The sequence below is a fragment of the Liolophura sinensis genome, chromosome 1, assembly GCF_032854445.1.
Source record: "Liolophura sinensis isolate JHLJ2023 chromosome 1, CUHK_Ljap_v2, whole genome shotgun sequence".
NCBI classification, from domain to species: Eukaryota; Metazoa; Mollusca; class Polyplacophora; order Chitonida; family Chitonidae; genus Liolophura; species Liolophura sinensis.
In genome coordinates this window covers 49,048,259-49,176,690 of record NC_088295.1, presented here as the reverse complement: position 1 = coordinate 49,176,690, position 128,432 = coordinate 49,048,259, and the positions used below count along the sequence as shown (strand labels likewise).

The following is a 128,432-nucleotide window of genomic DNA, read 5'->3' as shown; positions in this document are numbered from 1 at the left end:
CCAGATAATTTAATTCCAGAAAGGGAGCCTCTGTGGCTCAGTTGGTTAGCGTGCTAGCGCAGCGTAATGACCCAGGAGTCTCTCACCAATGTGGTCACTGTGAGTTCAAGTCTAGCTCATGCTGGCTTCCTCTCCAGTCATAAGTGGGAAGGTCTGTGAGCAGCCAGCCAGTTGGTCGTGGGTTCCCCCCGGCTCTGCTCGGGTTTCCACCCACTATAATGCTGGCCGCTGTCGTATAAGTGAAATATTCTTAAGTACGGTGTAAAACACCAATTCAAATAAATAAATCAAATAAATAATTCCCCAGTTGGATTGCCCAAATTTGATCAAAAATCATTGATATTCTCCTATTTCTACAATATGTAGCCAACTCTTTGTATGTATAGCACTACTTGTACAGGTTGTAATAATATTGTGGATGACTTTAGATTATTGACAAATCGCACTATAAAACTTGTTAAATGCTGTCTCACAAAAAAAAATGCTGATATTATATATATATATGTATATATATGAATATTTTGATAACCATTTCAACCTTTTGATATGTGCTTTGCTCAGACTTACATTTTGAGGTATACACTTGCTAAGGAAATTTGTGAGAAGTCAGGTATTCAAAGGTTGAAGATATAGGTGTGTGTAATGAGGTGGTTGAGGGTTCGGTCTCTGGTTAAGATCAATGGTTCAGATCAATTCTAAATGGTTTTGTACAGGGGAAAAAAAGATATTTAAATTTAACGCTTAATAGTTTTGACTGCAGCAGTTTTGATGCTGTAGGCAGTACTCTGATTTATAGTGCATGCTGGGAAACCAGGCGAAACGAAGCCGTGGGCGTAAATCTACATCCCCGTGGTAATTGACAGACACATTCATCTCTGTATGCTGGCAATTTTTTTTTTTTTTACACCAAGCATGGCTGGTGGCGGTGTTTAATTTTGGTAGATGTCAAGGATAATTTGTGTGGCTTTATAGGATTTTGTATAACCTAATTTGCAGGTGTATTTTAAAAAGTGTAAAGTATGTATGTTTTCCGTGGAGTTAACCAAAGAATTAACTGTAGCCTCGAGTGACATTTAACAGAAGAAAAGGTGCATGTATAGATCCTATGCCATCGGTTGTCCACAACTAAATTGATAAAGCTTTAAAGTTTGGCTGTTGATCCTAATGGCTAAATCTGTTACATGAAACACACATTTTCTAGACCATCATTAATTTCACCTGATTAAATACCTGAGAAAATACATGACAGGCGACAAAAATTTTTTGGGTAAATGATGCTGGATGTTTTTCTTGAAATTGATATGCTTTCCAAGGTTTCAGTAGGCAAGATTAGTGCTGCTCTAGTTTTGATTTGGGTGCCACACAGCTCAATTAAGATTTTCATCCAATAGCCTTAAGTATTTTCATGCAGTCAACTAATTACACAGGTTTTCATTTAATCAATATTACAGATCACAATTCTTCAATATTTTCACATGCTTGCAAAAGATGTTTATTCAGGTGTATTCTGAGGACATCACTCTCTGTACATTGATGAAATTACACTTAATCTGATGCCCTGAAACTGGCCAATCGAGTAGTTTTGTTTCCAAAATCAAATTAAAAAGGAGAAAGTTGATTTGTCATAAGCAGGAAGGTGGAAGAATCTCCTATTATCTCCACAGACCTATAATTGTCTGAGATTTGTTTTATCAGGACTTCAGAAATTCCAGCTGATCATGCTCTTGTATGAACTTTGATCCATTGGTTTCAAATTGCATGAAAAGGAATTGGTTTTTACTGTTGATTTTTATAATTAAACCAGTATAAGAAATTGACATACATGTAGATAACTCAAGTGATTGAACACAAAGGCAAGAGATGAAACCTTGCCATTTAAATCTTTTTAACTAACGTACATGAACATGTTGCATTTTTAGCTTTGATAAGAAACTTTTGGCTCTTTCTTTTCTGTGGGTTTGTTAGTGGAAATTTTTGACATCCTATCTGTTAGAGTGTACACTAGTTCTTCAACCTTCTCAAACACCTCTGCAACCAATATTTTGAAACATTCTGAGAGAGCTACTGGGTGTAGAGAAGTAATTTGCACAGTCTTATGAAACTTGTATCTTGAAAGGCACAAACAAATCATTTTTAGCTTCATTTTCATAATAATTATATGCATAAATTTTACTGAAAGAGTGCTTTAGTGCTTGGAAAGGTTGAAGTCAAAATTGGCTTATTTACAGGATGTCGCAACGATGGCAAATTTGCACGGATTTGTTACGTGAAATGCTCAGATTTGTCAGTCTTCCATGCCCAAACATAATGAGTCACATGGAGCCCATGTTTTATTTCATTATTGTTTCATTTTCACCAACAATGTTTATCAGAGCTTATTAAATAAACTAGCCCAGTCATCCATAATGTCAGCTTGCCCTGTCAAGCAGAAAGACACGCTTCATTAGAAAAATATTTGTCAGGTCAGGTAAACTGTGTTAAGCATAGACACAATATAGGGCGGGGACAGAAGGACTATAGAAGAAGCATTTGTCCTAATTCTCTGTTTATCACACCTATTTTGGAAAAAGTTAAATGGAAAGCATGGTGCTCTTTCTAATAATAACATTTTCTAACGTGTAAAAAAATTGTCCATAGTAATAAAGTATCTACATGTATAGCCACGATGAACAGTTGTCTAGAGTTTTCATACTTTGGCTGGTGAATATATGCTACATGCACATGAAGGTTTTTGAACAGTTGTGCAGGGTGTGTATACTTTTAGTGTACAGGATTTGTTTTCATTTTGCTGAACAGTTGTTCAGGATTTATTTTGATTTTGCTGAACAGTTGTCCAGGGATGGAACAGTTTCCATCCTTTTTCTGAACAGTTTTCCAGGGTTTCCATGCTTTCTTCTGAACAGTTGTCCAGGGTTTAAATACTTTTGCTGATTTGTTGTCCATGGTTTCTATATTTTTTGTGAACAGTTTTCCAGGATTTCCATGCTTTTTCTGAACAGTTGTCCATGGTTTCTATATTTTTTCTGAACAGTTGTCTAGGGTCTCCATGCTTTTTCTGAACAGTTGTCCATGGTTTCGATACTTTTTCTGAACAGTTGTCCAGGGTTTCCATGCTTTTTCTGAACAGTTGTCAAGGGTTTCCATGCTTTTTCTGAACAGTTGTCCATGGTTTCCATGCTTTTTCTGAGCAGTTGTCCATGGTTTCTATACTTTTTCTGAACAGTTGTCCATGGTTTCTATATGTTTTCTGAACAGTTGTCCAGGGTGTTCATGCTTTTGCTGATTTGTTGTTCATGATTTCCATGCTTTTTCTGAACAGTTGTCCATGGTTTCCATACTTCTTCTGAACAGTTGTCCATGGTTTCTATATTTTTTGTGAACAATTGTCCACGGTCTCCATGTTTTTTCTGAACAGTTGTCCAGGGTTTCCATGCTTTTGCTAATTTGTTGTTCATGGTTTCCATGCTTTTTCTGAACAGTTGTCAAGGGTTTTCATGCTTTTTCTGAACAGTTGTATGTGGTTTCCATGCTTTTTCTGAACAGTTGTCCATTGTTTCCATGCTTTTTCTGAACAGTTGTCTATGGTTTCTATATTCTTTCTGAACAATTGTCCAGGGTTTCCTTGCTTTTTCTGAACAGTTGTCCATGGTTTCTATGTTTTTTGTGAACAGTTTTCCAGGATTTCCATGCTTTTCTGAACAGTTGTCCATGGTTTCTATATTTTTTCTGAACAGTTGTCCAGGATTTCTTTGCTGAATAGCAGCCTAGAATTTCTTTGCTAAACAGCTGTCCAGGATTTCTTTGCTCTTTGGTGAGCAGTTGTCCAGGTTTTCTTTGCTCTTTGCAGAACAATTGTCCAGGATGTCTTTGCTTGTCTGAACAATTGTCCAGGGTTTCCAATGCTTTTGCTGAACATTTGTGTAGGATTTCCATAGTTATGCTCAAAAGTTATTCATGGTTATTCAAGGTTTCCATTTTTTGTTGAACATGTAGAGTTGTTCATGTTTTCCATTTTTTGTTCAACTGTTGGTTCAGATGTTTGTACTGAATGGTTGTCGAGGTTTTCAATGCTTTTGTTGATTATTTGCCCACTATGATTTTGTGCTGAAAAGTTTGATCATGGGTTCCATTCTTTTGCTTAACAGTTATTGAGAGTGTCCATGCTTTTGTCGAACATTTGCCAAGAGTTGGCGTATTGGCTTATCAGTGTCCAGCAGGGTTTCTGGGTGATTGCTAAACAGTTGTCCAGGGTTTCCATTCTTTTATGGATGAAATGTGCCTTGTTCCAGGACACGCTTGGAAACAGACTTTGAAGGCACCAAGGTTTCCAAGCTCTCTTACCTTTCACGTTGTTTGCATGGAAATTTCCCAAACATTATACAACCAGCAACTGAACCCGGTTACAGGATTTGAACTACACTAAGTTGTTAAACCTTATTTTTCACATGTGACGGTATTAAAGTCAAGTGAAAATTCAGTTATTATTTTGGACATTTGAAGGTAATCTAGTTAAGAAAGACAGCAGTATATATAGTGATATAAAACACTATATGTTTACAGACTCAGATATAAAACACACATGACAATAGAGATAAACTTGATCAAATTCTAAGTTTTTGAGAATCATGGCTGCCATCCAACGTGCATATATCAACTACTGACGGAGTGGGTTATGAAACTCTAATGTTTCTGGTAGAAAATTAAATAGGCTTGACTGCTCACATCACACTAGTGTTGAGCTGTCATACAACGTGTGTATATACATAAACATCACACTAGTGTTGAGCTGTCATACAACGTGTGTATATCAGCTATTGTCAGAGTGGGTGATGAAACTCTAATGTTTCTGGTAGAAAATTAAATAGGCTTGACTGCTCACATCACACTAGTCTTGAGCTGCCATCCAACGTGTGTATATCAGCTATTGTCAGAGTGGGTTACAAAACTCTAATGTTTCTGGTAGAAAATTAAATAGGCTTGACTGCTCACATCACACTAGTCTTGAGCTGCCATCCAACGTGTGTATATCAGCTATTGTCAGAGTGGGTTACGAAACTCTAACGTTTCTGGTAGGAAATTAAATAGGCTTGACTGCCCACTTTAAACTAGTCTGGAGCTGTCATACAACGTGTGTATATCAGCTATTGTCAGAGTGGGTTACAAAACTCTAATGTTTCTGGTAGAAAATTAAATAGGCTTGACTGCTCACATCACACTAGTGTTGAGCTGTCATACAACGTGTGTATATACATAAACATCACACTAGTGTTGAGCTGTCATACAACGTGTGTATATCAGCTATTGTCAGAGTGGGTGACGAAACTCTAATGTTTCTGGTAGAAAATTAAATAGGCTTGACTGCTCACATCACACTAGTCTTGAGCTGCCATCCAACGTGTGTATATCAGCTATTGTCAGAGTGGGTTACAAAACTAATGTTTCTGGTAGAAAATTAAATAGGCTTGACTGCTCACATCACACTAGTCTTGAGCTGCCATCCAACGTGTGTATATCAGCTATTGTCAGAGTGGGTTACGAAACTCTACGTTTCTGGTAGGAAATTAAATAGGCTTGACTGCCCACTTTAAACTAGTCTGGAGCTGTCCATACAACGTGTGTATATCAGCTATTGTCAGAGTGGGTTACGAAACTCTAATGTTTCTGGTAGAAAATTAAATAGGCTTGACTGCTCACATCACACTAGTGTTGAGCTGTCGTACAACGGGTGTATATCAAGTATTGACAGAGTGGGTTACGAAACTCTAATGTTTCTGGCAGAAAATTAAATAGGCTTGACTGCTCACATCACACTAGTCTTGAGCCGTCATACAACGTGTGTATATCAAGTATTGACAGAGTGGGTTATGAAACTCTAATGTTGAGCTGTCATACAACGTGTGTATATCAGCTATTGTCAGAGTGGGTTATGAAACTCTAATGTTTCTGGTAGAAAAATTAAATAGGCTAGAGTGCCCACATCACACTAGTCTTGAGCTGTCATACAATGTGTGTATATCAGCTATTGTCAAAGTGGGTTACGAAACTCTAATGTTTCTGGTAGAAAATTAAATAGGCTTGACTTCCCGCATCACACTAGTCTTGAGCTGTCATACAACGTGTGTATATCAAGTATTGACAGAGTGGGTTACGAAACTCTAATGTTGAGCTGTCATACAACGTGTGTATATCAGCTATTGTCAGAGTGGGTTACGAAACTCTAATGTTTCTGGTAGAAAATTAAATAGGCTAGCCTGCCCACTTTAAACTAGTCTGGAGCTGTCATACAACTTGTGTATATCAGCTATTGTCAGAGTGGGTTACGAAACTCTAATGTTTCTGTAGAAAATTAAATAGGCTAGACTGCCCACTTTAAACTAGTCTGGAGCTGTCATACAACGGACAAAAAATGCACAGCAGTCAGTTGGTTTAATGATGGCATCAAATGACAAATACATATAATTACTGCTGTCACATCAATTCTTGTATTTCTTCATAGATGATTTTGGCTTTATTTCTTTTTGTATGATGTGACAACTGGAAAGAAGAAAAAAATTTATTTTTGAATATTTCGTACGCAAATTATTAAACGTTTTAAATCAATTGTGAAAGGGGGGCCTCCGTGGTTGGTTAGTGCACTAGCGCAGCATAATGACCCAGGAGTCTCTCACTAATGTGGTCGCTGTGAGTTCAAGCCCAGCTTATGCTGGCTTCCTCTCCAGCCGTACGTGGGAAGGTCATGGGTTTCCCCCGGACTCTGCCCGGTTTCCATCCACCATAATGCTGATTGCCGTCATATCAGTGAAATATTCTTGAGTACGGCGTAAAACACCAATCAAATAAATCAAATAGGTTGTGAAAGCAGGAATAACATTTGAACAATGATGAAAAGGACACCTTTGACTAGAGCATAAATACATAAATGTATAGTCAGTGTGACAACAGCTGTTTGATCGAGGCAAATGCACGTAGTGGTTTTTCACTTATATTTGTATGTATCCATTCAAGTAACATTTACATAGCAGCTAGAACAAGACAATGCAAATTTCCCAATCTTGTTATTTGTACAGATGTTACCTTGAATTCAAGGAATTATGACTGTATGCCACATTGGCAGTGTTGTATCAATACGAAAGCACTTTTGAAAAAATGGTCTTCCTAAAATACCACAGTCAATAATTTTTTCTTTATGTAAAATAAAAACGAAATTAACATGACTACAGTAATAATATTAAATGGTGTTGATATATGTTATTGCCTTAATAACTGGAAATAGGCTTTAATTATGCTGGCAGTCTTTTTCAAATGTGCAGATGAAATTATGGTGTTACTATTTAAGCTGACCTCAGACATTGCATATACGTGTTAAATGTAGGTATATTTATTTGGTGTTTTGACCTACATGGTTAAAGCCCTGGCTCCTGTCAGTTGTCCCCAGTTTGGTGCCATTGCACAATCAAATTCACATTTCGCTGGTTAAGTAACAAGGTTTCCTCCACACATAAAACATGACTACAGTCGTACAAGTGAAAACCCCTTCAGTTCTATGTCTGTACATATGCTCATATACTTGTCTTGAAATTATTGATGTAGAACACCATGTACAGTTTGCTTTCTATGCTTATTTCTATGTTGAAAATGTGCCTGTATGCCATGCATGACTAAATGTCAGCAAAACTGATATATACACAACCCCAGTCTAGTGTCTAAGTATATAAGGAACTTCACAGATCATCTTCATGGCCTGGAGGAAAAAACGCCTATCTTACCTTTAACTCACCTTTATCAAAAGGAGAATATATCCACGTACATTTTCCACGGTCATTAAGTCAGTGCCTGTATCATGTGAGTAATGCATGTCATAATTTTAGCAAAGATAATCAGGCCCTGTCTTTGAAAAAATGTTGTTTAGAATCTCTTCTACGTTGATTTTTCATGTTCATACATTTTTTTTTGTGTTTTACTAGTATCAAACTATGTATCAATTAAGCCCTTGTTTGACATATATATATATATACATACGTTTTCACAATTTAGTGAATCTCCTGCATTTAACACTAAAAGGCAAGCCTTTCTCACAGTAATTATCTTAGGTGAACAGTTTATTTAATGATAATCCTGAAATCAAAAAACGTTCAATCCTGTTTGGTCTTGCTGAAAGTTAATTCTTCATTTTGGTAGCTGCATGGCTACAGGTTCTCAGAATTAGGTGGCTAGAGAACATTGCCAGATCCAGAATGCTATTATAAATTGAACTCAAAAACCCTTGACTCAGTTGGTTAGCGTGCTAGCGCAGCGGAATGATCCAGGATCGAGCCTCTCAACAATGTGGCCTCTGTGAGTTCATGTCCAGCTCCTGCTGGCTTCCTCTTCGACCGTAAGTGGGAAGTTCTGCCAGCAACCAGCGGATGGTTGTGGGTTTCCTCCGGGCTCTGCCTGGTTTCCTCTCACCATAATGCTGGCCGCCATTGTATAAATGAAATATTCTTGAGTATGGTGTAAAACGCCAATCAAATAAGTAAGTAAATAAATAAGTAAAAAGCCTTGACAAGTGCTGCATGTGCTGGCTTTCTCCCAAGTCATATGGGGGAAGGCCTTCTAGCAACCTATGGATGGTCTGGGCTCTGCCTTGTTACCCCCAAACATATGGAACACCACTGTCGTATATGTAAGTAAAATATTCCTGGGTTCAGCATGAAACACCAAGGAAATAAATAAATAAATATATAAACAAATAAATAAATAAAACCCTTGAATATGGTGAGCTGGTCAAACTGCCACCACGAGAATTCTGTCTTATGATGGTTTGTGTTAATGACCGTTACCACCCCATTGCCTTTTACAGAGCATAGAGCATAGGGCTCGGGCAGAGGTGTCACGATGAAGGACGAACTACTGAACCTGGACAGTCTGACTGAGGAAGAGAGACAGCGCATCTTGGAAGTGCTCAAACGCAATGAAGAGCTACAGAGTGCCCAGGACACCCGCGTCTCGTGAGTGTTCTCATTTTTCCTTAATACATGCACTTTTACATAGTGCTACCCTAGTTCTTCAACCTTTTCAACTGCCTCTGCTCTGCAACTAGTATTTTGAAACATTCTGAGTGAACTATGCAGTGTAGACAAATAATTTGCACAGCTTTATGAAGCTTGCATCTTAAATGACATAAACAAATCATTTGTAATGTAATTTTCATTAAAAAGAATGCATACATAAATTACACCGAAAAAAATGCTATAGGGGTTGAAAAGGTTGAAGATTTACAGTGTATTCATTTATTTATTTGATTAGTGTTTTATGGCATACTCAAGGATATTTCACTGCACTTGTACGATGGTGGATATAGTGTCATACGATGGCGGGTATAGTGTTATATGATGGTGGATATAGTTTTATAGGATGGCGGATATAGTATTATACCATGGCGGATATAGTGTTATACCATGGCGGATATAGTGTTATATGATGGCGGATATAGTGTTATACGATGGCAGATATAGTGTTATAATACATGTACGTGTTCTCCTTGCCCTTCATTATGACACTCTTCATTACAACATGTTGTTCAATATAACATGGTCACAAATATGTCTTCTAAGTTGTTGTTGCACACTTTTAGTGAAGGAATTTGTATCTTCTTTGCACTCTGAGGCTGTCACCTTTTAACAAACTCCGTATAATGCACACCACGTTACAACTTGATACTGGGTACATGTTTTTCTGTGAAGTCAGCGTAATTGTATTGAGGCATAGGTGTGTATATAATACTGGTGACAGAAATAATTTCAAACATGGCAGTCAGAAACAGGGCCTAATATAAAATGTGTTTGATAACATAGAGATTATTAAGAAACCTCACCGACACCTTGCCTTGCTGATTTAGAACTGCTTTCATTTTTCGTCTACAGAGAGATCAAGTCTGAAATTAACGCTATACGAATGAATGCTGTCCTGCGGCAAGGTGAAGATGGCTCCAAGATTTGCAGCCGTTGCCGAGAGGCTTTCGGGTTTTTCTTCAACACAGGAGAACTCTGCCCCCAGTGTAAATGTAAAGTGTGTAAGAAATGTCGAGAGTACACACCTAAAGGGCGACTGGGTCTGTATTCTGTGTTACAAACAGAGGTGAGAGACACTTCTTACTCATCAGAATAATTTGTTTTAGTTGATTGTGGATTTTCGCTGTACTCAAGAATATTTCACTTATACGATGACATCCAGTATTATAGTGGGAGTAAAGTGGGTAGAGCTCGGGGGAAACATAGAATCATCTGCAGGGTGCTGTAGGACCTATTCATGTATGCCTGCAGTGGAAACCAGCATGTGCTGAACTTGAACTCACAGCTACTGCATTGGTGAGTGTCTCCTGGGTCATTGTGGTGGGCCCCCAGCTCATTGGAAAACATTTTAATGTAAAGTACATTCCATAAATTTTTATTGAATTTTAGAATGTGGAATGTATGTGAGTAGTAGGTTGAAATCTACATAATATACATTCGTGAAATAAGTTTGTTGTGTCAAGATCAAATGTCCCATATTAGTACATGTACCTTTTCTTCATATTGCCCTGTTGCCTTCATGTAAGACGTCATGAAAAAAAAATTTGTTTTTAACTTTTGACATTCTCTTGTGTGTTTATCTTGTACAAGCAAAGATTAATGTCATTGTGATTTTCAGTGAAGTGATGATTTTATTTGTTTGTCCAGGCAGCTGAAAGCACTAACAGGGGAATGGCTGACCCCTATGTCAGCTGAAGGGGAAGAGAATGACAATGTCAAAATGTCAGCCGCAGATCTGGTGCGGGAATCCATCAGTGGTAAGACATGCTTCAAACCATTATCATCACTGTATAAATGAGCCAAGAAAGACATATTTTAGAAATTTGTCTCACCAGTATCAAAGATGGATCAATTACAGGATTTTAATTGATCATGAGCCAGTATAGACTTGAACATAGAATTTCCTCCCACCATAATGCTGGTCGCCGTGGTATAAGTGAAATATTCTTGAGTACGGCGTAAAACACCAATCAAATAAATAAATAAATCATCTGTACATGGCTGGTCTCATCCCGTTAAAAGGCGCGGTAAATTTCTGGTCTTTTGTCTGTGACGAGATTACCCCATTAAAATGGCACGTAAATTTCTTGTCATCTGCACGTGTCACAGGAAATTGATGAACTGGCCGAGAATTCAGTGTCTTTGATCCAAACTGATGCTGATGAGAAATATTCTTCATACATGTGTTTGATACGTGCATGACTGATTTCTTGATTATTCAACTGTAGAGAGATACATGCATGATTATTTGGAATGTTCACTTCAAAATCTTGACTTGCATGCATTGAGTAATCACTGTATAATCCATGTAGATATGTATAGCAGTCATCACTCCAAAGCCTTGTACTTGCATGCATTGATTAAGTTGTTGCACTGGTACAGGCTCAGGTTGCAAACACAACGCTAACGTGTTTGTATAATGTCTTCACATGTGTACAGGATTCTTTTACTGTCCAGATAGATTTATGTATATATATATACATACATTTTATATATATATATATATATATATATATATATATATATATATATATATATATATATATATATATATATAGAGCAAATACCTCTCATGCACATTGACAGGCATGTATATTGCTGTGGCCTGAATGGTATTTTTGGTGAATGTAGCATGTGTATAAAGCATGTTGAGTTGCATGAGACTATGTATTTGTTCTCCAAGGAACTGACTTGTAGACTCTGCATGCAAACACATTTAACAAACTGTCAGTGATCTTTATTACATAACAAACCATCTCTGCGTAGCCATCAGTGGTGTTTTGCTGCTGCTGCTGCTGTAGATGCTAAGTAATCTACAAAAGAAACAATTAAACATCAGTATACTTAACAAGTAATTACAATTATAACTCAATGCCTGTTGCTAAATATTCAAGTTAGTGTCCATAATTTTATTAACAAGAAATGCATCTTTAGTTTAACACGCGATCTTTGAATAACATCATTAAATCTGCATCAATTAAATATTGCGTATTGCGGTGAGGTTGTGCTTTGACAGGTTTCACGGTTAATGCTGACAAAATGAACCTATGCGAACGTGTAATTATGTGGGATAGCTGGCCAATCTCTATGCCACAGTTTGTGATTGGTTAAGTGGGTGTTCTTGATTGATGGTTGGAAATTAACGTTTGTTTCAGTGGAAAAGAACTTCAAGCCCAAATTTCTCTGCCTTCACCATATTCCTATAACAAATCATCGTCACACTTTAAAATTTTGCAAACTGATAACCACACATAATCAGCTTTTTGTGTGCATGTACATCTATGCTTGGTGCATGTGTATCTAGTTGAATAGCAGATTTTAAAACAGGGGTTTGCAGTGTAGAACTTAACAGTCTTATTTACACACCTGTCTTACTTAATTAATACATTATTTGACCTTTCTACTACTGGAGTAGCACTGTGAACTAGATGTGCTACTTGGGAGTTCTTTTCCACATAGGTGTAATATGACATATCCAGTGTGATTTTATAAGAGTATAATTCTGGTAACTTTGAAGTGAAACTTGTCTGGACACCGCTCATTCCAAAAAACACATAGGTCATGTAGTTGATGTGGTTGTTTTATATTATATCTATTAATATTTTGAGAGGCGTCCGTGGCTCGGTTGGTTAGCGATGTCAGGACCCAGGAGCCTCTCATCAATGTGGTCGCTGTGAGTTCAAGTCCAGCTCATGTTGCCTTCCTCTCTGGCCGCACGTGGGAAGGTCTGTGACCAACCTGTGGATGGTCGTGGGTTTCCTCCGGGTTCTGCCCAGTTTCCACCCACCAAAATGCTGGCCACCGTGGTATAAGTGAAATATTCTTGAGTACGGCGTAAAACACCAATCAAATAAATAAATAAATTAATATTTTCAAATGCATGTTTAATAAATTTGATACTATGTGTAAGTGAGCCATGCCTTAATTACACAGTGACAATGGCAGTCTTGGGGGGATTAGGTCAGGGTATATGGTTGGCATCATCTCTTGCTAAATATCTGTCAAAGTTTGGACAGGTAATGTTCTCTGTATGCATGTACATGTACGTCTGTACGTCTGTACGTCTGTACGTCTGTATACTGCTGCTTGTCCACTGGGTGTGCATGCTTCTAACTTTGACTTTTTATTACAATTGCGCATTTAAATTGTGTAATAATCAAAAACATTTACATATAGCCTTTTAAATCATGCTGCTAGGCGAAGAAAAGCAGTTAACCAAGCGCTGAATTAGTTTCTAGAGGAGTTAATTTTGCAATTGCCCTGGAGTCATGATGCTGAAATTAAATGTGAATAAACCGTTAAACACTCAGCCTTTTTTTCTCATGTTCTGCATGTACAGACCATGCAGTTCCAATCAACTGATCTACATTCTTAAACTGTGTTGACTTTGCTTCAAAATTTAATAGCTATATGTAGGTATGTGCTTTTAAACCTCTTGATCTAAGATATATCTATATCTATGTATATCTTTTTTAAGTTATATGTTTAAGAAATAAAACATAGTTTGCCATGTTCAAATCACCAAGATAGTGCACAGCAGATGGGAGTTGTCAACTATTTGAGAACGAAGGGCATCAGGCCTCCAGAGTTTTATGTCTATTCTAACATTGCTGTTTGATGCCACCTCTTTACATTTCTTTATAAGTGCCTGTTGGCCAGATGATGTCAGTAATGGTGAATATTTCACCTTTAAACTTAAGTAAGTGCCTGTTGGCCAGATGATGTCAGTAATGGTGAATATTTCACCTTTAAACTTAAGTAAGTGCCTGTTGGCCAGATGATGTCAGTAATGGTGAACATTTCACCCCTAAACTTAACTGCCTGATCATGTAAATTTATTTTGCCTTTGTCCTCGGAAAATGTGAGCTGTTAAATTTTGAAGAAAACAGACATTCTGACAGCACCCCCCCCCCCCCCCCTCTTGTTTTGTAATGAAATGAAACCGTCCCAGCATCCATGACAAGGACGGCAACTGTGTATAGATTAACACTTTGCTCACTATTGCTTTTAATGTTAAAGTTTTTGGAGGTTTGTTAGAATATGGAATTTGCTGTGGTTTTAATATCATATGGGTGATTATTTTGAATGCAAAACTTTGGACATTAAAACATTTTAAATTTAAAACATTTTAACTTTTTATCATAATTAATTTTCATAGTATTACACCAGGATCCTGAAAATTAAAAATGTGACAGATTTGCCTTAATGACATGTTACAGTTTTGGCAGTTACATTGTTTGTATATATACATATACACCTAATGGGCTGCCCCTACAGCAGAACAATACCACACCATAAAGGGAACTTTAATACCATAGCTGTTATCACAACGTGGTAAACCAAACCAGCCTAGGATACACTATAAAGGCAGCATTGTTTACCTGAAGGGTATTATTTAATGACAGTCATGTTACCATTCCATTTAAAAATATTGCATTGGAAATAGAACTGCAGATCGCATTGGCACCGGCCAATTCAACTTTCTGATGTGCCTGGATAAAATATGATATCACAGTCCTATTAAAGTGCAAGGAAAGCTAGTTAACATTTACTTTATAATTACTGCAATTTGCACCATACATCTAAGTATGTCAGACTAATTAATGTATATCTAACTCAAATATTGATGCATGAAGGAAAAATGGCAAGCCATTCACACAAACTCTGGGCCATACATGTATGTCATATTTGTCTGATTAATATGGTGGAAACATAGGTGAAGTTTAAATACAGTAGTCAAGCCTTTTAATAATATATGGCACAGTGTGCCTGAAGCTAGATAGCAGGATATAGAAGTGGGAATTAAGTGTACTGATGGGAAGTGTCTGCACATGTTCATGTAAATGTATGTGCAGCTGTCTTTGCGAAAGCGCTCGTTTTTATGTCCGCTGATATCACCGATTTGAAGAGCACCGACATAACCTGCAGGTAAGCTTGCTACGGGTATAATAAACCATGATTCACCATCACCACTAGCTAGCTACGTGTGTTTCACGTAGCAGTCCTGCAGCTTTGCTTTCTTTGCTATCTTTATATTTAATTCATATCACATACACTATGGGACTAATTTATCCACATGGAAGCACCTTTTTTTGCACTGTCTAATCTAGCATGGGCTTATAATACATAATTGGTTGCACACAACTAAATGTATTTGAAGTGCTTTCCTACTACAATATAGAAGTACTACTTGTAGATTTAAAAAAAAAAGCTTATATACACATGTATAATATACATTTGTGGTATTAGGTTGTAGGCTACTTGTACGTGGAAAGGCCTGTTAGCATCCTGCAGATAATCAGGGGTTTCCCCAGTTTCCTCCTACCATAATGCTGGCCATCGTTGTATAAATGAAATATTCTTGAGCACAGCATAAAATACCAAATTAAACAAGTAAATAAATGTAGGCTACTGAACTGTATGTAAATTATTTATTTATGAAAGTATCCTTGTACCTTATAGGACATTTGCTAAAGCTTCAGTGCACTATAGTGCAGAATACTAATTGTGCTCTAGTTGCATAATCCATGCCAGCCTCCCATATTCTTTAACAACTAGTGAATACATGAAATGTATACACTGACAGCCTCATTATGATTACTTAACCTGTGTGATCTCTTAAAGCATGACTTATGCTAATTATTGTGCATAGTTTTTATGTTAGTGTAATTTGAATTCATTTAATGACAGTGTTAATTACTCTGGTATGTGCCGCTTCGGTGGTCTGGTGGTTAGAATGTCCACCTCGAAGTTGGGAGACCCAGGATCAAACCCCGGTCGGGTCATACGAAAGACTTTCAAAGTGTTACTAGCACTGAGAGGCTAGAGAAGGGAAAACTGAATTACTACCTTTAAGCCATAGTCAACACGTTTCTTACACACATTTGTTTTCTTGCTACATAATTGCAGGATTGTTTACATCTTGTACTGGTCAGTTATTTCATTTAATTTGTCAGATCAGCCAAAAAAAAAAAAAAAATACAAGAATGATGTGAACAAATGAGGTTCTATTCATTCAGTTTCCTCCTGTTTGGGATTCCTTTGAACTGTGCCTGGTTTCCTCTGTCCATAAACCCGATGACCTCCATGTAAGTGAATTGTTCTCAATTGCATTGTAAGACAGCAGTGAGGAAGAGTTTTAAAATATTTAACATGTGTTGCTATTCACGACAGACTGAAGTTTACATGCTTTAAGTCTAATAAAATACTTTCATTGTGATTTTGGGGGACCTCTGTGGTTGACAGATGGTTAGCGTGCTAGCACAACGTACTGACCCAGGAGCTTCTCACCAATGCAGTGGCTGTGAGTTCAAGTCCAGCTCATGCCTTCTTCCTCTCTTGCCCTACGTGGGAAGGTCTGCCAGCAACCTGCGGATGGCCTTGGGTTTCCCCCGGGTTTCTCTGCCCGGTTTCTACCCACCATAATGTTGGCTGCCATCGTATAAGGGAAATATTCTTGAGTACAGCGTAAAACACCAATCAAATAAATAAATAAATAAAATTAATCATTGTGATTTTGCATACAGCCAGTGTCCTTTTCCTGCATACAGGTGACATCAGTCCAGGAGCATAATTTTTTGGTATTACATGGCAGCTGATATGTGTAAATTTAGCCTAAATTGGTCAGTTAAAGGACAGTTAAACTATGTTTGAGCACATGAACTCAAAAAGAGGACATTTCACACTGGATAATAGTCCATTAATTTAGAGAGATAGAAATACTAGCCAGACCTGAACATATTACACCCTAGAGGTTCCTCATTGCCTGTGGCGCTATATATAGTTCCATATTGATTTAACAATACAGGAACCGTTTTACAATGTGTTTTCAACAGAAATGGTTCCTCATTGCCTATGGCACTACATTGGGTTCCATATAGTTTTAACAGCAGAAATAGTTCCTCAATGCCTATGGCAATACATAGGGTTCCATATGGTTTAAGAACAGAAATGGTTCTACATGTTCATTGTGTTATCCACAGAAATGGTTCCTCATTGCCTTTTGTGGAAAAGGAATGGTTCCACATCTTTTTTGTGAGAGAAAATTTGTTTCACATAATGTTAACAAGAGAAGTTGGCCACATTGCCTCTTATTGAATGCAGAATTGTTGGCCCATTGTCATATGTAGATAGTAATAAATGTATGTTTGCGGTCACCTTAGTCTTCATGGGGCAGAAAAGGTCTCTCATTATTGTAATAAGATAAGTGATTCCACACTGGCTTAACCAGGCAGAAATATGGTTTTTATAGCCTTATCAGGGTAGAAGTGGTCCCTATTCAGCATTGCAATAACCACACCGAACTAGGCATAAGTGGTCCTCATTGCAATAAATAGACAGAAGTGGTCCCTATTGGGCATTGCAATAACTAGGCAGAAGAGATCCCCATTGGTTACCACATTTCATCTAATGATTCCTCTACTTGTTGCAAGCTTTAAACTAAAATCAAACACGCTTTGCTTTCGTATATATCCTCAAGCTTAGCATTTTTTAACAATTACTAGAGCACTTTACTGCAAATATTTTGACTTTGTCATTAGGCCATTTTTACCGTGGCATTTGTTTGTATAAATAACTGACCATTTCATCCAAAAACTTGTACTGACATTGGCTGTGTGCAGGAATGGCAGTGTTACAGCCATGTTGTTGCAAACACTGTAAAGGCTGCATGGTAAGGGTGTGAAATGGTAATTAATTTAGCTCAAGGTTCTTGTATAAATCCCTATAGGTTTAACATGTAACAGCAAGTAATAATACCTACATTGTACTTGAGATGTTTAACTTCATCACCTTGTCACCATCTATATTAAAGTTTTGAGTTTGCAATGTTATGAAACTAAAAGCAGGCTAGCTTTTATCAACTAATCTAAGGATATGATATTTCTTCATATTATTTTTTATTTTTTTTTTTGTATATCGAAATGTCAAGAATATACTTGTAGAAGTCTACATCTGTATCTTTGTTATTGGGTTTTTGTATTTTTGTTAGCACAAATATATTTTCTGAACATTGACATCTCTTTGTGTTTTTTTCCAGATGAGGATGGTCAGGATAATGTTACAAATAACAGATCAATCTACTCTGCTCTGACAAACGAGGAGGCAGACTCTTCCAGTGAAGGATCGGGCGTACACGACATCAGCTTTCCTCAAGATCCAGACAAACAAAAACTCTCCACTCTCCTGACAAAAGTCAGGAAAGAGCCATCGCCCACTAACAGTAATAAATCAGTGCAGAGAGTGCGCACCAATCGCTACCGAGATTCGGACTCGGAGTCTTGTTGTTCTGAACACGCAGGTGGCGATGCGCTAGCTATGTCGCCTCAACCCAATGCCTTGACGTCTTCACTCTGTAGCTCTCACTCTCCTCTTTCTGCAGGCAGGAACAGTCAGGCTTCTGATACAGAAGATGGCAGTTACCATGCCGATGGCAATAGCGCAGGATCGAGGCCCAAACAGCCGCCTCTAGCTTTCGATGATTCCACCTACAGGGCTCACTCAGACCTGCCCGATGTTGATGATCTCATTGCTAAATCAAAAGCCCGGATACAGCATTCCCCACTGAGTAGCATGACCTCCTCCCCCACCCCGTCCAGCATGGGTCAGAGGCTTTTAGACCTTGCTAACAGCGCTGAGAACTCCGACGCAGGTACGCTGAAAGCCTTCTACAAACGCTCACGTATGTCTCAGCTCAACTAATTCTAAACACAGCTGAAAGAAATCATATATGTGGCTCTTTTTATTAATTTGGTTAAATGTACTCTGTAGACTATAGTAGTAGAATAAACTGACCAATGCATTAAATTTGACAGAATTTAAAACCATTCCATGTACAAAATATATACAATAACAAATGCAAAGAATAATTGTTATTTCCCATAATTTTTAATTTTTGTTTGTTTACTAATTTTTCACTCAAGGCTATAGCAATTGTTAGTTTGTAATTGATTTTGGATGACAAATTCTGTGTTGTGTTCATACAGTATCTGTATATGTTTTGTACTCAGGTTATCATTTCATGCTAATGTCTTAAATGTGTCGTTGCTTGTGTACAACAGTATGTGATCGTTCCTAACATTGCTATTTGTGTATCATTTAACAACATTGGTGATGGTATGCAATAACATTTGTGTACATGTACCTAACAGTGTTTTTGTCCCACCGTATACATGTATTTAAAAATAAAAGTTACTGTGTTGTGGCTTGTAGTTTTGAACTTAATTGTTTCATTTTTCACAAAGTAATATTTTTTTATTTTAAATTCACTGGATTGGTTGTCACCCATGTGACCATGTTCTAAACAAGTAAGTGAGAGTGAACAATATAGTTTTGGCAATTCCGTTTTTCACTGCTTCTCAGATTGACTTTCTGCACAAACTTGTATTAAAAATATTCTGAAATTTCAGCATTTAATTTCATTTTTTTCTGTTTTTTTTTACACCTTTTGTGCAAGGTGTTGCTATCAACTTGTTTTCTGCATTCTTTCAGGGTGAATGTAGCGAGATCGAAAAAAACAAAAACTCCTAAAAAGCCAAAAAAAAAAAAAAAAAAATTGTGTTGTAAAAATTACCACTGAAAATAAATCTCATCAAATGCATGAATCTTGCAGCGGTCTTTTGTGGATTGTTTTTGTTGTTAAAGCACAGTCATGTCACATCCCTTATTTTCTATATATATATATTCATTTATAGATAAAATTGTGATTAATCTGAAATTTACTCAAGCATAGAATCTACATGTAGATATTCTGACGTTCTGTTTCTGAGAATGTTTCTGAGGCATCATTGTTTGTAATGGCACTATCACTGTAGCATAATACATAAAGTTCACCATTGTAGGGTTTATGCATTTCATTACATTCATTTCATTTAAAAACAGACTTGAAGGTGTTTTCAGGAATAGTTATTGTACCTTTAGTAAGCTTGTTCATTAAATCCATCTGGTTAAGTCATAAAATAGCGACAGTTGTTTGTGTTGTCTACTAGCTGTCTGAGGAATGTGTTGTTGTTCTTGTTGTTTGTATTAACAGTGGCTTTGCTTGTAAACTGGTTGTCTGTTGCCTGTCATTGTTTTGCTAACCGACATAATCTTTAATACCTGGTGATTCTTGATTATGGCTGCATTGCAATCATAAACATACACAGATATGTTTATCTGATGCCCGTCCTACAGACATGTACTAGTGTCTTCATCCCAACCAACATGTACAACCGTCATACGACCATCCTGCAGCCATCTTATGCCCATCCTACAATCATCATATGCCTCTCTTGTGCCCGTCATTGCCTGTACTACCAGCGCAAACCCATAAGATGCAGAGGGATCACCCTGCCCCAGTGCACACGCAGTATAAATTGTGCAGTTAAGACGGTACATAAGCCTGATCACAAGGCATTAGTGAAGTTGTCACTACACACATTAGAGCCTAAGTCAGTCCAAAAATCTGATTGAGCTACTTTTTCCAGCTAAAAGGTTATACTTTTGTGATTTGAATAAACTGGTGTCTATGACGCGTAAAGAAAAGTTGTTTACAATGTTAATGTCGCCTTGCAAAAAGTTGATTACAATGCTAATATCACCTTGCAGAAAGTTGATGACAATGCGAATGTCATCTTGCAAAAAGTTGATTACAGTGCTAATGTCACCTTGCAAAAAGTTTATTACAATGCCTTGCAAACAAAGAAGACAGAAAACAAAACTCAACATAAATGTACAATTGATCCTTGATTTTGGTGACTTCATATCAAGTTAACAGGATACCTGTACAAATATCTATACACCCTCTATTACAATTTACATACATTAATATTTCCAACTTATTGAATAGAGCTAAAAGAGACTAAATATAGGTCAGTGTCACCCTCCCTTCAGTAGACCAAAAGGTTGGTAACATCTCTATAAATGTACAAACTTTTGCAATGTGGGTACAAGTACAGTGTTAAAATATATGGAGTTTACACAAAGGCTGCATGCAGTAGAGTGGGTTTCCAGTGACACCTGTTAACATAGTAATTAGCATCTTTCTAAAAATATATCTTATAGTCTGTGTGACGTGTAAAAACAAAATGTGAGGGTGGATGTTAATGTAAAAAACAGTGCTTTAATCAACATGTGGTGAAAGTAACCTTATAGCCTATTACAAACTGCCTATCCTCTATCTTGTAATTGACCTTTTATCATGAGTATAAAATCCTTAATCCCTAACATTTCATTATTCACTTTTGCAGCTGTGCTTTAAAAGTTTTTCCCTAACCTCCCTTGCCACAGCTCCTCCTTCCAATTACTCTCCGTCTCCGCCGCTCATCTCTCCCTCTGTGGGTACTCCTACATGGGGCTTTAAAAAACAGTAACAGTAAATATTCCTTTTTTCACATTGTCTGGCCTAATGTCAGTATGGTTTATCTTTTGTTGTTTTTGTCTCTTGACATCTCAGAGGAGGTAGTGCGTTGGTGAGATGTATGTACATACTGTACAGACAAATCTTTGAAGTGTGTCATAGAAATACAAATTAAACCATAAGCTTCCTGCAGGTGCGTGACCAATTGTTCTCTTCCATCTCTTGCATTGGGTTTAATAATTTGCATAATTAGGAGGAACCTTGGTTGTGTATCTTTGGTGTTGAAGCATTACATAATGTAGTTTCCAGCAGGCCAATCAGTGTAACACTGATTGATGCTCTGCAATGCAAGGTTCTACTCTAGAGCATGTGAAGGTCAAGTCTTTTTTTATGTTGATGTTCTTACTAAGGCTGTGTAAAGCAACCAACTGTATATTTGTCTCCTCAAATCACTTGTTTTCTGTGTGTTGAGGTATAGTGGTTGCACATACTGTTTATGTACATATTTCTTGACTGTTGTCTGTGAATGTATTCATGGGTAATTGCACTAGTTGTAACAGAGTAACACGAGTATGCATGCTACAGAGCATTGAGTGTTGAGTTGTGAACCATCAAGGAATCACCATTGGGTAGAAAGAAATGTCACATTGTGTACTGCACCTCTGGATGTGTCTTGAGCCGTGTATTTGGTGCACCTAATATACATGTATTGGAAGCGTTGGAAGTGGAGACTTGCACAAAACCAGGCCTGGCTATGAACTTATCTGGAGCATGCAGAACTGTGTTACACTACCATATCAGTATACATCTAACATAAGAACTGGCGATTATTCAAGATGCCTAAAGCTTCAGCTTTGGACCCTTAACCATGCTTTATCACCTTAATAACTTGTATCCATACTACATACATGTATAGCCCTAGATTTAATACTTCGGGAATAACCACTGACCAACTTTGGTGATGGGGGATGTTCAACCTTGAAGAAAGCTCGAATCCGCCTTGGATGTCAGCAATCAAGCCTTTGCCCGTTGTTTGGTGTGTCCGTGCTCTTCCAGTTAGCAGGTCATGGAACTGTAATTCTTATGTCACTACATTCGCAGATGATCTTCAGAACATAGATGATCTGGAACAGGATTTTGAAGATGAACATGAAGACTACGATGACGAAGAAGGGTTCTCAGAAGAGAACTTGACAGATGAAGAAGGCTATTGGGAGAAAGATTCAGAAAAAATACCTGCAATCTATGCCATTGAGTACTCTGGACCAGAGGATGCATCCGATATTCTTAGCGTCATCTCGGAAGACACTGAACCAAGCCAGGATGAAGGTAGTGATATCGACTTTGAAAAAATGTACAAAAGGGCAAAGGCAGAGGAGGAGAGTGTGAATGGTGAGGCTGCTACTACAGACACTGAAATAGATTCTATTATAGAGGAAATGTCAGAGGCATCTTTAGAAAAGCCTTCCGTAACGTTTGTCCCTGAAGACATTGAGGACTCTGAAGGGAAAGAATACGCTCATCCTGGAGATATCATTGATGAAGGTGATGTGGAAAATGGAGGGAGTGAGAGTGATTCCGGATCCACTGTTGTGGGCATCAGCTATGCTGGGATTGAAGCAGGCAGAATGGAGGATCTGTCAGATGAAGATCTTTGTCCAGTACCGGTCAGTGACCTTGACTCTGTGGAGGATCCTGCAGGATTGCAGGAAGTTGTTCAGAAGAGTTCTGTTCTTACTAATAACAACTGGGATCAACAGGTGAGCCTGCCTGCAAAGGATTCCACTCGAACCTTGAACAACTCCAAAAAGGATGCTTCCTATAACAGTGAGGTTCTTCAGAAGAGTTCTGTTTTTACAAATGACAACTGGGATCAACAGGTGAGCCTGCCAGCAAAGGATTCCACTCAAACCCTGAACAACTCCGAAAAGGATGCTTCCAATAACAGTGTTAAGATAGGTGATCATGTGCAGCCCAGTTCTTTTGATGATGAGATGAATTTCTTCTGCTCACCAGTGATATCACAGGATTTTCATTCTTCAGGAGAACAAAGTCCAGAAAGAGAGAAGGAACATGTAATACGACCAGCTAATGTGGCTAAAATGAACTCCAGACCAAGGAGGAAAGACTTTGGAAGCCCAAAGAGAACCAGAACAGACAGACTAGAGCCTACTCACCCAGTAACTTCTGATTCTGCTGTGAGTTATATGCCAAAGCCCAATGAAAAAGACACCAAGGTTCAGAATTTGGCCGAGGTCAAAGTTACTGAGTCATCAAATAAACTTTTGCATAGTAATGAAAGCTGGATGCTTGAACCTGCAGAAGTGAATTTGGTGTCCATGAAAGCTATTCCAGAATCTGAGAAGCATTCTCACCAGGAGTTTTCAGCAAAGTCAGAGAAAGATGATCATCCCCCAGAAATCATCCAAGAAGACGTCCATATTCAAAGTATCAAAGATAAACCTTCCAGTCATAGTAACATTTTGACTGTTACAAAAGATCTAAAGCAGATTCAGCAGTCAGGTGGTGGAAATGCTCCCAAAGATGTGAAAACTTCCTCAAATGAATTGGCTGAGCTCTCTGTTGAAGAAGAAAAGCTTATCCAACGATTGCTATCAGACTTGGATGTCGACCTTGACAACCTGGCTGAGGAGACACACAGCAATGTGGACACACCTGCAGAATTGCGTGAACATGTAGACCAGTCCGAGGATACACACAGCAGTGTAGACCATTCTGAAAATACACACAGCAATATAGACCATTCTGAGGATACACACAACAGTATAGACCATTCTGAAGATACACACAGCAGTGTAGACCATTCTGATGATACACACAACAGTATAGACCATTCTGAAGAAACACACAGCAGTGTAGACCATTCTGATGATACACACAACAGTATAGACCATTCCGATGATACACACAGCAGTGTCAACTATTCTGAAGAAACACACAGCAGTGTAGACCATTCAGAGAATGCACACAGTAATCTACATCTGGCTGAGAGTATAGGCAATAGTGCAAAACTAGATGAGAAAGCACACATCAGCGTAGACCTGTTGGAGGATAGCAGTGTAGCCCTTGCTGTGAAAGCGGACAGCAGTGTAGGCTCACCTGCTGCACACAATGACATACACAAGCTTGAATATACAGATGACATGGAGTCAAAAAACATGAAAAATTTGGATGGAAACAGGAACCTCCGGGACATGCCATCAGCTGAGCAGCATTCTCACCTCATTTTGAATCATCTACCTAAAGAACATGCTGTGGAAGATTCCTTGGATAAGACAGAAGACCGCACAGTGTCTCAGTCTGAGAACCACGAATTAAAGAAGGAAACTTCACACAGGACAGCTGAAGATACTCAGGTTCATGTGTTGCCTGAAACTCAGGTGTTAGAGAAAAGCACTGTAGATGTGCATTCAGCAGCTGGAGCTGGTGTATTGTTGGAAGTTACAACACAAGACAATTTGCAATTGCCTGATGAAGTGCAGATGGACGCATTGCAAGGTAAAGAGCTAGAACCTTCTGAAGTTCAGAAGCTGAAATTTGTCGCTGAAGATCCAAAAAGGGCCAAAATCCACACTACTGAGCAAGAAACAAAATCTGAGAAAATACTGCACGATGCAAAAATAGCCACAACCACACAGGTCTCAGAAAGTCTGAAGACAGAACAAACTGTGGGTGGTGAGGATAAACAAGATACCTGTGAAACCACAAGAGCAGACCAAGTGGGAGTAATTAGTAAAGTTACTGGAATGGTGGACTCACAACCAAGTGTAGTCACTGCTGATGAGGATAAGTGTGAAGCCAATATTCCAGAGAAAGCAAAGGAGGAAAGACCGGGATCTTCAAAGGAGGCAACTGCGGGAAGTTTGGAACTAGAATCTGTTCCCGTGGCAAAGGATTTGCATCAGTCTTTGGAAACTTCTGAAATTGAGACTGTAGAGATGGAAGGTCATGAACTGAACATGAAAGCCTCCTTGACTGAAGAGTCTGTGTCTCAAGGTGATAGTCTCATTACAACAGATTCTCAAAGGTCATTGGTAGAGTCAGAAACAGTTTCTCCTGTCACCAAAACTGAGTTGTCTCAAAGTGATAAAGCTGAAACAGTTACTGACAGTTCCAAACCAGAGGCAGTGTCATTGGAGAGTACAACATCAGAAAAACTGTCTACAGACACAATAGTTGTAGAGGTTGGAAGTGGTAATCGGAAAACAGTTTCTGAAAGTTCCAAACTACATGCAGTGCCATTTGAGAGTAACACACCAGAAAAACAGCCTTCAGACACAAAAGTTGTAGAGGCTAGAAGTGACAATGTAGAAACATTTCCTGAAAGACCTAAGCCAAAGACAAAGCCTCAGAATGATGAAGAAGAAACATCTGGTGCCAGTACTAAACTTGCGACAGTCACGTTGCAAACTGAACTACAAAATGTTCCTGCAAAGAAAGATGCCCAGAGCAAACTTGAAGTTGAAGTAATTGAACAATCACCTCAGTTATCTTTTCAAAGTGACCTGAGCAGTATCGATGGAACATTAAAAAAAGACATTGCATATTCTGAGAGTGAACAAAGTGAACATGGAAGTGTCACACCAACAAAGAAGCCTCGGTCACACAAGAGCAAAAAGGCCAAAGATCGAAGAGTGACATTTCAGGATGAAGGGCTTAATGACATATTAACGAGTACCCCGCAGCCTAAACCACGCAGTAGAATTAAGCACAGTAAAATGGATACAGATGATGTGAAGATGGGCACAGATACATCTCCTGCATCTCAGATAGCACAGTCTCTTAATGAAAAACCCACAGATGACCAACGTGAAGTTGTGGACAGTTCAGTTCAATCAGAGAAGCCGAGTGAGCCTGAGCGGAAGAAACCACCAAGGAAATCTGGGAAGAAGACTAAAAGGAAGATGGACGTTAACCAGAATTTTAAGTTTGTGGTGCCTGAGGATGTGCTAACGCCTGAAACCTTAGTGCGTAAAAGATCTCAGCTGAAGAATACCAGCTGGGGAAAAGATTTACTAGACCAGCCTTCGGACACAGTAGAAAACAGTTTTGAGGAGACGAAAGCTAAAATTACCAGTCCTATAAATTCTGAGGAAGAGTTAAGCCAGCCAGGTACATCAGGTAGGTTTGCTGTGTAAAATGGTGCTTCGTTACTGGTGGTTTCACATCATAACATATGAAATGCTCATGTACATGTAGGTACACTGGTGTTAAGGCTAGGTATTGTATGGTAGGGATTTAGAAGGGTAGGATTGTTTAGAAATCACCTTTCAGGTGTACATTTCAGGTATACAATGATATTAACCCCTGTTATAGGTGTTTTAATGGAACAAGCCTGCAGTGAAACAGTGCCCTTCACATGTACCGCTGGAAAGCCAAAACCAGTAGCATTAAAACTTGAGCTCTCAGACAGATTCACCACCCCTCACACGCCAGGCAGTGTGAGGGGCGAATCTCCCAGCATGCTCGACACCCCTGGTCTAGACGCTCTCTCTGAGAAGTACAGATCTGATGTTTTCAAGGGCCAATTTTACCAGCTTAGTTATGGGCTAGATTCGCCCTGTCTCTCCTCCCCCAGTCCCACCTCCTCCACTACCTCCTCTGAGAGAGCACCATCACACCAGGTTAGCACTCGATCTGGCACCGCCCTAAATCCACCAGGCACCGCAGATTCTCTTCTGGCACCGGAGATGGCCGAGTCTGGGCCTTTGGGTCACTTTTATTATGACTGCTCAGATGGTTCTTCCGATCACTCTGCACATTCTGGGCAGGACCTAGACACCGATTACAATGGCCAATCAGAATGTAGGTGTACAGTATGTTCTGTTTTCTGCTGCTTAGCTACATGTAGTGTGAATACTTGCTCATCTGTAGTCCACCTCATCACATTCAAAGATTCATACACAGGATTTGCTAAAAAAAAAAAAAAGAAAAAAAAGAGACATTTATTTAGTGTTATTATTTGTGTCGCTGTTTTTCATATTAGTGTTCTCAAGGTAAATAAAAAAAAAAGCATACACTTTCATAAAAACATTAAACAAGAAATGTATAAATAGGTTTAATAGCAGTACTTATCTAATGTCTTTGCAAAGAAAGGTCATTGGATGATTACCAAATACAAGTAGAAATTATCACGCAATCAAATGGCAAGGATACATGTAAGATAACATCCACATCTTCAGCTAGAAATGCCATGCACTGTTTTAGACAGACAGACAGACAGGCAGGCAAAACTTATACTTGAAGGAGATGACACCATTTTCTTGTACATTCAATTTTGTTTGAAGGGTTGTTGCTTCTATAATCATTTTGGTGAAAGCCAGATGTTGTGAAATCTGTGTGTGTTTGATATACTGTACATTTGTGTATGCTAATTAACCGATGCCTTGGGGTAATATTTGCAAGTTTTCTGAATTGAATCATACCTTATAGTGTTATATCTACTGTGACCTGTGAAAAGGTGACAACTGTCACAGGTAACATACTGTTATAATAACCTAAAACCTTGTCTGCGGCTAAGTTGCTCCATTTGTCTCATTTGAAAGTTTTAATTGATTTTAGAAAGGTGTTCTGAGTTTTGTTAGAAAAATGTAAAATTCAAAATAGATATTTTAGTATGGTTATTCACCTCTAAAAATGCTCTTTTTTGTGCAGAAATTTAGGTTATTTACAATATGTACCCTACAGCAAGAAATGACCTTCAACTAAATGAATAAATAAACAAAGGAAATATGTTGTGCATGTACATGCATTTACGTGTAAAGCTTTCAGATTTATCAGTCTGACAGTATTTAGACGGGCAATGATTGTATAAAGGAAGTGTAACACAGAAAACATGTTGCAAAGTACATATAGATTAACAGGTACAATACACAAAAGGCCCAGTTTTGATTAAAATATTGTTAGCAAGCATCTAATTTTTCACTGCCAATTTTTTTTTTATGTTATGTAATCTTCTGTTAAGGTTTTATTCAAATATGATTGATTGCTCTTTACTTGAAAAAAAAAAGAAAAGAAATGTTTACATGATCAGGGTTGGGAAACTCATAACATTGTTTTGTCCTTGTTACATCAATGTTATTGTCAACTTCATTTAAAGGTTATGTCAGTCAAACGGTCAAAAAATATTATTGTAATGCAAAATATGGTCAACTTTATTTGTTCAAGGCTTCAAAATAAAGAGAGATAAGTGATGATGTGTAAAATGATACAGTTACCAAAAAAATTAAAAACTACCTGATGTTAGTAAAATTTAAAATCCACATAATATGACAGTTCTAATTAATACTTTTGAGACATTAAGTGCATTATTCTGTGTTATAGAAATCCTCATGAGGATGTAAAATTTCGTTATATTGCATGTCACTTTGTAGCCAAGGAATGGCTGAGGGCTTTTTCCCAGCTCACTTTTGCATGATATGCTACTTGTGCTTTGCGATGAACATTGTCAATCATATAGACTATAAACCTAGCGCGTTGAAAATATTAACAATAAGGATATCTAATGGTAATTTGTTTATTTAAATACCTACATGTATGCCTGTGGAAGCATATTGCACTGATGAATTTACAAAACCTCATGTCATGAAGTGCAGACATTTTACAGCTATCTCTAGCATTAATGACTGGTAACTATAAACATAATACTGAATTTGTACATGTAATTTACATTGCTCATATTTGCTTAGCTTATCTTACCATGTGTGAATATTACCCATAAAACAGCATTCCCACCATCGTGTGTAAAGCGAAAATGTTTAAGCATTGTGTCAAACAACAATCCATCAATCAGTCAGTGAATCAGTGAATGTTGATGTGTTACAGCATCCTTGGTTGCCTCTGACCACACAGATGCCTCTAGTGTCCAGGAAGACAGTGGGAATATCACAGCCACATCACAGGGGAGCTCAACCGTGCCTTCAATCAATGTCCTCTCCGCTGAAGGAGATGAGGTCAGTATGTGTGGGGATCAGAGAAAAACCATGCCACAGTAAGGTGTTAAAAAAACTCCCCCCCCCCCCCCCCCAGGAAAACAAATCCACCCCCCACTTCAAGTCATCTATATTTTCATGGAATTATGCCACAAACTATTCGCTCTACTGTAATGAACTGTAGTAAGGTATACTGTAATGAACTGTAGTAAGGTATACTGTAATGAACTGTAGTATGGTATACTGTAATGAACTGTAGTAGGGTATAGTACATGTAGATTAGTTGGTGAAAACTCAAGTGAAGTTACTGTATTTGTTAAATATCTGCATATAAGATATCTTTAAAAAAAAATCATTGACTGTTTGAACACAGACACTCTGTCCATCCCATGCCCAGATCAGCAAGATACTGGTACATACCCTTCATCTGGGCACATTTTGGTTTGTTCATTTTGGACATTTGGGTGGGTGGGTGGGGTGGGGGGGGTGGGGGGGGGGGGGGGCAGGGGACAGGGGAGGAGAATCACTTTAATGAAACCAATGATGTATTTTTATGTGTATTTATACTATAGCTACTTGGTTCCCCATAGGGGGTGATTTTATTAATTTGTTTGTGTATTACTGGATGAAATGTTCATCTTGTTTCATGTGCTAAAATCTCAGCTTTGATTGCATTGGTTGATGCTACCTTGTTTAAAATTGGGATTTGTGAAGAATTTTTCTCCAGAATTTGCCTTCATCAGCTCATGGATGATAAAAGAAAGTTTAATAACAGTCTTTACCAACACTGATTGACATAACCTTTTAGTTAAGTAAATGTGTAGAAAAAAAAAAGAATAGACCAACACACTTTGAGTTGAAAGGTATTCCTTAAAGGTTATATGTTCAACACACAAGAAAAATAAATAGCAAAATGAGTCAAACCAAAATGGCAGTGATGATGTGATTATCTGGTGAAACATTGCCACATGACAGTGTTTAAGTAATTTTAAACTTTTTATAACTTTAACACTTTGTAAGTGCATGTAAGTAGTTATGAAACAAAGAATTTGTTTCTGTTTAGATCTGTTGTTCTCGTTCAGAGAACATAGTCTACTATATCGCCTCAGACTCTAATTATCTTGACAACACAATGCCATGGCTATTCATCAGTTTGATGTTGATGTTGTGTACATGTTGATGTTGTCATCGTTTCCTTTCGGTGACTGGTAATTATATTTTATGCGTTTTTGTGCTGCGTCTCTTTCCAGGTGGATGAAAAAGTGGCAGAGGTGGCAGAACCCACTCCCCAGCACAAACCCCCAAGCAGCACTTTCCATCAAACTTTCGGAAGTTTATTTTCGTCCCTTGGTGTAAGATTCCCAGCACACTTTTCACCAATACACAACCACCATTATAAATACCTGACTTTGTTTACTTAATGTATCATCAGTTGGCTGAAAGGTTTAACCAAAGACAAAATACTTTTTTTCCTTCCCATAATTGTAATTTTCTGCTAGATACAAATCCCATCTAATTAGCTCTGGTAAAGTATGTACATTTTGAGAAAACGAAAGAATTGGGTTTGAACCATTTTTATCCCAGAATAATTCCCTGAAAAAAAAAAGTGCTACAGTTCAAAAGCAAGAAACACTTTGGCCACTAAGAACAGTAAAAATAGGTTTTGAATGAAGTTGAATTTTTAATTCTGGCATGGAGAGGCCTCACTCCATGCCATTACCACTAAGGTCTTGTTTAGTATGGTTTTCACAGTTTTTCTTCACTTTAGTCATATTCCTTTTTGTTTTGTGTTCCTCAGAATGTATATATTTCAACATGCTTCTAAGGCATCAAGTCTTGGTTCTCAAATACATAATTCTTTATACCCTAATTCTTCTTGTTTTTGAGACAGATATTGGTAGTGTTGAAAGTAGAATATTATATTTCTTTATCAGCCTTTTGGAAAAGTAAAGATATGAGTATGTTGTTCATTAAATGGTCTAACCATGTGAAGAAAAAAGAAACTCAGTATTTCTCAAACTCCAAATGAGCAGACCAGGTGTCCCAAAGTCAGAAGAAATAGGGTGGTCAAAAATTATTGACTACAGCATTAAACACCAGTGAAATAATTAAATGTATCAATCACTTTGATACTGTTCATCAGAAGATTTCAATTGTTTTGGTACATTCGTATCACATTTTTCTTGCTTCCTAAGTTTGCATAAATTTTTTGTCATCAATATCTCACTTTAGTAAATTGATTAGCCTATATGCACAGTACACAGATGGTGGTATTTTTTTTTTTTTGGATTACCTTAGCTGTTATCGAAGAAATTCATCAATGCAAATGTGTTGTTGTTGACAGGGAAGTAGGGAAAGTATCGCCAGCTATTACAGCCAAGCAGGGGGAGGTACTTATGGTGTGGTCAAGGTCAAAGGCAGCATACAGTTTGCAGTGGACTACAAGCACAAGGTGGGCTCTCTGGAGATCATAGTAAAACAGTGCACAGAAATAGCAGCTGTGGATGAGAAGAAACAGCGCTCAGACCCGTAAGTTTTGACAACACTGAACTGTTTTAGTATTCAATCGTGTTCCTAGCAAGAAATTGTCTGAGTTAAAATATCTGCACCTTCATACATACTTATCCCATTCCAAATGACAGGAGTTAAAATTTGTTGCTCTTTATTGAATTTACATATTTTGCACCTGTGAAAGTAAATTGATCTAGTGCTTGCATTATAATTTCTGATGTCACAAAGCTACATTTTTATCATTTTATCAAAAATGGTACAGCTCAATTGTAGGTCCACATCTTTTTCCCTGTTTTATACCTCCTATTTTTCTGGTTTTTGTAACAGAGTAAAATTTTACCATCAAAGCTTACTTACCTGTACTTAAAGGCGAAGTTATCTCCCCTTAGTCCATTTGTATACTGCCACATCTGATTTCCGTTATCCCTCTTTATTCTGCTTGATATATTTCCAGGTCTAGTATGCTAATAAAATACAGTATAGTAAACTTTATGATATACACGCAGTTGATGTGGTTACATATTCTTCATGAATTTCCATTCTGTTGCGTGAAACAAAGAGGAACACAATATTGAAACTGATACAGACGTCAGTGCTAATGTATGCGATCTCTCTAATCAGTATTTTCAGTACAAGAATTTTTTTTTTTTTTAAAGCAGCTCAAAAATGATGTCTTAAGTATGTTTAAAGGTCTTTAATTGTTTGCTCTGTTCTGACAGGTATGTAAAGACGTACTTGTTACCAGATAGAACCAGAACAGGCAAGAGGAAAACTGGCATTAGGAAGAACACGCTGGAGCCAGTGTTTAATGAAACATTATGTGTAAGGAAACACATATTCATGTTATAATAATATTCATAAACTCATATTATCATCTTTGCTTCTCATCGAGAACACTTGTCCTGAACCCTTTGAGTCATTACACAGTGATAATGTGTAATTGACAAACTCCGATCATTCATCTCACTGGGAGTGTCACATTTGGTGTCTTTGACATGGCATTCCAGTGTGTCATCACTTAACATATGTTCCATTGGTGGCACTGGCATCAGCACAGGACACAGGCATGTCAAGAAACAAAATAATGCAGAATTGGAGAAAATTTTCATTCAAGTCTTAGTGATATGTTCGATTTTCACTGTTTCAGTATAACCTGACAAAGAGTGAACTGAGCAACCGTACTTTGTGGCTCAGTGTCTGGCACCATGACAGGATGGGACATAATGTCTTCCTGGGAGAAGTCACCCTGCCACTGACTTATTACACCTTCAGTAATCTGCCACAGTGGTATAATCTGCAGGACAGGGTATGTATGATCGTTATAAAATGCGTATATCATGCATTAATACTATATAACATCATAATATGTATTAAGACAGCCTTTGCAGTGGACCAAATGCTCTTTTCTGACCTAAGTCTGGAGTCACTGTAGCAACCTCTTCTGTGTGCATTTTACATTTAGGTAGTACATGTAATACTCAACACCCACTTATATGTAAAACAAATGTTATGTTGGTGCTCTAAAATTTTACCTCACATTTCACCCCTTCAGGAGGAAATGGAACCATCCATGATGACCTACAAAGGTGACCTGGTTATCTCAATAAAGTACATTCCACTGGAGAATTTGAAGGACTCTCCAGAAGAGAAACAGAAAAAGAAAAAATCCAAGGAAGGCCAGTTGTGTGTTCTGATTAAAGAAGCCAAGAACTTGACCGCTGTGCGGGCTAATGGCTACTCCGATAGCTTTTGCAAAGGGTATGTTATGATCAGGGCACTCAGAAACTAACACATTTGTGCTGTGATGTAATTACATATATTGAACTGGTAGTGGGTAATGTTGAACACGTCCTTTCCCACTTTCTCGAGTTTCTGTATTTAACTTTGCCGTCATTTGCTCTGCTCCTGGGGCATTTTGTGTTGTGTTCTCCCTTGTAATTTGTGGTAGAGCCACTATGCGATGCAAAATAATTATCCCCACATCCACAAAAGCAGTTTTGGATATTAATGTTGGTGTGTACCTTTTGCACGCCATGCTTTGGTCTCTGCACAGTTTTGCATATTTCATAACTTCCGTGATGCTCCTTGGTGGTAAGTTTCTGTGTAATAACTGCTCTAAATATGGTATGATTTTGTGGGTATTTTTTTGGCCAAATTATTAAATTTGAAAACCAGTTTTTTTCTGTGCTCAAATTTTGCTCATTTAGTTTGAGATATAAATTTTTCGGTCTACACAATACAACTTAAAGTCTTTCCTCCCACCATAATGCTGGCTGCTGTCGTGTAAGTGAAATATTCTTGAGTATGGCGTAAAACCCCAATCAAATAAATATGCAACTAGAAGTCTCTATGTGTCTTATCAAGTCCAGCTCATGCTGACTTCCTCTCCTGCCATACGTGGGAAGGTCTGCCAGCAACCTGTGGACGATCGTGGGTTTCCCCGGGCTCTGCCTGATTTCCTCCCACCATAATGCTGTCCGCCATGGCATAAGTGAAATATTCTTGAGTGTGGCGTTAAACACTAATCAAATAAATAAATAAAGTCTAGTTTGACATCCATTTGGACATCTGTTCTGTGCTTGGAGACTAAGGGCGTTTTCTGCAGGACAAAGATTGTTAGCATCAGGGTACATGGGAAGAGATCGATACCAAGCTTTTGTAGATATACGTGGAAAGTCGTGGAATTTTTTGTACTTGTCTCTTGGGATGTTATGTCTGAAAGTTTGTCATATACTTGGAAAGTTGCCCTTTCCACTTGACTTTTACATGTACATTGTCATCTCATGCCATGTACCATCCGTTTTTCACTTTGTATGGAAAAACTGCCGTCAGTATCAACATTTTCATCAAAATAATTCCTGTCCTGTTTGTTTTTCAGGTACTTGTTACCAAACAAAAGCTTGAAACAGAAGACTACAGTAGTAAAGAAAAACTTGAGCCCCAAGTGGAATTATTTGTTTACTTTTGAGGGCGTTGCCTTTGAAGACCTGCCTGATCGTAGTTTGGAGCTGACAGTCTGGGATTACGATCGCTTCTCCAGTAATGATTTTCTGGGAGGAGTCCGGTTGAACATCGGTACAGGTAGGTACAAAATTACCTACTGATTGGTAAGGTCAGGTCGTGAGAACCTCTACCATTGGTATGGCTTACTAGGTGTATTTGGTTACTTTTCATTGTATTAAAGGAATGCTTTTTGGGAAAAGTATTAATCATGGTTGTAAAAAACGGTTTCCTTTTGTTTTATTGGGCTTTCTGCCTGTACCTATGCAGGTTTCCGGTTTCCTTGTGGTTTCCTGGCTGTGTGGTTTACTGTTACTACACACCCATTGATCTCCCGATGCTTTCAGAAGTCACATCATTATGAAACTGTCAGCTTTAGAATCTGCCTTATTCTTAGACCAATTTGAGTGAAAAAAAAGTTAACACTCAAATTGATTAAGAACAGCTACAACATTGTCGGCTGTATAGTGTATACTTTCATGGGTTCATCAATGAGAACTGTGTTATTTCTGTTTATCAGGAATATGTACAGAATCTAAAATGCCAGTCTGCTATTTGTTATTTCTTCCAAGGCTTAAACCTTTCTCCACCCATAAACCTGACTGCTGTTATACAAATGAACAATTCTTGAGTTAAACACCAGTCAGATAAACAAATACTCCAGTTTCCTGGCTTAGCTGGCTAAAGCATCTTCCAAATTCCTGCAGAACTCTTTTCCATAAAGTTGCTGATAACGGAATGAAAACGTGAATTCTCCTGGGCAGAGGTAATAAATTTATCAGTCCTTACTACTTGTGAAGTGGCATGTGGGAAGGTCTGGCAGCAACCTGTGGATGGTCATGGGTTCCCCCTGGGGTTTTGCCAGGTTTCCTCTCACCATAATGCTGGCTGCCGTCGTACATGTATGAAATATTCTTGAGTACGGAGTACTCTAACCCATCTCCATTTTCGGGTTTCAGGCCGGAGTAAAGGTAAGGATGTGGATTGGATGGACGGGCGTGGTGAAGAGATATCTGTCTGGCAGTCAATGATTGACAAACCCAACACCTGGGTGGAGGCTACGCTCGCTCTCAGGCCAAATATGGATAAGGTGGAGTGAAAGGGGCACTCTCCCAGGGGGGCGTCCTCAGTGTTGTAAGGCAAGCACTGGGCTTCAGCATTTCCTCATGATAATGCGCTATGTAACTTATAGGTCATACCATGCTGGAGATTGTCGATATCTAAGTACCTTTATATCTCAAATACTTGCTCACTTTTTCCATGGATATACATGTACTGTGGTGCTTCCACCTTTGACTTGTCATTATTTTTACTGATTGGCCAAAAAAAAAAAAATTCAATCACATACTCTGATTCAGTGAAGTCTTCAAATTTTGTATCTTAATTAGGTCTGATTTTAACAGAAATTTTAATATCTTTGCATCAGTAGTTCAATCAAGAAACCTTATCACATACTAGGGTTCTTTGATCTGAATTAACTTCGAAATAAGCCAGTTTCTACAAATACCATGTGTGGAATGGGAGCGAGGACACACTACAATAATACAAGTACTCCCCCAAGCTACATGTACATGTTCACAGTGTAATTAGCTGGGGAACAGTTTGTTGTTAAAACCACTGAATTAGATTTTTAATTGAAGTGTACCTTTTTTGCTTGGGTCATTCGAAAGTTATATGTGCTCGGGGATATTTTGAACAAATTTAAAATCCTATATAGTGTTGTACCCGAAGTTCAGTATTGCTTAACAAAGTTACTGTTTTATTGGGCAGAAAATGTCTCAAATAGCGCTGTCACTTCTCTGTTAAGAGGTCATAGTTCTATAATTTTGTGGGACTTTTGTCATCAAAACTACCTTTTTGTGCAGCTCCCATATCCAAAGATGCTTTTGTGAGGAACTTTGGATCTCAAATGTGCCTTTTTGAGAGACTACTGACTTCCAATGTGTCTTAAGAGAAACTTTCAACTTTAGATTTATGAATATGAAACATTGTTGGAGAATAGTCTTCCGGAGATAAAAATTAGCCATGATGTGTCTTTTTACATGGCATGAATTTTTCATGGATGCCCATGGCTTGTGTTGTATTGTCTTTATTGCACTTCATGTCTTGCAGCCTTCATTTCATTATCAATTTGTTCTTTGTACTGTTGAATTTAGTTCCATTATCCATTTATTCGTTGTCCCTTGCCTTTTTGCTTCCATTACTAATTTGTACTTTGATCCGTTAAAGGCTATGTGTTTTTCTTGTTTCTTACGCAGTTTTTTGTCACATTTGAAAACATTTCGATTCCATTTTGTTAACTGAGTGTTTAGTGCTAGCTTATAAGATATATTTTATAAGTATTTTACAGGCCTTTTGCCTCTTTAACAATTTCACTGTCTAAACATACTGTAATTCATTGTTTTTTAAAAACCATGTCCTGTTATAATATTTTAATGTAAAAATTAATGTAGTCAAATGTAGTATTTGTTCAGTATTTATGAATATAAAATTACATTCGTTTATGGGAATTCGTGAATTAGTGCAATACAGAAAGAATTCCTTGCCTTCCATAAACTCAAGAAGACCGCAAAATAAATGAATTTGTAGTTCATCAAGCTATGAGATATACTTTTTTGAGTTCATGAAAAGATCATCCAAAATGACATAGAAGTGTATCCATTTGGAAAAATATGCTTGAAGAAAAGAAGTACATGCTGTATTTTCCTATTCAAATCCTATGCAAAGAAATGTTTTATTTCAGTGTTCTTAATTGGGTATATGAAATAAGTTGTCTGTTAATAATACCCTTGTATGAATTTTATTGTGACAATTTTTCACTTGGTTGGGTCCTTACACATCCTCTAATTTTATTGTGATATTTAAACAGTGGTCCAATACATGTACTTCTTCACCCATTCCAGAGGATATTGTAAACTTATATTTTCTTGTAACAAATACACTTGCCATTTCAACTCAATAGGGTGTTAATTGTTTTGATATATGTCTTTAATGATGGGTATCACAGCCTAATTGTATCAGCCATTGATATCAAATTTCAGCAAGCTCAATAGCTTATAGGTCACCCGCTTAATGTTGAGACAAGTTGCCATATTGAGTATGTTGTAACATCTTTATAAAGGTGTGATGGCTAGGAAATCCAAGATGGCCGACAGCAGTCATGCTAGAAATATTACACACAGTGATGAAAATCCGTCGGAGGCATCAAATTAGTCACTGAACAGCCAGGACGTAGTCGTTTAAAGAAATGGAATATAAATCGATCAGGAAAGGTGCAATAAACAGAATGACCATTCGTTTCCATATCTCCTCACCATTTTCATGTGGTTGAATCAAGTACTACAGCTGGGTTGAGCGTGAATGTTCCAAACTAAGAGGTTTGTCAGGCACATGGTGAAAGGCAGGTTCCTCTTTGCTTCTCCAAGTTTCCACTACCCCTGAAACCTCACTGCTGTCATGAAAAAAAAACAAAAAATTCTGCAGACATGCTGTCTTTGGAGTTGTCACTGCATGAGGAAGGTGTAAGATGTGCCTTGCAACTTGACACTGATGATCAGACTTCTGGGATCCCTTCGGTCTTTTTTACAGCTCAGTCTACCACTGATCACATCTCCTGGAGAAGAAAGATGGAACCATATTGAACATTACCACTCATAAATTGCCCGCTACCATTTTAGAAGAAATAGATGAACTGGCCAAGAAGTCACAACATTCACATGTATGAAATGATGGTGTAATTGTCCAACCTTTTCGCAGGTTTGCGATATGTTCATTCAAGCATATTATGAGGGCACAATTCTATGTACACTGATAAAATTGGTCAACCCAGTTAATGTAGTTATGCCTTCAAAATCAAATTTAAAATGTGCCTAAATTTCACTAAGAATTGCTCTTTCACATGTGAAAATGTTGAGTAATTAGGGCAGTGTCTCTGGTATGAAAGTGGAATTCTTTCTAAGTCAGGCACTAGGTTATATGTATCTTATGTTTTTAACAATATTCTTTGGTGTAGGGGGCAACAATATTCAGTTCCCTTGACAAGGCTTTGGCTTTTAAGCCAGGAGGTTTGTCAGGAAACCTGACTGACACAATAGCTGCCCCCTTGTTCTGAAGGTTCTTCACAACTATATAATGGACAGCTATCGCATACCTGAAATTTTCTGGCGAATGGCGGAAAAGATGCTTTTGATTTATTTATTTGATCGGCATTTTATGCTGTAAAACTCAAGTATATTTCACTTAAACAAAGGCAGCATCATGGTGAAAAGAAACCTGGAAAACCCATGACCATCTGCAGCTTGCTGGAAGACCTTCCCAAAAATGCCTTTGATATTCAGGAAAGCAGTTGGAGACTCCTACCACAAAGTTTGAGGAAATTTAAAATAAGTACATATTTTAAAAGGTAAATTGTATAGCAGATGCTCCAAAGAGTATTACCATGGTTACTACTACACAATACACACCTTTCTTCACTGAAAGTGGTTTCTCCAGTAAAAACACTGTTTGTTTCCAATGTGTGTAGGGACTTCCTGGGCTGGTTGAGAACATCACCTGAAACAACACAGCAGATGTACACTGTGAACGAAGACTGTGAACAACCACAACTACTGTGAACAACCATTGATATATTCTGGGTCAGGTCATACCAAAGATTTTAAAAATGGTACTTGTTGCTTCCTTGCTTGGTGCTCAGCATCGAGAGGGTTAGAGCAAGGACAAACGACTGACTGGACAGGTGTCAGCAAAATGTGACTGAGGTGTGATATTTGAAGTCTTGGACACGACACTTCTTCCATGGTGGTAGCATGTACATACACCTAATGACTCCTCATCATCATATAACTGAAAAATTGTCAACTACGACATAAAAACTGCTACATTCATACATATAATTTTTGAAATACTGAACATAGCAAAAAGTAAACATGATTCTCCAATGACAAAACGTCATCATATTTTTTTTTAACCTTTCTTGTAAATAGTCACCTTAAAAATGTTAACTCCAAGATCATGGCTTCCCAAATGTTTAGCAGAAAAGAAAATCACTTAGACCTGTGGTAATGAGCAGTGAAACTGAACAAGCACAACATAATAGCTATAATGAATCTCCTACACATGTGTACTTGGTTTCAGCTTATCACCAAACATGATCAGTGGCCAAATACTGTTAATTCCTACTTACCTTATTGTCACAGCCTTTTTCAAAGTAAATATCAAAATATCCAACCAGGGCTGTAATGTTTCCATCCTTGCTGACAGTTAATGTGACGTCAGAGACAAAGTCTAACTCTGATGAAACTGCTTCACATACATTAATGTCCTGTGAACATTTGTCAGAAAACAGTATTTGAATTATGATATTGTAACATAGGCATTGCTTCACACACATTAATGTCCTGTGAACATTTGTCAGAACACAGTATTTGAATTATGATATTGTAACATAGACATTTCTTCACACACATTAATGTCCTATGAAAACAGTCAGAAAACAGTTTTCGAATTATGACAGTAGCACAGACACTACTTCACATTGCTTCACATACATTAATGTCCTGTGGACAATATGTTAGAAAACATTTATCAAATTATGATATCACAGGACAGGCATTATTTATTCAACTGGTGGCGTCCACCTGTTGTTTGGAATTTTTCCCTAAAATGACAAGCACTAGGCTTAAAGGGTGGAGAGAACTGGAGTGCAATCAGTCTTTATAACGTACACGACAAACACCCTGATTCAAAAAAGTCGCAACAGAACCAGCAAGAGCTGGAGTCAACACTGCAACTTCATTACTCGGGGCCAACTCCGTAATGGCATGGTCATGCTTTAGCGGGCTGTCAGAACATAGAGAAGGATTCACACTAAATATTTTAAAGCTTCTCATTAACCTTGACATCACATTCTTACATTTTGTTGATTTGATCTTTTAGAAATTGTTGTAAGCTTTCAATGACATTTCCATCATATTATGATGGCGTGGCCTGGCAGCTAGTTTATCTGTATGCCAACCACACACTCTACGCCAACCACGAGCTATATGCCAACCACGAGCAAAATGCCAACCACAAGCAATACGCCAACCACGAGCTATACGCCAACAACAAGCAATACACCAACCACGAGCAAAACGCCAACCACAAGCAATACCCCAACCACACGCTCTACGCCAACCACGAGCTATATGCCAACCACAAGCAATACGCCAACCACAAGCAATACGCCAACCACGCGCTATACGTCAACAACAAGCAATACGCCAACCACGAGCAATACGCCAACCACGAGCTATACGCCAACCACAAGTTATGCCAACCACAACCACAAGCTATACACCAACCACAACCACAAGCTATACGCTGACCACAAGGTGTACGCCAACCACAAGCATGCTTCACTCACCTTGAGCAGACACGGCTGCGTGACAAGTTTCTCTGAGTTAACTATCTCCACACTGGCCTCCCGAACCACCTCCTTCTTCATACAGCTCATCTTAAAACCATACACATCCTCCCAAAATGACACATGCTTCTCATGGAGGGAACTGTCGTCCAGGCCAACAACACTCATCGTGCAGCGGTCAGGAAAAACTGAAGGGTAAAATAAAAATATTTTACAGATTCTTGCACTCATGAAAGGGAATTCTTATCTGAGGACAGAGGAAACCTGAATCACAAGTGTACCATATTTTGGTCAACAGAAACATATAACAAAACCACTTCGCATTACTTGAAAATAATCATTTAAACCTCCATATCTTTACACTGAAAGATACTAATTTTTTTTATAAAACCGATCCCCAAACATAAGAATGATTCTATTTATAGTTCAAATAAATAGTCAATTCTGACCTCCCGCACAAAAATCAAGAAAAAAAAATCCAGACTAAATTTTAAGAATGTAAAGAGGTATTTCCCTAAATCTGACTATAAAGCACCCTTAAGAGATTACCCACCTATACCTCCTGGGGCCAGATGTCGTCTACGAGCATACAACACTGTGTCAAGCATAGACTCAAACAGCAGGAAGTATCCCATCCACTCAGATATGATCAGATCTACCTGAATTAAACAAAGGAACACAAAACATTTTATTGCACAAATAGTATCCCAGTTGTGCCTAATTTCACAAAGCTTTTTAGGTTAATTATTCAAGCTTAACTTTTCCTCTAAATACCAACACATTACCGTCATATAACCCAGAGAGTGCCAATTTTTACCACAAGAAAAGATATACTGAGAAAATAAATCAACAATGCTCTATGAAAATGGGCCCAAACTGTCTGTTTTTCATAATTTAATACTTTATGATCTTTATTACACTTTTTGTTAAGAAGAAAACAATTTGGGAGATATATAATACTGTGAACATTAAATAAAATTATAGCAATTATGTATTTTAAACAGTCAAAATTCAGCTTTTAAAAATCAAACATTCCCCTAACATACTGGCACTGCTTAATAATTATACAAAGTAAATCTATACAGTTACCATTAAAAATTGGTAAAAAGGTTCATTGTGAATTTCCAAGCTTCAGAATCATGTTAACACTATAAATACATGCAGTACTGATGTGAGTCCAATGTTTACTGATAGGCAATAATTTGAGTTATTCTTGGTAAAAACAGAAAATTTGATCTGATTGGAAAATATGGATTTTTGTCAAAAATCTCAAGTAAAACCTTTCTGAAGTAAAGTTATGCATAACTTGGAAGAAATTGTAAGTGAACCAATTCATTACTTTGCCGTTGAGGGCTGCCAAGCTGTTGTTTGTGAATCTGTACGTTTAGCTATGGCAGAGGTTTCCACCTTAGGACAGGACCGGTAGATCCAGGATCAATCCTTGATCGAGTCACACCTAAGACTTTAAAAGAGGAAGTTGTAACTTCCTCGCTTGGCGTTCAGCATGAAGGGGATAGTGCAACGACTGGTTGACCCGTATCAGTATAATGGCTCAGGCGGGACAGCTTACTTGACTTCGGTAAGTCGTCTCAGTGAAACAGCACTAAATAAAAGAGCGGTAGAAATCCGTCCTGCAACTAGGAGGCACATTACACATACATGCACCCTAAGGATTCCTTCGTCGTCATATGACTGAAAAATTGTTGAGTACGACATTAAACCCCCAGCACTCACTCACTCACTCCACCCTAGGAGTGCCATCTACAGTGTGGCCAGTAAATGTTGAAACTCAATTCACTGTATGTTTCATTTGTGGAAGTGTTCCTGTATCTGTCATTCACAGTATAATGTTTGATGGATGGGAGTGTCTTCATTTTTGTGATTCACCGACTGGTTGATTTGTGGAAGTCTCACCTTATCAATTGGAAGCTCCACATCCTCAAGGCGACCCTTCTTCAATGTTATCACATTTTCTAAACCATTTTCCCTGGAACAGACAATAAACACAATAGCAAAGCTCGATTGTGTCTGGTTTTACAACATTTCAAAACTGTTTTAGCCCTTTGAAGACAGAACTCTTTGCAAGAGCCATTCCCAATGTCATCACATTTACTGCCTCACTGGAAAAACATGCAGCAGACACCAGACACGACACTCAACCGGATCACAATATAACACTTAACAGACCAGACTTCACCTATCTTCAGCAATTAACCTTAAAATTGTGTAATTTACTGATTTTAACCCAGATGTATGCTTGCGATTGTCAACATTGTTAAGTGTTTAAAAACGTGACATATAAAGCCTTTAAACACCTGAGAACAAAATCAATATTCATTTAAGATATACATGTATAAGCTAAGATAAGAGCTTACTTGACTATATCCATAGCCTGGTAGATAATATCTGATTGGTCGACACCGATCACATGTTTGGCCCCTGCTCGAGCAGCAAACATGGAGAGGATTCCTGTCCCACACCCCACATCCAGGACAATCTTGTCTTTAAACAGCCTCTTGTTTTTGTACATAAAATCACGATAGCTTTCAGTGCGAACTTTGTCCTACATGGCAAAATAAATGAACATCACATTAATCCAGTGAAAAGTGTTTAAAAGATGCAGGAAATGATTGGTTTCATGTCTTAATATGGAGTTTTAATACTCCATTTTCAATTGCAACCACTGATGGAAAATATGAATAGAACAGAGGAGTAATTAAAAATCTCTCAAATGAAAACTCACTCAAGACTTTTTCGGATGCAACTTTTTAATTTCATTTAAAAAAATAATCATCATTTTACAGTTCCTTTTCATGTATTCTTTAATGTTTGTGTGAATTTACTCGCTGAATTTACCAGGTTTTATAACAAGGAGCAGTGTTTTCTTTGAGTTTTTGTGACAGAAAATTTGGCAGGAAATTTTCCTCCAAGAACCTTTTATTGTATGAAATCCTGACATGTACATGTGTACACACAGAATGAAACTAAACATTTGGAGAAAATTATCATTTGAACCAGGGATAAAAAGCACCAAAGATGTCTTGATAGAGCTGAATTCATCATCAAAATTCTCGTGGATAAAACTTCTCGGTATATAACATCCAGCAAAGTAGGTATATTTACCCAAATATGCAGAAAATAGGCCAAAAGATCAAGGCCTTGTCCAAATGATCCAAGGCCTCATGTACAAAAATCTCTCCATCACTAAAACCACCCACTATCAGGAGATTAACATACTGATGATACACGTGGGGAAAAGCTGACCAGACTTAAAGTCATGGGTACCTTGTGAAAAGCAGCTTTTCAAATGAATGTGACGCACCGTAATTCTTCGTAACACAACACTACTATTGATCAGTAATATATTCAGTGAGCTCTAAAATAAATCCAGTACTATTACCATATGGATTACATGTTGCCCCACAGATCTTATCTTTTTATTGGATGTGTGATGGAGAATGAAATTCCTGTACCACGCATGCATACAAACTCAGAAAACACCACAATCTCTTGGCCAATTTTCAATATAAACCATAACTCCAGCAAATTCTCGATAACACCTACTTTGAGCATTTCCTGGTGTATGCTGAAGTGGGCATAGGAGCTGAAGTAGCCCTCATCCTCGTCTTCCTTAAGTCCTTCTATCACCCCACCAGTGGCTCCGTGAGGGCCCTCAGCTTGCGATAACATCAGAGTCCGCGTCACAGATCTGGGGAAGAGACATAAGGCAGGCAAATGTACAATTTATTTATTTGACAGGGTCTTAATACTTTGCTAAAATTCTAGTGTGAGCATCAGGTGAACTTGAGGTCAGCTAGCAGTGTAATTACCATGTATACCGCTTTAACATGTGCAAATCTGAAGGTATTTGGACAGCAGTAACTATCAACTCATGTATGACTGAGAAATATCAAGAATCGGTTAATGTATGAAGACTGTCACAATTTTATTTCATTATATTATTGACCTCATTTTATGGTGTCAAGAAAAAATATATGGATAAATTGGACATCCTAATTGTGGACGAATGTCAAGCATAGTTTAAGCTTGGAGACAAAATTTTGGTCCTCAGACACACACACACACACACACACACACACACACACACACACACAGACATTTTGCAAAAACACTCTGGAGTAATCTCCCTTTACCTCACACGCTCCAGGTCTCTTAACACCCTCACCAGCTCTTCTTCCGCCTGCCGGGCACGTGCCTCTGCTGCGAGCGCTTTCTGACACATCCCCTCATGACTAAGGTTAGTTATGTCTACCAATTCCCCTCCCTCGTTCACAGTCTGATTAACTGATTCAGTGACTGTGTCATCCTTAAGTCTCTCTTCCATCACACTCTCTATATCTGAAATATGTAAAGAAGGACTGTTTCACACACATATTTTTCACAAAATTTACCTACACCCAAGTTACAAAGGTGTCAGTGCTATATACTGTGCTAAACTCAAGATTATTACCAGTAACAATTAGTTACAAAAAATCACAATGTATGAATGAACTGTATATTTCAGTTATTTAAAAAAAGATAACTTTCGTTTGTTACATGTAGCTAGCAGCAAACCAGTTTCAATTTACACTGTTTACACATGTACAAGCATGTTTGGCATCACAGTATTTACTGCAATAAAGAAGTACTGCTGTACTCTTAAGTAGCCTGGATAAGCAGTCTAAAGTGAAAATAATGTTACAGCATAAAACATTAAAATTATCCATTACCATAACGATACATAAAGAGACCATCCTACTAACAGCAGAAAATGACACTAAACACGCAAATTTTGTATTTATACAAAACATGGCAAATTTTGTATTTATACAAGACATGTACCATTCCATTTTACAGAAAACATGCACATGTACTATGCTCTATCTAAACAAGATGTACTGCACTGTATTGCAGAAGACATGCACCATACTGTATTACAACAGACATGCACTATAATGTATAACAGAAGACATGCACCATACAATATTACAGAAGACATGCATAATACAATATTACAGAAGATATGCACCATACTGTATTACTTTAGACAAGCATCATACTGTCTTACAGAAGACATGCACCACGCTGTATTGCAGACATGCACCACGTTGTATTTCAGAAGACATGCATCATACTGTATTACAGAAGACATGTACCACACTGTATTACAGAAGACATGCATCATGCTGTATTACAGAAGACATGCATCATGCTGTATTACAGAAGACATGCATCACCCTGTATTTCAGAATACGTGCATCATGCTGTATTCCAGAAGAAATGCACCAAGCTGTATTTCATAAGTCGTGCATTATACTGTATTACAGAAGCATGCATCATACTGTATTACAGAAGACATGCATCATGCTGTATTACAGAAGACAAGCATCACACTGTATTACAGAAGACATGCATCATACTGTATTGCAGAAGAAATGCACCAAGCTGTATTTCATATGTCGTGCATTATACTGTATTACAGAAGCATGCATCATACTGTATTACAGAAGACCTGCATCATACTGTATTACAGAAGACATGCACCACTCTGTATTACAGAAGACGTGCATCATACTGTATTGCAGAAGAAATGCACCAAGTTGTATTTCATAAGTCGTGCATTAAACTGTATTACAGAAGCATGTATTTCAGAAGATGAGCATTATACTGTATTACAGAAGACATGTACCATACTGTATTTCAGAAGACTGTTGTACTTAACAATTTTTCAGTCATATAATGACAAGGAGCTATTGGGTGTACATAAGACATGCACCATGTGATAATACAGAAGGTATCTACCATACAAATGTATGATGTTAGAGAAGACATTGTCATGTACCATACTGTAGGAGCGGATCCTCTGGGTTGTTGGGGATCATAAACTCATCACTGTCCCATGGTGGGTTTTGTGTCACTGCGCTGGACAACATGGATTGACATTCTGCCACACGGGGATGCTGGCAAAGAAAACATAGGGTACAGTTCAAAAGCCACCCACATAAAACAGGCTAGAGTTTAATTACTGAGTGACTGAGTGAGTGAGTGTTTGGGGCTTAACGTACTACTTAACAATTTTTTCAGCCATATGACGACGAAGGAATCCACCGCTCTTTTATCCAGTGCTGCTTCACCGAGACGCCTTACCGAAGGTCGGTAAGCCGCCCCGATCAAGCCATTATACCGATACAGGTCAACCAGTCATTGCACTACCCGCTGAACAGCAAACAAGGTCTTAGGTGTGACTCGACCCAGGATAGACCCTGGGTCTACCGCCTCCCCAAGCAGAGTTATATTAATGTAATTCTCATAATTTTTAGGACAGATATTAGTAGTGCAGAAAGCAAAAACATTACATTCATCTCTCATTGTTTATGGAAGGGTAACAGTAATCATATGTTGTTCATTTATAGATAGACTAATCCGAAAAGGAATAAGAAACTATGCATTCCTGTTACAACTCAGTGTACATTAGCCTGCATGTGACAAAAATGTAACCACTAAAATTGATCTCTTTAACTCAAACTAAGATTACCTTAGCTCTGATGTAGTTAACCAGTTTGATGAACATAAAACAATCCAGGTGAGCATTGTGACAGGCAGCGATCAAATCTAAACCATGGCAAGACCCACAGTGATCAAACATATGATCAGCCGAGTCCATGAATTGATCACAGAACAGACACTTGGTTGGTTGATCACCACCATCTTCATCACATTCCTCCCAAGCGTCATCATCCCCTAATCCTGGCATATCATCATCATCATCATCAAAGTCATCTACTTCATCATTAACGGGATCTGAAATTTCAAATAGTTCCACTTTTTTTAACCAATGATAAAGTTTAAAAATAATGAGAAACTAAATTTCTGTACAAAATGGATAAACCAAGTTTTTTTTCCCTGAGCACTGTTGCTCTTATCTGTATGCCATAAAACACCATAGCATGTGCTGAAAGACCAGATTGGACTACGGTTTGCAGAAGAACTCCTGTGAATATGGCGGGATTTGGACTCCAACTCATCATCCAGGCAATCTTCTGGACATCAAAGCTGGACTTGAACACACAACTTCAATGGTCAATGACCGTCAAAGCCCAGCAGTCCACTAGTCCTACACAATATGACTTGGTTCGGACTTTAAGAGTTCGGACTGGAGACCCATCCTCTTGTCTTTCCTTCCAGGGTGAATATTACCTAACTCTCCCTAACAACAGCAATAAAATAATGCTGTTAGTGCCCAAAATAATGCCTAAACTATCATAGATATAGTACTTGGGCAAAGCCAAACAGCCAAAATGTACCAATCCCAGTCAGCCTTTTCTTCCATCATGCTGACTTAAGCGCCACTCTTAAAAAAGTTGATACTTTTAAAGGAGAAGAAAACTTAAATTACAAACAAATACCACTGAAAAGCGTGTGCATTTCCTCACAGGTGCATGCGATAAAAAAATTTTAATATGTACCTCAAGATGATAAATTATAAATAAAGTCAGTACCAAAATCCGCTGTGGGCAACTCCATTTTGCCTAAGAACTCGTCCTGAAGTCTTCTGTGTTAGGAGGAGAATTTCCGTTGGAAACCTCCAAAGTGCAGTCCGTACATTTTCCAGTAGAACTCTTCTTCTCAGAAGGTAGCGAACAGTACTGTTCATTTTCCGCTTGACGATCGGGAAACCGGAATGTTGGACGTAGGTTCCGAGTTTACATGAACAAGCCGGCAGTTATAACGATTCTCATTGGCTGAGAGGCAACACACCCCCAGCATAAATTACAGGGTGTTAAAGATGGAGGACACGATGGACTCGGTGATTTATGCCAGCTTTGCTGTTTTCAGATTTTACGTGCATGGCAAAGACAAATCACAAAATTATGCAGCAGGCACCACCAGATAGAAAAAAATGTGCTCTTTTCAGCCCATAGTGTCATGTATTTAAGTTTTCTTCTCCTCTAAACTGTCAAATGTATGATTTGTTGCTGATTGCAAACCATACCCAGGCATGCACATTTTCCTGCCATTTACCAGGAGCATCAATCTATGTATGTCACCATTCTGATTACTTTTTTATATTATAAATTGAGTTCGGCATGAAACACCAATCAAATAAATAAATATATGATTTACCTGTTGTAACAGGTTTACCTGTTTTACCTGAATAAAAGACCTGGAGATATAGGACTCGCCTTCTGTGTCAAGTCAGAACTATAAAACACAGTCATATTGGCTAAGACTAAGGCAAATCCAACAGAACACCAGAAGTAAAACTAAATGTTGTCAAATATTTATTCCTCAAAAGTGTATGGTTGTCACAGAGGAGTAAAATAACACACACACACAAAAACCCTGTTCAGCAACAACAACAACTGCATTAGTGGAATTAAATTAAATGTTGAGGTCTATTTTTCTTCGACAATTTCTGGTATTTTACCTGCCTCACAGCAGGTAAACCTCCGTGGTTAATTCTTCTAATCAGCAGGGACAATGCATGCACACACCTATGTCAACCAGCCGTGCTTTGGAGATATCTTGGCATGTATAATGTTCACAAAAATCTAGTTGTGAAATGTAACTCTGCAATCGAGAGAGTTACGGAAAATAACTGCTTCTAATGTGTTGAATTCACGGTAAGTCACATTTACAGCATCTTCACACACGCATTAAATCTTCCCTGGCGTAAATCGATGTCAACCAAGTGGTCCCCACAATCAACCAATCTGTTCGGAGTCTCGCCGAACCAAAAACGATCCATGACAACCACACAAATTCACAAAATAAATACATTTTCAGACACTACACCCTCCTTCGACCCAACAAATAGCCCGTCAGGCACAAGGTAAATCGCACAATGTTAACTCCAAAACCTTATTTTATCATACTAAGCCCGCCAGAAAGTAGCGAAATATTAAAAAATGTTCCTTACAGATGAATATATATCACAGTCCTATACAAACTATATCTTCCGATACAAAAGTCGTATAGATGTCATTAAAATGATCACTCAGACGGATATATGATCTTACTCTATCTTTGTTATGCGCAGAATTTGGCAGTTCACCAAAAGCCTGGCTGGCGTACGCACTGGGGGGCGAGGTATCATACATTGAACATCAAAGGCTGCGTGGCCACGGGATATTTCATTCAGAGTAGAAAGGCACAGCGGGTATGTCTGGCTGGCTCGCTGGGCTGACTTGGCGAAAATCACTTTAAATCAACTACAACCGCATGGGATCTATCGGCTTACTCAGAGTTCTATATTGAAATCCCTGAAAAACATCTTGGCATGCCCACTCGCATAGGTCATTACATTTCAAGGAGACCATAAGATCTAAATCCGGAACGATCACTGAAACGTACACTGAAAACAGGACAAATGCCAGTTAACGCACGTGTGAAAACCCTTACCCATGTAGGCAGCCATATTGTTATATGCGGTCAAGGTCGAAGATGTCTTCCGGAAGGACAAGGTCGCGCGAGTTGACAGTTGTCATATCCAAAACAGATTGCTTATTCTGCTATATTTTAACTGGGTGGGAAATAATAATATACATGTATCAACAATCAATAATGGTGTGTATGTATCCTTATGATTTCACGACGCACTTAACATTTTTTAAGTCATATATCGACGATCGAGATGTCATTGGCTGTACGCCTGCAGGCCTACCTCTATGAGCCTGCTGCACGTCGACATACATGTAGCACAGTGAGTCCATGTCGCCAAAGTGCAGCCGCCAGATATGACACCCCACCCAGTCAAATTATACTGACTCCAGATCAACCAATCCTGTTTGCTTGCTCTAACCTCTCAGTGCTGAGCGCCCAGCAAGGAAACAGCTAGTACTATTTTCTTTTAATCACTAGGCCACTGAAGGGGTAACTTGTTTCCAGGATTCATAGTAAAAGCATTCTTAAAATGGCCAAAATAAAATGTAATCAACGTTTACTTACTGTCGTCACATGTGTCCCGCCAAACGGATATCTGCAGTCACATTTGCAAATGTCAGTGTCCAAGGTTCCACCATTCGAATACCGGAGTCCCTGGCATGTGGGTTAAAACAAAAAGTGCTTTTCTCATGGCAGCATGAAAACTCACAACTGTTTACTGTTGTTCTAGTGTATGATGTAATGCTGATCGTGAGGATATGCCGACAACGTACAATGTATAATTCAGGTTGCCCAAAAATTCTTAGCTTAAAACTTCCAGATCATTTTTACACTGAAAACATGTACTGTCTATGATGGCGTAGAGCAAGCTTTTGAAATTGCCGCCTTGTAACAAAATTCTGGTAAGGTGTACAATGAATGCTTTTGGGAAAAGGAGGAGCGACTTCAGATCTGGTGGTATGAATTCCCCATGGTTACTTACCAGTCTAACACTTATCTCCCTTGAAAAGAGGCTTGCAGGCGCAGGTAGGCCTACATGTATTTCTGTGGATGGTGCCGCCATTAAAGTAAACCTTGTTTCCTTAGTCTTTTGAAAAAACACACACACACACACACACACACACACACACACACACACACACACACACACACACAGACGGACAGACAGACAGACAGACAGACAGACAGACAGACATGTATTTTTAGGGGAACACGCAGGGTCCTGAGTGAGGATTTTATTGTAACTGTTTATGTCAGGGCCATTGATGTTTTTTACGGTTTGCGCCGTCTAGCTTTCATTGAAAGCCCACTGGCCTCCACTGACGTGACATGCAGGTAAAACCTGGAAAATTCGTCAGTAACTTGCCAAATGTGGGTGGTTTAATCCGAGCACTCCGGTTTCCTCAGACCGTCGTCGAATAAGTGAAAAATTCATGAATTGCCGCTCAACCATAATCGGAATCAAATCAAATCAAATTTACCATTCACAAATTTTACAAGCTGCTTTTCCCCGTAAAAACATTTGATACCGCACCGATAAAATTACAATGTGTCTGTTGATAACAAAAGAAGCACATCAGATTGGCATTGAACGATATGCTTGATATTTTGTTTAATGATGTTTATGAACATTGTTTTGAAAGACAAGCCGCCCTACAGGGACGCAGATGTGACGTCGTGCAATGTTATGAAGAGATCCAACTTTCAATAAAATCTATATACGCAATTAAAAAATGCAGTTCTAGCCTTTGTGTTCAAGTCTCACAAACGAAGACAGCAGGCGTTATGCTGCATTTCATGTGGATACACGAACAGTTGAATGTGACTACATTCTGCCATCCACATCAGTGATCATGCCACACCTCTGTCTCGGTATTGCGATACCTGAGGGTCCATTCCTCGAATCCACTGTATGATTAAAGTCAGAACTTTAAACGTCACGCAAAACAAAGGCCTACCATTTCGGAAACTTTTGACAAAACGCGCGAATCGAGCCAAGACCCATATTTATCAAACGTCTTGATCTATGCGTCTATGAAACAGAAATTCGCGCACCAATGAGGACGTTCCGGGTCAATTATAGCAAGGCCACTTCCCAAAACGACGTTTAACAAAAACAACAAAAGAACTAAGAAAGTATATCAAGTACGAAAATAGGACGGAATGATACAAAGAGAAGCAGTCAACAGTTTTCAATGATGTAAGAAAGACGCAACGTATGTGTTTGGCGACTGAGTGAAATCAGTATCTAATTCATCACGATGAGTAGACAGCCTCTAGCCCCGGGTTAAGAGGAATTAGACACAATCATGAAGCAAAGTGCCACAGATTGGGAACGTTCTGCCCATATTTACTTACAAGAGAATTATACTCATCGTAAAACTCAAGAAACCCTTGAGTGAATCTATGCGCCGAAACAGACATCCATATATACCAGCCGTCAATCGAAGCTGGTCAATCAATTCCAGGTCAATATTCGCAAAGCCAATTCGAGAAAACGACACAAATATAATACAAATGACCAAAGAAATAAGAAAGTACGAAAATAGGACGGAATCATGCATCTTGTGGCGTTGACTGAAATCGTCATATCACACGCAGGATCTAACAAATGCGACAAGGCGAGATAGGTCAATGTCAAAATTAAAACTATTCCTCTTGTCGTCAAGTCTGCGAGGGAGGAAACCGTTTGATCTTTGTAAAAATATAGGCCCAAATAAAATGTACCATCTGGACAGTCTGTGGTTTCCTTTAAATCCAGCAAAGACCAAAGTGGGGTATATATCTTTCTCAGCCTTTGCTTTATGTGGATTGTTTAAAGCTAACAGATCATCAATCTACAGTTTAGTGAATAGACAAAGATCGGAGGTTCCTTTAAATCCAGCGAAAGTGGGTAAATAACTTTCACAGCCTTTTGCGTTTGATGGAATAACCGTGCCATACGAGTTTTTGCATTAATAACGTGTGACGTTGATTGAAATCGTCACATTACACCCTAGATCAAACAAATGCTACTAGGCGAGATATGTACACGCCATGTATAGTGCTGTCCAAATAAGGATAATTTACAATGTCAAACTTGAAACTATCCCTCTTGACGTACAATCTGCAAGAGAAGAAACCGTTTGGTCTTTGTACAAATATAGGTCCAGATAAAATGTACCATGTGAAGAGTCTGTTGTTTCCTTTAAATCCAGCAAAGAGCAAAGTGCGGTATATATCTTTCTCAGCCTTTGCTTTATATGGATTGTTTAAAGCTAACAAATCATCAATCTAGAGTTTAGTGAATAGAGAAAGATCTAAGGATTCGTGAGGATTACTCTTTAAAAGTTTCTGCATATAGTCGTATTCATACGAGAACAGGAATAGGTATGCCAAAAGAGGGGTATAGTTGGTACTGATCGGAATACCTACACACTGTTGATGTGTGGCTTCCCCGAATTTGATGTAAATGTTATTAATGAGAAACTCGAGCAACTCGATCTACTCGATGAACAACGAAACATCCCATGAATGGTAACCCATTTATGTAGTTGAACTGAAAAAGGCTCTGTTGTCTTTGACGTTAATGCAGCGGTGACCAATTTTACTAAACATCGATACAATGATTGATGAAATTCCATCAATTAAATCTGTGTGAGGAACGGCCGTGAAACTAACGTTCAGCATGCTCGAGGGCTTAGCGTGCAACTCAACTCCACTCAGCTGGCCGTTCGGATTTGACCCCAATCACTGATGCACATACGACTTAAAATTGAGCACAGCTGAGGGTAAGTCGTTATTTGGCATTCATGAGCGTTTACGATCCACGCAACAGTTTAGTAGCCTTAAGTTTGTCGCGTCTTAAGCTCTCGTGTATGCCCAGGTTTAGAGGGTGGTTGCCTAAGGACGACTTGAGCAGGCTGTCGAGTACAAATGAGTCGTATGAAGTTTGAAAGGCTTTTAGACTTGTTCTACAGATTGCCTTCCATGCTTCATACACTAGATGTAGTTTTGCAGAATGAGTCGCGAGAGTGGCATCGACGTTAATCGTTTATATTCGTTACTGTGAAGCATAAAAACATTCAGTTTCGTCTGAAGGGGTGTTGTCCTGGGTTGTCCAGGTATCTGGCCCAGCGAAGAACCGGGTCCATACTCCGTGAAGTTCCCTCATCCAATAAACCTCACTGCCGTCCATCGAATAAGTGAAATATTCTTCAATACTGCGTAAATCCCTAAGCAACTATGTACATAAGTAAATGAAACTGTACACTTAGTACCAAATTGGAGGTTAGCACGCCAGCGCGGCGCAATGACCCAGGAGTCTCCTACCAATACCTGGCGCCGTGAGTTCAATCCCAACTCATGCTGGCTTCCTCTCCGGTCGTGCGTGGCAAGGTCCTACAGCAGCCTGCGGAAGTTCCCCCGCGCTCTACCTGGTGTCCTCATACCATAATGCTGGTCGCCGTCGTGTAAGTGAAATATTCTTGAGCGTATAGGGCTTAAAATACCAAGAATCCAACAAATCAATCAATAAATAAAATATTACCAAATACTATAATAACTTTAACAGTGTCCATCGGCTGACCTTCATCGGCTGGATAATGAGGCCATAAATTTATTTAGTTATTTATCAAGTGATTGATTTGATTGGTCACCTTACGCCGTAGTCAAAAATATTTCACTTATACGACGGTGGCCAGCATTATGAAAGGAGGAAAGCGAACAGAGCCCAGGGGAAACACACGATCATCCGCAGGTTGCTGTCGCCGTAAATGTGCCTTATACTTGTCAATGCTTGTTTGTATTACAGTCCATTGAAATATTATCCATGACGAATACAGTAATTTGTTTCTGAACAGAGTTTGTCAAATAATTTTTGTTTGCTAGCTATCTATAACCGGTTCTACAACTTAAAACTCATACGGTGACGGTAGAAATGGTTCAAAGAAAATGTAAAAAAAAAACCAACAGTAGGTATAAAGGAAACATCAGATATAAAAATATATTTATTTAATAGTGTAGAAAATATCACAACATTGAAATGTAATGGATACAAATGACATACTGAAAAATGTGTTTACATGAGTGTTAAGTAACATGGAACCCCAAAATGAATCTTTTTTCATATATGTGCTCAGGGCGGAGCACCTATAAATACTAAAAGCCTGCACCTTGGGAATGATACAGTTGTTAGTGGACGGCTCAACGGAGAGTGCAAGGAGAGGTGGTTCTATTGAAACTAATTCATATCTTGTCACCAGACAAGACGTGAATTCTTTCATCGAGCCCGAGAGCAGGACAAACGTGTATGGTACTCAGATGTACCACAGAGCTTCACACAGAAGTCCGTATACTGATACGGAGTACACTTTTGTACCATTAATATCTCACCAACAAATGTGCATGGAACGAGACAAAGTGCGGCGTCTGAACACACACGTAATTTACAAGTGTTCTGATATTTTTGTCTACCCAGGAGTACTCCTCTTAACCAGTGTTATGAAAAATAGGGGATTTCAACGAATTTGAATGAGTCATGTAGCACACCCCATGGTAAAAAAAAATTAAACTATGTAGAATGCAAATTTGTTTTTCAAAGTTAAAATTATTGATGAAAATTTGAAAGCCGACACCACATTATCATTTAGGACACCTCATGCACCTCTTTTCTGGTAAATGTCTCAATCATCTGTATCGGAAGAACACTTTCACAGAGAGCACACGAGGATTACACCCATTCTTAAGTGCTACAATAAGATAAGAATCGTACATATGACAGAGGCTGTATATACATGTATATGTGAGGCTATCATTCAAATAAACTTCATCGGGAGTCATTCCTTACATGGATACGTATTTATTTTGAACCCTTCGGGAGATAAGGGATGGGTTTGAGAAGGAGGTAGTATTTGTGGTAGGTTTGGTGATTTCACGTCTCAGCAACCAGTCGTTGTCAACCATGCAGCATGCCAATCAGATAACAGTACCGGTTGTCAATCATTGGAACCATGACTACTTATCGGACTTTTAATATGGACGAGGTGCCGGTGATCAGGTGAATACAGGTTGACTGCATGAGGTCAGGTGAATATTGGTCATCGGTTGTCAGGTGAATAGGTCGTCTTGAAGGGTGCATCTCGTGGAAGGTTGGATTCATTGCGCGGTAAAATGTGAACCAACACACACGTACTTTTAAGACACCACCATGTTGATCGCCATAGGCTTGAGGCTAATTATACTTCACGACCATGACGAATGCTCATGATTCTTGGGATGTGTCAGCGACGATGTAGGCCTTCTAATCCAACACAACCAGTGCCATGATTAGCGGCATGAGGACGTCCGAGACGAATGCAATTAATGCACCTTAACGTTTGTCTCCTAGGCGTGCAGTACTTGGTAATGCTTCTGGATAGAAATATTCTCATCCACAGCGGAACAAGAAGAGCATAGTACATTGCTTCAGTATATATTGCACAGATGCTTTCATGGTGATTGCATGCTGCGTACACATTTCACGATTCAGTGTACAAATATTATATTCTCCTGTGCATTCCTGTTTGGCTAACCAATAGCTAACGTTCTTATCTGCAAAGGCAAGGTGGATCATTAGCTGGAGTTATACGGCTTTCCATTAGCTACTTTTGGAGTTGTTTTGATGATATCCGGATCACGATCAGTCCCCTTTTCAGCGTCCATGTAATTAACGCCAATGTCTGACACTGGGTTCATACCGAGCTGGGCTTTAGTCATGTCCTGTTTCATAATTCTTTGTTTTCGCATTCTGTCAAAGAAAAACGACCAGGAGTGAAATTCTCGCGACAACATAAAACGGCATATAACTTTACCGTTATGATAATCAAAATATCTGCTAACTAACCACCGCGTTCGCATATGTCTCATAGCCGTGCGTTCCGAGATGCATTTATGCATTTATTGCATTTCAAAAACAAATTAGATTGTTATTAACCCAAAAATAAATAAAGCCTTATTGCAATTTTTTCATCGTTCTGAGACGCCAGCTGTCTCTATAAACTGTCTGCTTTTTAATCTCTCCTTAGTTTTTAATCTGGAGGAGCTATGACTTGAGTGCAGTGGGCTCTCTAGACAATACATTGAAGCTCCCGTCTGCAAGTTTTTGGTTTTGCATGAGGAGGTTTTTCTTGTTTTCCTACTGTATGCTTCGGCATCATTGCAAAATATCGTTTGTGAAATACCATCTAGTACAACGTTATTGCGACGTGAATTTTTTTGACACGGACACTAATCTTACCTCACGCAACACACAATGACGACGATAATGACAATGAGAAAAACACCGCCTCCTGCTGACCCGGCGATAATGGCGATGGGCACTGAAATAGTCAACACCAAAATCTCAGTTAACATCTTGCATTTTCTGTGCCACAGGAAGAAAAAAGTATCGTTTAGTTAAGTTGGCGGAAAAAATTCTACAAAACATACAAAAAGCAATTTGTGTAGGAAACGTTCCAGTAGTTTAAAAGCTCCATGCAATTTTGGAGGGGTGTTTTTACACAACACCTCCCCCACCCCCATAAAAAATATTATGCTAATTGTTTTAGATTATTTACAGGCAATCTGCTGACGTATTGGAAAGCGACTTACGAGGTTTTGGCGTGCTGGTATTTCGTCCAATTGTGGTTGTGGGTTGAGTGTTCCTGGTGGACGGCGCGGCGGTTGTACTGGGTGTTGTGATTACAGTGGTATCATTGCGGGTCGGTATGGGAACTGTTCGAAAAAATAATGTACACAGTAATTTACGGCATCACGTTTGTTTGTATGTCTTAGGCTGCCCAGTCTTATCCACGGCATATTAAAGTTTCGTTTCCGTTTTGGTTTTGAGCAATAGCACTAAACATAATATGTCGTTATGTCGTTTTAAGACCAATTTGTCGTATTTCATCATACATTATCGTGCAGTGTGTCCATTTTCACATAATTTTAATTCCAATTTGTCGTATTTCATCATACATTATCGTGCAGTGGGTCCATTTGCACATAATTTTAAGTCAACAATGAAATATTTAACCAAGAACTTAGCCAAACAGTTTTTAGTAATGTCGTCTAACAGTCAAACACAATTACAATTTCCAAAGTTAAAACGTCAGAAACTTGCCAAATGGCTTAAGATAAGGTATGGTTTATTGCATCTGTTTCTTATATATTGTTAAAGTATGACGTTTAACCCCAATCTTTCATGCACATCTATCGACACTCCTTACAAATCATTTGGAAACAGGTGATTCAGAAAGTCTGTGCACTAATTTCACAAAGCAGGATTTTAGGTTCAGATTGAAATACACCTTAATGAGCCGTTCTGTATGGCTTTATGGAAAGGCCAACAAAGTGTAGCCTCAATTTTTTGTTAAGTGCTGATACCAACAAACCAGCTCAGTTTAGCCGTATACCGATATTATATACAAAACACTCAATCCATGAAAAATTCATCTTCCATCTTCACAAGTTTGTGTCATATTCCCCCAAGACTTAGAGAGCAGAGGCCGCTCGCACAAAGCGATCATAGCTTAAGTTGATTGTAACCATCATGGCAACACATGTTAAAAGCATGTCTTGCCATGGTAGTTTACACTCAATTTTTGTGCAAGAGGCTCCAAAACGTTTACTTACTATATGCGCAGTAAAACTCGACCACTGTGTACTGGCTGACTAAGTTATCCTTGCAGCCTATGTAATGGGCGCTGTGCTCGAAGATGAGACACGGTTCTCCAGGAGTTTTCAGACAGTACTCTCTCTGCAAATTGACAACCACTTTGTTCTCAATTAGGCACTCCGTCCTATTGTCCATTTCCGCTTTACAGCACTCGGCGCGGTCAGCCGTGCACGTGGGGTCCAACTTCCTCCCTCCGAACACCCGGTTAACGTGGACTGTCCAGTCCTTTTGTGGACACTCGATCGTTATGGGCTTACATGTGGACACGTAATAGTACGTTGGTGCTGTGAGCGAAAAAAGAGCAAAAAATTCAGCAAGGCTTTATGACTTTTGTATTGTGAGCGACACATGTATGCTGGGACTCTTACCTCACGCTACAATACATGCACTTAGTGGATCACGTGTGAATAACTCTGCTGAACGATTAGCCAATCTCGATCTCAGTCATTCAAGTCAGATTTAACAGCTGATCCTTACGTACCAGTACTCACGTGGCGCTTTTTAGATATGACCGAGGGATCACAAGGTGATCTAAGGCTTAAGTCAAAACTTCGCTTATTATTAAATTTGGTGTGCTCCTATCCGTTATCTTTGGTGAAATTTGTTGAACAATAACTTACCCAGAATTTACGTTGTAAATAAGCAAAATTGCGACCTTATAACATAAGAAACAAGAATTTTAAATTAATTTGAAATATTGGACTTAATTCGAAGATCGCGTCGTGATCCCTGCACCTGGAGTTCTTTCAGCGCACCCAATAACTCCTCTTTAAATATGACCAATCAGGATCATCGTTTAAAAGCACTTTCTTCTGTGCGTAAGAATTCGTCTGGAGAAACTGCTGGCGGGCAAAGGATAGGCCTTAGTTTAGATTTGCTATAAGAAACAGGCCAGACAGAATGACGTAACAAGATGGCCAAATACAAGTAATCTCAGACCTAGAGGAAAGTGCACACACATAAGAACAGATATAGGGTACTACTTGGTTACGCAGCCCTTCAAGTGAGTTTTTTTGTTTCATGGTGATAATTTCCAAACTAGATTTTATTACCTGGCGTTGGTGTTTCGTTAACAACGGTACCAATCTTAGGCCCACGGGTTGTTGTTTTTGATGCTCCTGCCATCGCCGTTGGTGGCGTGACTTTCGTCGTTGTTGTTGTGTCTTTTGTTGTTGTTGTTGTGGCTTTGGCAGTTGATGGAGTAACTTTGGCCGTTGATGTAGTGTTTGCCACGTCTTCAGCGTTCGGCGTCGTTTCTGTGCCATTCACTGATAAAAAATAAGTTTAAAGTTCATTTTTAAAAATACATGCAAGGATGGGCCTACAAGCGTTTCACTACTGTTGTCTGATATAAATTTAGATCTACACCCAATTCCAGAGCAACAAGAAGTCATGCCGTATCACAAGGTGTCGTAAATTTTTTTAACAAAAAACGTAAAATTCAAGGATAAGTTTCCAAGATGGTGTGATTTATGAGAGAAATTTTTGTGAAAAGTTGGCTGTATTCTCTGTGATTGTATGAAGTTCGGCGTAACTTCGTGTATGCGTGGTGGTATTGTTACCAGTACTTATGCGGCTTTTGTGTAAACAAAGAAACTACATAATGTTATTTATTGATTTTATTTGAGTGATTTTTTTACCCCGTGGACAACAGCATTCCACTTATTCGACGGCGCCCAGCATTATGGTGGGAAGAAACTGGAAACCAACGACCATCCGCAGGTTGCTGCAAAACTTTCATGAGCTGGGCTTCACCTCACAGCGACCGCATTAATGAGAGGTTTCTAGGTCACTGCGCCGCGCTGGCACGCTAACCACCTCGGTCAGGCTACATAATGGCTCAACTAGCAATATTTTGCTGTTTTCAGCAGATCCGCGCCCCGTTGTTGGGCATAATGCCGATTTGTTCCCAGTGCATTACTTTGAAATAGGCCTATGTGAACAACGTATGTTGCTGTAAATCGCCTCAGGCCTGTTCCAGAGACGATCGTAAAGTCACTCCTAGGAAAAATCGTAGTAAAATTACAGACCGACGTTGTCTTGACAATTCTAGGACGGACGCGATCTTGTGGAAACTTTGACAAACAACTCTTAAGGACTGGCTACACAATGAAAGGGTTTAGATAGAAGTCAGGATTTATAACTTTGATAAAAAGCCTGGATAGATACAGTTCACTCTGTTAACCAGTCGTTTGAGTATTTGCTTCGGACAAAACATAAGTCCCTGTTACAATGCAGCTGTTCTCATGTTTGAATTGACCGTTTCTCAACTGTCACAGTTTGTGCCGTGTCAAAGTGACACCAGATATCCGCATTGTATTCACGGGTATTGAGGTGTGGTGGACAGATCCACACCACTGCCAAGGACAGATAACTTTCTATAACTGTATACCCTGGAGACCGTATCTCGGTGATATTTATAGACCAACGCACTATTCATATTTCATGTAAACACGTTTTTATTTTACTGTTAACATGTAATAAAATAGAAACACTTTTTTATATCAAGATGAAATATCAACATGTTTTTCCCACTGGACTATTTTCTTTTTAAGGGTTGCTTTTCAACTCTGACTCAAACAATATTTATAATAGTTGATGGGAACTCTATTACGCAAAATCCTTTTTACGTTAGTTCAGAATTTGATACAGAGGGGTATACACCATGCTGCTCTGTAATATGCAGAATTGTCTAAAATCAGATTATAAATATCGTTATGTAAACCGCATGATTTTTGGAGACCTGACGTCAACACGTGGCCAATGTGGACTGTGTAACATAATGGATAATCTACCGTAGCCCTTAACCAAGGTAGCATGTTCACGGTAGCGGTTTTGCCAGTTAGCCTGCTTTGCCAGGTTTTTGGTTCTCACAAACCTGACGCCATATACATGAAATATTCTTGCATTTTGCCAAAAACACCAATCTATACATAAATAAAGACACAATTTTTTAAGCAAAACAGACTCCACAATTCATATTTTTGACTTAGGCCAAAATCTAAAACCTCAATATATTACAGTAGTCAAATGTTTCACATGGCTCTCTTTACATAACGCTTTTTCGAGTGTTCCCAGTTTTAACTTCAACGGCTGGGGAATAAATGTGTAAGTCATATTTCAGAGGTTGATTTAAATTTAATCCATGCTGGAGATTTGGAGCCGCCCCTTGATGTGTACACGGCCGTAAAAACTATCTTTAAATGTCCAGAAGTCTCAATTAAACAGATTAGGTAAGAAATACCTTTTGAAAATTGGAATGGCAGACATATAAGGCGGCCAAGCGGTATTACTGAATCAGGCTCTTTCATTAATCTTGAATTACTGATATCTTGATAAACTAGATGGTCGCTAAGAGATAGAAAAACTTTCAGCAATATATGCATGTTTTGAAGCCAAAATTATATACTTAGATTGAATAGAAAGGCGCACACTAGATCGAAGAAATGTTGTTGTATGTTAACATGTTGTGTGGTGAAAAAGATCGAAATAACAATTGGTTACAAACAGAAAAAATAAAATAGAGGCAGTTGTTTTTCAGTAGTCAATGAGGACTTACCTGTTGGCTGTGTTGTCATACCAGACGTTGTGGTCAGTAAACACACTGCTAATACACAGCACAGCAAAAAACCCATGGATCCCTTCATTCTACTGAATATTGACCTTCCTTTTTAACACAAATAATATTGAACTTTCAATGTAGTGGTGGTTTACCAACGCTTAAGTATAGGCCCACACACATAAACTGAGGTTCGTATGGCTGAAATGAGGCTGATTTTCAGTGTCGGTATTTCCCAAAGTTAGCACCGGTTCCGTTCAAATAAAGATTCAGTTTTTTTGGCACAGGAAAAAAAATCTGCTTCCGTTCACTTCCGCGAGAGTAAATGAAGAAGCTCCATAGATCAGCTGTTAAAATACATTTACGCAAACAGTCTTCCCGGATGAGCTCAGTCCAAGAGGAATGTCTGTGGGACGTTCCTTCACTGACGTCCAAACAACAGCGGGTCGTGGAGTTGGAATGCTATTCTGGATAGCCAGCCACGCGTGGAGAGCTAGCATTAAAGTTCGGGCTGGTGGGGCACTTACATAGAACTGGTACACAAAAACCCTGTACTGTAGAAGAATGTTGACGCAGTCTCTCGATCAGGGTCCGTTTATTGTTCCGAAAACACGTTCCTTGTTTATCCTGATACGCCTTTTACATGTATAGCTTCATAAAAACTTGATGAAGTTTAAATTTTACTAACATGCGTGGAGATGATCTCTCGGGAGTGGTGTCAAAACATGCCCATTAAACGCACCTGTGGTGACTAAAGAACTGTTACACCCAGTTACAACACTATCACACCTTACACTTATATGTACCCTATTAAAAGACTGAAGAGCTGCGACTTCCCATGTTGTACTAGTTCTGGAAGTGCTAAACCACACCTTACATGCAGTATGTTGAGCTACTTGTATACTAAATAGCTATGGCTTTTTTGGAGTTCCTAGAAATGTATAGGACACTGAAACCGACTTTTGAGGTAATGTAACAGCTTAAAAGCCCTGTTAAGCTCTGGTAATTGTCACGTGTTTATGTGCTTTAGAAGCGTTTGGTAACGCCACAGTGAGATAATCCGTTATGTTTCTACTTGTACCATAAATTCCAAGCGGATCGTCGGGTTTATTACGTCATTACCCACATATGTACAGCGTATTAGTGGATGGCTCTTACACAGACACGATTTCACTTGCCCAGATAAATGCATTTTTGTGACTCTGCTTGATTTAGCGTAATTTTTTTTTTGGTTACATTATTGAGTCAGTCAAGTGTCCGTACGACACCGTTCACAGTCATGCCAAAAAGACGAAATAATTTTATTACTAAGTTCTTCGTTCAGTAAGCAGTTTTGAGGGGCAGCTGAAGAAGTCGTATGTCCGGTATACTTCTAAATGCTATGGGAAGAAACTATACTGTGAATGAATGTGGAATTTCTCACTGATACGACAGGTTTATGTGTACTTTTTGGTTACTTATTTCAGTAGGGCTGAACGCCATGCTTAAGAATTTTTCGATGGCGGTGAGTTTTATGTGGATTGAGAGTGTCTATGTTACATCACAGACCTTAGGCAAGCTATAGATTTGTGTATTGTAAAGATTTGATGGAAAACAAGTAATCTTCATCAAACAAATAGACCTATACATTTATTTATATATCTCATTGGTGTTTTACGCCGGATGTATGTACGTGTATGTGTGTATGTGTGTATTCATGTATGTATGTATTTTATGTATTTTATGTATGTATGTATGTATGTATGTATGTATGTGTGTATGTATGTTTGCAGTTTTACGTCGTACTTAACAATTTTTCAGTCATATGATGACGAGGTGTGTGTACATATATTGTGTCTTCTTGTGGCAGGGCGAGTCCATGCCGTCAAAGTGCTGCCGCGACTGAAGTATCATGCCAAAGACACCAGACATAACGCCCCACCCAGTCACACTTTGCTGACACCGGGCCAACCAGTTCCGTTTCCTTGCATTAACCTCTCAATGTTGAGCGCTAAGGGAGGCAGCAAAAAGTACCATTTTTGAAGTCTTAGGTATGACCAGACCGCAGATTTGATTCTCAAAACTTCGAGACGGCCGCTCTAACCATTAGGCCACCGAAGTGGTAAATTTTTACGCCGTACTCAAGAATGTTTCAAAATTATAGTAGAATGAAACTGGGAAAAGCGAACATATAAAAGACTTCACCCAAAATGTAATAATGAAGATAAAGAGCATAAAGATGAAGAACCAGGTATCATTATGTATGTAGTATGATTAATTTGGTGTCATTTCAGCATATGTTGAACACAGAAACACGTGGGTTCGGTGTGGGTAAACTACGATTGGATTTGGCGTCACGATCTTTTGAACGCATGAACTCGTCGGCCGGGATATCACGGCATATCACGAAAGTACATGCCGTGATAGGGTCTGACGTCATGTGATGTGATTTTTGAGCGCAAGAACCCGTCAGTTGCTATGGTTAAACTATATATGAATGGGTTTGGTGCATTGGTAGGACATATTGAGCACAAGAACTCGTCGGTTCGGTATGCAAAAAACTGTGATTGGGTTTAGTGACTGGTTATAATTGATATCATGGCGGCTCTTTGATTTTCTAAATGTTCACTCAAGTGCGATATTTCGGGTATACAAACTCACTAAAGTTAAAGATATGCCTTTTTAACCTGTAGGCTGGGTGGGATACCGTATTTATGCATGTATACATTTAGTCTAATATTGTCTCTTCTGTTCATAACACGACTAAAAAGGACAAATTTGAATGAAACGCATGTAGAATTCCAGTGCTAGGAAACAGTGCTGAAACCATGGTTAGTCTCCACCACATACGAGGGTTTCTATAAAGTTTCAATCATACTCGTCATAAACGTTCTATTGACCCAACGCTCACTTCAACGCGGGGGTGTATACATGATTTATTAATGACTTAGAAAGGAATTGTGAAAGTCAGCACAAATATATGTCACACTAGCTGCCGCCTACTCCTCTACGTCTTAAGAAATGTGTGTCAACTGCTTTGTCATTATCGCGTGACATAGGAAGATGTGTCACAGGCATCCTCATTTTTACACAATTCTGGCTATCTCATTTGCCAGTGATGTTGGTATTTGTGGTTCAGAAAGAGATGTGAGCAAGTCTGTAACGTCTCGCTCACAGATGTCTCACCTACTGCTTCCCTCTTCCAAAAGGCAAAGTCATACAAGAATTCTAAAGCTCAATGGCTTGTTGTCGACATACTTCCTTCCTCTTGTGGCGTAAACAAAAACGTCACAATACTTTTATCTTAACACGTCAGGTATCTCACAGCATAAAGATATGTATTCTAAATTACTGCTCCTTGACTCTTGCATGGATACAACCTTTAAAAAAATGGTGTCCCGAAAAGAATGCCTTTGTGACAAACGATCCAGGAAGAGAGAGCTCTTTTGTGTGTTCGAGCTCACATTCTGAAAAGATATGAATGGTTATTATATTATATGCACTGAAGCGACGGCACAGGGCTTGCCAAAAATATGGCATATGGCCTACAGTATAATAATACTTAAAGAAAGAAGATATAAAAAGTTATCGCAGTAATCTCGTCCTATTGGCTACAGGGGTCTGGATCATGAATACATGCTGTTGCATGGGAGTGACACCGTACCATATATGGTAATAATTTGACACACCTCTCGTCATCGGTGACATCAATCAAGTAATACTAGCACGTCTTATAGTGGGAAACAGTATCCGCACATAGCTATTTACTGATATCAATTTCATGTAGTCTAGTCTGTGAATCAATGTGCAAAGACCAAATCTAGAGCCAGGGGAGGCGTTACAGATTACCATATTTGGGAACGCTTCTCGTGTAGATTGACATGTATTTGACGCGGTATTTCTCAAGTCTAGAAATTTGACGTGTCTGAGTTGAATGCCAGATCTCATGTGTATGATAAGTAGGCTTTAATACGTCTTTATCTGACAAATTGCATTCACAGCCTGTGCTGAATGATAAATATACAAATAAATAAATATAAATAGCTACAGATCTTGTTGAGTTTGTGCTGTTTACGTTCGTTGATGACCACTTGTCTGTAAACAAATATGGCGTGCGTCATATGTATACGTCACAGGTGCGAAAGTCAACTTGCCAAATGATGTTGGTTTGCGCCTGGCTCTCCCCTTTCCATCAACCATATAATTGGCCGCCATCATGTAAGTGAAAAATTAATTTGTATGGCGTTAAACAACAACAGTAAATAAAAAATGAAATAAGTAAATAAATAAATAAAACAAATTCAGGTTCAGTGCATATTATGCTGGAAAAGAAACAGATATCATGTTCCTGACAAACCTCCTGACTTAAAACCGCAGTTGACGTAGCCATAGCAACGCAGAAGCCCATAATTCATTATGATTATGAGGCATTGTCAGCTGACAAATGTGATGGTGTTACGAAAGAATGAAATGATTAGTCATAATCAAAAGTCATGTGATCGCACGCCCATGCAGAAACTTGGCCTATATACAATAAATAATTCTGACCATGAGTCGTCCATGAGAATACAGTGATGTTGCGACAAAATGAGACATTCTGCTTCAATATATAAAATATTAGACGCATGTCACATGTCAAGCCATGTGTATTTAAAAAGATGCAATAAAATTCATGCTGAATACACCACTCTATGAATAAAAGCATGACTCAGGTTATATTTTAATGTGCAATACAAATTGAAAGAAACTAAAACTCAGGTCTGCATTTTCTTGAAAAAACTGTTTTGAATGGATTTAAGGTAGCGTTCCTGTTTCTCCTGGCATTTTGAAGGTACGTGGTATTAAGTATTCACAGATAGAATACGAATACGATCACGAAGACCGCACAGTGATGGCTTGCTGAATAGAATTACACGATTACCCGAATACTAATTGTTGTTGGTGGGTGTTTTATGTTATCTTACAGTCCAGACTGGGATTTATCACAAGTATACTAACTAGATCTGGTATGTCTGTATAATTACATCGCATATTTTATTGGTTTCACTGTAAATTTTACGCTTAGTGTCTAATGGCGTAATGAATAGGATGTATGCTTGTCATTCACATATCATTTATGTTTTTAACACACAAAAGTTACAGTGTCTGTAGGAATAGACACATTCGTTTCGTTCTCACAGAGGCTGCAAATCTGTTCAACTTACTGGTCAGCAGACCACACATATACAGTACAGCGGTAGGCCTGTCAGTAATTTGTCCCACATCGTTTTCCCACTTATAGGGCTATAGGCTAATACTTTTAGTATTGTATGATGACGACAATAGGGGAGTTTCGTTTTCGAACTCATTCATCTTTGAAGGTAGAAAAAGTCAAACTGTATCATGTGTACCTATAACAGATGTTAAGCAACTATTTTTGATCACACTCACTATAATATGGGCATCTGAGAAAAGTGTCATAAAAAGTAATATAGTGTAGAGGAATGATAGAGAAGTATTTTGAGAGGCACTTCATTTGTGCCTCTGGAAAAGGTGAGACAGGTAATTCAGTGAAGACAGGTAATCAGTAAATTTATGTCAACAAAGGTTGCCCAACATTTTTCTCTGTTCACATGGCACAGTGGAACTGCCTTTACCTTTGATGACAAAAGAGTTCAAACTGGAAACTCTCCTGTTCAGTGCATATAGATTCGTTTGCATTGCTTTCCTTTAAGCGGTAGAAACTTATTGGGATAGTAAATATAGCGCTAATTCATGTAATTTTCACTTATTTGGAACATTGGAACTCTTTTTTCCCCCCTAAACCTATAATTTGTCACTTTTGCTTCCTTATTAGTACCCTGTCGGAAACAGAGTGGACCATACACTGGTTTACCCCCATGTCTGAATTGAAAGTTGGTAGGCATCAAGTTAGAGTTCCGTTCTGATAAGCAAATATGTGACAAAAATTGTGGCCTCTTTTGTTCTGTTTTGTCATCTTTTCCCGAGAAGTTGTCCATGACATTGAATAACAACTTGGTACATGGTTTCACCACGACGAGTTACAGATCAAGTACGAATTTGAGGCCGTTTCGTCCGTTTTCGATAAAATAATACCTATACTTTTGTTCTGTTCTCACCAGCGAGAGGTGGATTCAGTCCTGGGCTGCTTTCAAGTAACTATCTTGCGTTGAAGTATGTTTATATATATATATATATTTAGAGATTGTCGTGTTAAGTTTAATACTAAATATCTTTGTGAATTTGACTTTAGACATTCTTCAAATCAGGTATAGATTGATGCTTCAAATAACATACGTCATGAAGCATACAGTCAATAGTGTCTGGATTCGAAAGATATGACAATCTCCTTATAATTTTGTAAAGTTTTTTTTTGTAATAAAGCTGTGTAAAGTGTGAAGGATTGAATGCAGCGTTTGAGGTTGTCAGCGCATGCACTCTGTATTAAAACTGTAGACTTGCACCTGTCGCGTAGGTATTTTACGACCGTTACCTCTGGTTTAACTTTTCTTAGGTTATAGAGATTATGAGTGTAGTCATATCGGTCGATTTGTTCCTCAGCGCGCACAGCCTGAATACACCGAACGTTAGCTGTCTCTAGCGGAATATTTATTTCAGTACGTATATGTTATAGTACTGTACATAACTGTGGGGTCATTCGGATCATCAGGTTATAATGAAACATAGTAATAAAACCCAGACTGGTTTGAAGTTAAGCCGAAACCGCCGGTAACAAACAAATAAACCGAACAAAAATGTATCAAGTACCATTTTGCACCACCGTGATAGCGCTCTTATACGACTACTTCCAAGACGGGCACCTAGCTGTTCCACATTCCTTGCCAAACTTTATATAGCTCTCTTCTGTACCTAAACTATTTTATTGTGTTTTCTTTGGGGACTACTTTTATACATATATGTGATCCATTCAAACCATACAATGTTAAACAGCCTTTTTATACCTTGGAAAAGTTTGTTACAATATAGGACAATGCCAACAATATTTTGAAAAGAAGACCTTTATTTTTCACTTTATGCCAACAATATTTTGAAAAGAAAACCTTTATTTTTCATAAAATGACAAAATGTATGATCATGCAATTAATCAGTGGAAAACACACTTCAAAACGGCCTTGTGATGCACGGGATATAAAAGATCAACACATATGCGGATGTAAACAAAATCGCTCCCAAACCCTAACCCAGGAAAAACAGTGCATGTTGTGGACTATGTCCCATAAACTGCGTAGCTTTCCCACCATTTACAAGCCAGCTTTCCGTGTCTTTTGTTGTATATTGACAAAGATTATTAATGTTCATTCAGGCTATACCAAAGTACATAAACATACATGAATACAAGAAAACCAGTTTGATTCTCCGCTTGCACGATAGGCGTGGCAGCTGTCAGTGGTCTAATACATGGGTAAAATCAACCCATATCCCGGTATATACTGGAGAGACTGTAAACATCTTTGCTATGTTTTGTCGGCCCACTTCATGCACTCCACTCCCATTATAAGAATAAATGTATATACGTATAATAACATATATTCATATCATATTATCGTTGAAAGACTCGCATCAGCGCCTTTTGCAACACTGGGCCTGGCTCAGACGTGCCCAGTATTATATACCTGCAGCAATATCTGGTACTTTGATGTGCCAGAAATTCACGTCATCACCTTTACCATTACATTCTGCAGCATGAAATAATCTTGATTTGCACCAGTCAGTGCAAAGAAATGATGCCCAAATCAAACGTTTGGATTTCTCTTGATAAGATTCTAGCCAATGGACAAGATCCACAAGAGTTAATGGTTTGTCACGTGACACAAGTAGCCAGTGCTCAGTCATCCCGCGGTCACATGGTTGAATAAAAACACTTGCACGTATGTTGATACCCATCCTATGAGTCAATGTACATGTGCTTATTGTCAGAAATTTACAGGGATATTCAAAATCAAATAAATGCACCATATACACACTTAATCACTTTATATCTAATCACAAACTACACGTTTTTCAACGCACCTCGATTTTTTAAAAGCAAAGTAATCTTATCTGTGTGAAAAACGACAATTGATATGATATCTACAATAATACATTCTTTGCATGTTATATACATGTTATATTTATACCTATTTATATCAAGATTGCAATTCCTATCAATGAATGTATTAAACGAATATAATATATATATATATATATATATATATATATATATATATATATATATATATATATATATATATATATATATATGAATAAAATTTATTAACACTACAGAAACCAACAGCACACATCACGTGTATATGTATATGATGACAACGAGAACACATCAGCCATTTTGATATTTTGAAACAAGTTCACTGTAACAATGTTACGTTCCACGAGACTTATTTTCCTCATAGAATAAATACTAACACATGTTCATGTGCAGAAAATATAAGTTTTCCAATCATTCAGTAGTAAGGCATATGGGCGTCATGGTTACGTGCACAATCCGAATCATTATGACACATTTTATGCATCAATGTGTTGTCCATCATGCAAGATTAAACAGAAGCTCTTGTTTGTTTTAGTATTAAAAATATCTCATAGCATTCCACTAATATTCACATCTCCACCCAGCATCATTTAACGTTAATATTTATCACAATTTATTTTTCGTGGTGAAAAACGTCCCAAAAGAAGTAAGATAATTTAAACAGATTAAGTGCACAAAATATTGAATGCTTCCGGTCCTGGAATTTCATATGCTCTTGTCATCTTTGTAAGTTTGAATCTTTGCTAAATTACTATAGAACAATTTCGCAACGTCGCGTTCAAGAGTTTTTACCATAGATCTTGTGTGTTATGTGGCAAATTTAGTACAGTTCTGAGTACAGTTCTCTTGAAAGTTAATATGGATGTAGTGTCCAGAATGTCTGGAAATCTGCTTCATCATGCCATTTAATTACCCAAGGCCAGGGATTGTATATTCATCTTTTTTGAATAAGGTCGCCATGTCGCATACACAAACATGCATTCAAAGGGCAACTGAGACTCACATGTTGATTCATAGCTTATAAAACTAGCATGGTACACGACTTGGAAATTGATTTAATTCATTTGCATCGAACATTCCTTGTGTTTTGTCGTCTACTTTACATACATTCTTAGTTCTTTAGTGGTTTGTGTTAAATGTTGTTTTGAAAATTGGTATTACGGTTATTGACCCGAAACGTCCATTTCGATTGACGGTTGGTATATGAATGTCTGTTTCGACGCCTACCTTTGGTATGTTTTGCAGTGGTAGTTTTGCCAGACGAAAGATACCACTCAAGGTGATGTCATCAAAGAACATGCGATAACAGAGTTACATGAAAGCTGTATTTTTCGATTTGCTTGCGTTGAGGTTTATTTAGTTGGTATACATGTCATAACATAGCGATTTTTCAGTGTAATGACCCGAATGCTGAAGGGGTACAGAAACGGCATACTAGGACTTAACCTTCAACAGAATCCGTCAACCATGAACAGAGTAAGCCTTGGAAACCTTTCATGTGGACTCGCTTGGCCACTTGTAGTCTTTTCGTCACATTATTTCTGTCCACTGGTCAGTGATCTTGAATGAACACTCTGAATAATGCTGTACATACAGATATGGTGTGTAATTCCATTTGTAATCCCGGATTCTGTTCAGCTTTTAGAACCCCTGTAATCCTGGTCAGGTACAAGGATCTAGGTTCTCCGTTAATCCGTCTTGGGTAGCACATTTTTAGGGCGTTATTTCTTAACAACTCTCTACTGACAAGCTGGAACTGGTGGTTAACTTTCAAGATCTGATTCTAATATTATTGTTAGTCAAAAACACCATTTGATTTCTTTAAAATTGTCATTGCGTCAGATTTTTTTTCACAATGTTCATGTGTTCAATGACTTCTGTCATGAAGTTAACAGATGTTATTTCGACCTTAATGCCTGCTCACAACGTTAGTGACTGGAATTACAATATTAATGGCTTCAATTGCAACGTTCATGTCTGCTATCACAACGTTGGTGACTGGAATTACAACGTTAAAGTCTGCTATCACAACGTTAGTGGCTGGAATTACAACGTTAATGTCTGCTATCACAACGTTAGTGACTGGAATTACAACGTTAATGTCTGCTATCACAACGTTAGTGACTGGAATTACAACTTCAGTGACTGCTATCAAAACATTAGCCCGAAAATGCAAAGTCGTACTGCCATATTAAAAGAAATCGCAAGCCTCATGGGAAATCACAATCTTGTCGGCCCACCTCTTATCACAGTCAAACAGAATGAAGTTTCACGGAAACATTTACAATCAATCACCATCACAGTCATTCATCGCTTCGGCCATACTTTTCATAGCCTCAGCGACATCCATGATCTTCATATTTATCTATATTCAGACAATCGTTATCCCAGTCTCAGCGGAAATCCAACCTATATTAGCATATTTTGTCTCCCTTGTGGTTTAACCACAACATAAGTATGTGCACTTGTGTCCAAACATCACAATTTTCAGAAATATACAAATACATTGCCTTGATGTAAGGCTCACCAAATGAAACTCAACATGTGATTATTATACACTCTTTATCGTCATTTAAATGTTATTTAGTAAAAAGGAAAATCGCAAATACCATCATACAAATGAAAGTCATCATGATATAATAATCGCAAACTGTTTCATCTTAAGGCCTTCGAAACTTTGTCGTCTGAAACCATTTTTACTTTACTAATAATGTGATATTTGTCTTGCATGTACATCGATGTCTTTACAACGCTTGTTGTCCAAGACACAAGATTACCTAATACATTTACAAAATGAAGACATACATTATCTCGCGTTTCTGAACTCATTGCAATGATGTTACTTTAATGACAGTTAATGACGAAAATGTCATATAACAGCGTCATATTAGGGATATTGTATAATAACAATAATAATAATAATAACAACAGTAGCAGTTGTAATTTGTGGAATTACAGACATGTAAAGTATAATTTAATACGGAGCTGTTTGTGAACCCTCAAAAAGATAAAAAGATTGTTTGATAACGTCATTCTGAAAGAGGCAAATGTGGGATAGGTTTATCCTTTGAGGATAAAATTATGTCTTAAAGCATTGGTTCATATTATCTATGATCGGCTTGAAATAAATATCACAATGTATTTTAATATCATACTAGTCAGCAGGCCCTATAATATGATTCTGAACTTCTTACCTCATCGCTTGAAACATATATTTATTTAATTGATTGGTGTTTCACGCCGTACTCAAGAATATTTCACTTATTCGACGGCGGCCAGCATTATGGCGGGAGAAACCCACGACCATCCGTAGGTTGATGCCAGACCTTCACACGTACGGCCGGACAGGAAGCCAGCATGAGGTGGATATGCCATAAGACTTGAACTCACAGCGACCACATTGGTGAGAGGATCCTGGGCCATTACACTGCACTAGCCCGCTAACCAATTTCCGCTTAAAACAGCTCTATACCATTCAAACAAATCCAGCACTGGGTTATTACGATTGCAGTGACTGACAGAATAAAGCTATCCTTCGCGAAGGATGGATCATAATAGTGACGGATTATTGCGTTTTCAGCAGAAACCAGTATAGGCCAGTGGTTCCCATTAAGGAAGCCAGTGGTCCCCATTATGGTCTGAACAGCTAGGCTTAACAGGTTTATTAGCTTACATATTTGGCGCTTAATTATACTGGTAAGCATAAATCATGAGAACCCATGAGTACAAATGGTGTAACCAACTTAGCCGAATGATGCAAGTATGTCCAAACACAGAAACTAGTGGTGCATCTAAAACTTTAGGGTCAGTCGAGAAACTAGCAGTTAAACCATGCAGACGAATCAGAGAAGTAGAGCGACAGTTTGATGATCAATAAAGTACCTCGTTTTCGCTTACCGGCCCAGCAACAGAAGGGTCTAGGGCAGGGTTGCCAGCGCTCTGTGAGGACGGTACGGTTGTGGGATGGTCATATACGTGTTCACCAAACTGTCCATTAATGGCCCTCATATCGGTGTTGATGGCCATATCACTGAATGACACATGTCGGGAGCGCTGGGACGGATCGTTGTTCGAAGAGACAGGAGAGTCCGGTTCTACGTCACTCCCGGTCTTGTCGTCCTGATTGTCGTCTGCCCTCTCGTTGCTGCCATCTTCGGCAAACAGCGTGCTGACCCCGCTATCGCGGTGACCGTTTAAGTGACCATTATTTTCTTCCATACTTTGCTCAGAATGCGGCTGGAGAAACTCTTCGGTGTTTTCATAGGCCCTGTTTGTCTCACTTTTCTTCTTGTACTTCCTCTCGCGCTCCACAGGGATGATGCTGTTCTCTTCACTGTACACCAAGTGGCCCCCTGTCATAACGGCTCTTTCCGCGTCCGTCAAAGGCTGGATACCCATCTCTCTGTCATCCGCTTTCTCGGCAGAACGAGCCACCCTGCGCGCCTTCCGTTCTCGTGTTTGCCTGGTAGAGAATAGAAAAAATAAATATCGAAACAAAACTATCTTCTCGCTACAGAAAGATACGGAAGAAAGCTATTAAATTCGAAAATAAAACACATTATATACAGGAGCTCTTACTGAACGAGCGGTATAAAGTCCGGTGACCAATTGGTCGTCCAGTCAAATTTGGCACTCCTTAACTCCGTCACTGACCGAAGTTACATGGTATCACTGGAAACCTTTACACTGTGCTGAGGTACCATGTACAGTTTTGGTGCGCGATCAAAATGTTCACAGAATCGCTACTTACCTTTTGCACTCTACGAGGAAGATGATGATGAGTATAAGAACCACAGCTCCGACACTAACTCCAACAATCAACTTGGCTACAAGAAGAAAAATGTGAAATTATCTACGATCTGAAAAAGTCGAAGCAGATACAGACAAATGATGCTTACCGTATTTCACAGGTTTCTACAAGGTATAAACCTCCACGAAATGGTTCAGAGAGTCTTTAATGCAAAGTCGTTCTTGAGGATTCACAAGCTCGTAGAGCCTTGTTGGTCTCGCGTTATTTGATTTCCAGCGAACAGTCTGGTAGCTGGCCAGTTAAAAAATTTGAAATAAAATAATAACGACACTCGGCTGTCCTAAAAAACAACGTCAGTGAATTCTGACTGGTTCATTGGTTTTTGCACACGCGCTTGTTTACAGGGGACAAAAGGAAAACGTGTCAGCGCACGCCAATCAGCTGTGAGTTCACAGAAGATGTATGTTATTGTTGTATGTTGACATATACATATGTTAAAAAACGACAACAACAAAGGAAAACATTCATGGAAGACCTAAACACAACCCAATTCATTTGCATGGCAAGATATCAGATGATAAAGGACATTGGAATGGGTATAAAGAGGAGAGACTCACTTTTCTCTTCCTCTTCCAAAGCACTGGCGCCTACGGCAACACTCTTAGTAGTGGAAGTCTGAGTCGATGACCGAGTTGGTGTTGTAACAGTGCCCCCATCGGTTGTTGATTTCACAGTCTGGCCAGTAGTAGTCATAGGTTTAGCAGATGTTGATGGCGATGTTGTTGTTGTTGCCTTTGACGTGGTTGTTGGGACAGGCGTTCTTTTTGTTGTTGTTTTCACGGTTGTGGTGGCAGCTGTGGTGGATGTGGTTGTAGACGTGGTTGTGGTTGGCGGAGAACTCATCCCTTCGTAGCCAACTAACAAAAACAATTTACTTCGATACATTAAACAATAAATCACTGTACAAGATCCATTACCTCATGACGTTAAGTTGGGCAGTAAAACAATACGTCACTGTACACAAAGTCCATTACCTCATGACGTCATGTTGGGCAGTAAAACAATACGTCACTGTACACAATGTCCATTACCTCATGACGTTATGTTGGGCAGTAAAATAATACGTCACTGTAGACAAAGTCCATTACCTCATGACGTTATGTTGGGCAGTAAAACAATGCATCACTGTAAAACGTTCATTATTTCATGATCTTATGTCGGGCAGTAAACACTGCGTCACCTTTACAAGGTTCAATGTCTCATGACTATGGCAGTAAACAATATGTCATAAGATTCATGATCCCATGACTTCATAAAACGAAACAATACGTCACTTTATAATGTCCATGATCTCATAATACACACCACAACATTCTTTGTCTTGCTTATGCATTATCACAATAAATAAATCAACTCATTATCGAGCAGTGAATATCCAATTAATCAAGGGGATAACGTTCATTGTCTCATATAAATAATTTTAATTATATTATAAATAATATTAATTTTAAGCGATTTAACCAACAAAAACTATGGGCTGAGATGAAAACCGGGTTTGAGTAGAACATTTATGTCTTTGACTGTTGCATTGAAATACAAAAACAAGTAGAACCCCCTTCCCCCTACCCCCCACCGAGGAAGAGTAAGAAAACGCAAACAAAATGTTTGACCTCGTGTGGTAAATTTGTGATACTTTGATTTCGCAAAATGACAATTTTCTTATTTGAAAATTAAACGCTTTGAGACATCGCAGTCAATTTTGCCTTTTCAATTAAACTTCTTTTGTATCTGTATACTGATAACCCCAAAACAGGTACGTACCAAATAGGCACTGATAGTGAATCGCTCCAAAATTTGTAGGCATCTCTGTTTTGTCAGGGCAGACCGTATAACCAGTGTAATCAAAGATAGTACACCATGTTCTGTTGTTACACGCTCTCTTCTGAAATCCCACAACTGAACTGCTGAATTCTTGTTCACACACTTTCTCTGCATTCTCTGCCGTGTTTGGTGAACAGCCATCGGCAATGACGCCATTAAAAATTCCGATAATGTTTAAGACAAAGCCAAATCGGCAGGTGAGTACTGGCATGCCGCTACATACATAAAACCAGTCCGGTGGATCGTTCTCTGTAATTATAAACAACATTGACAATAAATATACATGCGCACGAGACTGCTGTATTAAATCGACATACAAGTGTGTAACTATATAGCAGACCGGAATCATGAGTATGGTATCGTACATTAACCTACATTAAGACCACTCTTATATATTATACTGAGCGGATGAAATTACCCAAAATTAGTAAGTATATTTCTTGCTTGCTAGAGAAACCCAGTCAACATTATTTTATTCTTATTCACGTTTGTATGTGTAATGCTGCCTCACTGTATCAACATGCAAACGACACCGTCCATCACAAGCCACTCTGTCCCGGTGCTCTGAGAACAAGTTGATCACACAAAGGCCGATTCTATAAAGCCTTTCCTGACTTTTCTGACAGCCAAAATTTGAAAAACAATTTTACAGTCTATTTTTTTAGAAATTCATATGTTGGCCACAATCAAAAATATTATCCTTGGACAAATATGTTCAAACCTCACCTCCCAGGCAGTTCGAAAAAGTTAGCCTTTGTGATGAGGGTTTAAAGTTTGACTTACAATTCTTTGTGAAATCGGCTCCAGTTCGGTATGATGGTGCAGAATGTCAAGTTACCAAATTGAATAGATTCAACTGATCACATAAATGTACCGATAAATGGTGACTTCTTAGCATTTAACTGATATAAAACTGTAGATAGGTAGCACTATAAAGAAGAACAACACACTTTTTTCTTGTAGATTCCTAACAGAAAAGGACCACGAAAGAAGACACACAGCTCTTTCACATGTTATTGTGTAGTCCGACATGGTTAAGAGGCACTGATCTGATATAAAGGTGTCGAAATTAAGATTGAGCAAAACTACGCTGTGCCCTTTCTTTTAAAGAAAGAATGAATGAATGCTTGAAGTTTTACATCGTACTTAACTATTTTTCAGTCATATGACGACGATATATTTTAAAAAGAGAGAGATAAAAATATTATATTATCAAAGGCAAAGTCTAGACGTTTTACTTGTGTTTGCAAGTATCATGGTCAGTAATGGTTAACAGCCAGCCCCCCCCCCCCCCATCTCCCCATCCCGAGTCATGCGCTCTGACTCACAAGAGACCTGGAATATGACAGCTTCAAAACACTTTTTAAAGATACAAACTACGACCTTTTCTCTAATAACATAGTAATGCCTTATATTGGGCCACCATTTTACTTTTCGTTGGCCCTTTATTTGTAATAATCAGTGACCCATAAACATTATGGCACAAAGAAAAAAAGAAAAGAAAATAATAAACATATCTAATGTAATGATTAACATCCGTGAGGTAAGGAGCGAAAACCAAATATCCTCAATTCTGTATCCTGGCCTGTGTATAGCGCAGTATCAAACACGACACCACCCTTGTGAAAACAAATCCCGGGCTTAATGCCGCATCCGAATCAGGAAGAAGTGGGTTCGAGTCTATAACCTTTTTGGTGAGGGGCCTGTCTGGTTGTGTTTTGTTCGATTCAGCTTTTGAGGGCCATGCAATACTCTAAATATAACCCGTATTTAATGTACCCATGGATATCCAGTGGGTATCCATTGGAATGCAAGCTATCTACACCCGTGCATTGACTTCAACTGTTACACCGTTGCCATCCTCAGCAATTGTCAGAATATAGGCCTGAACGGTTAAAGCCCATCTTTACAGCGGAGTTAAACATGCAGCGGAGTTTTTTTGCAGTGTGGGTAAAACTGTAAACTTCTTCACAGTAAAGACATTCGAGCTTTATGAATATGACAGACGTACAGCATAGAAACTAAAACCAGAGTAGGAACAATAGACAATAGCCGGCGAAATACGTCCTCTTGTCACTTTACCTGCAGTGACATTAATTGCATTTTATTAACCTTCACTGGATGAAAATACTAAAAATGTTGTCCGTCATCACATTAAATAAAGAATGACATTTTCGTTTGACAGTATATAAAAGATTAGCGTCACAGTTCAGATTTTCCAACCTTAAGGTAAAAGAAATGTTTCCACGAAAAATGTCATATTTGTGTCGGATAAGCTTGAGGAATTATCCCAAAGTGAAATGTTGCTGATAAGAATTGCAGTGAAAAAAACCTAAATGTAAGATAATCCAAAACCACCTTTTAGATACCAAGCTGGTCATGCTAACCCTATATTTGGGAAGAGAAGGGTGGGAAAGGAGTCGCCAATTCAAAGTTTTGGTACACACACACCAAATCTGTAAATGTAAATCTTTTTCCAGCATATGTTCTTTTCAGTTTGTTGGGCATCATATGGATCACTGAAGACATTAACTGTTTTGTCATCATTTTTCAGTATATGTTTTGTCACCATTTTCCAGCCATTGTGTACTATTCATTGTGTTGTGGACTACGCGGATCTCTGAAGGTATATATTCCAACATGTGTTTTGCTATCATTTTCCAGCCATTGTGTTCTATTCATTGTGTTGGGGACTACGCGGATCTCTGAAGGTGTATATTCCAACATGTTTTTTACTATCATTTTCCAGCCAAAGTTCTGTTGTCATTTCTCAGCATTGTTTCTGTTATCATTTTTTCAGCATTTTTGAAAATCTTTTTTTTTTATCCACTTTCATTCAGTTGTGTTATGTCTCAGCATATGTTCTGTTCTGTTTGATGACAGAGTGTTGTGTGGTGAGCTCTTCACAGCACACTACTCCAAATACAGCCTGACATAGGCGCTGTACTATGATACTGATGAATGAAAATTCGTTCTTGTATCTCCATGTTTGGTCTGCTTGAGGTTCATTTCCAACAATGTGTAGGTCATATATAAATAGATCCCCTCTTTTGACAGGATGGTGTCACTAACCGGAGTAGATAGTGACCACTCGTTGTTAGGGTAGCGCTATGGAAACATAATTCATCCTGAAGAGTACACGTGACTCCTGTTAACACGTTACAGCTGCCATTATCTAATGCCACACGTACTTCCCATCCGTTTCCTTATCTAATAGGAAATGGCACGGGTCATATAAAACACTAGTGACAAGATGATAATCCTGATGGAATTTCTGTACTTGCTATCAGTATGATTTGACATTATGCGAGCGTGCAACACCCGCAAAAGCCAGATGTTACTATATTTGCCTTCCTTATAATATAGAAAATTTTCCATTTCTGCAAAAAGCGATGCTGTTGGTAAACTTCTTCACAGTAAAGACATTCGAACTTTATGGGTGTGAAAAATGGCATAGAGAGTAAACCCAGAGCAGCGACGACAGTTTGAGAGTTCGTAAATGATAAAATACCTCTAAAATTGCTCAATCAAATCAGAGAATATTCCCTTAGCAATGCGACGTTTAACACCAATGATATAAATACATAAATTACACGCCCAGAGCGGATCATGAAGTGGTCTAATGTTTGAATCCAGTAACCAAGGTTCAACATTAGTATCTGGTATCCCTAAAGCTAATAACCAACTTTGACCATGAGTTAGCCTGTCGATTCCATGAAATAATTAACCTTGTGCAGAGAACCATCTATATCTTTAATTTTAATCAACAATAAGGATAAAGTTCGAGTAAAATCTAGTATAAAGTAAATATAGATAAATCTAGTACAAAACCAGCATTAAATTAGCATTTAGCTATCAGACAAATTAAACGTTCAATGAAATAATAAATTCTTTTCGAAGATAAATTCTTTATTCACGCACTTTCCATCCCATGTAAGAAAAGATGAGTAAGCTAATAACTAATTATGAACTGTATAGTGAATAACTGCCATGTTACTGAGTACTTTCACAAGCTGGTATACTCACGCTCTGTGACTTGACACTCCACGGAAGAAAGGCAAACAAGGCAGGCAATCAAGATGACAACTGTTCTGATAAACATTTTGACCTTTCGAAATCAAAGTTTTCACTGTGGTAATATTACCAAATCTGCGAAAAGTAATCCACAAATTTTCTCTCCCACGGTCAGACCTTCTGGTATCAGTAATTCGTCGTAAAGTTGTGGTTTTTGCTCGACGCTCTGTTACCAAACGTTTACGCACTTATTGGTCTAACCTGACCCAAGATTGTTTCGCCTGGGACGTATTCTTGGGGAGAGTGGACACTCCCTCTACCAGAAAGCACTGGGACTCGTCGATGTTATTATGAAGCACCGTGTTGTGGGGGCTGGAGTGGCGAGGGGTTAAGCTTTGACGCCCTCACCTCAATCGACCCGTTCAAGCGAAACGCTTTATTTAGAACTCTTTTTAATACCCCTGCAATGGAAGACTCGCCTAGGTTCTTTCAGTAAAACCTGTAGGGGTCCAGTCAGCCTAATAACTTATTCGTATACAACCTGGAATTCATAAGAACTGACTCAGACGAATTGTAGCGGTGCAGTAGTTGCTCACAATACATCATTGCCCTCAGCTGGTATACCCTCAGCTGGTCAGATTGATACCAGCTACATAAAGTACTGTTCAAATATTAAACTTTTGGAGGTCAAGTCTCCATTGTATTACGTTTCCTTTGTAACTGAGGCTGAGTTGAAATTTTAATGTAAAAAGTAAGCATAATTCTCCTCTTGGTTGCTCGCCTTGTATGATTGCCGGTACGTTAAAAGTAGACGCACGGAATTCTTTCAGATTCGCTGTACAAATCTCGTTTACGGTAGCCTACCTTACTTCTTCTAATTCTGAGCTATCTCTAGGAAATGCAATGCACGTTGTCTATTTCATTTCAATTAAAAGAGAAGCCGTTTATGGATAGATCAATTGCAAAAGGGGAGTTTCGAATTTGAACACTTATCGTCAAAAAGGTAAAAAAAAGTCCTCCTGTACGACATGACCTGTCAGAAATATTAGGTGGCTATTTTGATTACATATACTACAACCTGAGGCCTGTGAAAAGTAATTTCGAACAGACCATCGATGGAGAAATTCGAAAAGCCGGGTGTTTGTGAACACCAGAAGTTCCCGAATGAGAGACGTGTTATTTATGCTATAGTATATTAGGTGAATGGTAAATTAAGGTCCTCAAAAGTTGCCTTAAACCTTTGGCAAGTATGGTATAGTATGAATTCTTCTAACATTTAACGACAAAACAGTTCAATCTCAAAACTGCCCTGATGATTTTAAAAAACTGATATATTTTTTTATTTGATTGATGTTTTACGCCATACTCAAGAATATTTCACTTATATAACGGCGGCCAGCACTATGGTGGAAGGAAACCGGACAGAGCCTCTGAAAAACCCACGACCATCCAGGTTGAAAAAATTATGTATGATCTTCATAAAAATATATGTCACTCTTCAGATGATAAGGCGTTTCTTAGCTTTACATTATAGGCAGTCATTTTTATGGCACAATATGGGCGGGATCTAACATGAAGATTTGGCCTACATATGCTGTAAGTTTCAAAAGCCCAAATGTCAAAAAAGCACAAAGTGTTTTGCTGTGTGTAGTTTATGGGTAGACATTCTTGAACAGTTTATGTTGGTTGTGTAGGCGTTGTTGGGTAAAATATTGTTGGGTAAAATATTTGTGGGAGCGGCGAAATTCGCGTTTCTTCAGGGTATGATAGCAACGCCTTTGATTTATCTCCGGCAACATATACACATATACACATACATTTGGCCAATATTTATCATCCATGAAACTAAAACGCATGATCCACTCAGCTCATACGCATCATCCACCCAGCCCACACCCATGATCCACCCAACCCACACCCATGACCCACCCAACCCACACCCATGATCCACTTAACCCACACCCATGATCCAGTCAACCCACACCCATGATCCACCAGCCCGCACCCATGACCCACCCAACCCACACGCATGATCCACCAGCCCATACTGATGATCCACTCAGCCCACACCCTGATTCATCCGGCCTACACTTATTATCTACCCATCCCACACCCATGATCCACCCAGCCCACACCCATGATCCACCCAGCCAATTCTGATGTGTGATGGGAGTGGGTTGGGTGGATAATGGGAGTGGGCTGGGTGGATCATAGGTGTGGGCTGGGTGGATCATAGGTATGGGCTGGGTGGATCTTGGGAGTGGGTTGAGTCGATAATGGTGTAGGTTGAGTGGATACTCAACCTACACCATTATCCACCCAACCCACTCCCATGATCCACCCAGCCCATACCCATGATCCACCCAGCCCACTCCCATCACACACCCAACCCACACCCATCGTCTATCCAGCCCACACCCATCGTTCACCCAGCCCATACCCATCATACACCCAGCCCACACCCATCGTCTAACCAGTCCACACCCATCGTCTATCCAGCCGACACCCATCGTTCACCCAGCCCATACCCATCATACACCCAGCCCACACCTATTGTCTACCCAGCCCATACCCATGATCCAAAGAGCCCATACCCATGATCTACCCAGCCCACACCCATCGTCTACCAAGCCCACACCCATGATCCACCCAGAATACCCAGCCCATTCCCATGGCCCATCGAGCCCATACCCATCGTCTACCCAGCCCACACCTATCGTCCACCCAGCCCACACCTATTGTCCACCCAGCCTACACTCATCGTCTACCTAGCCCACACCAATCGTCCACCAAGCCCATACCCAACTTCTACCCAGCCCAAACTCATCGCCCACCCAGCCCACACCGGTGGTCCATCCAGTCCACACCCATCGTCTACCCAGCCCACACCCATCGTCTACTCAGCTCGTACCCATCATCCACCCAGTCCACACCCATCGTCCACCCAGCCCAAACCCATCGTCTACCCAACCCATACCCATTGTCTATTCAGCCCACATCCATGGTCTATCCAGCCCACACCATCGTTTACCCAGCCCACACCCATCGTCTACCCAACCCATACCCATCATTCACCCAGCACGCACCCACAATCCACCCAGCACACACCCATCATCCACCGTCATCCAAATTAACCTCCAGGTAACCCGGGAAGTCCATGTGGGAAGCAATTATACCTCAAAATCAAACCAAGTGTCTGACAACCTGAACTACTGATCTGGCAGCTTGTTCCAACACACTACCACAGTTATGGACTAATGCTGGTCTCATTATACCTGTTTGTAAGCAGACACAGACGGTTTACACCAGTAATAGATCCATCAAATGCTTTTTTGCAAATAAATCGCACAGAAAACTCTAACTTAAATAATATATATTTCTCCACAGGAAATCCACAGGACGAATTTGAATAACTTAAAGAACAGTTTTATACGAGAAAATATTTCTTTCTCTCGTAGATAAAGAATCCTAAACAGATTCTGTTAGAAACCAAACACACTGTGCTGCTGTGACTTGCGCTTAAATGTCGATGCATGTATATAGTAATATTTACAGGATTCATCATGTACTGCATTAGTTTCGAGAAAACCCCGCTGCTATAGTAAGATGGTTACATTCCGTCAGTTCAGTGCAATTATGTGAGGGTCATTAGTGGGGTAACGGCGCTTATCTTCTTGTGGACTCACTGTAAATTCTGGTTCTCCATGTAACACTAAAACCCTGGTTTGCTATTTGTGGACTGTCTCTGTCGAGTTTTGATTCAGGAGCTTAACGGAGAGTTGTGTCATCTAGTTGATATACATGTATCTGGAGTATATATCAACTGAAGTTCTGGCTAAAGGCTTTTAACGTCAGTTTACCCTTAGTTAGTTCTGATTTATACCATATATGCTTTAGTACATGGGTCCGTTTCACAAAGTGATTTAGGCTTTAGTCTAAAATTGTAGTCCAAACTAAACTCTTTAATATATACATGACCTATAAAATGTTAAGCCCTGATTCTGTGTTAAGCCAGATTTGAGCATCCAGCACATCTGGTTGGAAAAATTAAACTTCTGCACTTATCCCAAAATGACATTGCGAAACAGACCCTGTAACATCTTTCATGTGTTCCCTGAGGACACAAGGCACATGCTTTCCCTGAGGATACAAGGCACATGTTTTCCCTGAGGATACAAAACACGTGTTTTCCCTGAGGACACAAGACACATGCTTTCCCTGAGGATACAAGGCACATGCTTTCCCTGAGGATACAAGGCACATGTTTTCCCTGAGGATACAAAACACGTGCTTTCCCTGAGGACACAAGACACATGCTTTCCCTGAGCATACAAGGCACATGTTTTCCCTGAGCATACAAGGCACATGCTTTGCCTCAGGACATAAGACACCTGCTTTCCCCGTGGATACAAGACACATGCTTTCCCTGAGAGCACAAGACACATGCTTTCCTTGAGGACACAAGGCAAATGCTTTCCCTCAGGACATAAGACACATGCTTTCCCTGTGGATACAAGACACATGCTCTCCCTGATGATACAAGACACATGCTTTCATAAGGATACAAGGCACATGCTCTCCCTGAGAACACAAGACACATGCTTTCCCTTAGGACACAAGACACATGCTTTCTCTGAGGTCACTAGGCACATGCTTTCCCTCAGGACACAAGACATATGCTTTTCCTTAGGACACAAGACACATGTTTTCCCTGAGGTCACTAGACATACTTTCCCTGTGGACACAAGACACATGCTTTCCCTGTGGACACAAGACACATGCTTTCCTTGGGGATACAAGGCACATGCTTTCCCTGAGGATACAAGAGGCATGCTTTCCCTAAGGAGAACGCATGAAAAATACTTGATCTCACAAGCAAACTCTTATGACAATCTTTCAGTCATATGAGGAGGAGGGGTCATTAGCTATGTGTCTGTATACTATATCTTCTCGTGGCTGTGCTGGCGCCACTGAAGTATCATGCCGAAGACACGAGACATGATTGCCATCAAGTTACACTATACTGACACCGGACCAACCACTCATGTTTCCTTGATTTAACCTCTCAGTGATTAGCGCAAAGGAAGGTAGCAACGAGTCTGGTATGACCCGACCCGGGTTAATCCAATGTTTCTTGAATTCAAGATGGACGCTCTAACCATTAGGCTACGGAAGCGGTCGGGACTATCCGAGAACAAGGGTGAACAAACAACAACATTACCTGGTAGAACCACAGAGGCAAGTAGATCGAAACTATATTAAATTTAATCCAGGCTTAAATTAATCTTAATAGCAGTTACATCCCAATACAAAGGTGATGGCACTTTAGTCCGGACTAATGTTAATACTGGGATTAAATGGGAGTTCCAATACGCTTTTGAACAACTCAGCTTAGCTGTTTAAGATCAGTAGCAAAAAACAAAGTCGCTGATCAGATGACGATATGAATACATGTATACTGATACTGCCATATTGCTCATGAAAGATCTCCAGATGCGTGAAACATTTCACCATGTTTATTTTAGGCAGTTTCAATGTTTGCTGTGTCACTATTTTCAGATAAATCCAGGTTTTGGATGTCAAGTAATTTTGGGTCAGGTTGGTAAGATTAGCAGTCTCAGCAGGGGTTTGTTAGCCTTTTCTATAGTGCCAATCATCGCTTCTCCGCCACTTTTAATGTGTGAGCTTGACACCGCATGTCAATCATCAGCCTAACTTGATAAGAATGGTGCCCAGCAGTCCTAATGGTGATCCCCCGGACATCAGGCTGACGACAATATGAGCTGCAACGGAAAGTATTTAGTTAAGTACTTCAAATAGGAGACAATGTATCTTTGTGATAGAATGATTAGACCTCCAGGGTTCGTATTTACCAAAAACTTAACTTTAATCATAAATTGCACGTGCTTAAAAAAGACTAATATATATAAGACCGGAAAAAACTAATATTGTGTTTGGTGCATAGTTCTGCAGTAAATAATCAGTGTAAAAATATTATACTTAATTCCTAGAGCAAAAATGTGAATTGTAGCTATGTTTGAATTTTTGACTTGAATTAAATATGGGTACTGTCTCGTAAAATTCAGTCTAAGGCTCAATAGAGGCTCAGTCTCAATGCAGTCAATAACAGTCTACGATACCGAAATATACTTTCAAGTTTTAAATATTTTTGGAACAGAATTACACGCATTAAAATATATGAATTTTAAAACAGGAGTTGATGTCCACACATTTAATGCTGGTTATCCATAAAGTCACTAGAACTTTCTTAAATTTATGTTTGGCCATTCACAAAATTACTTTGTATCGAGTAACGTTTATTAATGCATGTAAAGATCTATCCTGAGCGTGCATACAGTGTTTAGAGGAACAAAAAGGAAACAATTTGGAACGTCATCGATGCTTAACACGGTCAAGATGACCCATAAAATAAATTTTAGAAATCAAATCCTGTGGATATTGGATACTTCTGAAAATGTTCTTAGACGAATATTCCTCAAATGCTCGTTGACCTTGTGTCAATCTGCTTCTGCTCCAGCAAGATTCCTTATCAGAGCATCGGTTACTTACTGCTGTCAGGAATCTCACGGTCCTCATTCAAGCCAGGTATCGGTTGTGACGTAGGTGTTTGAAATTCGAGACATAACCCCACGTAGAGACAGGCGTCGACTTTCTAGTGGTGACAGTTGGTAACGTTGGAGTCTCAGGTGTCAATGTTGTTGTTGTTTTAATTGTCGTCGTTGTTAGCGTTTTTGATGTTGGTGTTTTTGTTGTTGGCGTTTTCAACGTAGGTGTTTTTGTTGTTGCCGTCCTCGACACCTTGGTTGCAATGGTTGTTGTGGGACCTGTTCAGAGAAGACATCACTGGCAATCAAATATACTGGCTTTTTCACTTGAACAGTAAAAAAAAAGAAATGAGGTGATTAGGATTACCACTTTAAAGAATGATCCTAGACGTAATTTTTTGCTTTTGTCATTACAGAAAACGATTTGTAGAATACAAGCCGCGTGAGCTTGAACTCTTGTGAACACTGAAAAATGTTGACCTAAAATCAATCTTCAGAGAGTCTTTTCCACGTGCAAATGTACAGACCGGTATTTTTAGCATGACTGACAACGACAGGGAACCATGGTAATTTTATAACAGAATAAAAATGACAGCATACCTTCGTAACAGCTGTACCGGACAATACCGTAGGAACTTAAATATTGCATTCCATTGCAGAACATCACATAGCCTGTCAAATCTATAGACGAGCAGGCGGCTTTGTCGAGACAAATATTTCGCTGAATGCTCAATATTGGACCCGAGACTCGCTGTACGCAATCTGTGACGTCATAGGCACAACACTCATCTGCCGTCTGCTCACACGGAACGGTTTTCGCTGCGTATTGGACTTCTATCACATTAATCAGTTGTCCCCTAGGGCAGGTCATATTAGCAGGCTCACAGTAAGTGCTGGCAACAGGCATGGGAGTGGCTACAATAGAACAGTGGTTTGAAAGTGATATTTTAGAGCGCTTAGGTAGATATATCAGATATGAAAACTTTTCTGTCTTCAGAAGGCTATTATTTATTTATTTATTTCATTAGTGTCTTTCCCCGTACTCAAGAATATTTCACTTATACGACGGCGGCCAGTATCATGGTGGAAGAAAACCGGGTAGAGCCCGAGGGAACCCCACGACCAGAAGGTGAATTAAACATATTTGTAGGCTTGTGTCAAACCAAATCTCTAATAAACTGAAGAAGTGTGTTAATAGAAGAAAAAAACCCCAAATCCATTCGAATCTGCAATTCACTGATATCTATAGGAAAAATAAAGCACTCGTAAAATGCGAAAAAAAGATTAACAACTAACAATAAGCAGGTTCCAATTTTAACGGAAAAACACAGCTGAAACTCAGTTTTTAAATGACATACAGGTAGACACTGATGTTCGCATATTTTAAGCAGAAATCAAACATGTCATAGGGCCTTTAAATAAAGCTGTTCATATACACACAGTGAAATTGTTACCCCTAAAAATACACAGGTACAAATTGGATGTACGAAATTTTATGAATGTGGCCTCTGCGCTTTGCTGATGGATGCGCCAGTTTGTGTAATTCTGAATATACTTGTCATTTGTCGTCCTAAATTTGACTTTAACCCGGGACATTTGCTCTATATCTAATTTCATATGTAATGGTTTATATTGCATTTGTTGATTTAAAACAGTTTTACAACGTGACTTGGCTTCTGCCTGTGAAATTAAGAGCAGTTTTCATAAAACTTGTGGAAGAACTGACCAACTGACCAAGAACTGACCATCCCTTGCTTTAACGACAAGATGTCGATTGCTTCCAGACATTTTACATTAAATAGGTTTGTCATATATGCATTAGCGTTGGTTAAACTTATGACGCGCATAAACCATAATTTATAATGACAATAATCATTTATCACAAACAATTTATAAGCATACAGACTATGTATATGGTTGTACCGGTACTCACGCTGTGTGGAGGTTGGTACGGGTGTGGTTTCCGTAAAGAGAGGGTATCCATCTGTGATAAGACAATCATACGAGTTAATGATTACATGTAGGCTGTACAGAGGCTTGACAGCTTGTTATTCACAACGTACTTAAGAATGGTTCTCCTTTGTACATATTAACAGGTGGAGGAAACCGCCCAATAGCCCAAAGACTAACCAGTGAAACAACAGATATGAGACAAACCTCCTGACTATAAGCAGCTACTGAGTTAACGTTACCTGGATTAGAACTTCCGATCTCATTCATCAAGAGCTGTAGTTGTATGAATTGAGGCAATGTAGGAGGCTCAACCAGCGTTGGTAATTTCAGAATGACCCGAATCAAAAATATTTGTTGTTAATTATTACTTGAAAGTGAATTATCAACTCACCTGTCAAATAAAGCAAATAATGAAGAGACATCGTAGTTTTGTTGCATTACGACTCTATAAATAACCCGACGAAAATTGGGCTATTGTCTTACAAGGTCTTGCGATGGGCATTCCATTGACTTTTTCATCTATTTCTGGATACCTCTCCGGTCGTAAGTGGGAAGGTCTTCCAGCAACCTGCGGATGGTCGTGGGTCTCCCCCGGGCTGTGCTCGGTTCCTCCCATCCTAATGCTGTTCGCCGTCGTATAAGTGAAAAATTCTTGAGTACGGTGTAAAACACCAATCAAATAAATAAATAAATAAATATTTCTGGATATGTGAACGAATATTTGACGCAGACTTGTAAATATAAGCCATTAGTGTACGACAAAACTGAATCACAAGAAACAGAAAGAAAACATAAATGCATACTCGCGCGTCTATAAAAATCATTTGCTTGTATGCTGTAACACTCGCTCTGCTAGCTCCACCTTCGACGTTAGCAAAGCTCTTCTGCTGTATACGTACCGAAGTTACAGCGGTAGATAATGATCCCAAATGTGGTAATGCCGCACTCTGTCTGATAACCGCTCACATCAATGATGTTACACACTCGCACACCGTTACACAGAGATTGCTGCATAGCCAGTATTATAACGTTCATGCGCACTTGGCATGGTCCAAGTACGGGACTTTCCGTGGGACAGTTGCGATCTGTTGTCATGTACAGCTCATCCACCGCGACCTCAAAGCCGACTGGACATTTGGCGAGTTTGGACTGGCACGTGTATGTCCATTTCTCTAGACTTGCTGACCAAGAGAATAAACACAATCATAAGGGTAATACTATAATATGTTTTTTGCGTATTACTTGTACATTTTTTTGTGTGTGTGGGGAATACTCTTCACTTTCCTTGGTTTAAAATAAGCTGTGCGACTTCAACACAATTTTTTCATTTCCATTTTTTCTTTTTCCAAAAAAAAAGAAAAAAAGAAGAAATTGTCAATTCGTAAAAACACTATGAAATGTGCCATAAATAGTCCTATCATTAATACATAGGCCTACCATCATACGTAGGCCTATCATCAATACATGAGTGTATTCGTACTACATAGAAATGATATTGCGAAATCCACGTGCCTATAATCATGTGAATAAATGAGCGCAAAAGTACAACGTGAGGCTATGGGACATAAACCGTAACCCAGTCCATACAACATTAGATTGATATTACACAAACACTAGTCTATTTGTATGGGCATAAACGACAAGCCTTTTAGTCATACATTGGACTGTAATCACAAACACAGGAGCCAATTCGTTGTAGATGAAGCTATATCACACAAAACCACGCATCTTCTCGTACCACTTAGGACTATCGCGACTTACGGAAGCATTTATCTGTTTCTTTAGAAGTGGCACTGGTGTAATTGATACCATACACAAGCTACAGATGTTTAGTGAACGATAAATGCTAAGGTAAAAAAAACTAATGGGATAATCGTCGACAATGTATATATGTAGTGAATGATAGATTCAGAATACTTGGCTGTTGTTCGACAGATTTGAGCACTCACCTGGTGTCGTTGTTTGACCACTGACACAAAGGAGTGCCCAAGAAATCAGCAAAAGCAAAAACACGATTGAACGCATGTTTCTGTCTAATATGCCCGTGTATACGCACGTGTGTATGTGTTAGATCTAACCGTCTGGAATCGCAACACTCGACAAGCCCTGAAAGTACAACCAATAAGCAACACGTTTAGTGAGCAACGTCAAAAGAAGAACACACTTTTCTTTGTATATTTCTGGTTCAGTGGGTCGAGAAACTCTATCCTTCTGACCTCAACAACAACAAACATGGAATTTCCCCTATAACATGCGAAACACGTTCATAACTACATATATCTTAACATAACTTTTTCAGAATTTATCGATCTGGATTATAAAGTTTATACTTTATGTACGAGAAATGGTTTATTCCTGTCACAGATTTGTCAATGACAATTTCGTCATTATAAAGAGTAACACATTCTTTCTTTCTTTAATCAGGTTTACCTGCAGAGGCATGTGAAAATACTTACAAACATATTAAACCTCTTTCTCCTCTATTTTGAAGCCATTCAAACAGGGCGAAAGTGTGATCCATACAAAGGAGTTCTGACTGTGTTAAATATTACTTTTTACGATTCAACCATTGTTTTTTTAAACTTACCAGTCTCGAACCAACAAGTTCGCTGTTGTCACGGTGAAGGTGGCCAGACGGTCAAATTATCTATATAAGCAATCCAGTTTAGTATAGGTTTTTTTCACCTATAGCTATGAACATCACAGTTCCTACTTGCGTATTACTGTCAGTTTACGGATCTAGACAGTGCAATGCAGGACTTCCATTCCCTATCACTTTTTGATGTCTTGTGAACCTTAAGCCTCAACTGGAAAGACGATGGAATTTGATAGATTTAACACCTTTCAAAGATTAAAAAACTCAATGCACACCTCGATTTAGAAAGCCTATAAAACGGGCGTGTCTCCTCCCGTGTTCGTTTAGCACAGATTATATACACCAAAGGGATATTGTCCGTTTGAAAGAGACACTGTATTACTGAACTCGAGCGTCAGGTTTAAACCGGATACCATATGTACTGTGTAGGCCGTTTTATCTCCTTCTCGTGTAAATTGTTCGCTATTCTGTGAGGTTAATAAATCTCAGGCCCCAACAAAGGCGTAACGGTTGTATATATCATTGAAGATGTATATTTTTAGATTAGGTTATACGCTCCTCTTTGTAAAAATTAAATAGGTAGATACTCTTTGCGAATGATACCGTTTACTAATTCCACCTTTTTTGTGACATGATTAGATTGAAGGCAGGTATAGATTCCCTTATATGCCTTAGTTACAGCTGAAGGTCAGAGAAACCAGCCGTAGACTTCCCCTGAGAAATAAATATAATAGTACCACCTATGATACAACATAATTGGTGTTACGGATATCTCAAAAACGACTATCGATTTTTAAACATCTTTACAGTTTACAAGTGATACAGAAATATGGTCGTTTTGAAGATTGGATTTAAAATGAGCAGCTGTATCATAAAGCCGCATTTACAACTGTATTCGGGTAATAGCATACGCAACCAATTAATTAAACCAGTTTTTGTCAGGTATTCAGACTATATATATATAATGTTCTGCCTGTCTTCTCGTGTGTCTCATTCTGATCTAAAGATCAATGTATCCATGTACATGCATTCTAGTTGGTACACACCTGCATGTAGTATTGAGGGATTTCAGCGAATTCCAAGAGAAGCATGCTGTTGATCCACATTCGTCCACGAGTCATAAAATAATTGTCAAGATTTATATGATCTTCCGTGAAGGGGGATACTTCAGTTAAGATCTTTCTGCCGTCTCAGGTCAGTATGATACCTCTGCATTGTTTTTTTTTATTAAATTAAATTTTAAAAAAATTGAAAGTGATGACAATACAGTATTTTGATCAATTCTACCCGAATGGCGTCTAATATATTGCAATGAACATCACTGCATACTTTTTACCTACCTGCTTAAGCCATGGTGCCAGGGGCTATACACGTTACCGCTTTTTAGGCTTTTTTAGCAATTAGAATAAAAACCTATCTGAGGATAATAAGTGATTGGATTTTACGGTAACACGTGTAACCATTTGCCAGGTATCACATTGTAATCACTCTCTATGGTTATTTTATTATATATTTAGTCTTTTATTATATTTTATTACATTATACCATTCTAAAGAAATGGATATTTTTTCTCTTAAGAATAAACGTGGGGCATCCGCCGGAACATTCATCTATAAAGCCTTTATCTCACCGCAACTTATGGGCCTGTGACCAATATGATCGCTGGATCGAATCCAAGTTTTGTTAGTTTGTCTTAACAGCGAATAGTCCATGGTGATTTACTAGGGACACGACATATTACTTTATTCATTTATTTATTTGATGAATTTTTTATGCCGTATTCAAAAATATTTCTGTTATATGACAACGGCCAACACTATGGTGGGAGGAAAACCAGGCAGAGCCCGGGAGACACAAACGACCATCCGCAGGTTGCTGGAAAACCTTCCATGCACGGCTGGAGAGAAAAACTTTTACTTTAACGGATTATATGTGATTCAGCCCCAAAGGTAGCATTATAATATACACAGTTTGGAAGTTGTCTAAAAGGGTAAAGAAAAAGCACGTTTTAAAGATCTGTAAGCATAAAGAATTCATTCATCTATTGGCCATTAGAACTTCCCTGTCGACGTGGTAACGAGTCAAAGTTTACAGAAGAGGTTCTATTCGGGAATGGTAGTTCCCTGTAGTCAAAGCACACTATATTTTGTAATTCTAGCCAAACAAATTCATTCCGCATGACTGGTCTCATAAACTTCTACTATAGACTTATGTGTTACATCCTTAACAACCTGCTGACAAGAAAGAACTTTATAAAATGACACCAAATGTGATGCTTCCATATACAATGCATTTTGTTTACATTCAGGAAGGATGAACATCGTCATTGTCAAGCCCTTTCAGGATTTCGATGATTCTCATTGTTGAACAAGTTGTATAATTGAATGCCATTTAAACATGAATTCATCGGGAAGAAACTCAAACTACGGTAGCCGAAAGTTTTCACCTCTTCAGCGTGGTACACATTACCGTATTGCCCCAAAACGATACACAGAAGACACTACCCAGACTTCCGTATATTTAAACACAGATTCGTGCTCTTTATTCGGAGCAGTTTTTGTATTTATAATCGACCGAGCTTGAATGCAGCCTGGCTAGAACATTCCTGTACTAGTTGCTTTTTCGTGATAAAAATAATGACATAAGTGGCCCTCTCCTGTATCACTTGCCAGCTGAGGAACACGTCTTCAAGCTGTTCACCTTCAGGATTTTGGCCCATTTTTTGCTAGGTATAGACATCAAATTGTCCGCTGTTTCCAAATATCTTCCTTAATCGCCTCAATCAACCAATGAAGTAGCTTATTCCCGTGTAATGTTGATTCGGGTCCAAGCTGAACAGGTCATTATCTCTTTCACTTAATGAGTAATACGTTTACTTCTTTGCTAACAAAACGTCATAGCAAAGACAGACATGAGTAATACTTTACACAGCTTGAGGCCTATTTACATTAAGTGAAAGGGTTCCCCATTAATCCGGGGTTTCAATTACGCATCCATCCATCATTAAACGTAACCATAGGTCAACATCGGCTATAAAATGATTTTGTGCATGTCGATGTTTTTTCTGCAGCTCATGCGTACTTAGTGAAAAGTTTTCTTCTAGGAATCGTGTGTGAAAATGTGTGTAGAACTGGCTCTAACGACCTATATACAAGGCTATTCCACTTTGTATAATCCACATAACACATATAATTCCTCATCTCTTTCGCAAATGAAAAACATAACTTGATTTACCGGTTTTGTAACTTTTCACCGTTTCAGCCATTGTATGTATACCGGTGTACCGTCTAAATGTTTCTGTTATATAATGAATTGAACTTTTGTACAGTACTGTCAGGCATTTGGTATCTCAGACTGACGGCGTTTCTCTGCAAGGACTGGTACCCCTGAATACTAATTCAATACTTTGCAGGCATTTACTCGTGCAATCGGATTTCACGGGACAGAACGGAGGTTTCCCCCCCTGTTTTGTTAAGGCAGTGTGCCCTGTTTGGACTGTGCAATAAATTAATGCCTTGTAAATTTATTTATTTATTTGATTTGATTTTACACCGTATTAAAGAATATTTCACTTATACGAGGAAGCCAATAAAACATAGCACAAACATAAACGAAGCCAACGTTTCCTTTGATTTTAATGTTTCTTTGTTTTTTCAAGCTGTCAACAGAACATTTAGGGAAGGCACATTTTCTGCTGGTTTTCATTCCTGCTGCAGTTTTTGTAGGAAGAAGGAAATTCAAATGCTGGGTTCATGTCTGAGACTCTGATCTCGTTTATATACATTGCTACCACCTACTGGCATAACCATAGCAACTTCCACAGATCTTTTTTTAATTATGTTACAATTCGGTGTTAAGTGAGGCAATCATCGTTTGAAAGGAATACATCAGTTTAATCATTAACCATCAGTGCAGTTGCTTTCGAAACACTGACTAATCGAATAATCCCCCCCCCCCCCCAAATCACCTTGTTCTGACGTGCTCATGTGATATACGTGCATGGATTTATATGCAGGTAAATGGACTCCTTTGGTAGTGTAATGTGGTTTATAAAGCAAATATTTTTTTCATAAACACAGTATACGTTAATAAGGACTCATTGAGCATTTATTCAAATCTACCACAGAAAACATATTCAGATCAAAAAAACTCCCCAGGAAGTTGCATCGCCACAGCAATAAAGCAATTAAAATACATCAAAAAGTTTACACCAACATCACATATTTTCAACACAAAACATAATTTTCATATGGCACTATTATATACTATATAGCAATATATACATGTACAGCAATACATACGCTTTACATAGCGGGAAATAACGGGCATGAAGGAGAAAATAATAGCAAACATTGGATTAACCACATATTTTAACATCTAAACTACTATATATTTTGGTACTACTTCAAAAGCATAACCATCACATGCGGCAATAACTTCTATAGTCTTTTATATACAGCAAAACATTATAGATGTATAAGCACTTATTGAAACAACTGTTGATTTGGTCAAATGTACAAAACTTGACAGTCATCACATGGTATAAGGGACTATGGCACATTCATATATATTTACACGCACTCCATCAAGTCTGTTCTGGAATACTTACTAACACTAATTACAGAATACACAGCCCAGTGTTTGCCACATCGGACACGTTTACATTTCATCGATGTTTATACGGCATCCTCTACAACTTGTACCATGTACATTTAACATGACACAACACGATACTCCCCGACAGTTGCACAACGGTTTCGAACTGTTCTAGAACGCTTACCAGTATTAACCACAGAATGCCTAGTCCAGTGTCTACCATCTTGGATACATTTACATTGGGTTCTCTGCTGGCTGAACCATGTACATGTAATATGACAAATCAAGAAAACAAGGCATAGTTGTCAAACTATTTTAAGCAATTCTGGAGCGTTTACCAACACTGACTGCAGGACAGACATTACAGTCTTTCCCATATATGACACATTTACATCTGTTTCATCAGTATTTACATAGGGTCCTCTTTTAGTTGTGCCCCTTGCTTATTAACCTTAGCGTACATTCCACTGATCACCTTGTCCCTGTCCTCGGAGAGACCCTCGCGCAGTGTGACCTGCTCAGAATGACTACCGTCCGGACTCCCTCTGCCGGTGTATTCGTCGTCGGGAGCAAATCTGACGCGATTTCCGCCAGGAGGAGAGTTTTTATCGGAATCGTGAAAAACCTCGTCATCACTGACGTCATCGGGGGTGAAAGCCACGTTGGTGTAGGTTGAACCCTCGTTGCTCAGCTTAGCTTTTTCATAGTTCTGTCTGATTAGAGGCTTTCCCGGAGACGTCTCGTTCTCGGGTGAGACTGTTTCGTAATGAGAAGGCGGTTGGGGCTCCTCCGTCTCTATGGTAACGACTGCCGCCTTAGCGCTCTTATGAGGAAGCGCGTAAAGGCCTTGAGGGTAGGGTGGATTTTCTACTTGTCCATTGTCGTCAAAAGTGCTGGGGGTGAGATCAGGACGGTTCCAGTTGGAATCCTCTTTGAATCTGGGCGCTGTTTTCACCCTGTTGTCGTCACCTCTCTTGACGATGTTCACTTCTGTGACGCTCTCTTTCCTTACATCTGGACGATCTATACTCGTGTTGCCTCGGTTACGCCTGTGAAACAATAGGTATGTTGAAGCAACAGAACACGGCAAAGCAGTCGAATGCACACTAGAAAATAATCTGCTAAAATGACAGGCTATGTTTTCTGAGAGATGGCATATCGCTACAAACTATTATGTTTTACAGGTCTTGTTCTTTTGTCGATGCAAAGGATACTGCGTTGTCTGTAACATAATACTATGTTCAAAAAACAATCTATTGTGAGGTCACTCAGAAAAAGCTTGATTTTAAATTTACGAGATTAGTTTTTAGAATGTGGCAATCCTGGTTTGACAAAACATCGAAACACACTTAATGTTTTCAACAGTAAAATCTGAACTATTTTAAATGTTAAGTCTATTAAAGCACGACTTGAACTTCACCCCTAAAAGGACTCTTCCTGTTGACAGTATTGGCACAGTTTTTGATTCATTGTTGCCGATAATATCTGTGCTCAGAATAAGCTCAGGAAAAATTCAAAAAAAAAAAAAAGAAAAAGACAAACATACAAAAACAAACAGCAACATACTGCAAAAAACACAACAAAGTAATAATATAAGGTTTAACATGCCGCAATTTCTTTCCACGGATGAAATGTATGCAAATGAAAACTGATATCAGAACTGATGTTCCCCTGGAATGAGATTAGCATGAAAACTTCTACTGCGCAGCTTACCATATACAGCAGATTATAATACAGATGATTAGAATAAGTCCCAGAGTAGCTCCAGCCGCCACAGCGATCGGAACTGAAACAGCAAGGAATGAAGGGATCCTTTGAGTTGAACAACACATTGGCCATACTTCAGCCATATTATGGTCATAAGGCCTAGGTACACTTGTACTTTTAATGATACTTGGGCAATAAATAACCCAGGAACAATGCCCCTCTGACCGTCTAACATTGATGGATGGACGAACATATGTGGGGATTGTCCAAAATGTGATTTAAAATGTGACAGAGGTATTATGTGCAAACTTGACAAAGTGTCAAGAAGATCTTGCACTCAGCAAGTTGACGAGCCATTATTTACTTATTAAATTTTCTGACTGTTATTTAAGGCCATAAACAAGATTTTTTTCCTAAAAGGAGCCATTAACATGAAGGTATTAACGTCATAGAACCGATGTTAAGATTGGTGGGTGGAGGAATCAAGATTGGAATTTGTCGAAAAGGACAAATCGAAGTTTTAGACAACACTCTCGCACAAAGCCCACTCTGACTTATTTGGTATACTGAAACATGAATTACAGAATTTGATTGGTGTTATACGTCGAACTGACAAACATTTCACTTGTATGATGGGTTTCAAGTTACTGAATGAAGAAAGATTGGCGAATCCTGGAGAAAACCACCTGTGAAGAAATTGCAGGCGAATCAACTGGGCTTCTCATTGGTGGCCTTTCCAGAGGATCCATCAAATGAAGCGGTCACTTTCACACAAGTCGACAGACAATAATCATCATTTGTTCTCTTTATTTAACGAATTTATATGGAAGTATAGCAAGACATTCAAAACTATACATATAAAGAGAGAAACTCACTGATGTATGGGAAGGGTTCTGTAGCCGAAGCGGCTGTTGTAGGCTGTGGAGATGCCGGGACTGTACTGTTTGGTGTCGTTATTAACTGGGTAGTTGTAGGAGGATTCGGATCTAACGGAAAATTAAAGATCAAAATAACATTGTTTTATCATCTGTTAACAAGCGTTGTTGTCATCCTAATATTCATAAAGCCACCAAACACCATATGTTGAAAAGGCATCAGGTATTGATAAACGATAGTAAGAATGTTCGAATCAAAATGAAGTAGAGGAGCAACACGTAAAAGTGTCCTGAAAAGACAAGAGATAATACTTAATAAAAAGGAAAGAGAAAACATATACTGAAACGACGGCAAACAATATTTTCTGGAAATACAGCAAACAAAACTGTACTTGTAATATCGAAGTGTTATCTAATTTAGCTAATTTTATTATTTATAACAGATAAATGAGCACAGTTTTGTAAGATGTTGGAAAGCACATTATTGGAAATCATGACATTAATTTTGTTGCGTAGAGTAGAAGTCAGAAAGTATTTTGTATATATACTCACCATTGTAACATGTGTAATTGACGGCTAAAAAGTTGGCCGTTCTGGAAGTAGCACACATTTGGAGAACAGTTTGGTCAAAGTGAAGGTCACAAAAACGACTACCGTTACACCGGAAGCGTGTGTTAGATACAAAATTCTCTTTTGCAGAGTAAGATTCATAACAATCAGCAACAGAGTACACCGGATCAGTGAGGTTACTGGGACAGAATTCTGCTTTATAAGCTACCGATGCATCGGTTATGTTGAAAAGGTGTCTCTCCGGACAGGCCACTGTCACATTGGTGCTTAGGCATATATATGTCCATCTTGTGTCGTCTGTAAACATAAATAGAGTTTTGTTATAACCAAATAGAATACAAGGCACTTCAGATTTTGTGGAAGTGAAACACGTACATTTGTGTACTGGATTTAAAGTTAACACCCAATGTGCTGTTTCCACGGATTGGCAATTGCTTTGCGATTACTCGCACGATAATTCATAACATAAGGTACGCTGCGGTGTTTCTTCAACACAAGCTGGAATGTAGAGCCAATGAAATATGACCCATTTTAAACCATTGGAAAGGATTTGCTGGGGTGGTTTGATGGAGGTATTAGATTATACAGGGAAATACAGTTGTCAACGCAGGGGCCTTGAAGAGAACAGTGACGAATGCGCCAAGTAATTGTATGTCCATGGAAACAGGGCTTTACTCAAGAAGGTTTCATTTACACGACGGTTGTACGCTCGTTATTGCAATGGCGGAAAGGAAAACCTGTTAGAACTTTGTTGTATGAAACAGTTGGGAAGTCACAATTCAAAGCTAAATGATACTTTATTTCACCTTAAGTTTAGCTTTTCTCACGTGACACTTTTTGCTTCATTCTGATTGAGTCATCTGTCTTATCGGATCACTCAACGTATTGTTAATTTTTTATTGGCAAAACTTAAGCTTTGCATCAAAGGAATCAGTTTACGGTGTTTATATGCAACCGAAAGTACATTTTTACATACCAAAATTTAGGTGAAATACAATATTGTAAGACAGTGTAAGACAGATGGCAATTTACATCAGGACAGTTATGTTTCAAGAATATGACAGCATATTGACCGCCATCTTTAAGGTCAGATAGTTTTTGGCATAAAAAGAAATGATGAAATCTTACTCTGAGAAGCTACCAGTTTCGTCGACAGTCCCACTACCAGCAGCAGCGACAGCTTGTATATACCCAGGTGGTCCATTGCTTGGGGAAAACAGAAGTTTGTTTGTATGTGTTTGTGCCTACAACAGTCAGATGATTATGGCTAACATCCACGAACAGAGCTGAGCGTTACATGTAGCACAAACACAAAAGTGAAACCTTTTCCCAGGAAGTAGACGAGACTAGTATCCCTTGAAGAATAGATATTAACACGACCTTTTTCTGTGTAAGGGTTCAAAATCCTGTATCACTGGTCCTTCCTTGTGCCACCTTTCTTGTGCCAAGATGTCTTTCACAGGTGAGATGGTTATTTACTGCTGTCAACTGTACATTTCTTCGCTTTTACACCGAACGTCTTTACTTCCTTGGAACGGTCTTCGTTGTAAGATTAGTCCTTCTCTCAGCCTCTTTGCTGTCACATTAAGCCAAATGTCAACTGCCGGTTTAACCACGTTTAAACCGGCGCCAACAGCAACCGTGTCTCCCGAATTCCTGTACGAATACAAAAGACTACAACACGTCATGTGGGCGAGGTTTTACGTCATCTGGTACCTGGAACTTTAAGCTCAATCTGCTCCAAACTTAAACACTCTAGTCGTCTACCGCTCTCTTCTACATATTCTTACCACCTTCACATGAGAAGTTGTGACTTTAAAATGGTAATAACACGGATTAAAACATGTAATACACACAATATGACTAGGTACAAATGACACCGGGTGGATCAGTCGTCCTACGTAAGACTTGACCGTCTTAGTCACAGTACAGCTGAGAGAAAGTCAGGGCTTGTATACCATATACCCACATTCACGTTTGCGACAACCTACCTGACCAAACGTAGACACGCTTTTGAGGCACGCAGTTGTGTGTATTTTCAGTTATAAAGTCATTAATCAAAGAGGAGCTGAAAGGCCTTTAGAATTCTTCGCCCGGTCCAGTTGCAAATGCGAGCAGCCAGTAAGGAACACATATTCTGTTCGTGTGAGCGCAGGCGTGAAGAGTAAGTATAGGCCTAGATGTAGTAGAAGGAAATACAGTGTGACTGGTTCGCTATGAATACTATATATGGAAGGGTTTACCCGAGCAAACTGTAAAAAAAACCCAGGGTAAGTGTATGTATTTTGTGTGCATACTGTACCGAGCCTGTTTAACTTTAATATACTAATTAATACACACGCATGTCTGGATGTACAAAATGTGGTCAAGATTGTTAAATGGGGCAGCAATTACCACGTTAAGAAAACGCTCAGAAATTTGACATTAATCCCAAAGACAGGCCAGTATCTGCACAAGACACGTATGCAGTGAAGTACAGCCACTTTACATTATTATCTCCCTTGGTTTATCCTGCACGACCATGCATGACAAAGCGGAAGTTTAAAATTGTGAATGTCTTTCAGAAACATCGGAGACAAACTGTAGAAAACGTGTTTTGAACGTTCCTGTAGAAATGATTTTGACGCTTGATATGGAACTTTGAGGTGAAGTTTATAATATATTCGTCAGTTGAATCAGGAGTTGAGATGACATATTATGTCGGATGTAACACTGTATGAACATTTACGTCATCGTCAAAACTCTTTATAACAGAAATTCACGTTTGTCAAAACACTACTGCGATGACCCAACAAACACAGTGCCAAATTTACGATCGAAATATTCCAACCTCCCCAAATTTACCGTTAAGCTCATCCTTTTTGCCCTTTCTGTGAACCCGAAAGCTGTGTTAATCGAGCACAGAATGATATATCGTTTGTATAACGATTGTCACAACAATTAACATTATGGCAATTAACTCCCGGTGAAACGATCGATAACACAAGCAATCAACCAGTGAATGGCTTGTGAATTAAACAGTGTGATTATTGCTGACCATAAAACACATTCCCCAAAAACCTTATACCAAAGGCTATTATACTCTAGTGGAGTCAGTGTTGAAACACTAGCATGCCAAATTAATCACAGATGTCTAAAAGATGCGGCGTCTGTATCAACGTCTATTGGCTTTTGAGCGCAAAGTGTCGCTGTTAAAACATCTAGGTAGCAAATTAATCAGTTTTCGGGATAAGTGTCAGCCGGCAACATGTGGAAATATTATACTTGCAAAAGTGTACGTAGGCCTTGCATGGTGACTCTGTTAACGTGTTGTTCTTGTCAAAGCGAGCCTGCTTATTAACAAATAAAAGCCAAAAGTTTCATCTCTCATTAAAAAAATTAAGAGGATAATTTCTGCATGCTGTAATCAATAGCATTATGTTCCAAAATAAGACAGCCTTAGCAATGATTTAATTAGTGTTTAATCTATAAACTAATGCATGTGTTCAGATGATTGTTTTGATGGGTTGGTTCTGGTCGTGTGTAAAATAGGGACAAAGATAGTCAAGTACAGATCTGTAAATTATCAGACAAATGCAGCATATGGATACCCTTAAAGTCTTTGCCTATCCAGGTGATAGGTCACGCCAGATGTTCGTTCAGTCCCATTCTTGCATTGAGGATTTTCGAGATTCCTCTGCTTCGAATATCGAATACGATTTTAAATAACAATCAGACCAAATCATGTCTTCGTGCAAATTAGACTAAATGACATTTAGCTCTGTCAAACTTTTAGGACAGACATTCATGATTGGAGGATTTTCAGTGACTATCAGCACTCTACCACTTTAAATCAGACCTCTGGGGAATAATGAAAATCAGCTTTCCATTCTTACTGCAGCTGTTTCCGGGAAAGATCCCCTCCTTCCCCCCTCCCCCAATAAAAAAGACAAACAACAGTTTTTTGATATAATGTTAAACAGCAAACAACAACATTTGAGCAAAAGGCGACGTATGTACAACATACTAGTGACATATTGTATCTTCCTAAAGTTATATTGAGCATTGTTAGGTAAAATGTACTTGTCACGATCTAAAGTCCGACATTGGTATAACACTGTCAAGCAACGAGGAGGTGTTTCAGACGATTATCACAAGATCCATGTCTAAAAACAACCTAGAACACCAATTCCCGAACAAATATCAAAGAATTTATTACATAAATAGTAAACAAAGCTGGTAACATGTAAGAGAAAAGAATTCTTCGATTTTAATGATGGAAAAATTATAATATATATTCTAGGTATTATATCTAGTCGATTTTAAACTCATAGTGGATAATGTACAGGTCGAATTCCAATGCAGATATCACAGTCGCGCGTTAGTTGCAACTTTGGAGGTACATGTCTGTACCTTTCAGTTGAATTTGATACAACTACAAAGTTGATACATTTATACAAAGGGGTATAGTAACTGAGCGTGTTCATTATCCAAGATGTAAACATACGTGTTAAAGTACACGTTTAATCGTAATGCACATATATGCGCTGTGTGTCACCACCAAAATACGCTAAAGAAAAAATAGCAGATTGGAGCTGTCAAAAACAGGTTGTCCTTTCTGTCGATTCCATTGAAATCTAACTTTGAAATAATGTTAGCTTGCGCATTTTATTGTATAAACACGGTTAGCTCTTTTTCCACAGTTGTTAAATAGGTATAACCAAACGGTATAGCGAGATGCCCAAGATCAAGTTTGCACTAAGGTTGAACGAACACAGCTGTGACTGGGAATGGTCAGGTTTTATTTACGACCAGTGTAAATGCATTCCGCCACGCGTAAATTTAGGTGTCTACAACATCCGTGAGCCATTCCGGCATGATTGAAAACTGTTCATTTGGAAACTGGTCTTTGAATTGAAGATTTGAAACGTCCACAATGTTTTTGACAACAGGTATACAGATGTCTGTGTTGACGCTTTGATCGGAACGTTTTATTATACCGTTTCACTCATAAACTGGTTAAGCGCAAAACAACGCGGACACACAGGTGCAAACACACTGTTTGAAAGCTTGGAAACATATAGGCCTACAATTTTTACAGTGTCAATTTATGTCCACATCAAAGGACAGGCCTTCATTGATAGTTCGTCACGTGTTCAGTGGTCTGGATTGTCTGGTTCCAGGAAGCAAACCGGATGCGATGCCCACAAGTCCCCGCTCTGCGTCCACTTTGTCCAGTCAATACCCTTCAGCATTGACGTAATCAGGGGTGAAGGCCATACTGGTGTATGCCGACGTCTCGTTGCTGACGCTAATCTTCTCATAGTTGTGTTCTCTGAAAGGCATTTCATTCTGTGACGAGATGCCCTCGTAATCTGACGTAGGTTGGGGCTCCTCACTTTCTGTAGATATGGCTGGTATGTTAGTGCTCAAGTCAGAGTCACCTAGAACTGGGGGGATGGGCGAGTTATCTATTTGCACGTTGCAATACGTGACACTCTCTTCCTGGGCTCCCAGACGTTCTACACTCTTGACCCGTCGGTTGCGTCTGTAAAACACCAAACAGTACCTGCCATCAGGCATCAGGGCCAGTGGAATGCATTGCAAATGTAAGAACTCTGTCATCTTTATACACGATATTGCATACACTTATAATTCAAACAGTAATATTTCCAAGATATTAAGCTGTATGACCTTAAATAAATTAAGCTTGCCTGAAAGTTTAAGACACAAGAGGTGCGGGTGCAAACCCTGGAACGGACATGATTTGAACCCGCTCACTTTTTGTGTTGTCTTGGCGATAAGCCATCGATAACGCTTGCCTGGCCCTTTGCGAAGTACAACGTCCATTTAAGACGTATGGAGCGGTTCGTGGGAAAGGTAGGCCGTTTACACCGGGCACTGGGGTTTACAATAAAGTATAATGCTATGTTATAAGTGAAAAATTCTTTATGGCGTGAAACACCAATCAAATAAATAATGAATCTTAAGTCATTACAACATTATAACAAGCTCGGAGGCCTTTGTGGCGGAGGCGATTACTACGCCAGCGCGGCGCAATGACCAAGAGCCTCTCGCCGATACGATCGCTGTGAGTTCAAGTCAGCTAGCTCATGCTAGCTTGCTCTCTAGCCGTACGCGGAAAGGTCTGCCAGTAACTTGCGGATGGTCGTCGGTTTCCCCTGATCTCTGCCTGGTTTCCTCCCACCATAATACTGGCCGCCGTCGTATAAGTGAAATATCCTTGAATACTGTGTTAAACATTAATCAAATGAATAAATAAATATAACAAGCTCTACAGGTAACAAGGGTGAACAACACGATTTAAATTTCTAATGTATAAATGATAACTTCAGTTGTACTGCACAATCTTTCAGGTTAACTCAGCACAAATATAGGAGATTATCCGCTTGAGACAAGATACTCCACTTTCCATTGGACAGCATCGGTCACGTGGGAGACATTAATAATACATTGTAGACGACGTTATATCTGCCTACTGACTAGGTTATCTCCCTTTGTTCGGGTATAAAAACGTTACATGGTTACTTGGTGATAGGATATGGAAATTATTTATCGGCTGATGCGTCGACCAATGTGAGGGTTACTGACACCATGTATTTTTGTATCATGTTACTTAGTAACCATGTAAGCAGCAAAACCTGTCGAAAACTATTTCATCGGATACAGATGGTAGAGCAAGACTTACCGTTTTCGGTAGATAATGATAGATACGAGGAGGATGAGTCCCATCAGTACTGCTACAGCTACAACAGCGATCGGAACTGAAACAGGAAGGGAAGGGAGTTATGAACTTTGTAGCATTAAACACCTGAGCGCCATCGAGGGTCAAAACAGACACATTTCCGACCTACGACTGAAAGAAATTCAGAATTTGGTTTAGCTATGTGCAAAAATGAGTTGCATTTGAATCCTAACTAAACCTCCTAGGCCTATATTTTCCGAAAAATCTGTTGAAAGAATTACAATGGGAAATCCGTCACTGGATTAAACTGTCCACCCAACCAGATGCAACGTTCGCCCGTGGATCGAACAAGTAAACAGTGCCAAAGACTGAAAGTATTTCTAATTCGTAATGATCTGCACGGTAGAACAGAAGATGCTTGGTAGACCGCATAATTACAACACAATAATGTGTCTGACATTTCAAGTTTGCTGAACATCTCCCGTCGTCTAGACAACAAATGGGGGTAACATCAGGTGTTCCAAATACAGCGACTTGAATGAATTGGTGGTCGATGGGAAACCTCGAAACAACCTGGAAGCCTGAGCTTTATATAGATTACGTCTAAAATAACAGCACATATTTTCGACGTCAGCCGAATGTCCCTTTAATACCAGCGTAGTCCTGCACGAATCATAGAAAATTCGGTAACGAAAAGAATGAAGACACTAACTTGTGGATGGTAAAGGCTCTGTAGCAGAAGCGGCTCTTGTAGTCTCTGAGAATGCCGGGACTGTACTGTTTGGAGTCGTTGTTGACTGGGTAGTTGTAGGAGCATTCGGATCTGAGGGAAAATTGACGACCAAAAGAATATTGTGTTGTCATCTAGTAGGAAACGTTGCTGCCTTTCTAATATTCAGAAAGCCACCAAACACCATATACTGAAAAGGCATCAGATATTACGTACCGGTAGTGAAAATGTACTAGTCAAAATGCATTGGAGGGTAAGCAGGGAAAATATACTGAAAACACAAAGGATAATACCTAACAATAGGCAAAAGATTGAAAAGATGTACTGAAAAGGCCACAAACAATATTTTCCGGAAATTCACCAGACTGCGATGGCACTTGTAACAGCGGTGTTTTACATAATTTAACCGATTTTATGTTTAGAAATAGCAGAAGCATACCATGGACATATGTCGGTTAGCCTACACAGGCGCTATTGTTATTGTTTTGGGGGGGGGGGGTTAAAAAAACTTTTCGGTTGGCCAATGAACAAAGAAGCATATTTTGGCCACGAATTTAATTTAAACCACAGCTGAATAAGTGAGAGTTAGATTCGATGAACGGATTAATTATAGACTTGAACCTATCAGCAGCCCGGGGGAACGCTTTAGGAATGAGTCAGCAAGAAATATGAATCCGGGATTATAGCCATCGCCATTCAGGTAACTCAGAGCTGCTCTATGGGAAGAATACTGTAATTCCCCGAGAACAAAGGAAGATATATTTAGTACCGTTGTAACACAGTACAATCGCACAAAGAAAGGAGTGAAAATGCAGAAAAAAAACTTTGCTCAAAATACAGATGTGATAATGCACTTCTTATTTCTTGATAGGCCAGATGCTCATTTGTAAATCGAAAACACTATAATGTCTTCTTTACCCCGTACTTGGAACAGTCAGTACTATATGCACATGTATTATACTAGCATTTATCAATGTATTTATTCATCCAGTAAAGTGGCCTGTGGCTTCCATTTCACAACGAAAAACGACAATTCCCAAATCTTGACACGATGATACTGAGACAAGTTGACATAACTCACCCCGCTATAACACGTGTAACGAACGGCCAAAAAGTTGTCCACAGGGACAATAGTACATATCAGCATGATAGATCCGTCAAAGCTAAGATTACAAGAACGTCTACCGTTACACAAGGAGGGTGTGTTAGATATAAAATCCTTTTTCCAGCATAAAATTCAAAACGATCAGCTAATATCAGCACATTATTGGAGGCAATGACATTAATTTGGTTGAGTAGAGTAGAAGTCAGAAAGTATATTGTATATATACTCACCCCTGTAACATGTGTAACTGACGGCTAAAAAGTTGGCCGTACGGGAAGTAGCACATGTTTGGAGAACACTTTGGTCAAAGTGAAGGTCACAAAAACGACTACGGTTACACCGGAAACGAGTGTTAGATACAAAATTCTCTTTTGCAGAGTAAGATTCATAACAGTCAGCAACAGAACCCACCGGATCAGTGAGGTTACTGGGACAGAATTCTGCTTTATAAGCCAGAGATGCATCGGTTATGTTGAAAAGGTGTCTCTCCGGACAGGCCACCGTCACTGTGGTGCTTACGCATATATATGTCCATCTTGTGTCGGCTGTGAAAATAAAGGCAACATCAGTGGACCATGAATCAAATCTGGAAGATAAATCATGATAATAGGTTACCCTTACATTGGTGTATTCCCATATATGTACCCATGCGGTCGCTGTGAGTTCAAGTCCAGCTCATGCTGGCTTCCTCTCCGGCCGTAAGTGAGAAGGTCTGTCAGCAAGTTGCGGATGGTGGTGGGTTTCCCCCGGTCTCTGCCCGGTTTCCACCCCCCCCCCATAATGCTGGCCGCCGTCGTATAAGTAAAATATTCTTGAGTACGGCGTTAAACACCAATCAAATAAATAAATAAATAAATAAATAAATAAATAAATATATAATTTGCAAACTAGCAAAGAGTGATGGCATTACTTAGTGAGCATTCTATAATATCGATGAAAGCTTACATCTAGATTGTTAATCTAAAAATAGCAGACAGGGGTTTAATAAATCTGCATTTGAAGCTCCAGCCAAATGAAAGCCGCATTTATATTAAAGCAGTAGACGAGTTGTGTAAGCTCTTTGTTTAACTCTAGAGCATATAACGCATCACTCTTGGCGCATTTGATAGATCCAGCTTCCACTTAACTTAGGTACTCAGTGACACGAATTAATTGTCTGTTTACGTAAAGAAGCCGCCAGCGCTGATAACAGTCCCGCTACCAGAAGCAAGGACACCTTGCACATGTTCAGGTGGTCCTTTGTTTGACAGAGTCGGAGAGGTTTGTGGAACAGTCACTTTGTCAACGTAACAATCCAACAAAATGCATGATTAGTTTTAGCTCTTGTGTGAAAATCGCTGAAAGAAGCTTGAAGTACATCTATGGATTGGCCCCAGCGGCTTTTTATACACAGTGGATCATATCTCCCGTCCATTGGCAGTAGTCAAAACTCGTGGCAAGTTAATACCATTTGTGCATTTTTGATTATTGCAAATGTTCTGTATCAGATGCACATACTCCTGCGTAATGTAAATAAGGCTGAATTTAGTCTGTTTGAGGTGTCTTTGTAACCTTTATGAGGAAAACCCCAAAGAAAAGAGGAATATTTTATTAGGAAAGACCACCATGTGGTCCGTGAAAGACCAGCATGTGGTCCGTGATCACTGTCGCAACATAGCCGAAAACATCGGGTTTTCTGGTTGTTACTGCCGCCCGAACAACTGTCACTGCCCAGTATGTTAAGTACGATCCGTCCATATAATCACCTCTTGACAGTTTGAATCATTCCTTGGCGGATTTAGGTGAAGGGGGTGTGTGTCGTAATAAAGGCTAGTGACATGCTCCCTGAACCTTCTTGACTTGTTTGACAAGATTATTCTGCTAGAGCCCTCATTCATAAACTGTCGCGAGGCAACCTTGAAAGGGCGGTTAGCAGAGGCTGTTTGTGATGAAGGTCTTCGAAGAGAAATTCGTCGACTTAACATGCACTCTGAGTGACTCAGCTTCTTTGATATGTGTGACCGTGCACAAGAGTGGCTTGGCCATGATGAGCTGAAACCGGTCAAGGTTAAGGAGTTGACACTTCAAGAGACCATGAGAAACGAAAATGATACCCTGGCTCAAATCCGTCAGCAGGGCCAGCAACTTGCTGCTCAGCAAAATCAGATAGAGAGGCTGCTGAAGGAAATTGCCAGCCGCTCCGCTGCTAACATCTCCAATGCTATTCGTGGTAAGAAACCACGTCGTTGTTGGAACTGCTGGGCACCAGGTCACGTCGGTAAGAATTGTCCCACCCACACTCCAGCTAACACCCAGGTGAAGGTTTCGTCGCAGGGTTTAAATCAGAGTTACACAGCAGGTGAGGTGCGTCAGGGCTCAGTACTGAGTAAAGCAGTTGACGGTGTCCAGAAGCAATTGTGGAGTTAGGTCGATGTAAGGTAAAGTGTCTTCTAGACACAGGGGCACAGATATCGATTGCAACTAAATCGTTTTTCAGGGAGTACCTCGAAGGGGAACTCCTCGATGTACCACAAGGACTGGATTGAGTTTGACCTGACTGTCCTAGACAGAACGTTTCCGCAGATGGGATTTCTTGTGGTCAAATGCCATGTTAGTGACTATGGCAAGTCGTAAAACAGACTGTCCTGCTGTTATAGGTTGTAACATTTTTAAATGCATGTTAGAGTGTTTCAGAGAAACAGATGGTCCTAGTTTCCTTCAGAGACTTGTTAATAATTCTCAGATTATATTGGCCAATGTTCTTGCTTTACAGAGTGAAATAATGCTGACTGAGGATAACTGTACTGGAAAGGTCTACAGAGTTGGAGGCAGAAAACCTGTGAGAATCCCACTTAGATCTGTTGTTGTGATTGATGGTTCGACTAGAGCTGCCAAGGCAGGATTCCGGTGTAATGGGCTGATAGAACATTCAGATTGTCACGTAGGGCCATTGCCTAATGGGTTAGCCCTGGGCCCATCGTAGGTAACCGTAGGTAGTAATGGTTATGTACCGGTTCAGATAGCAAATTTTATTGACTCTGATGTCTATTTGCAGCCCGGACTGTCATTTGTTTGTTAAGAGATTGTGTTCCTCACCCTGATGTTGAAATTAGCCATGTGTGTAACTGTGAAGTATATGTGAATGAAATATCTGCCAATGCATCTTTATTGCGGAACATTGTACCGAAGATCAGTTTTGGCAATGGATTGATTTCGATCCAGCAAGAGGTTGTGGAGGGTCTGCTGTCCAGGCATGTGGAAGCGTTTAGCGTTTCAGATGATGACATTGGCTGCTGTGACGAAGTATCCCACCGCATCGTATTAAGTGACAATGCACCCGTCCGAGTACCACATAGGTGCGTAACTATCTGAAGACAGCGCTCAAGCAAAGGGATCATCAGAAAGTCCACCATCCCGTTTGGGTAACCAGTTGTGCTTGTGAGGAAAAGGACAACAGTCGATGACTTTGTGTGGACTACCGTGCACTGAATGCCAAGACACAGAAAGATGCCTACCCACTACCCAGGATTCAGGAGGCACTGCAAGTCCTCAGTGGAGCAAAATACTTCTGTCGTCTGGACCTTGCACGTTGCTTCCATGAAGTACCCGTTGATCCTGCTGATGTTGAAAAGACCGCCTTTACGGTTGGGGAAGGTGGTCTTTATGAATATGAGCGCATGCCGTTCGGTCTATGTAACGCGCCGGCAACTTTCATCAGATGTACTAGATATTGATGCTGGCTTTTATGGACTTGGAGCAGTGTTCTCCCAGCAAAAGAGAGACAGGAACGTTGTCATTGCATATACTAGCAGAGGACTCCGTGGAAGTGAAAAGTCCATGGAAGGCTATAGCAGCATGAAACTGGAGTTACTTGGCCTCAAGTATACTGACAGTAATCCTCTGAGTTATTTAAGGACTACTGCAAAACTGGAGCCACTGAATCACGTTGGGCAGCTGCTCTTGCACAATTCGACTTTACCATTAAGTACAGGTCTGACAGGAGCAACAAGAACACCGATGCCCTAAGCAGGAAGCTAGACCATGGAAAGGAATCCTTTCGACTGGAGGAAACCATGTTGGATAGCTTACCTGTCAACATTAGGACATCAATGCCAATGGAGATTTATAACAGTTTACAGGAAACTATATCAGATAACTGGATCTAGGAGGTTTAGGCTCTCTCCTGCAAGACCGACCCTCTACCTGTGTCAACACTACCTACTATATAGCCTCAGGCCATGAAGAGGCTTCAACTGGATGATCCCCTTCTTTGTAGGAGGCATCACTATTGGGCACTGAAACGCAGGCCAACCAAGGGTGAACTAAAGGTGGAACCTAAGTTGGTTCGTAAGTTGGTGCAGTCATGGGACAGGATTCAGGAAGTTGATGGAGTTCTGTTCCGGAAGATGCGGAAAGATGGACTTAAAACCAGACAGCTATTCCTCTCTCTCTGTTTGCGAGAACAAGTTTTAACGGAAATTCCCGACAAGTCCGGACATCAGGGAACTGAACGCACTTTAGAGTTGTTGCATTCGAGGTGTTATTTGCCTGGAATGACGGCTGATGTTCTGGAATACTGCAGAACCTGTCGCAGATGTGCTCTGTCCAAGGCAGGGACCAAGGTGAGACCAACGCTGGGTTTTCTTACTGCCCAGAGACCTTTAGAGATATTGGCTATCGATTTTACAGTATTGGAGAAGTCCTGTGGAATGGAGAACGTGTTGATTCACACGGACGTGTTTACCAAATACACCCAAGCTGTGGCCACTCCGGATCCGACAGTTGCAAGAATTCTAGTAAGGGAATGGTTTCTCCGGTTTGGCCGAATTCACATCGATTGGGGCAGGAACTTAGAAAATGAAGTGATAAAGCAACTTTGTTCTATTTGAAACGTGACCAAGGGTCGCACCACTGCCTACCACCCTCAGGGGAATGGTGCTTGCGAACGTTTCATTAGGAGCATGCATGACCTTCTCCGTTCATTCCCGCCTCAAAAGAAGTCAAAGTGGCCAAGGTACCTTCCCGAACTTGTGTATGCATACAACTGCACATCTCATTCATCCACAAAGTAGTCGCCATTCTATCTATTCTTTGGCAGAGATCCTGGACTGCCAGTAGACAGTTTATTGGGAATGGAAGAACAGGATACATTCTGTGTTGATGACTGGGTTGCTGATCATTATCATCGAATAAAGGAATCGTTTGCGTCAGTCTCTGCGAAAACAGAACGTGAGGCGCTTCGCCGAAGAGAGATCTATGACAAAAATGCTTAAGAGCCTGGTTTACCTGTGGGATGCCCTTAATCTCTGTAAATAGCTTACTATTTATCCCCTTTCTTTTAAATAACCATAGCAGCATTTGAACCTGTACAATAAGCTATACACATGCTACCACAAAGAGGTTTAATCCCACTAAATGACTCATGTACATATGTAAATAGTATACCAACTCACTGCTATTATGTACCCAAAATATTCATGTGCTAAAAAAAAATAAAACACTGATTTGATGGGCCACGATATCCGCCAGGAAAGTGACCCTAAAACCAGTATTTAAACCAAAAAATGGGATGCCCAGTATACCTTCGTAACCCATGTTACCAAGGCCGTCACAGGATCCAGAACGTCTGGGGTCATCAACTGTACAGGGTCGTTGAGCGCCCGGATCCGGATCATGTTTACGGCGTAGAAGCTCTCGATGATAGTGGCATCAGGAAGACAGAGAATAACTGTACAGGGTCGTTGAGCGCCCGGATTCAGATCATGTTAACGTCGTAGAAGCTCTCGACGGTAGTGGCATCAGGAAGATAGTAAATAGGGCAGAAATGTTAGATGCAAGACACATTGAGGATGGCATTCTTGAAAAACCTACCAGGACAGCCGTACCAGAGGAGCCCGAAGAGCAATCTGCAGAGTTAGAACTGTCTAGCGATGAGGAGTTTGACGTATATGTGACTCAGATTTTTGGACGCACCTTGCGGCCCCAAGGAAACGCTGATTCTTGTGGAGATGAACATTGTACTTTGGACAGATCAGGGGAGCGAGCAAGACGAGCTGGTTTTCCAGGTCATCAGTCTGTGCGCCGTTCGACCCGGTCGATTGTCGGACAGCACTCTAACCTCCATCACGAACCCAGATCAGATATAGCTGAGGGATGTATGCTGTCAATGAATCCTCAAATTCTGGCCACCATATATCAAATTCAGCTCCTTTATAATATCCACTGAAGTATTAGACGTTAAAATATTGCAGAAAAGGGTGTTAGTTCGTCGAAGCGTCGAACATGAAGCAGGGGAGAATGTGACAGGCAGAGTTATTTCCCTTGCGTAAGGTAATGTCAGAGTCAGGTAACGTCATGGGGGCGCAGCCATTTTCTCGGGAAGAGCAACATGTCCGTGATCACTGTCGAAACATAGCCCAAAACATTGTGTTCTCTCGTTGTTATGGCCGCCCGAACAACTGTCATGGCCCAGTATGTTAAGTACGACCCATCCATATGACAGTTTGAATCATTCCTTGGCGGATTGGAGGGGGGGGGGGGGGGGGGGGGGGGCTAATAAAGGCTACAAAGACACCTCAAACAGACTGGCTTCCGTCTTGCTCTGTTACAGTAAGATATCTTAATTGGCTTCTACTGAATAACCTCCAGAATGAAACGTCCCAAGAACACACCGACTGCTATATATAGGTCAGTCTTTACGTCATCTGAACCATTCCGGAGAATTTAAGCAAAACTGTTGTAAAACTCTAGTCTTCTGGCTCATATATATGTAATGCAAATCTTTCTTCTAGATGAAGAATGGTTGATGGAGTTAATCTAGAGTCCAGTACAGCTCACTGTCAAGGCGCACCATGCATGGAACTAACACTTAAATCAGACCCATGCCTGTATTTTATCCGCTTCAGTTATGGTGAGTGAGTGCTTGGGGTTTAACGTCGTACTCAACAATTTTTCAGTCATATGACGACGACCTCAGTTATGGAAGACTACATGAACTTGTATGCAAACCATGTACATACATCATGATGACGTATCTGACAGACTGTGTAGGATTGGTACAACATACCGGCCTCAAACATACACATGCTTTTGTCACACACGGCTAAATGCGTTTTCAGTTGGGTAACCACCAATTAAAGAGAAGGGGAAAGGCTTTAGAATTCATCGTCGAACAGGTTGTCAGCCAGTATTGAGATCGCATGTTTTGTCTGTGTGAACAAATGAATGCACGAACGTGTAGGTAATAATACTTTATCCAACTTCAGACAACTGAATGTAAAGTTGCACACAATGACATAATCATTGAAACCATCCAGAAATTGTCTCCTTACACTGTCGAACATTCAGCTTTCTATTGTACAGCTTACGATATCATAGCTTAGAGAAAGGTGCGAGCAGCAGTCACATGATGCGGATTGGTGATGACCTTTATCTCACCTTCTTGTTCGCGATCTGAATTGGGGTCCAGGTTTATCTGTTTTCTGGGAGCTTTATGTTCGTTCATTTGACACTTCATCATTCACTTAATATGACTTACGTTGCATATTTGTGTACAAGGCGGTCAAAGTTTCTTATTTTAATGCAGACTGTTTTATGGGCATATACACACGTTTTTATAGATAATGCAGTTTACATGCTAGAATGGTATTCTATATATGTAACTTTACTGAGTACATCACAGACAACTCAGTTTCCATAAAGATAAAAGGCATTAATATAATGGTAATATTAAAACTTTCAATGAAATCTCACCCTGTACACGATGTAAAAACAATCAAACACTAAAAGAAAAAAAATTAATACATGAGAACAGGAAACAGACTTGGTCTCTCTTTCTGAAACTGATCCTTAATTTCCTCAGAATGGTAGAATACATATTATATTACACAAACCTTTGGCTGAAAGCAAAATATACATATACACTTTGTACTTTCCGAACAGCATGTGTTACATGTAATATGAACATTGCTATTATAGATTTGAAACATTCTATTTTCCGTTCAAATATGTTTCGCTTCCCCATTGAAGACAGATAAATGCACTTTGTGAATTATTGATAACCATGGCATAATTCTGCTGGGTAGAGGTCTGGCATATGGATATTGAATTTAATTAAGCTAGCTCACCACAGTAACACGTGTTACTGACGACTAAAGATGCGGTCCTACTGGAAGCACACATCTGTAAGATAGCTTGGCCAAAGTTAATATCACAAGAACGACTATCGTTACACACGAAGCGTGCGTTAGATATAAAACTCTCGGGCAAGTGGATATTGAGTTTAATTAAGCTAGCTCACCACTGTAACACGTGTAACCGACGGACAAAAAGTTGGCCGTACTGGAAGTATCACACGCCTGGAGGATAGCTCCATCAAATATAATATCACAAGAACGACTACCGTTATATCAGTAGAGCGTCTCTGCTATAGCAATATTTTTTCCAGTGTAAGACACACAGCAATCAGCAAAAGAGTCCACCGGATCAGTCAGGTTACTGGGACAGTATTCTGGTTTATAGGCTATGAATAGGTCATTTATGTCGAAAATGTATTTCTCCGGACACGTTACCGTCTCTACGGTGTATGTGCATATATGTAACCATCTTATATCCCCTGTAAAAATGTAGGGATGACAAATTGAGGTATTAACCTAATCACGAAAATGCATCCTAGCAACACTTTTGTGAAAAACGTATATTAGCCACTGCAGTGAAGCAGAGTTGCATCATTTAGTATGCATTGTGCAAGACAGATGTAGAATAACACGTACATCCATATTTTAAATTAAAAATGTGTAACTTCCATTGTTGGTCTCCAGAATATTTAATTTAAACCACAGCTGAATAAGTAAGAGCTCGATTCAAGGCACGGATTAATTATAGACTGGAACCTATCGGCAGCCCGGGGGAATACTTTGGGAATGAGTCAGCAAGCAATCTGAATAACTCAAAGCTGCTCTATGGGAAGAATAATGCAATTCCCACAGAACCAACGAAGATATATTTAATACCGTTCTAACAGAGTACAATTGCACAAAGAAAGGAATCAAAATCCAGAAAAAAAAGTTCGCTCAAAATACAGATGTAATAAATCACTTTATATTTCGTGATAAGTCAGTTGCCCATTTGTAAATCTAAAACACTATAATGTCTTTTTTATTCCATTCTTGACACATTCAGTACTATAAGCACATGTATTATATCAGCATTTATCAATGTATTTATTCATGCACTAAAGTGGTCGGTGGCTTCCATTTCACAACGAAAAACGGCAGTTCCCAAATCTTGACACGATGGTACTGAGACAATTTGACATATATCACCGCTATAACACATGTAACGAACGGCCAAAAAGTTGGCCACAGGGACAACAGTGCATATCAGCATGATAGATTCTCCAAAGCTAACATCACAAGAACGTCTACCGTTACACAAGGAGGGTGTGTTAGATATTAAAATCCTTTTTCCAGCATAAAATTCAAAACGATAAGCTATTATCAGTACATTATTGGAGACCATAACATTAACTTTGTTGAGTAGAGTAGAAGTCATAAAGTATATTGTATATATACTCACCCCTGTAACATGTGTAACTGACGGCTAAAAAGTTGGCCGTACTGGAAGTAGCACATATTTGGAGAACAGATGAGTCAAAGTCAAGGTCACAAAAACGTTTATCGTTACACCGGAAGCGTGTGTTAGATATAAACTGCCCTTTTGCAGAGAAAGACTCATAACAATCAGCAACAGAGTACACCGGATCAGTCAGGTTACTGGGACAGAATTCTGCATTATAAGCTGTGAATACATCATTTATGTTGAAAAGGTGTCTCTCCGGACAGGCCACCGTCACTGTGGTGCTTTCGCATATATATGTCCATCTTGTGTCGGCTGTGAAAATAAAAGCAACATCAGTGGACCATGAATCAAATCTGGAAGATAAATCATAATAATAGGTTACCCTTACATTGGTGTATTCGCAAATATGTACCCATCTTATAGAATTTGCAAAACTAGCAAAGACCGGTCGGCTATGGAATAGATGAAGTTACTTCGTAGTTTTATTACGTTTGTCGTTTTATCCAAACTTATCATTACTAAGTAAGCATTCTATAATACCGATGAAAACTTACATCCAGAATGTCAATCCAAACATAGTAGTATTAAAAAAAATTATTTATTTGTTTGACAGGGGTTTAATAATCCAAGGCTATTTCATTTTAGCAAGGTACATGGCAAATCTGATTTGAAGCTCCAGCCAAATGAAAAGCGTATTTACATTAAAACAGTAGACGAACCAATGAGAACAAAGTTGTGTCAGCTTTTTGTTTAACTCAAGAGCATATAACGCATTACTCTCGGCGCATTTGAGAGATCCAGCTTCCAGTTAACTCATATACTCAATAACACGACTTAATTGTCTGTTTACCTCGTGAAGCCGCCAGTGTTGATAACAGTCTCGCTACCAGGAGCAGGGACACCTTGCACATGTCCAGGTGGTCCATTGCTTGACAGAGTCGGAGAGGTTTGTGGAACAGTCACTTTGTCAACGTACCACCCAGCAAAAAGCATGATTAGTTTTAGCTCTTGTGTGAAAATAGCAGGAAGTGGTTTGAATTAGTTCATTTATGGTCCCAGCGGCTTTCTATAGGCAATTGCTATATATAGGTCAGTCTTTACGTCATCTGAACCATTGCGGAGAATTTAAGAAAAAGTGACACGGCCACTGTTGTAAAGCTCTAGTCTTCTGCTTTGCATATATGTAATACAAATCCGTCTTCTAGATGGAGAACGGTTGATGTAGTTACTCTAGAATCCAGGACAACTCACTCTGTCAAGGCGTATCATGGATCTTACACTTAAATCAGACCTATGTCTGTATTTCTCCGGCTCATTTGTGGAGGACTATATCAACTTTTGTGCAAACCATGTGCGTACATCATGATGACGTGTCTGACAGACTGTGTAGGATTGGTACAACATACCGGCCTCAAACATACACACGTTTTTGTCACACACGGCTGCCTGTGTATTAAGTGGTTTAACCACCAATCAAAGAGAAGTGGAAAGGCTTTAGAATTCATCGCCGAGCAGGTCGTCAGCCAGTACTGAGATCGCACGTTTTGTCTGTGTGAACAAATGAATGCACGAACGTGTAGGTGATGATATTTTATCAAACTTCAGACAACTGAATGTAAAGTTGCACACAATGACATGATCATTGAAACCATCCAGTCATTGTCTCCTTACATTGGCGAACATTCAGCTTTCTATTGTACAGCTTACGATATCATAGCTTAGAGAAAGGTGCGAGCAGCAGTCACATGATGCGGATTGGTGGTGACCTTTATCTCACCTTCTTGTTGGCGAATTGAATTTAGGTTTTGATTTGTCTGTTTTCTAGGAGCTTTATGTTCGGTCATTTGACATTTCATCATTTACTTAATATGACTTACTTTGCATATTTGTATACAATGCGGGTCAAAGTTTCCTATTTCAATGCAGACTGTTTAATATACACACGTTTTTATATATAACGCAATTTACATGCTGGAATGCTATTTTATATATGTCACTTTATCCAGTACATCACCGCCAGCTCTATTTCCATAAAGCTAAAAAGCGTTAATATTGTGGTGATGTTTAAACTTTCAATGAAATCTGACCCTGATCACAATGTAAAAAACAATCAAATACTAAAAGAACCAAAAAAAAAAAAATAATACATAAGAAAAGAAACAGACTTGGTCTTTCTTTCCACAACTGATCATTAATTTCCTCAGAATGGTTGAATACATATTACCCACTGTATATATTACGAATGTAAAGACCGGCCCGGATAGCACAGTTAGCAGTAGAGCATCCCCTTCGGGAGTGGTAGATCCAGGATCAATCCTGAGTCACACCTAAGACTTTGGAAATTGTAACTTTCTCGCTTGGCGTTCAGCATGAAGGGGATAGTGCAACGACTGGTTGACCCGTATCAGTATAATGGCTCGGGCGGGGCGGTTTACTTACCTTCGGTAAGTCGTCTCAGTGAAGCAGCACTAGACAAAAGAGCGGTGGAAATCCGTCCTGCGACAAGCAGGCACATTACATACACCCTAAGGATTCCTTCGTCGTCATATGACTGAAAAATTGTTGAGTAGGACGTTAAACCCCAAGCACCCACTCACTCATTCATTTACGAATGTAAAGGGTGTAAAACTACCACACAGGATGTGTGCGACCTGACATGATTTAAAGCACACATTAAACACGTATATCAGCACAATAGAAACCCTCAGTGCAGGTCGTTGTAACGTTCAATTTACACTGATGTAAGTCGTGATTTATGCTAAATACAACTGAATCTGCTGGTTTTGACCTGTTTTCTTCCAAAAGCTTGGATCTATGGTTACCGATTGTCTTTGTCACAAACAAGCGTGATTTGTTTTAAAGAAAAATGCTGTATGCATGGGTTTTCAGAAGGAACAGCCTACACAAACCTTTGGTTGAAAGGTAAATATACATATTTTGAAGCACGGATTAGTTATAGACTTGAACCTATCGGCAGCCCGGGGGAACGCTTTAGGAATGAGTCAGCAAGCAACATGAGTCCGGGATTTTAGCCATTGCCATTCAAGTAACTCAAAGCTAATCTATGGGAAGAATACTGCAATTCATCGAGAACCAACGAAGATATATTTAATAGTGTAGCGGTTGAATTGTTGCATTTGTCTTATGTGATTTCATTTCTTAAATATGCAGGTACCTATGAATGCGACACCATTCAATCACTCTAATCCCGTTTGATATTTAAGGTGCCAAGCGAAGCTTCTTAAATGAATAAACCAATCAGGATTCTCTCCCCTGAACTTGGAGACGCCGCTACTATTTGGATCCGATTTCATAACATTTCCTGAACTCGGGCTGTTATCTAGTATGATTTGTACATGAGATTCGAAATTCTCATAAAAATGAAAGTTGTGGAACAACAGATTTTCAGTGAATCAGATGATGAACATTTATTATGACGAGGGAAGAACCAGCAGTTGACACAAATACCAAACAGTTGAGTGTCATATGGGACAGAGTCCCAGTTGAGTGTCTTATGAGACAGACAGTCTCATGAGACTCTTTTCTCAAATTATGGTACCAAAGTTCAGTTGATATATTCTGGTATATAGTCCACTGTGGTCAACTTTGGATATCTCAGATAATTTCTACTTGCATGGCACTGGAGCTGGATTCTCAGGTTTCGCGGGACTAGAGAGTCGCAGAATTTGGGGACTGGGAAAATTCCCAGATTTTTGACACTGTATTCCCTGCTTCCTGGGATTGATTCCCACCAAGTGTCAACTGTCTCTGAATTTTTAAACTGGATCACAAATCACTATTCCCGATACTGGGACTGTTTCCCAATTCACGGTACAAGAATTTCCCCACTCTTAATAAATAGCTACTTACTGCGAATGCTTACCAGCAATTTGGTGTCAACTCTCGGCAGATTCCAAGGCCAAAATAATCAGCCTATTTATAGATTTGCACATGGTGTGGGCGGAGCAATGAACCAAATCAGGAGACTCTGATTGGTCACAAGAGCAATTTTTGACAGTTTGTAAACACAGATGACACAATGACGTCATCAAGATCGCATCCAAGAACTCCAAAATAATGGCTTTGCTTTGAAGCCAAAATGTAAATGTCAGTGTCTGAAAAGTCCATATTTTTATCCATAGTACTCAAAAAGCATAGCCAATTTCCACACAAGGGTATGAAATGATAAATTCCTTTTCAAACTGTGGTGGGAAAATCTTGGTCCGATTTCTAAAAGCCTGTAAGTGCGGTTTCTATAGACACTCTAATTACCATAAATGTACAAAAATAGCAGCAACACAAACTTCTCCTTTCCAGGTTGAACTGAGGACAATAGATGTCATATTTTCTGTGTGAAACAAGAACGAAAATAGAAGGTAAAGGTCTTCCAGATAAGGCAATGGCATAGAATTTCGCAATTTCTACATTGTCTACAGTATGGGCCTTGATATAGTAGAAGGAAATACAGTATGACTGGTTCGCTATGAGTACTATATATGGAAGGGTTTACCCGAGCAAACTGTAAAAAAAACCCTAGGTAAGTGTATGTATTTTTTATCCATACTGTACTGAGTCTGTCTAACTTTAATATACTAATTAATTCAAACGCATGTCTTGATGAACAAAATGTGGTCAAGATGGTTAAATGGGACAGCAATTACCACCTACAAGTGATATTGGTTAAAAAATGCTCAGAAATTTGACATCAATCCCAAAGACAGGCCAATATCTGCACAAGACACGTATACGGTGAAGTACAACCACTTCACATTATTGTCTCCCTTGATTTTTGACGCGTTGTATGGAACTTTGAGGTGAAGTTTATAATATATTCTTCAGTTGAGATGACATATTATGTCGGATGCAACACTATATGGACATTTACGCAATAGTCAAAACTGTTTATAACAGAAATCCACATGTTTGTCAAAATACTACTGCGATAACCCAAACACAGTGCCAAATTTACGATCGAAATATTCCAACCTCCCCAAATTTACCGTTAAACCCATCCTGTTTACGCTCTCTATGAAGCTGAAAACTCTGTTAATCGAGCACAGAATGATATATCGTTTGTATGACCATTGTCACAACAATTAACATTATGACCATTACCTCCTGGTCAAGCGATCGATAACACAAGAAATCAACCAGTGAATGACTTGTCAATGACTTGTGAATGACTTGTGATTTTTGCTGATCATAAAACACACTGCCCAATAACATTACAACAAGAGGCTATTATACTCCGCGGGAGTCAGTGAGGAAACACTAGTATGCCAAATTAATCACAGACGTCTAAAAGATGCGGCGTCTGTATCAACATCTGGTCGGTTTTAAACGCAAAGTGTCGCTGCTAAAACATCTAGGCAGCGAATTAATCAGTTTCCGGGATAAGTGTCAGCCGGCAGCATGTGGAAATATTATACTTGCAAAAGTGTACATAGGCCCTGCAAGGTGACTCTGTTAGTGTGTTGTTCTTGTCAAAACGAGTCTGCTTATTGAGAAATAAAAACCAAAAGTTTCATGTATCATTTAAGAGGAAAATTTCTGTTTGCTCTGACCAATAGCATTGTGATACATTATAAGACAGCCTTAGCCAGGATTTAATTAGTGTTTAATCTATAATCTAATGCATGTGTTGAGATGATTATTTTGATCAGTTGGGACAAAATAGGGTCAAAGATAGTCAAATACAGATCTGTAAATTATCAGACAAATGCAGCATATGGATACCCTTAAAGTCGTTGACTTCCTAGATGCTGGGTAATGCCAGACGTTTGTTCAGTTCCATTCTTCCATTCGGGCTTTTCGAGATTCCTCTGCTTCGAATATCAAATACGATTTTAAATAACAATCAGACCAAATCATGTCTTCGTGCAAACTAGACTAAATGGCATTTATCTCGGTCAAACTTGTAGTATAGATATTCATGATTGCAGTATTTTAAGTCCCTATCATCACTCTACCACTCTAAAATCAGACCTCTAGGGAATGATAAAAATAAGCTTTCCATTTTTACTGCAGCTGTTTCCGAGCACAAAAATCCCCCCTCCCCCCTCCCCCAATAAAATGACAAAGAAAAACCACATATCTTGATATAATGTTACACAGCAAACATCAACATTTGAGCAAAACGCAGTCATATTGAGCATTTTTAGGTAGAATGTAATTGTCACGATCTATAGTCCGACACTGGTACAAGATCCATGTCCAAAAATAACCTATAACACCAATTCTCAAACGAATATCAAAGAATTAATTATATAAATAGTAAACATAGCTGGTAACATGTAAGAGAAAAGAATTCCTCCATTTTAATGATAGAAAAAATATAATATATATTCTCGACATGATATCTAGTCAATTTTAAACTCATAGTGGATAATGTCCAGGTCGAATTCCAATGCAGATATCACAGTCGCGCGTTGGTTGCAACCTTGGAGATACATGTCCATACATTTGATGTATTTGATGCAACTACAAAGCTGATACATTTATACAAAGGCGTGTAGTAACCGAGCATGTTAATTATTCAAGGTGTAAACATACGTGTTAAAGTACACGTTTAATTGTTATGCACATATATGCACTATGTGTCACCACCAAAATACACTAAAAGAAAAATAGCAGATTGGAGCTGTCAAAAACAAGTTGTCCTTTCTGTCGATTCCATTAATATTTAATTTAAAATAATGTTAGATTGCACATTTTATTGTATAAACACGGCTAGTTCTTTTTCTAAAGGTATAGCGAGATGCTCAAGATCAAGTTTGCACTAAGGTGGAACGAATACAACTGTGACTGGGAATAGTCAGGTTTTATTTACGACCAGTGTAAATGCATTCCGTCACGCATAAATTTAGGTGCCTACAACATCCGTGATCCATTCCGACATGATTGAAAACTGTTGATTTGGAAACTGGTCTTTGGATTGCAGATTTAAAACGTCCACTATATTTCACTATATAACAAGCATACAAAAGTCTGTGTTGGCGCTTAGATTGGAACGTTTTATTATACCGTTTCACTCACAAACTGGTTAAGCGCAAAACAGTGAGAACAAACAGGTGCAAAGGTACAGATGATACATGTCCGGGATATTTTAAATCATCGACAGACTTTGCCAGCTTGGAAACATTTACAATTTTTTCGCTGTCAATTTACATCTCCATCAGAGGATAGGCCCAGGATTCCCTGTCTGGTTCCAGGAAGCAAACTGGATGCGACGACCACAAGTTCCCGCTCTGCGTCCACTTTGGCCAGTCAATACCCTTTAGCATTGACGTAATCAGGGGTGAAGGCCATACTAGTGTATGACGACGTCTCGTTGCTGACGCTAATCTTCTCATAGTTGTGTTCTCTGAGAGGCATTTCCGTGGACTGTTCATTCTGTGACGAGACGCCCTCGTAATTTGACGGAAGTTGAGGCTCCTCACTTTCTGTAGATATGGCTGGTATGTTAGTGCTCAAGTCAGAGTCACTTAGAACTGGGGGGATGGGCGAGTTATCTATTTGCACGTTGTAGTACGTGACACTCTCTTCCTGGGCTCCCAGACGTTCTACGCTCTCGTCCCCTCGGTTGCGTCTATAAAACACCAAGCAGTACCCGTCATCAGGCTTTATACAATGAAAGGGCCAGTGGAGTGCATTGCAAATGTAAGAACTCTGTCATCTATATACATGATATTGCATACACTTATAAAACAAACAGTAAAATTTCCAAGATATTAAGCTGTATGACCTTAAATAAATTAAGCTTGCCTGAAAGTTTAAGACACAAGAGGTGCGGATGCAAATCCTGGAATGGACATGATACGAACTCGCTCACTATTTGTGTGGTCTTGGCGATAAGCCATCGATAACACTTGCCTGGCCCTTTGCAAAGTACAACGTCCATTTAAGACATATGTAACGGTTCGTGACATGTGGGAAAGGTTGCCAAATATAGGCCGTTTACACCAGGCACTGGGCTTTACTCCGCCATTTATGCTGACTGCCATGTTATAAGTGAAAAGTTCTTGAGTATGGCGTGAAACACCAATCAAATAAACAATAAATCTTAAATCATTCAAACTTGTCTCCAACATTATAACAAGCTCGGAGGCCTCTGTTTGCGGAGGTGGTTATCGCGCCAGCGCGGCGCAATGACCAAGAGCCTCTCGCCGATGCGATCCCTGTGAGCTCAAGTCACCTAGCTCATGCTAGCTTGCTCTCCAGCAGTACATGGGAAAGTCTGTCAGTAACTTGCGGATGGTCGTCGCTTTTCCCCGGTTTCTTCCCACCATAATGGTGGCCGCCGTCGTGAAATATTCTTGAATACTGTGTTAAACATTAATCAAATGAATAAATAAATATAACAAACTCTACAGGTAACAAGGGTGAACAACACGATTTAAATTTATAATGTATCAATGATAACTTCAATTGTACCGCACAATCTTTCAGGTCAACTCAGCACAAATATAGGAGTTTATCCCGCTTGAGACAAAATACTCCACTTTCCATTGGACAGCATCGGTCACGTGGGAGACATTAATAATACATTGTAGACGACGTTATATCTGCCTTCTGACTAGGTTATCTCCCTTTGTTAGGGTATAAAAACGATACATGATTACTTAGTAATAGGATACGGAAATTTATTTACGATAGATACGAGGATGATGATTCCCATCAGTACTGCTACAGCTACAACAGCGATCGGAACTGAAACAGACAGATGTTGACAGATTCAGGTAACAGTATAGAGCGCAGTGTTTAGGTTTAGTGATGAAGGGAACGGAATTACTTTGTGGTATTAAACACCTGAGCGCCATCGAGGGTCAAAATAGACACATTTTGGACCTACGACCGAAAGAAATTCAGAAATTGGTTTAGCTATATGCAAAAATGAGTTGCATTTGATCCTAACTAAACCTCCTGGGCCTATATTTTCCGAAAAATCTGTTGAAAGAATTACAAGGGGAAATCCGTCACTGGATTAAACTGTCCACCCAACCAGATGCAACGTTCGCCCGTGAATCGAACAAGTAAACAATGCCAAAGACTGAAAGTATTTGTAATTCGTAATGATCTGCACGGTAGAACTGAAGTTACTTGGTAGACCGCATAATTTCTAACACAGTAACGTGTCTGACATTTCAAGTTCGCCATTAAAAATTTCGATAATGTTTAAGACGAAGCCAAATCGGCAGGTGAGTACTGGACTCTCCCTACATACATACAACCAGTCCGGTTGATCGTTCTCTGTAATTATAAACAACATTGACGATATATATACATGTGCACGAGGCCGCTGTATTAAATCGACATACAAGTGTGTAACTATATAGCAGACCGGAATCATGAGTATGGTATCGTACATTAACCTACATTAAGACCACTCTTCTGGTTCCGAGCAGAAATATTATACTGAGCGGACGAAATTATGCAAAATTAGTAAGTATATTTCTTGTTTGCTTGAGAAACCCAGTTAACAGTATTTTATTCTTATTCAGGTTTGTATGTGTAATGCTGCCTCACTGTATCAACATGCAAACGATACCGTCCATCACAAGCCACTCTGTCACGATGCTCTGAAAACAAGTTGATTATACAGGGGCCGATTCTACAAGGCCTTTTCTGACTTTTCCGACAGCCAAAAGTTCAAATGCAATTTTACAACCTATTTTTTAGAAATTCAAATGTTTGCCACATCAAAAATATTATCCTTGGACAAATATGTTCAAACTTCACCTCCCAGGCAGTACGAAAAAAGTTAGCCTTTGTGATGAGGGTTTAAAGTTTGACTTACAATTCTTTGTGAAATCGGCTCCAGTTCAGTATGATGGTGCAGAATGTCAAGTTACCAAATTGAATAGATTCAGCTGATCACACAAATGTACCGATAAATGGTGACTTCTTATCATTTAATTGGTGTAAAACTGTAGATAGGTAACATTATA

At 39.1% G+C, this 128,432-nt stretch overlaps 6 protein-coding genes and 1 long non-coding RNA gene across 7 annotated transcripts; 2 read left to right on the top strand and 5 right to left on the bottom strand.

Moving 5' to 3' along the window:
* Positions 1-9,927: 9,927 nt before the first annotated feature.
* On the top strand, positions 9,928-37,333 carry LOC135466228 (uncharacterized). The gene is made up of 12 exons (XM_064743633.1): positions 9,928-10,119; positions 10,701-10,810; positions 18,433-18,702; positions 22,492-26,532; positions 29,236-29,363; positions 30,593-30,694; positions 31,687-31,871; positions 32,573-32,675; positions 33,001-33,159; positions 33,406-33,611; positions 34,732-34,934; positions 35,813-37,333. Exons 1-12 carry the CDS (start codon positions 9,941-9,943, stop codon positions 35,950-35,952), a joined length of 5,826 nt encoding a protein of 1,941 aa, XP_064599703.1. The 5' UTR covers positions 9,928-9,940; the 3' UTR covers positions 35,953-37,333.
* A 144-nt stretch (positions 37,334-37,477) lies between these two features.
* On the bottom strand, positions 37,478-50,373 carry LOC135466237 (protein arginine N-methyltransferase 3-like). The gene is made up of 12 exons (XM_064743645.1): positions 50,277-50,373; positions 47,792-48,057; positions 47,099-47,216; positions 45,411-45,615; positions 44,821-44,965; positions 43,632-43,819; positions 43,171-43,243; positions 41,810-41,915; positions 41,257-41,444; positions 40,036-40,173; positions 39,317-39,404; positions 37,478-38,466 (listed from the first exon to the last, which is right to left on the bottom strand). The coding sequence occupies exons 2-12, from the start codon at positions 48,008-48,010 to the stop codon at positions 38,357-38,359; spliced, it is 1,578 nt and encodes a 525-aa protein (XP_064599715.1). The 5' UTR covers positions 48,011-48,057; positions 50,277-50,373; the 3' UTR covers positions 37,478-38,356.
* Positions 50,374-55,648: 5,275 nt separating this feature from the next.
* On the bottom strand, positions 55,649-63,075 carry LOC135482420 (mucin-2-like). The gene is made up of 6 exons (XM_064762392.1): positions 62,874-63,075; positions 60,367-60,582; positions 59,272-59,598; positions 58,249-58,371; positions 57,896-57,977; positions 55,649-57,406 (listed from the first exon to the last, which is right to left on the bottom strand). The coding sequence occupies exons 1-6, from the start codon at positions 62,959-62,961 to the stop codon at positions 57,232-57,234; spliced, it is 1,011 nt and encodes a 336-aa protein (XP_064618462.1). The 5' UTR covers positions 62,962-63,075; the 3' UTR covers positions 55,649-57,231.
* Positions 63,076-74,539: 11,464 nt separating this feature from the next.
* On the bottom strand, positions 74,540-81,771 carry LOC135480164 (uncharacterized). Its single transcript, XM_064759933.1, has 5 exons — positions 81,557-81,771; positions 77,471-77,779; positions 76,267-76,566; positions 75,650-75,725; positions 74,540-75,361 (listed from the first exon to the last, which is right to left on the bottom strand). The coding sequence occupies exons 1-5, from the start codon at positions 81,630-81,632 to the stop codon at positions 74,770-74,772; spliced, it is 1,353 nt and encodes a 450-aa protein (XP_064616003.1). The 5' UTR covers positions 81,633-81,771; the 3' UTR covers positions 74,540-74,769.
* A 1,345-nt stretch (positions 81,772-83,116) lies between these two features.
* LOC135461723 (uncharacterized) lies at positions 83,117-84,678 on the top strand. The gene is made up of 2 exons (XM_064738928.1): positions 83,117-83,140; positions 84,154-84,678. Exons 1-2 carry the CDS (start codon positions 83,117-83,119, stop codon positions 84,676-84,678), a joined length of 549 nt encoding a protein of 182 aa, XP_064594998.1.
* Positions 84,679-88,141: 3,463 nt separating this feature from the next.
* Positions 88,142-92,126, bottom strand: LOC135461711 (uncharacterized). The gene is made up of 5 exons (XM_064738916.1): positions 92,013-92,126; positions 90,963-91,244; positions 90,044-90,094; positions 88,711-89,025; positions 88,142-88,389 (listed from the first exon to the last, which is right to left on the bottom strand). Exons 1-5 carry the CDS (start codon positions 92,086-92,088, stop codon positions 88,142-88,144), a joined length of 972 nt encoding a protein of 323 aa, XP_064594986.1. The 5' UTR covers positions 92,089-92,126.
* Positions 92,127-98,149: 6,023 nt separating this feature from the next.
* LOC135462112 (uncharacterized) lies at positions 98,150-99,949 on the bottom strand. The gene is made up of 3 exons (XR_010443434.1): positions 99,838-99,949; positions 98,969-99,041; positions 98,150-98,304 (listed from the first exon to the last, which is right to left on the bottom strand). It is a non-coding gene; the product is annotated as an uncharacterized LOC135462112 (long non-coding RNA).
* Between the last annotated feature and the right edge of the window lie 28,483 nt (positions 99,950-128,432).

Coding starts and splice junctions, on each gene's coding strand:
- LOC135466228 (XM_064743633.1), top strand. CDS start 9,941: ATGCTGTCCTGCGGCAAGGTGAAGATGGCTCCAAGATTTGCAGCCGTT. Junction 10,811..18,432: donor GGTGCGGGAATCCATCAGTG/GTAAGACATGCT, acceptor CTCTTTCTGCAG/GCAGGAACAGTCAGGCTTCT. Junction 32,676..33,000: donor TGTTTAATGAAACATTATGT/GTAAGGAAACAC, acceptor TCACTGTTTCAG/TATAACCTGACAAAGAGTGA.
- LOC135461723 (XM_064738928.1), top strand. CDS start 83,117: ATGAAGATTTGGCCTACATATGCT. Junction 83,141..84,153: donor AGATTTGGCCTACATATGCT/GTAAGTTTCAAA, acceptor TGATCTACCCAG/CCCACACCCATCGTCTACCA.
- LOC135461711 (XM_064738916.1), bottom strand. CDS start 92,088: ATGCGTTCAATCGTGTTTTTGCTTTTGCTGATTTCTTGGGCACTCCTT. Junction 91,245..92,012: donor TGGTCAAACAACGACACCAG/GTGAGTGCTCAA, acceptor TCTCTTGGTCAG/CAAGTCTAGAGAAATGGACA. Junction 89,026..90,043: donor CGTACCAACCTCCACACAGC/GTGAGTACCGGT, acceptor GTTCTATTGTAG/CCACTCCCATGCCTGTTGCC.
- LOC135482420 (XM_064762392.1), bottom strand. CDS start 62,961: ATGAAGGGATCCATGGGTTTTTTGCTGTGCTGTGTATTAGCAGTGTGT. Junction 59,599..60,366: donor TAACGAAACACCAACGCCAG/GTAATAAAATCT, acceptor TTTCGCTCACAG/CACCAACGTACTATTACGTG. Junction 58,372..59,271: donor CGAGTTTTACTGCGCATATA/GTAAGTAAACGT, acceptor TTTTTCGAACAG/TTCCCATACCGACCCGCAAT.
- LOC135480164 (XM_064759933.1), bottom strand. CDS start 81,632: ATGTTTATCAGAACAGTTGTCATCTTGATTGCCTGCCTTGTTTGCCTT. Junction 76,567..77,470: donor TCACTATCAGTGCCTATTTG/GTACGTACCTGT, acceptor TGTTTTTGTTAG/TTGGCTACGAAGGGATGAGT. Junction 75,726..76,266: donor TTTGGAAGAGGAAGAGAAAA/GTGAGTCTCTCC, acceptor TTCTTCTTGTAG/CCAAGTTGATTGTTGGAGTT.
- LOC135466237 (XM_064743645.1), bottom strand. CDS start 48,010: ATGCCAGGATTAGGGGATGATGACGCTTGGGAGGAATGTGATGAAGAT. Junction 43,244..43,631: donor CAGGCTATGGATATAGTCAA/GTAAGCTCTTAT, acceptor TGTCTGTTCCAG/GGAAAATGGTTTAGAAAATG. Junction 40,174..41,256: donor CGCAGCCGTGTCTGCTCAAG/GTGAGTGAAGCA, acceptor AAATGTTCACAG/GACATTAATGTATGTGAAGC.